Below are 144,179 nucleotides of genomic sequence, written 5' to 3' on the forward strand. Positions count from 1 at the left end.
AAAAAATCAAGTTTATGAAGGTACTTCTTTTAAACAATGTAAACATTGTTTCCTATGATGTAATCGTCACCTCTACCCATACATAATCACAATAGCATTCGTACGATTATGTCGATGTCTTATTGTTTGAGGGTGAAAAAAGTTTCTGCTGGTTTCGGTAATTTCGTGTGTTGTGGGTGAGAAACGAGTCTAAACCCTAAACAATGTACTGCAAGGGAGTACTTTAGATTCGAGAGATCAATCTGTACAAATCCGTCTTAAACCAATAAATGGTCGTTCCAGACTTGCTTCGGTCACAAAGTGAAGGAGAAGGGTTGGTTTTGAGGAGGGAAGCGAAGAGAGTGTTGAGACCTGAATAGTTGATTCTTGAAGAGTAGTTGTTTTAACTTGTATCAGAAAGCGTAAGCTAACATATGGGAAAGCTAACATGTGATTTCTGAGCGTTGTATCCTCCTCACCAAAACTTGTTGTTTGGTGGAAATAGGTGAGACCTATTTATACAAGTCGCAATGAAACGTACCCTGGTCTCGTACGAATTGGAAACGGTTTGAGTAAATGGAAGGAAATGGTAATGGGTAACGCCTGGAATTGATGTTCCATAATGAAGGAAATGTTTCACCATTACTCCTTGTATTTACTAACCGCCTCAATCTTATGACACTTTCTAGTAACGGGCGTAATGTACGCCGCACGCTGTAAACCACCAAACCAATACCCTAATGAGCATCCCCCAGCTTGTGACATGTGTTGATGTCTCGAGTGTTTTCGTGGAAAACATGTAGCATGTTGCTGCTGTTTGGCAAGTTGAGCTTGGGAGACTTTCCGGCTCGGTGGTGACCCTCGACGGTCGAAATTTTGCATCTCGAGAGGAAGGGTAGCCGTTGATTATTGCAACCCTTCATTTGGTAGCCAGCGGTATGAAAGCATGGACGGCATGGATTTGACATGGTTAGGCGTGGCCAAGCTAGGATTTTGGCATAGTTTAGGCGCGGCCGAGGACTAGGGTTTTGGCATAGTTTGGGCGCGGCCAAAATTAGGGCTTGGCGTTGGGCTAAAGATTGCCACGCGTTAGATGGTGACCTTGGACGGCTAAGATCTGCATCTTAGATGGAAGGATGGTCGTTGATTGTTGCAACCCTTTGTTTTGGCAGCCAACGACGTGAAGGAAAGGCTGGCATGGTTTTGGCAGGGCGGTGCGGCAGGCATGGTTGGCATGCCTGGGCGCGGAGATGTGGCTGGCACGGCATGCCATTGGCACATGTGGCATGGTTAGCATGCCTAGGCGCAGAGATGTGGCACGACATTCCATTGGCACATGCGGCATGGTTGGAAAGCCTTGGCGCGGAGATGTGGCTGGCACGGCATGCCATTGGCACATGTGGCATGGTTAGCATGCCTTGGCTCGGAGATGTGGCACAGCATGCCATCGTCACATGCGGCATGGTTGGCAAGCCTTGGCGCGGAGATGTGGCTGGCACGGCATGCCATTGGCACATGTGTCATGGTTAGCATGCCTTGGCGCGGATATGTGGCACGGCATGCCATTGGCACATGCGGCATGGTTGGAAAGCCTTGGCGCAGATATGTGGCTGGCACGACATGCTATTGGCACATGTGGCATGGTTAGCATGCCTTGGCGTGGAGATGTGGCATGACATGCCATCGGCACATGCGGCATGGTTGACAAGCCTTGGCGCGGAGATGTGGCTGGCACGACATGACATTGGCACATGCGGCATGGTTGGCATGCCTTGGCGCGGAGATGTAGCACGACATTCCATTGGCACATGCGGCATGGTTGGCATGCCTTGGCGCGGAGATGCGGCTGGCATGGTTGGCATGCCTTGGGTGGTGAAATTGGACGGTTGAGATCTGCATCTCAAATGGAAGGGTAGCTGTTGATTATTGCAACCCTTCGTTTTGGCAGCCAGCGTCGTGCATGGCTTTGGCATGTGTTAGGCGCGACCAAAATTAGGGTTTAGTAAAAACCGTGATGTTTGGCCTTGGGCCGGAAGTTTCCATGCGTTAAGTGGAAAACTTGGACGGTTGAGATCTGCATCTCAGATGGAAGGGTAGCCATTTATTATTGCAACCCTTCGTTTTGGCATCCAGCGTCGTGCATGGCTTTGGCATGTGTTAGGCGCGACCAAAATTAGGGTTTGCATGAACCGTGATGTTTGGATTTGGGCCACAAGTTGCTATGCGTTAGGTGGCGAACTTGTGTGGCTGAGATTTGCATCTCAGAAGGAAGGGAAGCCGTTGATTATTGCAACCCTTCGTTTTGGAAGCCAGCGTCGTGCATGGCTTTGACATGTGTTAGGCGCAACCAAAATTAGGGTTTGCATGAACCATGATGTTTGGATTTGGGCCACAAGTTTCCATGCGTTAGGTGGCGAACTTGTGTGGCTGAGATTTGCATCTCAAAAGGAAGGGCAGTCGTGGATTATTGCAACCCTTCGTTTTGGCAGCCAGCGTCGTGCATGGCATGTTGGGACGGCTGGCATGGTCGGCATTCCTCGGCGCGGAGATGTGGCTGGCACGGCATGACATTGGCACATGTGGCACGGTTGGCATGCCTTGGCGTGGAAAGGTTGTACGGCATGCCATTGGCACATGTGGTGCGGCTGGCATGGTTGGCATGCCTTGGCGCGGAGATATGGCTGGCACGGCATGCCATTGTCACATGTGGTGTGGCTGGCATGGTTGGCATGCCTTGGCGCGGAGACGTGGCTGGCATGGTTTTCCATTGGCACAGTGGTGCGGCTGGAATGGTTAGCATGCCTTGGCACGGAGACGTGTCTGGCATGGTTTGCCACTGGCACAGTAGTGCGGCTGGCATGGTCGGCATGCCTTGGCGCGGAGACGTGGCTGGCATGGTTTTCCATTGGCACGGTGGTGTGGCTGGCATGGTTGGCATGCCTTGGCGCGGGGACGTGGCTGGCATGGTTTGCCATTGGCACGGTGGTGCGGATGACATGGTTGGCATGCTTTAGCGCGGAGACGTGGTTGGAATGGTTATCCATTGGCATGGTGGTGCGGTTGGCATAGTCAGCATGCCTTGGAGCGGAGACGTGGCTGGCATGGTTTGTCATTGGTACGATGGCGTGAGAATTAGGGTTTGGTATGTACGAAGATGATGTCGGTCAATATTAAGGGTTCTATCGTGGAACATGACACATGTATAAATAAAAGGTACCCTGGTAATTCTTATGTAGGCATGCTGATTCAATAAATGTGCTAGCTGTTGTAGTGACGTCATATCAGATGTAAGGTTTTATGATTTTAACCCTAAGATAAAAACCACCATCAACACTTATATACGAAGTTCAAAAGATAAGTGTTATACTTCGTATTATAATTCCTTAATACTATGTTTAACTAGAGTAGAATCATTCACAGCTTCGCAGTTATGTTTTCAATATAGTACGACTTGAAAGATACGTGAGGAATGAAACAGTTCAAGTCAAATATTACTAACCTCAAGAGGAAGGATGATGTCGTCGATATACCTCTTTACTTATTCGTATTCTTCGAGTATTACTTTTAAGTCTCATATCTTAATAAATTTCTAGTTAACCTATACGAAGTTGACTCTAGTAAATAACCAAGCGACTCTTAAAAATGAGTTTTCGTTCACTAAAATATTACAACCAAACTTGACATACCAACACTTGGTGGGTTCAACCCTTTTGACTTGCAGATTATCAGAGGAGATAATTTATTTTTCTCTTTTGTTTTCGTTGTCCTAATTTATTTTTCTGTTTCAGATTGATTCTATTTATTTTTCTGTTTCACACAGAAACTTTATATGGATGAATGGTCAAGGTTTGAAAAACACCCGTCTTTTCCTAAAAAACACTCGTTAAAACAGTCACACCCATATACCGTGGCCGTGGGGGTCCCCGAACCCTGTGCCTATATAATACCGATAAATAGGAAATAACGTCAGGTTTTTAGGACCGTCTTTCCGTTTTCACACGTGTTATAACCTTTTTTATAAAATTGAATTTCATGTTTTTTCCATCTAAATAACATTTTAATCTAAGTTATTTAGACCATTTTTCCCGTTTTCAAACCGTGACCTATTTTTCAAACCTTAGTCAAGACTAAAGATTCAGTCCAGCTATCGTAAGATCGATGGAAATCAGGCAATGCAGAAATCAACGAAAATATTGTGTGAATTAGGCAGTCTTTTAGATAAGTTAAATATCTAGATAGTTCTATATTATTCGTGTACTCTAGGAACCTAGAGTTTGGGTGGTCGATACTGACGAGAATGAGACAAGACAAGACGTTTTCTTTTCCATCAAGTCTCACTCTACCCCAAAACCCCATGTTAACTAGTCTATATGAAAATATGTTTAATTTATCCTAATTTTTATTACTATTACTATTAGTCTCGAGTCTAGACCTATATTAGTCTCCGTAACTCGTAAGAATAAGTCTTCTCGAATAGATTTCAAAAGGGTCACAACAAGATGTTTCCCTGAAGAAACATGCAAACAAAAAATAAAACATTACCTATTATCAAGTAGAAGACTCGTCAACCTCTCATACGGTTAAATTATCATGATTTTTCGCAAAATTATTAAACATGTCTTGACGACGTACCTGCAGCCGATAAAAATTTCACAAAATTGGATAATTAACCGAATAACGACAATGCCTGGGTGAAAAAGAAAACTTTGATACTGTGTAAATGGATGAGAATATAAAATTAACAAGGATGTAAACAGTTTCATCCTACCCATTTTTAAATATATATATTTTTAATTTACATCAGGATTCATCCAGTCTCATCCTCACTATTTTTTAAGTTTAAGCCAGGGTGAATCAAGATTCATCCTTGCTATTTTTTTGTTATCCATTTCACCCATACTAATAATTACTCGTCCATTTGAACCATGTTTTAAGAATATTTGGGCAATTGACCCAATTTCCGAAAAAATATGTTTTAAAATTTAGTTTTTACTGCCAATAAGAGAGATAGAACTTCGTGATGAGGATGAATTTAGACAAATGAAAATTGGTATTTTCAAAGTAAAAATGTGAAAAAACAATTTTTTGTAAGAAAAAAAAAGGTGAAAGCGAAGTTCCACTTCTGACAAATCTCCACTCAAAACAGAGGTGCAAAATGAAATATTCACAGTAAAAAATGTGCAAAATAATCCGTAATATCTAGTTTCCCACCAACGGTACTAATAGAGATTCTCAATTCCAAAGAAGTCTTTAAACCGAGCGGCCGTAAGAGATTTCTCCTAATTAGGGTACTCTCCTCTCCAATAGGCGGCTCCACCAATAACAACACAACTGAGGTAGTTTTGCTGGCTCTGAGGATTAGTTTGACAAAGATGCAAACTTCAGTATTTATAGACAAGGAAGTTTGGACACCAAGAAATTTCCAAACCCGAATATTCTCAAAGATATGCAATAAACAGAAATTGGTTTTCATAATTCCTGGAAATGCTTTGTCCAAATATTGACCGAAATTCCAATAGAAAAATCTATAATCAGTAAATGCACATTACTAATTATAAGTATTTTCTAAAGATATGTATTTAATTGCTGGAAATTAAATACCTTATAAAAACCAAGAAACGAAATGCATTCGACTTCCAAGAACCATGGGATTGATTATGAACGAACAATTGTGGGATATCAAAACTAATTGGGGGATATAGCTACATGGCAAAATATGAATCCAAAAATCAAATCAGGGTCACCCCTTATGTAATTATTTTTTTTAAATCTTAAGTTTTTTGATAAATGATTAGTGTGTATTTATTTGGTGGGGTGAGAGTAGAAGGAGGGAAAAAACTTTGAGAGGGAAGTTTTTTTGGTGAAAATGGTGGGTGATAGTGAAAAGAGAATTGCTACTGAATCTTAGCTCAACTACAAAAATAAGTTTTTTTCTTTGAATTTTCCATTTTTTTTCTTTGAAAAAGATCGGTGCCGGCATAGAAGAAGTATGAATACCATGTCGGCATATGTTGGAAATTTTCAGTTCGTTTTGATTTTTTTTTCTGGTTTTCAGTCCACTGCTGGCACAGTCAGTTAATTCTCGAGCATACCGGTACTGCTACCATTGCTTGAATTTCTTTGCCGGCACATGATGAGTGCCAAATATTGTATATATTTATCCCTTTTTGTTGGCAATTTAACTCATCTTTTATGCATTAATTCTACATTTTATCCCATATTCTGTATTTTCATTGTTTTCAAGAATAAATATTTTTATTAATTAATTTTGCATTTTTAGGTAATAAATAAAGTTCGGATGAATCGCGGAGCGAAAAGAGCAGAAAAGTAGTGAAAAGCCGGGAGAAATTACGCAAGGAAGCCGCGAAGAATGGTGCGCACAACCTCATTTTCTACACACAAAAGCGCCTCCGTTCTCAGCCATCAGATCATTTCTCAGAAGCATCCGACGGTCGCTCCCTCATAGATCATCAAAATCTGATGTCTCTGCCGAGCACCACAGCGCTGAAATTCCAAGCCTTCAGATTAGATGGTAGTTGAATCCAACGGTCGATCCATTGCTGTTCATCAAAGTTTGATATCTCCGCCTAACACTACAACACCTAACTCCATCTGGCATCGTTGATTTTGTTGTATCATATAATCTAGCGGTCGCTACAAGCTTGCCTCCGCATCACCGTCCGATCTACCTACCATCTTCGCATCTCGCAGCTCAGAGTCACAGAACATCAAGACTCGATGAATTCGCCTCACACCCTAGCACCCGAGCCCTACCACCTAACCAAACACGTCCCCTACCCCAAACACAGTCGAGCCTCTCCTCCATCTTCTCCACAGCAGAGAACCACCGTACACCACCACCTTCTCCACCTCTGCCACCAACTCACTGCCACCACCACACCTCCACCATCATCACCCTATCACCCAACAACCAAAACCCATCTCACCCCTAGCCCTCTAGTTCCCTATTTTCTCATTTTTTCACGCTTCTCTTCCTGAAACCCTAGGCGTGAAAAAATTGATAAATTAGGTAACCTAGAGTTGCAATTAGAGCATGGGAATGGAGTAGGAGCAATTACAAAGCATGGGTCGACGATTTCAAGGACCAATTTCACAGAAATTAGGTAAACCTAATTCAACTGATTTTTGGGGAAGAACCCTAATTTTGTATTTAGGGAAATTGTGTTGTGGACTATATATATGGGTGTGGGTATGATGTAAAAAACATGTTTGGACTAGCCTACATCCAGGACTCTCATGTCCTGTTAAATTTCAATTTTCAGTTTCTTGCTCATGTTATTTGCTTCCTGTTATGCTTAGTTTCATGTCATGTTATGCTTGTTTCCTGTTAATGTGCAATGCTCTTGTTATGTTGGTTATGTTATGTTATTTCCTGTTGTGTTTTGTGTAATTGTATTATCCATGTTATGTTTGTCTTAACTAGTTTGTGTGATTGTTTCTACACATGAGCTTGTAAGTCCCCTGTTCATCTCACATGTTCTTATTCTGAGGTTTGATGCTTGACAACCATGAGGTCTCTTAACTGCAACATGTTCTAATTCCCCTCTAGGATGAGAAAAGAACTGAACCATGATGGTTAGCTATTAGGATGGTTTTTGCTGAGCTTAAAACAGTTTAGGCTAGTTGGATTCTTGAAAGATCACCTGATTTGTGATTAGTGGTGCTGTAAGAAGACCACTAATGCTAGGGGTCTGTGGTGGTTCTAAGGAATTCATTAGCTTCATTAGTTAGTGAGCCACTGCCTAGTTAGTCTGTGATTGGTTGTGCTTTAAACAGACAGCCAATACTAGGGGTTAGCTAAGGCTGTAAGGTTGGTTAACTAGATATTTGACAAGAACTTAACCTAGGTGAACTGGCTAGGTAAAGGAAACTCTCATTCATCCCCTGCACTTCCCCTCCACAATTTCTTTTCTATGTTTGCTTCATTTCAGTTTCTTTATCACTCCTGCCCTTGGCCTTAGGCCTTGGTTCATCTTGTGTTATTTTACTGTTGCTTTGTTCCTTGCCCTGTGCTGTTGTTGCTGCTGCATTTCTACTGCTGCACTGCCACATTGCTTCCCCTGCTGCAACTTTGCTGCTGCTGCTGCCACTTCCATTTCTCTGCTGCAGCTGCTGTTGCTTTGGCTCTGCAGTTGCTGTTGCTGTTGCCTTTGTCTAGCTGTTGTTGCTGTTTACCACTCTCTGTTGCAGCTCCACTCTGCCACCCTGCCACTTCTTCTCCTGCAGCTGCCCTTCTGTTGTGCAGTCCTGATTAGCTCCTGCTGCCTGCCAAAGCCAGCTGAGCCCAATCTGGTTCACTGTCAAGCCCAAAGCCCATTTGTTTAAGACCAAAGCCCAAATTCATTAAGGCCCAATCCAATTCAGGCTTAATCAAAAGCCTAAGTTTAAGCCCAAAGCCCATTTGCACTTCAAAGATAACTGAGCCCAAGCTCAGTTCATTTTAACAAACCCATTAGTACTTTAAGCCCAACATTTCCAAAAGGCTTCTAAGCCCAAAGCAAATCTAGGAACCCAATTAGCTAAAACACTTCCGAAACACACCCGATCTCTGTGGATCGACCCGTACTTGCACGAGCTACAACCGACGACCGTGCACTTGCGGTATTACTGTAGGCCCCCGTTTTTATCGCTTCAATTATACACATCTCCGGGCCCACCAGCACATGATGTAAAGTATCCAGAAACTTGATTTTTTTTATCACTTAAGTACCGGCATTGACAGATTGAGCATGCCGGCACTTAGTTACGACTTTGAATGTTAGTTACCAAGCATGCCGGCACCATTTTCCGGTATGGTCTTCATCAATTCCGGCATGGTCTTCATCACTTCCGGCGATATAAAAAATTATTTCTGAAAAGGTCTTCATCACTACCGGTAAGGTCTTCATCACTTCCGGCATAGTCTTCATCACTACCGGCATGGTCTTCATCTATACTAGCATGGTCTTCATCACTTCCGGCATGGTATTCATCACTTCCGACATGGTATTCATCACTTTCGGATGTAAAAAAAAAACGATCTCAAAGTGAGGAGCCGACAGAGAAGGAGAAGACAATTTGAAAGGGAGTGGGGAATTTTAGGTTTCAAAGCCCTAACCATAAAAGAGATTAATAAGATGTGAAGATGAAAATGGGGGATATGATTTAGTTTTTTGATTTTTTTTTGAAGGAAGGGTATTTTAGTATTTTTTGTCCCCCAAAAACACCCCTTAGCAAACACTATTGGTTGGGGGAAGTAATTCATATCCCCCAATTAGTTTTGATATCACCCAATTGCGCGTTCTTGATTATCATATCAAATCACCAATCATGGGTATCACGGTTCTACCAAAAAAAGTTTCGGTTCTACCTCATGTTTGTGGGTGGAAACTGTTTCTGCTGGTTTGGTAAATTTGGGTGTGTGGATGAGAAACGAATCTTAAACCCTAAACAATGCACTGCACGGGAGTACTTTTGATTCGAGAGATCAATCTGTACAAGACTATCCTAAACCAAGAAATGGCCGTTCCAGGCTTGCTTCGGTCACAAAGTGAAGGAGAAGGGTTGGTCTTAGGAAGGGAAGCGAAGAAGGTGTTGAGACCAGAATGGTTAATTCTGAAGGTATGGTTGTTTTATGACTTGTTTCAGAAAGTGGAAATGGCTTGCAGAATGAAAAGCTATCAGTTCTTTGATGATTTCTGGATACTATGTTGTTGTTCTGACCAAAACTTGTTGTTTGGTGGAAATAGGTGAAACCTATTTATACAAGTCATGATTAAACGTACTCTGGTCTCGTAGGAAGTGGGAACGATTGAGTGATGGAAGAGTGGAGTAACGTGTAACCGTCAGAAACCATGCTTCCACGATGAAGGAAGTGGATCCGTTTACACCCATTACTATTTTCCACCACTAACTGTTCCGCTTACTGACACTTTCTTATAACGGGCGTATTGCACGCCGCAATCTGTAAAATGCCAGACCAATACCCTGATGAGTATCCCCCAGTTTGTGACATGTTTGATGTCTCTAGTGTTTTCGTGGAAAACATGTAGCATTTTGCTACGTGTGGCAAGTCAAAGTCAAGAGACTTTCCACAGGAAAATAACATGTGATGCTATTAGGCTTATTTCCGCTGGTCGCCTAAAACTTGCCACAAGCCTGTCAGTTCGGTGGAGAACTTGGACGACTGAGATTGCATCTCATGAGGAAGGGTAGCCATTGATTTTGGACACATCCTGTTGGCGCCTGATCTTGGCATAGTGGCGCTTTTAGCGCATGCCAGTGGAACTGCGACATGGATGGCATAGTTCGTGCATGCCAGTGGCACGGTGGAATGGCTGGCATAGCTTGTGCATGCCAGCGGCACGATGGTGCAAGTAGCTCCTGGCGTAGCCATGGCCACTAGATTTAGGCTTATCTCGGTTGGTCGCCTAAAACTTGCCACAAGCATGTCAGTTCGGTGGCGAACTTGGACGGCTGAGATTGCATCTCATGAGGAAGGGTAGTCATTGATTATGGCCACATCCTGTTGGTGCTTGATAATGGCATAGTGGCGCTTTTAGCGCATGCCAGTGGAACTGCATCATGGCTGGCATAGTTCGTGCATGCCAGTGGCACGGCGGAATGGCTGGCATAGCTTGTGCATGCCAGCGGCACGATGGTGCAAGTAGCGCCTGACGTATCCATGGTCACTAGATTTTGGCACATTGGTGTTAGACTCCAATGTGGTGTGGCAACATCAATTTCAGTGGCTATATCAATCCTAATGCTATGTGGAACATTATTTGGCTTGGTTGGCGTAACAACTTTGCGTAAATTAGGTTTTGGCATGCCGAAACCCTAATTAGCGCATGCGGCATGCGGTAGGTGGCCGTGGCATGGAATTTTATACAAACGGTGCCAGAGTCATGCCAGATGATCCATAGGCAGGCCACCATGTAGAAACAACCACATGAGCAAATATTTCCACGAGTGGCTATGGTGTGGCGCCTTTTTTAGGTTTCCTAAGTCCGCACGGCTTGTGGCATGTTGTGGGCCCGAGGTGGCATAGTTTTGTGCCACGATTAGAAATTAGGGTTTCATCCACCGCCACTAGAGCATGGCCGCGCTTACGTTTAGCCTAGAAAAATTGAAGTCTGTTGTGATTCTGGTCACGAACAGAGAGTGGGTTGGCACGTTTCGGCATGCTGCCGTTGTAAGTGTCATGTTTGGCATGTGCACTTGGCATGCCCGTTTGACATGTGTGATTGGCATGCTTTTTTGGCATGTTTGGCATGTCGTTTGGCATGTGCGCCTGGCATGCTCGTTTTGGCATGTTTAGCATGTCGTTAGCATGTTGGCGCGGTTTTTGGGAAGCCAACTTAGTATGGCGACCTCTTGACACAATTTCCACCTATTTTAAAGCTGTGGCAGGTATAGAGCAACCTGATTGGTCAATTAAAGTAGGGGTCCGGCCAAGCACGGGCGTGGCCACCCTTTTGGTGCGCGTGGCAGGTTTAATGCGACCTAATTGGTCGATAGGGAATAAGGCCGGAAAGTATGGGCCTAACCACAACTCATGGAAGTGTGGCAGGTTTAAAGCGATCATATTGGTCAACAAAGGAGTAAGGGCTGGTTGGGTAGCATGGGGCGTGTCCAAGTGGCGTCGGCTGGCCTAGGTCATCGCCACGCTTCCCTCGTTGTTGCTCCTACTCCGCGGCTCTGTTTATTCTTTGCTTTCTGACTGAGTATTTTTTGCAATGGCCTTAACCTTGGTACTTGGAGGTCCGTGATACTCTGCTGCGAGTGAACACAAATCTGTCATGCCATACCAATATTCAGGGTTCTGTCGGGGAACATAAGCACAAGAAAAGTACTCAGCAGGCTCCGGCATTTGCGAGTAATGCATCTAGGAGCTTATACACTCATTAGGCTCTATACTAGCGAAAAATTCATCTAGGAGCTTGAGTTTCAATATAATATGAAGTGAGACATAGGCACTCATCAGATTTTGATATATTATTCAAATTCCCTGCGGAATATACACATATCAATGTCTACTTTATCTGATGTCGGGTTAGGTAGATAGACTTTTATAAATTTAGACCTCAACTAAAAACCACCATCGACATTAAGTCCCCTGCTTAGCTCGTAACAGTGGCATTGTTGAGTATAAGATGGTGACAGACAAGGATAAAAATCAAAAAGGCAAGTTATGAAGAGATTTCCATGAAGAATTTTGCTAACCTTTGGCAGGCATGAGGAATCCGTGATCCTTGTATTAGCGACTTTGCGTAATTCCGGCTTGGCCATAGGGTGCTGGCGTTGGCGCTGGAATTCTGGCTACTGATCGGCAGAGATGGCGCTGCAACTTGGTCTGCGGATCGGTGGATGGCGCTAGAAGGATAGGTCACGGACGTATGGAGATGGCGATTGGCTTCAATCCGTGGAATGGTGGAAACTGGCTTCAGTCCGCGAAATGGTGGAAACTGGATTTAGTCCGTGGAATGGTGGAAACTGGCTTCAGTCCGTGGAGTTGGTGGAAACTGGATTTCAGTCCGCGGAATGGTGGAAACTGGCTTTCAGTCCGCGGAATGGTAGAAACTGGCTTAAGTCCATGGAATGGTGGAAACTGGCTTCAGTCCATGGAATGGTGTAAACTGGCTTCAGTCCATGGAATGGTGGAAACTGGCTGCAGTCCATGGAATGGTGGAAACTGGTTTCAGTCCGTGGAATGGTGAAACTGGCTTCAATCCGTGGAATGGTGAAACTTGCTTCAGTCCGTGGAATGGTGAAAATATGGTGCTAGAACTTTGGCTACCAAAAGGTGATGATGGCGCTGGAACTTTAGCTACCAAACGATGATGGTGGCGGTGGAATTTGGATACCAAATGGTGATGATGGCGCTGGAACTTTGGCTACCAAACGGTGATGATGGCGCTGGAACTTTGGCTACCAAACGGTGATGATGGCGTTGATGGCTTCAGTCTGTGGAACGGTGGAAATGGCACTTGGAAGGATTGCTGGTTGGATCAGGGAATGCTGGAGCGTTGGCGCTAACTTAATCATAGAGTACTGGAGCCATGGAGAGTTGGCTTGACCACGGAATGCTGGAGCCATGAAGAGTTGGCATGACCACGGAGTGCTGGAGCCATGGAGAGTTGGCTTGACCACGGAGTGCTGGAGCCATGGAGAGTTGGCCTGACCACGGAGTGCTGGAGCCATGGAGAGTTGGCTTGACCACGGAGTGCTGGAGCCATGGAGAGTTGGCCTGACCACGGAGTGCTGGAGCCATGGAGAGTTGGCTTGACCACGGAGTGCTGGCGCCATGGACTGTTGTAGGTTGAGAGACTGGTGTTCTTCGTGCCTTGCATGCTACTGGTTCCGTCATGGAGCGGAGATATTGGCACACTACTTTTTCAGCTATGGATCATGATTGTGGTGCGCCTAGTCATCTATTCTCGTTTATGGAGCAATAAGGAATCCTTATTCTGTTCAAACTCTAGAAACTGCGTTCGTATGAAAAGGGTATCGACCCTCTTCTGTTTTTGTTGTTCGTCCGGCTCCGTGCTTTCAACTGCAACATCTGGCCTCTTCGTCATTTGTTAGCAGTGGTAGAGCAAGCATTAATGGAAATAAAGCAATCTTCAATAGTTATAATCAACAGCAAGGCAAGCCAGGAGAACTCAAGATAGGTGCTCTCGCATGTATCCACCCAACAGTACCATCGATCTTCTCCAGAATGTGTAATAAGGTTCTGATTCCAGAATAATGAGTATCTAACCTCTCCAGTGGATTTCAAAATTTACCAAACTCCATTACGCTCTTGGGACGGATGGATGAAATAATGTTAGGGATAATCTTGGAAATTGTGGTTGCGTTGTTGGTTCATCCTTGACTTTAGGTTATTTGGTACTTAGACTTTCTGATTGCGATGATTATATGCTGTGGATGCTTGTATGGTCGAAATCTTCCGAAGCCATTGGGTGAAATAGATGAGTTGAGAGAAGTTCCGTTTCCGATGTGCTGCTATCAAGTCTTCAAGGACTTCGTTCCAAGTGACATCCTTTGAACCATCTTATGAATCTTGGACTATTGCATGGAACGGGATGCGGTGAGTAGTCCCCGGTTATACTTCTGTTTGATCCGATGGCGTGGCCGGATATGTGAATGTATCTCTGTGGCTTGCTTTTGGATTCTTTGATGGACTGCAATGAGAAGTCCCCAGTCGCACTTCTCTTTAGTTTCTGAAGTTGTTTTCTCCGAGCAGGCTTGGGATCCTCCGCGGCCTCGTAAAGTGTTGCAGGCGCCTTATAGACAGAGAGGTGATGATATTCTTACACTACACCCTTGAAGAGTAGATGACCTTGTCGTGGTTATGACCTTTTGGTTGACCGTGTATTTTGAGCTTTGACAGTGAAGGGATTCCATTTAGAGCCTCAATCCCCAAGTGTGGTTTACATGTTTCTATCTTGTATGGTCGGTGGGTTGACCATGATAAAGATATCACCATCTTGCATCCATAATGGTGACTTTGTAGTAATTGTTGCTATGGTGAAGCTCTGGCTGGTATCAACAAAGGAGCGAGTAAACTGTCCACGACCATGAGCTTTTAGCGGTATGGATCAAAAGGTGGCCACGACTACAAACCCTGGATGGTTGCGATCATGATCCTTCACAATGGGAATGTGGAGGCTACGACACGATACTTGGCAGGAAGGAGTGGCTGCTACGGCACAATCCTTGGCAGGAAGGAGCGGCGGCTACGACACAATCCTTGGAAAGGAGGAGTGGCGGCTACAAGGGAGAATGTTGTGACTTTGAGAGCGAACGTTGAAGCGGAGCGGCTTCTGGAGCGAAACGTTGAAGTAGAGCGGCTTCTGGAGAAAAACGTTGAAGAGTCTCCTTCTGAGTTGTGGCCATGTCCGTATGAGTTTTGGAAAGAACTTTCTGTCTCTCCATTAAATCAATAATGGTAATGGGAAAGTTGGTTTCTTCTGGCTCCTCCAGTCTCTCGTCCTGACGAAGAAGTGGTGGCAGCTCTGGTGATGATTGGAGACGGTCATGCTCGAAGAAATATTAAGAGTAGCGGCGACTCTAGCTCTGGTAATAAGAGGCGTCACGTAAGAGGGGATGCTTCCGGTGCCGCTGGTGTTGGGGGTAGAGGATGTAACGCCATGGGACGTGCTGACTGCGCTTGCGGATGGTATATTGGTGTTGGCCATTCCCTTTTTGCTCTCGTCCGATACGGCCACATACTCTATTCGCTTAGGGTCTCTCCACGAAACTGAATTTTCAGGTTGCAAATCCGAGTTTATTGTGTGATGCAATCTCGGCCGCGAGAAGTCCCAAGTTGTCCTTTATTGTCACACCTTTATGTCGATTCGTGGCAAGGCGGAGAATCTTTAGTCCCCAGGCGAAATTCCCTTGAATCTATCTTTTCCTGGACGATGCGCTTCAGAGCATTGCATTCATTGGTAGGATGATTGACGAACCTGTGGTAATGGCAATACTTTGGATTTTCCATTTGTTCTTCAGTTGGTAGGCGCCTAACAGGAGGTAGTTTGATGGCATCGTCTTGAATCCATACTTCAGGGAGTTCAATTAATTTCTCGATCGGGAACGGGAAGTTTGGAGCAGCATCTCCATTTTCTTGTTGTTGCACAGGAATCTTAGTCGCGACCTTCTGGGGTGAAGCCGTCTGATGCGCTGGTGCCACACGTTTGGGTTGTTTTTCCGCTACTGGAGTTTTTCTCTTTCTTCCTTCATTAGCGATTGACTAGAGGTTGGATATTTTATTAGAAAGACGCCTGCTTTCCTGAACGTCTTGACAAGCTTCTTCATTCTGGAAAGGTTCGGATCGACTGAGTAAAGCAGCAGCGGATCTCTTAGCAGCTTCTGATGCAATATGGGAATTGATATTTTCCAAGAAGGACGCACATAATGAAATCACCTTTTCATTGCGAGGACTCTGATGAGAACGTGATAAATCCCACGAGTCTTCTTTCTGATCTTGAGGAAACATATTTTGATCTTCATGAGCAGACAAGTTAGCTTTGTGGACACCTTTCCATTTAGCGTGACCATAGGCTTCATCCTCCTCACTAGGAGTAGGAATAGGAATCTTGGAAAAAATACTAACACCATTAGCATTGATCCAAAATGAATGGTTGATGGCATTTCCTCCAGAATGAATACGTGTTGGTTCCTTTGACAGTTGATCCGTGAGTGCTTTCAGAAGCGTAAATACTTTGTCCTGCGTCTTGACAATAGTAGCTTGATTCCCGACAATATCATTCAGGATTTTCGTCAAATCATGAATAGTTATTAAATATCGAGACTCCATAGCCCCGACAATGGTTTTGAATGAAAGAACGGATTCAGGGATAACATGTGGAATATTTTCGGTGTTAGGAGAAGTAAAATTGGGATTGAGGGTTTCTTAACCATTCCTAAGATCAACCATCTTGCGAAATTTAGGAAATTTAAAACGGGTTTGAATTTTTCCTAAGACCAATTGGGATGGAAATGAAATCGGGAATTGAATTTGCAACCGAGAGATTTAATCTCCCACTGTGGTCGCCAATTGTTTGTGGGTGAAAATTGTTTCTGCTGGTTTTGGTAAATTTGTGTATGTGGATGAGAAACGAATCTTAAACCCTAAACAATGCACTACACGGGAGTACTTTTGATTCGAGAGATCAATCTGTACAATCCTGGCCTAAACCAAGAAATGACCGTTCCAGGCTTGCTTCGGTCACAAAATGAAGGAGAATGGTTTGTTACGTCATTATCATCATCTACGTTTCTCACTGTTTTGATCATCATAAACATCATCGTCATACTCCCACTCCTTAATTATATTCAATGGCTTCACCATCTCCATCCAATGTTGATCAGGTATGATTTTGATCGCTTCGGATCTCTTCTAGTTCTTTTAGCCGGGTGGCCAAGTTTTTCAGACAATTCATTTTTTGCAGCTTACTCGGAAGAGAGGCCCTATTTTGTACCGCTCCTTTCTCGTTACGCTTGCGTGGCCCTATTTTGTTTCCTTTTTTAATGGTGTAAAGGATGAGATGAAACATGTTTTCTTCTGATTTATCTTTGAGGTAGGCGGAACTATGCCCAAAGCCACCCCAAATTAAATTTCCAGCTCCGCCATGCTTGGCACCTTTCACAACATAAAATTTAAATGGGTTAGAGTTTTCTCTTACTTACTTAAGATTATTATAAAATAGTTTAGATGTTGTCCGTTCTTGCATAAAATTTCGTATGGGTATATGTTATATTTTTTTTTTGTCTAATAGGTAGTTTTATCAGAAAACATTTGATTTGCATATTATTAAGTTTATAATAAAATAAGTTTATAAAGAAGAAAATTTAGGAAAATTAAAAAATAAATTTGAAAATTGGTCAAGTGAAAAAAAATTAGGACAATCATCTATTTTAAAGATAAAATAGCTGACTATTCCAGGTTAGGATTTTTGTATTCTAGATATTTGGGAGAACTGTGAAACCTTGTTTTTTTAGCCTACAAAAACTAAGGAAGGTTAAAATCCAAATCGCATCTAACTGTTATCACTTTGCCGGCGACTAAATCTGCTTCAGTTACTTCTTATTATCCTGACACCCAAAACCTAATAATCTCAAATGCACATTTCTTTCTTTTTCAAAATAGAAATCTGAATCAAAACTAGATCTGAAATCCATTTTCTTTCTTACATAAATGTTTTCTCAAGCATCTGAGAAGAAGAGTATTGTACTTTGGTTGAAGAATCATAACCTTTGTAAGTTTCTGTTACTTGTTCTTCCGATGATTCATTGCACATCAAGATAATTTCAGACCTATTAAAACAATTGTAGAAAGTTCTGGTGATTTTGATTTATTAACCACTTGAAACTTATGATAAACCTCATCAATTTAGTTTGTTGTTGCTATTCTGGATATTTTGCTCTCAATATTTTGTGTTTGTTCATGGACTTATTCTGATTGCTCAAGACTTATGTTGTGGTTAACACTTGAAATTCCGTATGAACATCACATTTATAAAGTCTTTCTGCAACATTCAGAAACTCTTATCAACCTTTATCAACCTCAACTTCAGACTTTATGATTTTCATCTTTTATATCACAATTTCAAAAAATTTACAGCATAAACTTTATCAAATTTTACCAAAATTTAATTGAAACTTTCACCAAGAGTTTCTACAAACACCTTCAGCATTGATACTCTATGTCCAATGCTTGTTCACATATCAACTTTGGTATTGAATTGCATCTTTATTTGTCGTTTCCGCTGCTCAAATCATTAGAAGTGTTTGTTTACTAGAGTTTGTAGCTTGATATGTGACTAAACTTTATGAACCTGCCATACCAAATTTTTATCTGGTACTGAGGCTACCGTTGAGCAAGTTTCACAACTGCAAATGATGATATTGACAAGCTCCTACAACAAATAGAATTCTCAAGCTCTGATATTTACAAACTGCAAGTTCCTCAACTGCTATTACATTTAGTGAATATACCATAATAACTCAAATGCTGAGTCAAATTGATCAATTCCTATAATCAGAACAACATGTTTTGTATCTCATGACAATTAATTGTAACGATATTATCTTTCACTACAAACACTTTTAAATGGATCTGACGCTGTTGTTTTTGCAGAAGCCGAAGACTGGTGAAGATGTTGTAGATAGTTCCTCCGGGAAAGGTGGTGAGGACTCTGATGATCGGATTCCTCTATCTTGTTTTAAACCAAAAAAGTTGGTCAGGAAGCAGCCTTTTGCTGTCTCCTCTACCGTTGTAGGTGACAAAACTGAAAAAGGTTGTGAAGGAGCTAAGGGTGTGCCTGGAGGAAACTCTGGAAAGAGGAAAACAGAATCAATCCAAGGTTTCTAGAAATGATATGAAGGGCCAAGATTCTCGGGAGAGCGATCCTATTAAGAACATTGAAAGGAATCCTCCTCTGAACCAAGGCTTGGTTGGTGGTTCGATGTTTAGATTCTCGGGTGCTGATTCTGATTCACTTGGTGTCATTGCCTCTTCTAGTTTCAGCAAGCTTACTTTCGCCTAGATGTTGCAGGTTGTGCCCCTAGATGGTCCTGCCATGAATGAATTCCTCAACCTTGTTGTGAATAATACTACCCCGACCACGTGTTTGTTTTATTCTTTCCCGATCGGCTCCTTCACCCGTGGTGTTTGCAGGCCGGGAATCAGAAACTTCTTGAGGCTGCTATTCGTCAAAATAAATTGGAAGAAATAGCCCACCTTCGGACTCAGCTGCAGGAGGAACAACACCGGTCTCGGGAGCTCGAGAAGAAGCTAAATGAAGCCAAAGGTACTTTACCTAGTTCTTTTGTTTTTTATTGATGTTGGAGTGTGCCAATATTCTAAGTCTAGTGATATCTTTTAGACGAAATATCTAGCTTAAAATGAGCAGCAATATGATGAGATGGTTTTGAAGATGTGTGTACTTGAGACTTCACTTTCCAAATCAGAAGAAACCTGAAAATTAGTTTTACCCACACTCTCAGGTCCATAAGCATGCAGTATTCTCTTTTCTCGCTAATTCGTACTTTCATTTTCTCGGGTCATAACCATTTTAGGTTCCTGTTTTCTGCAGCTGAGCAAGGAAAGGTCAAAGCTTTGGAGGAGGAGGTCGTCCAATTGAATACTAAGCTTGGCGACGCTGCTGCTGAGTTGACTCGCCAACTGGATGAGGCGCAAAAGAAGCACCGACATGGAGCTTACTGACGGGATCACGGAAGCTGTGATGATTTATATCAATGATCGGAGAATGAGAAAGAACGAGAATGCTGGTTCGGGTTCGGCTAATCCCAAAACCTAGTTTCGATCTCCCGTAGTGTTGTGTCACTATTTTGCCCCTCCTCTTGGGCTGTAATTGAAAACTTTATTTAATGTCTAAACATTGAAACCAAACCTCATGCATGCCACATTTGAAACTGTTTGTGATATAGCCTCCAATTCATGTCATAGCAGCTTAGATTTGATTCCTATAAGTAACTTAGATGGTTCTCTTGAATACTTTCTGTTTGAAAATTAGGCGTTTTTTTTTTTAAATTACCGTCTGTGAAATTATCAAGTCTGACGATTTTATCCGCAAAGATTATACCGGTATCTTCCTCTGTGATACTTTTCCTCCGTTTTAAAAACTTCTGTGTTTTCTATGTTGTATGATTCAGTTATGACTAATCTCGTCTCACATGATTATGCAGGCGAGCATTGTAGTGGCCAAAATTCTTGTGCAAATCTGTGTGTTCTCCCCTGCAAGTTTTGTTTTCTCATTGAAAAGATACAACTTCGCTTGAATATCAATGACTCTGGGTACCCTATCATGACATCACCTATATATGTCAATTATGTTTTCAAGTTTGTTGATGGACACAACTCTTGTGCAAGTATGTATTCTAGTCACTATGTAGAGTTGTCTTTGATGATGCCTTCCAGTACAATTTTACTTGTGATATTGTGATGGTCACTAGATCAATAATGAATTATTATTAATGATGCAAAAATTTATGGATTTGCAGGAGGAACGGGATGCTGGGCTAGCTCATAAGGAGGCAGTGTATAGCCCAACATAATGGGCCTAGAGATGAGTTATAGTTTTAGTGTATTTTTTCTAGTTCTCTCTATAGCTAATTATCTACTAGTATAACACGCACGCGCGATGCGCCTGCCATTCCATTCCAAAAAAAAATCAACCTTTCTCTAGTTCTCTGTATAGCTAATTAGCTACTAGTATAGTACGCACGCGCGATGCGCCTGCCATTTCATTCCAAAAAAAATCAACCTCTTCATTTAATATTTTTCAATAAATAATGCATGTTCATATAAAATGTATATTTTCCTATGCTATATTTTGCGAAGACAAATAAAACTTGCCCAAGCAAGGTTCGTCCACATTACCGACTGGAATTTGCACTATATATTCATCTTCGGATGTAAAATATTTGCTTTCTCCCGCAAAGGTAACCTGCTAAGAACAAAAGTGACCTATTAATAATGTGATGACTCAACATTATTGGTTATAGAAAACATGTAGGTTGAAAATATCCACCAAACCTGAAAAAAGGATAAAACACAGTGACAAATGATAACCTCACAGAAGCTACTAAAAACAAAAACTGATCCGTAATTAGTATCTACTCAATATCAGAGACATTCATGCCAGCCAACACAATCATCATAGCTACTAACATATGCATGTCCTTAACATTTAGTGAGAGGCATATTATCATCAAAATAATACTTAAGAAAATGTGCTAAAAAGAATACCAAAACTCTAAAAATTTGACTCACATCAATCCCACTGCAGTCCTACACAAAAGGATATACTTGTAATGGTTTACTCCAAATAGGCCTACTTGAGGAAGTACTGCATTAAAAAATGCGATTCCTATCATAGATTATCTTATGCGATCGTTGACAGTCACCTAATATGTAGCCCAACTTTGAAGCCAAATCCCACACAACATTTTTATCAATTGCCCTCTTAAACCCCCAAAAAATTGGAAGTGCATTTTTGTTTATGTTCACCCTTGACCTACCATAAAAAAAAACAGTCAGCATATCCATCATAATTTGTACTTCAACCGAGTATTACTCATATAAAACGCTTGCAAATAATTTGTACTTCTATTGTTGTATAATTGAACAGCAAACCTCCTACGATAAGCCTTAATAATATATGTCTTGCAAATGGTCTAGAGAAACTTCCTTTATGAACACAGGATGAATCACAATGCATACAGTGATGAGATTTGAGGTCCCGCCTTTACGACTCTAAGCCTCTTTATGTCGGGTATGTTAGGGGATTTTGATGTTTCTACATCCGCATCCACTGGAGAATTAGATGTTTCATCTCCTTTATAATCCTCCTAACTGGGCACATAAATGATTTTGTTTTCAGAGGTGATGCGTGTCGTAACCACAACAAATAATCAAGATATTTTCCACTAATTAACTGGTAATATAGCGGTAGTAAGGATCGTTCCCACAGAGAGCTGTGTAATTGATATGTTATTTGATTCAGCAAAATAATAAAAGACAAGGGAGATTGGTTTAAAGTAAAATAAAAAGAATAACAAATAAAAGAAAGAGATGATCAAGGAATCCTTCGATGCTACCAAGCGATAACTGGATTAAAATATTTATCTATCTTCTTTATAACCATTCATCACCAACCGTAGAACAACAGCTAGCTCAGTGCTATCCCCAAAACTCCTTATACCACGGATACGGAAGCTCTCTAATACCAGATTCTATCCAACCGAACCACCAAGTAGTATCTCACTCAAGGTGTAATCCAACCGAACGCTTTAGGCTTTGTGAATTAGGTTGATCCCAGTAGTTAAACTCTTATCTCAAGGTCCACTTGCTGGTGTTGTCTTCACTCGCAATTGCTCCACAGAATCCCTCTGCAAGGTTTCGCGATTTCTACTTGTGTATGAATTATTCGACAATTACTTATGTCCTAACCCAATACTAGCAATAGAACAATTAACAGATCAATCTAGAGTGCACTCCAAATAATCTAATTAATCAATCATAAACCCTAAAAATAGTGAAAACAAACGATGATGTGATTCAAACTACGAAAAGATTTATATAATTAATAAAGCTTCATGCTTACAACATTGAATTCATCCTCAATCAATAAAGTTTAGCTTCTCATGATTACACTGTTTCCCGGTTTCCCCCTAAAGGGGTAAACCCTAAAATATTGATGAAGAACAACAGTATAATATGAGATGTCCCTTCTTAATGTCTTGGGATTCTCCTTATATAGTACCTACGAAATATATGGTTAAGAATCCTTCCGGGACCGCGTTTTCCTTGATTTAGAAGCCCAAATTCGCACCTTTTATGTCTGTCTACGGTTGGGTTTCGCAACCGAATGTTTCCCTGAATTTACGTACAGTTGGGTTTCTCAACCGTAAGTCCCCCTGAGTTTGCGTACGGTTAGGTTTCCCAACCGTAGGTGATTCAGAATTTCCTCTATTGTCTTCATTCACCATTTTGGCCATAACTTCTACATCTGACGTCCGATTAAGCTCATTCTTTTTGCGTTCTTTTTGTATCGTCGTCCTATACATGATGGTGTCTTCAAATCCTTCATATCTTATCATTTGTACCTAGGGTTTTGTTGAGAATGCTTTCCAAACCGTAAGCTTCCCTGGCTTCGCATACGGCTTCCTTTCCTGCCGTAACTATGACTCTGATAACTTCTATTGAACATGGTGCATCTACGGTTGGGTTTAGATGATTTCCCAACCGTAACTCTGACAGAATTATTGATCCTTTCCCCTTTTTATCTATTTTAACCTCAATTCCACTGACTTTGGATGATTCACCTGAGTAAACAAATAAAATATAAAACAAGAGTAATACAAAGATAATATGCAAGAAATCTAACTAAAACAAGTATGGAATTGACACTCTAAACATGTAAATTAAGCACTTATCAAATTCCCTCATACTTAGCTTTTGTTATTCCTCGAGCAAACTACCTAAAGTACAACAACTCCATGTCGTCGAAGATACGGATGCACTTAGCAAATGAAACATGCATTTAAACCCCTAGGTGTACCTAGTGGACGAGTTATAGTATAGTGAGGGATTAAGAGAGATATACCCACAAAACCTACTCCAACTTCAAAGCGTTCCAGCTTCCCAAGCATCCAAAGAGCTATGAGGACATAGAGTTTCTGCATACTAGTGATAAGAAGTTAGAAATACCAAAGAACATATTCTCATTTTTAAATATTGAGTGAGAAATAACCACACCATAATGAGAAAACGCGTGTTTGAGAGCGATCAATAAGCATTTCGCCTCGACTTCTGCCTCACTTAAAAGGATTTTATGATAATTGCACTCAATAAGACAGTTTTTTTATGGGTCTCACATGTGTGTATGTAGGAATGAAGAGAGAATCCTACACACGTTGAATGGTGGGAAGAAAACCTTCCGAATTATTTCTGAAGACCCCACAATATCGTTGGAAATAAAAGACTTTTTCTGAGGATCTCTAATAAAGTCAACCATTATTATTAAAAATAGAGGATGAGAGTACTTACCACCTTCACATCTGATTGCAATGATGATAACACCACTCTCACATCATCCAATGGAAACGTAGTCTTCAGCTCGTCTTCTTCATCTTCTTGGTCTTCGTCTTCGGTCTTCAACTATTGATGATAAACTCTTGAACTTCATAAAACTTCGACAATTTTTAATTCTTTTCCTCTATTTCCTTGTTGCTTGAAACTTCTTTATATATTTTTCTTCCCCATGGCCTTATTGAACAAATAACAATCTAAACGCAAATCTTTTTGTATTTGCTCTTCTTTTTTTTTTCTTTTTTTTTATATTTTTAAATTTTTTTAATTTTTTTTTCTTTTTTTTTTTGATAAAAAGATTGCAACTAAAAAAAAATAACGAAATTAAAATTAACATGACCATGAAATAAGTACTTTACCACTTTGTTCTTCACAACTTGTATTGTCTCTATATCCTAAACTTCAATAACTCGCGTCTTTTGATTTTCTTCGCTCTTGTAAATAAGTCTTCATACTTGGATATAGAATTCCGCTCCTTATATGTAAGTCTTCAACGTGTATATAAAAATCCGCTCACTGTTTGTTGCTTTACTCGGATATAAAATTTGCTCTTCCTTGTATTGTTGCTTGTAAACCTCAAACTTCGACTTTCCTTGTAGATTTTGATATCGCTCCCTTGTTGATGGTGATGGTGTTTCTATGGATCTGTTGTTGGCGAGAGAGAGAATAGTGCTAACTGCAAATCAAACTACAAAAAGGTGGCTTTCATCTATAGACGTCACCCTCATGATTAACAAAATTAGCACTCAAGAGATCAAAGAGTAGTGCTTCTATTGGTGGGAGGTTGGGTAGCTCACCATTCTACCCGGAATTAACGTACGGTGATACACACCCAAAAGAAAGCTCTTTATTCAGTTACAAAGAAAATTTGGTCTGGTGCCTCAGTTGATATGAAAATAGGTGATTGAAAAAAAGTTGTGCATAGAGTGGTTGCGGACTGAGTCGAGCTCTGAGGATCAGCGATTGACTCAGTCATTTTCTTCATCATCTTTTGCTTTGATTTATGTTCTCAGCGTCATTAATTCAAGTGATTTCTTACAAATATTATCTGAAAATGATTGGTGTTCACTATTATTGCTATAGATCTTTTTAGTTTTCATTAGGTTATCAGTTTTAATTTTCATGGAGCAAAATAAGAATTCAGAAATGGATTCATCTGTAGTAGATTTAGACAAACCATATGAGGAAAATCCATCGGTAGACCTAATTAATGATACATATGAAAGATGTGTGGCTTGGCAATTTTCTCTTATCGGTCGTCTTGATCTTCTTCATCTGAAATTTTCTGATGCGGTTCAAAATTTGAAAAATCAATGGAAATTGAAAGGGCAATGTCAAATGATTCCATTAGGAAAAGGATTCTTTATTTTCAAATTGGACAACAAAGAGGATAAGAATATGATTCAAGCTGGAAGATGGGAAGTTTATAATCAGGTATTATGGTACAGAAATTGGATTCCTAATTTTCGTCCTGAAAATCATAGAACATCATTAGCATTAATTTGGGTTCATCTTCCAGGTCTCAGTTTGGAATACTGGGATGAGAAAACCTTATTTACTATCTGCAGAGCTTCGGGAGATCCTGTTAAAGTTGGTGAAGCAACTTTGAAGTTTGAGAGTGGTTATTATGCAAGAATTCTTGTTAACATAGATTTTGCGAAGAAAATTCCTAGTAAACTATGGATTAAAACAAAGTATAGGGGTTTTATGCAGAATGTTATACTCACTAAGCCACCAAAATTCTGTGACAAATGGAAAATTATTGGTCATGTTCTCACAGAATGTAGGTTTCAAGAAGCTTCTAATGAAATTAAGACATCACAAGGCAATCAAAGTTTTCCCAAGTCAAATGTTAGCATATTATCTCATAGTAGGTTCTAATCATTCACCTGTACGATCTACAACAGCTGTAACTCCAATTAATACAATTCATAAATCAAACAGTATTAGAGACCCTTTTGACGTTTTTCAAACTCCAATTAATACAATTCATACTTCAACATCTTTTATTCAGCAGGTATTAAAGCCAGTCATAATATTTACATGAAGGTTTGGTTTATTACAGGAAGCAACTGATGAAGAAAATGATAAGAATATGCATGAAGAAACTGTTGTTTCAGAAAAAATTCTTCAAGTAGTCGAAGACAATACATTAGAACACAACGTGGTTAAATATGTTAATGGCAAAGATGGATCTATCTCAGAGGAGCAAATACCTTCAACTTCTTGGTCTAGAGTAATTCAAAAACCAGCAGCAAAGCAAGTACCTCCTTCTAGGGATCAACAAAATCATGTAATAAACAAAGTAACATCTCAGCCAGTTCCTGGTAAATACAATTTTAGGAAAAATAATGCAAAAGGAGGTACTAAGGGCCTCCAATCTTTGCAATGAAAGTTCTCTTTTGGAATCTTAGGGGCCTTAGAATAACTAGGGCTCAAAAAAAGTTGTGGACTTTAATTAATCAATTTAAACCTTCTTTAGTTTTTATAGCTGAACCCAAAGTAGTTTGCAGTGCTTCCTTCTGTAGTAAACTTAATTTTCCTAGAATGGAAAATAAAGTGATTCACAATTCATTTTCTAATAAAAAAGGGAATATTTGGTTATTTTGGAACACAACTTTACCAGAACCAAGAGTAGTTTCCCTGTCTAGCCAAATGATCACAGTGGAAATAGGTGGAGCTCTAGTATCTGGAATTCATGCTCATGTAGGGGTTATTCAAAGAAGATTTCTATGGGCTGAGATGGAAAGTATTAGTGAGATGAATAAACCTTGGCTTGCTATTGGTGATTTTAATTCTATTGTCTCTCAAGATGAAAAAATTGGTGGTAAGGCAGAAAATAGAAGAGCAATGCAAGAATTTAATAATTGTCTTAATAACTGCGATTTGATACAAGCTCCTAAATCAGGTTTATTGCATTCTTGGTCCAATTGTCAACATGGGGATAGGAGAATTCTGTGTAATCTGGACAGAGCTGTTTATAATCATAAGTGGTTCCAAATGCATGAGAATTGGAGTCACAAAGTGGGTTTGAGGATTGCTTCTGATCATAGTACCTTGTTAGGTGGTGGTGCAATTATCCCTAAACCTTCAAATGCACCCTTCAAGTTTCAGAAAATGTGGTTAACTCATCCAGGTTTTATGGATGTAGTATCTCAAAGTTGGACTGAAAAATAGTAGGTGATCCTGCTTATGTATTTCAACAAAAATTAAAAAGATTGAAGAATATTTTAAGGCAATGGAATTGGTCAGTTTTTGGTAATATCCATGTTAAAATCAAAGAAGCTGAAGAAGAAGTTCAGAAAGCAATGGTCATATCAGATCAGAATCCTCATGATATTGAAGCTCTAGATAATCTTGTTGCTGCTGAAAATGATTACAATAGTAAAGAAGTCTAGCTAAATACTATGCTCAAGCAAAAGGCTAGAATCAAATGGGTTAAAGAAGGTTCTGCTAATACAGATTCTTTCATACAAATTTAAATATTAGGAAATCAAAAAATCTTATAAGTGAACTGGAGGACTCCAATGGAAACTTGGTATCATATCAGAAAATCATTGCAGAAACTCTTATGCAACAGTTCAAGCAAAAATTTCAAGTTCAAGAATCTGAAGATACTGAGTCTTTACTGGAAGTAATTCCAAAAGTAATTACAGATGAGGATCAACAAATGCTGGATGCTTTACCTGAAGCATAGGAAATAAAATCTATAATTTTCAGTATGGATCCTGACAGTTCACCAGAACCTGATGGCTTCTATGGTTGCTTCTATAGAGCATGCTGGCAGATTATACAATATGATGTAGTGCAAGCTGTGTAGATTTGTTGGAGGAGGAAATTTATTCCAAAAGGCCTTAATTCAAATTTTCTTGTTCTTTTGCCTAAAATAGTAGGTGCAAAAACTCCCAATCAATTTAGACCAATTGGTCTGAGTAATGTGAGTTTCAAGATTTTTACAAAGATCATAAATACAAGAATGAGTTCTCTTATGAAAAAACTGATTACACCTCAGCAAGTTACTTATATCAAAGGAAGAAGCATTCAAGAAAAGATAATTTTAGCTTCTGAAATAGTCAATGACATGAAGAAAAAGAGAAAGGGTGGAAATGTTGGATTAAAACTAGATACATCTCAAGCTTATGACTCTGTAAGTTGGGATTTTTTATTTCAAGTACTAGGCAAGTATGGATTCTCTAATTCCTGGTGTCATTGGTTAAGAGTTTTATTTGAATCAGCCAGATTATCTGTAATGGTCAATGGAGGGCCTCATGGATTCTTTTCTGTTTGAAGGGGTCTAAGGAAAGGTGACCCCTTATTACCAACTCTCTTTGTTATTATGGAGGATGTTCTAAGTAGAAGCATTCATAAGAAGGTGGCTGAAGGTTTGATTATTCCAATGGTAGTTAGGAAAGGCATCCATCCAACACATTTATTTTTTGCAGATGATGTTTTCCTCTTATGTAATGGAGCCAAGAAAATTATAACTAATCTCATGAAGTTATTGGATGATTACCAAAAAGGTTCAGGTCAAATCATAAATAAAACCAAAAGTAAGCTTTTTATTGATGGTACTTCTGCTATGAGGAAAAATCAGATCAAGGAAATTCTGCATATGGAGCTCAGTAACTTCCCTGACAAGTACTTAGGAGTTATCTTATCTCTTGACAGAGTTAAAGTATCTACAGTGTGGCCTATGGTAGAGTTAATACAGAGAAAGCTTGCATCTTGGAAGGGGAAACTACTATCTTTTTCAGGATAGGTTGGTTCTCATAAAATCTGTATTATTCAGTATCCCAATTTACAATATGGGTGTGTACAAGTGGCCTGCATCAGTAATTAAAGTCTGTGAAAAAATAATAAGAAATTTTCTCTGGTCTGGTGATGGAGATGTGAGGAAGTATACAATTCTAGCTTGGAGAAAAGTATGCACTCCTTATAGTGAAGGTGGCTTAGGATTACAAAGACTTGAAATCATCAACAGAGCTCTGTTAATGAAAATGATGTGGAGAATTATAAATTCCGATGATGAATGGGCCTTATTTATTAAAGCTAAGTACTTAAATAAACATGGGAAATGGAATGTAAACTGGAAACTTTCTTCTATTTGGCCTGGACTGAAGTGGGCTTGGGAGGCATTGAAAGAAAATATTAGATGGTGCATTGGAAATGGGCAGAAGGTTAATGTATGTCATGATAACTGGATTGGTGATGCTCCTTTAAATGGAAATCTTAACACTAATACTTATGTTAAAGCCACTGAGCATCTAAAAGTAGCATATTTTATTTAGAATGGCAGGTGGTGCATACCAACTGAAATTCAACCAATCATCAGTTCTTTGTGTTTACCATATATAGGGGGAGGGCAGGACTCATTGGTGTGGACTGGTGAAATATCTGGTAAGTTTAAAACATCTTATGCAATAGAACTGTTAATACATAAAGAACCCAAACTACATTGTGCATCTCATATATGGAATACATTTCTACATCCAAGCATGGCCAGTAATGTATGGAAAATTCTTCAAGGCATTTATGTAGATGATACTGTCATGCTTGGTAATGGTTATGAACTTGCTTCAAGATGTTGCATATGCATGGAAGACCAAGATAGTATGCAGCATCTTCTTTGGGAATGTCAATTCAGCATCAAAATCTGGGCATGGGTGTGTGATGTATTTTCTACTAGACTTCCAAAATCTTTTGATGATGTATGGAACTATGCAAGGAACAAGAGCCCAATTGTCAGAGAAGCTTGGATCACAGCAGCTTGTTCTGTAATCAGAGAGTTTTGGTTCCAGAAGAACAAAAAATTCTTTGAAGAAATCAAGCCTAATGAACTTCAATTTAAAAACAAAATTAAAAAAGTAGGTGTATGAAGGAGGCTACAGGATGAAGGGGAATAGGTGGAATCAAGCATATGATAGCCAGGTAATTGCTTTTTTCAATCTGGGTATTAGATACAGCAATTTCATTACATCAAAACATGTTACTGGTCTCCTCCACCAATGGGATACACCATGTTCTGCTGTGATGGATCTTCTTTTGGTAACCCTGGAGCAGCAGGATTTGGAGTGGTAGTTAGAAATTATTTTTGCCAGGTAATGGGAGCGTTATCAGGGGGCATGGGCATCATGGTGGACCCGGGAAAGCGTATGAAATTGAAGCGAAATGAAACGCGGGCCTACAGTAATACCGCAAGTGCACGGTCGTCAGTTGTAGCTCGTGCAAGTACGGGTCGATCCACAAAGACTGGGGGTGTTTGGAGTTTCTAGCTATTTGGGCTCTAAATTGCTATTGGGCTTTGATTAACTGTGAAGCAGTTAGGGTCTTTGATGGACTGAACTGGGCTTGGTAACAGTGAACTGGGCCTTAGCTTTTCACCTGGGCTTTGATTAAGTCCACAGTGGACTGGACCTTTGATTTTTGGAATGAACTGAGCCTTGGGCTCAGTTGGCTGGGCCTTTAGATTAGCTAGGCTTCTGAGCTATGAACTAGGCCTTAGGCCTTAACCTGGACTTTGAACCTGGGCTTTTAGCCTTTGGTTCTAAGCTAACTGTTTGGAGCAGCAGCAGACAAGGCTGGGCTGGAGAAGAAGCAGCAGCAGCAGTGGTGGTGGCTTCAGCAGCAGTGGTGGCTTCAGCAGCAGCAGAAGCAGTGCACAGCAGCAGTGGTGGCTTCAGCAGCAGCAGCAGTGGTGGTGGCTTCAGCAGCAGTGATGGCTTCAGCAGCAGCAGAAGCAGTGCACAGCAGCAGCAAAAGCAGTAGCAAGGGGCAGGTGCTCAGCAGGGAAAGGGAGAGCAGGAGCTGTGCAGGAAGACAAGGTAAAGCAGGCTCTAGGCAGACGGGGCACTAAATCACACAGGGCCAAGGATGGCATTTACAATGACAATGAAGATGGTAGTGAAATAATGAGACAATGGATGATAAAACAATAAACACAAGAAAACAGATACAAATACAAAACACAAAACAGGTGACAGTGGCAGTTAACAGGAAACAAAGCCAAATAAACCAAGGCTGTTAGCCAAGGGCATGGAGGAGTTTGCAGCTGTGTCTAAGCTAAGGCTTAGAATCCACCTTGTGTCCTAGCTAAACAATGCAATTCTAGATTTAAAAACTTAAGCATCCAACTAGAATGGGAAGAAAATCAGCTTGCTCACTGATTTGCCCCTAGCATTGACTGTCTTTTGAAAGCACAGTCAATCACAGGCATATCAGAGCACCAACTTCTTCCCATTACTCAAGCAAAACAGGCCTTCCTAGCAATTCATCATTCAATAGCGCACTAAGGTTTCATCTGAGCCTCAGCAGTGAACTCAGAACATAATTAACAGTAAAATGGAACTAAACATGATCATGTGAAATAACATAGCATTTAAACAACTAAACAGTGAATGAAAATTGCAAATGAAGAACCCTAAAAATTAACAGTGAAATCAGCAAAGAACAAACATGAACAGAAATTGAAGAACCCTAAATATTAAATTGAAAATTAAAACTAAAATTAAACAGTGATTAACCCAAATTTGGGGGTATCTCGGCTAACCAAGAACAACCTTTAACATCCTACATCACTTCCCTTTTATAGCTTACAACAAAAATACAAAACCCTAATTCGAAACCCTAATTTTTTGGGGAAAATCAAATTCTCTCACCAATTTCCTGAATTGAGCTCGACCCATGCTTTGGGTATGTCCCCTCTGCTCTTCTGAAGCTTTTCCTGCCCTCAATTTTGTCTTCTCCTCGCTGTTGGTGAAACCCTAGCTCGAGATTTCTTGTCAAACCCACACCTAGGGTTCAGAGATGTGAATTTGGAAAGAAGTCTAGGATAGGGAGAGATGTCGTGGTGTTGTCGGGTGGTTGTGGTGGTGGTGTGGTTCGAGAAGAAGGTGTAGCTGGTGGAGGTGATGGAGTTGCAGAGCAGCTCTCTGCAGTTTGGGGAAGATGAGAAGAAGAACCCGATGGAGAAGAAGGGTCCGTTTGGTTGGGTAATAGGGTTCGGTGACTAGGGTGTGAAGCAGGGATAGCGAACTTTGATGACATCGAGTAAAGAGCGTTGGATGATCCCATATAGATTGAATCGAACGGCTACGATGGAGAGGTATGTGGCGACCGTTGGATTATGAGATACAACAAAACTGACGGCTTCATATGGAGTTAGGTGCTGTAGTGTTAGACAGGAGCTTCAGACTTTGATGTACGGCGATGCTGCGACCGTAGGATGCTGAGATGATCCAATCTGACGGCTAGAAAGGGAAACGGGTATGGATATAGGAAATGGATTTGGGTGAGGGTTTTGGGCCTTGGGTATGCCAAGCCCATATCTTCTTTAAGAACAATTCTTCCTCTTCAAGCCCACTTCTAGTTGATCCGGCTCTTGCAAACATCATTCTTCGCTTCCTCCTATCGAGAGTCTTTGCCGTTCCTTTGCTCTTTTCGCTCCGTGAGATAACCATGCTTTATTTAGTACCTAAAAATGCAAAATTAATTAAGAAAAATATTTATTCTTGAAAACAATGAAAATACAGAATATGGGATAGAATGTAGAATTAATGCACAAAAGATGAGTTAAATGCCAACAAAAAGGGATAAATATATACAATATTTGGCACTCATCAAATACCCCCAAACCTGAATTTTACTTGTCCTCAAGTAAAACAAAACTAAGGAAATCCTACCTATACCACTGTCGCTGGTCTCTCGAATGCATTTAGCGTATGCACTAAGCCTTTTAAACCACTAAGTGTCCCTAGTGGACGAGTTGAAGTCTCGTGAAGGTTTGCTTAGAACGTACCTACAAAGTTCTAGGTCAAAATATAAGCTCAGATTCCATCAAATGTGACATGTGCAAGTCAGTTAAGCTCACAGCAAAATGGAGATGTCAATCTAGCTATCGAAGGCACAATCCTAGCACTGATAACAAAAAAAGGCATGTGATAAGAGTGTAAAGTGTATCTACACATGTGTAAAGAAAGATCGGATGTTATGACTACTAATCACCAAGAGATAGTTTCTCAGGCTAAGAACCAAGGTCGAAATCTAGCTAGCTGTCCGGACTTTACGAGAATTGTGAATGAGTAGGAGGTGTTTCACAATTACTCGCGTTGTACATCAATGGCATACACCCTTCCTTGCTTATTACAATGAAACAACAAAATGACTCTTTACATGACTCTTATTTACATTGACTACTCTCTTTTATTTTTGGAACAAGAGAGGATGGAATTGATAAATACTTGATTTTTTTGTATTTTTCTGATATATATATATATATATATATATTTTTGCACAAGAACTTGAAATTGATTTTTACATATGGTAGCTCTTTTGATACATAACAAAAAGAAACAAAAAATTACATGACACTTTGCAAGAGGTAGCCCTTTTTGATGCACCCAGTTAAATTCGATGGTTGTCTTTCTTAATGTAACCTCCACCTTCTATCCCAACCAACCAAAGAATAAGCTAGTCAAGTTTCGTTCAGTATTCTAAAGTGATTGGCAATCGTGACTTCCTATCAAACACCTTGAAGATCGAGGCCATACATGTATTGGTAGATCGTGCGCGTGCAAATTTCTTATCACTATGTGAATTGTGCTAGAATCAGGGTGCCTAAATATCTAGACTAAGACTCCTAAAAATTACATATTTGCACAAGAGTCAACATTTCAAGGTAAATGAGCTCCATTTTTATGATTTTTTAATTTTTAAATTTTTTATTTTGATTTTTCAATTTTTTTTGGAATTTTTCAATTTTTTCAAAAAGATGGAGTTCTTGTTTTTAATTATGGCATATTATCAAAGTATCTACTTTTCACCCCCAAACCTAAACTAAACATTGTCCTCAATGTTTCAAAATATGAACAAAATTATAATACAACATATGAAGAGGATCATGTTGAGTAGAGAAAAAGGAAAGAGAATACCCGATTTCGGCGAAAGCAATATTAAAAATCCGTTATTCAAGGCAAGAATCCAACATATGTCAGCCGAGATCATATTGGATTAGCAAAATATATACAAAAGGAACAAAAGGGTTTTAAGAAATTTTATCTACCGAATTATATACAAAAATTCACCATACACTAACAATCTAAAGAGTTGAGGATCAACCCAAAAGACAAAGTGTAGGGGTTTCAACAGCTTCACACAATAATAATATGATAGGCATGCAAGTGAAGCTGTGAAACAAAATGAGCTACCCCCAAACCTGGATTTTTCAACAGATAAAATTTTGGAAACAAAATCTCGCAGTTTTGGGGGTTCATCATGCACAAGGTCTAGATCGAAATGAACTTCTCTAGGGACGGGTACACATGCTAATTCCAACTGTGGTTCCTCAGATGTATTATACTTAGAAGCAAAATAGTCCAAGAGGACTTGGGAAGCACACAGTTCCAAACCTAGGTTGGGCATTCTCAGAAAAATTGGTTTGACAATATCGGTACAAACCAAATCTAGGTTGGATGGAAGGCCATCAGATTGTGACTCATGTAGGAAGATAGGCACATCATTATTAATCACATCAACATCTCCTAAGTCTTCTACAAGTGTCACAACATGCTCACAATCATCAAACAAATTGGCAAGATCACAATCAGAGTCATCAACATCATCAACAGATTCATTCTCATGCATCGGCAAATCAGGAGAAATATCACAATGTGACCTAGGTAGAGAATCAGACACATCAAATATATTTTCATGCATATTAGTGTCTACAGAAGATTCAACTATTCCTATGTCATGCTCATCTTCACAGAATAATTGTACGAATCCCATGTCAATATCAAAATCATATGAATTACAATGAGTATTATAAAGAACAACATGCATGAAGGTCGAGGGCGAGAAGCCATATGTTTTTGAACCAACAGGTTCCACAATATTTTCATGTTCTTCTAACATATCATCATAATCATCATCATGGTAGCATGCATATTGGTCCTCATTAACAGTGGTGGTGTCATTAGTCGATTCATGTTCCTCTAAATTAGGTTCATATTCAACATTATTTACATGAATGGGACTAGACACTTCATTAGGGACAACATACATTTCCTCATGAATTTCCTCCTTTTGTAGGTGAAGCAAAATCTGATCTAAATATGCATGAATTCGTGATGTAGATCTATCATAGTCTTGCTTGCAGAGTCTTAAAGCTTCTGTGGTGGAGTCTAAATTCATGGGAGTACAAAATTCTTCATGTTCAAATTGTGGTGAATGGTACATGTGTGCATGGTCATTAGGGTTTACAAAATATTGATCGCAACCCTCAAAGGATTGACTATGGTCCCAATGACTACCATCCTCACAATTTATGGGCATTTCATACCTTGGATTTTCTCTAGATTGCCTAAAATTATGCAAAATATGACAATTCTCAACAGGGTGGTCTAAACTACCACATGTGGGACATGCATAGATTTCAGGTTGCCTAAGAAAATTAGATGTGACAGATTCCTCATGTGATTGCATTTCTAAAGCTGTGATTCGAGCTTCTATTTGATCCATAAGTGATGATTGTGTGAGTGAGGCTCTAGCAGAATGTTCATTTTCACGTTGCGATGAATGATGCATGTATGAATAGTCATTAGGGTTCATGTATTGCGGCTCGGGACTTTGAAAATGTCCATAATAATTCCTATGACTATTGACATCATGGTCCGTGGAAGGTTCATAACGTGAAGTTTGTCCATATGCAAGTTCTCTAAGGGATTTGTTGTACTCCCCAACTGTAGAAAAAGATCTATTCATGATTGGCTCAAAAGCTAAGTAAAGAATGTACAAAGCTCAGAATTTGGTTTTTAAAGGGTTTGGATTTTTGGGAAAAATTTGGTTTTGGTGGGAGACATTTTTTTTTTTTTTAAAATTTGGGAGCAAGTTTGGTTTTAATGGGATAAAGAAGAAAAAATTTGGTTGTTAAAATGGGAGCAAGTAAAATTTGGTTTTTGAATGGGAGAAAAGTAAATTTTTTTTTTTTTTTTTTTTTTTTAACAGTAAATAAAATTTGGTTTTTGAATGGGAGCAAGCCCACTGTTGGTTTTTTGTTTGCTTTGGCTCAGCTGGTTTGAAAACGTTTGGTGAAACTGAGTCCAAAATCTCGGCCTAGAATTTGGGTACTCGGCCCACTAACGAGTTAACCTAGCGTGATCGGTTACAAGCTCAGCTGGGTTTAAAAACCCAAAATACAAAATACAAGTCCAAATTAAACAAGCTCACAAAAATTAAATACAGGCCCACAAATTAAACAAACAAGCCCACAAAAATTAATTACAAACCCAACAGAAAATAAAAAGCCCAAAAATTGGCTTTAATATTACAAGCCCACAATTAAAAATTGGAAGCCCACAATTCGGGTTCTCTGAATGGGTTTACCTTTTTAGCACAGCCCAGCTACTCTGATATTGTTGCAAAAACCCAGTTGGGCTTTGGTTCTTTTCCTTGGTGGCGTCCCAGCAGAGGAAAACAGGTTCAGAACAGCAGGCCCAACAGCAAAAGAAGTGAAGCAGATGCAGATGCAAGTGCGATGAAGTGAAATGCAAAATAGCCAAGAAAACTACCCGAAAGACACAGCACCAATCCCCGGCAGCGGCGCCAAAAACTTGGTGGACCCGGGAAAGCGTATGAAATTGAAGCGAAATGAAACGCGTGCCTACAGTAATACCGCAAGTGCACGGTCGTCAGTTGTAGCTCGTGCAAGTACGGGTCGATCCACAGAGACTGGGGGTGTTTGGAGTTTCTAGCTATTTGGGCTCTAAATTGCTATTGGGCTTTGATTAACTGTGAAGCAGTTAGGGTCTTTGATGGACTGAACTGGGCTTGGTAACAGTGAACTGGGCCTTAGCTTTTCACCTGGGCTTTGATTAAGTCCACAGTGGACTGGACCTTTGATTTTTGGAATGAACTGAGCCTTGGGCTCAGTTGGCTGGGCCTTTAGATTAGCTAGGCTTCTGAGCTATGAACTAGGCCTTAGGCCTTAACCTGGACTTTGAACCTGGGCTTTTAGCCTTTGGTTCTAAGCTAACTGTTTGGAGCAGCAGCAGACAAGGCTGGGCTGGAGAAGAAGCAGCAGCAGCAGTGGTGGTGGCTTCAGCAGCAGTGGTGGCTTCAGCAGCAGCAGAAGCAGTGCACAGCAGCAGCAGCAGTGGTGGTGGCTTCAGCAGCAGTGGTGGCTTCAGCAGCAGCAGAAGCAGTGCACAGCAGCAGCAAAAGCAGTAGCAAGGGGCAGGTGCTCAGCAGGGAAAGGGAGAGCAGGAGCTGTGCAGGCAGACAAGGTAAAGCAGGCTCTAGGCAGACAGGGCACTAAATCACACAGGGCCAAGGATGGCATTTACAATGACAATGAAGATGGTAGTGAAATAATGAGACAATGGATGATAAAACAATAAACACAAGAAAACAGATACAAATACAAAACACAAAACAGGTGACAGTGGCAGTTAACAGGAAACAAAGCCAAATAAACCAAGGCTGTTAGCCAAGGGCATGGAGGAGTTTGCAGCTGTGTCTAAGCTAAGGCTTAGAATCCACCTTGTGTCCTAGCTAAACAATGCAATTCTAGATTTAAAAACTTAAGCATCCAACTAGAATGGGAAGAAAATCAGCTTGCTCACTGATTTGCCCCTAGCATTGACTGTCTTTTGAAAGCACAGTCAATCACAGGCATATCAGAGCACCAACTTCTTCCCATTACTCAAGCAAAACAGGCCTTCCTAGCAATTCATCATTCAATAGCGCACTAAGGTTTCATCTGAGCCTCAGCAGTGAACTCAGAACATAATTAACAGTAAAATGGAACTAAACATGATCATGTGAAATAACATAGCATTTAAACAACTAAACAGTGAATGAAAATTGCAAATGAAGAACCCTAAAAATTAACAGTGAAATCAGCAAAGAACAAACATGAACAGAAATTGAAGAACCCTAAATATTAAATTGAAAATTAAAACTAAAATTAAACAGTGATTACCCAAATTTGGGGGTATCTCGGCTAACCAAGAACAACCTTTAACATCCTACACCACTTCCCTTTTATAGCTTACAACAAAAATACAAAACCCTAATTCGAAACCCTAATTTTTTGGGGAAAATCAAATTCTCTCACCAATTTCCTGAATTGAGCTCGACCCATGCTTTGGGTATGTCCCCTCTGCTCTTCTGAAGCTTTTCCTGCCCTCAATTTTGTCTTCTCCTCGCTGTTGGTGAAACCCTAGTTCGAGATTTCTTGTCAAACCCACACCTAGGGTTCAGAGATGTGAATTTGGAAAGAAGTCTAGGATAGGGAGAGATGTCGTGGTGTTGTCGGGTGGTTGTGGTGGTGGTGTGGTTCGAGAAGAAGGTGTAGCTGGTGGAGGTGATGGAGTTGCAGAGCAGCTCTCTGCAGTTTGGGGAAGATAAGAAGAAGAACCCGATGGAGAAGAAGGGTCCGTTTGGTTGGGTAATAGGGTTCGGTGACTATGGTGTGAAGCAGGGATAGCGAACTTTGACGACATCGAGTAAAGAGCGTTGGATGATCCCATATAGATTGAATCGAACGGATACGATGGAGAGGTATGTGGCGACCGTTGGATTATGAGATACAACAAAACTGACGGCTTCAGATGGAGTTAGGTGCTGTAGTGTTAGACAAGAGCTTCAGACTTTGATGTACGGCGATGCTGCGACCGTAGGATGCTGAGATGATCCAATATGACGGCTAGAAAGGGAAACGGGTATGGATATAGGAAATGGATTTGGGTGAGGGTTTTGGGCCTTTGGTATGCCAAGCCCATATCTTCTTTAAGAACAATTCTTCCTCTTCAAGCCCACTTCTAGTTGATCCGGCTCTTGCAAACATCATTCTTCGCTTCCTCCTATCGAGAGTCTTTGCCGTTCCTTTGCTCTTTTCGCTCCCTGAGATAACCATGCTTTATTTAGTACCTAAAAATGCAAAATTAATTAAGAAAAATATTTATTCTTGAAAACAATGAAAATACAGAATATGGGATAGAATGTAGAATTAATGCACAAAAGATGAGTTAAATTCCAACAAAAAGGGATAAATATATACAATATTTGGTACTCATCACATCACAACCAATTTTGTTGCAGAAAATTATGCAGTGCTTTGTGCAGTGGAGTTGGCAGGTGAATGGAAGTTACAGAATATTATCATATGTTCAGATTCAAAAACAGTCATTGAAGGTTTTATCAAAGGGAAAACTCCATGGTTTATAAGGGTGAGATGACAAAAGGCAGTGAATCGAGTGTCTTCCATTATATTCCAACATTGTTTTAGAGAAAATAATTTCTCTGCTGATACAACTGCAAAAAGGGGGGCTAGATTGGCAGCAGGTGAAAGACAGTTGATTCTTGGAAGACCAAATTTCTTAATAAGGGTAGAGATACCAAATGTGGAATACTTTAGGTTCAGTTAAAAAAAATGGGTTTTTTCAGTTTTCCTTAGTTACCTTCTGGGCCTATGTAGTTGCCCTTTTATTTTTTTGATTCTCTAGTTGGGCTGTAATTCTTTAAAACCTTATTTTTCAATTAATAAATAAATGTGGTTCAGAAAAAAAAAATGAAAATAGGTAGTCTCCACTAATGATTGATCAGCAACTCTAATGATGCATTTCTCCCTGCTCCTAATTTGCATCACCGGCATGATTAAATCCATTATTTAACACTCTAACAAGCAAGAAATCCGAACGTAGTTCCCTAACACTTCCAAGTTCAGTTATGTCGGTCAGAATTCTCTATATAAACATACCTAGAAGTATGCTAGTGACTCTAAAATCTCTACAAGTTGGAGGTTTTATACAAAATTTTTGAAAAGATCTAGAGTAGAAACTCTTTAAATTAATAGCCCTGGGACCAGAGAAATCTATTAATTTAGGGAGATTATTAATTTAGCGAGTTAAATTTTAGCTTGTGCAAGCCTAGTTGGGATCGTCAAATGTTATTATTTTTAAAGAGATAATTAATTTAAAGAGTATTAATTTAAAGAGTTTCTACTGTATATGCAAAATATCCAAACACCCCCCACACTTAAACTTTACATTGTCCTCAATGTAATTGACTCGTCCTAAGTAAAGTCAATGTGAGAAATCCTAATATGTTATGCAAAATAAGAAAACTAAAAACAAAAAAGATAGAAAATACAAAACCTATGGGTTGCCTCCCATTTAGCGCTTGGTTTAAAGTCGTCAGCTCGACTCTCTTGTTATCGTCCATATACCAATAATCTGAAAATATGGTAATCCATCCAGACAACAATCTGCAATTCTAGTAACAAATTCACAAAATGATTAGCATAACATATGAATAATGAAATTGTTATAGCTTGAAAGTTCCCCACACTTAGTCCTTTCTACACTCGAAAGTGGATAAAGAACATAAAATAAGGGAGCTTCTATAGGTTCCTCTTGTAGAACCTGCATTGTGCTAGAATCAAACACATCAAGTGCTGGATAATTAGAAGCAAAATAATTCTTTAAAACTTTTGAAGCACAAATACTCAACCCTAAGTGATGTGGATCAAAATATTTATAAATATGCAAAGGATTAGACAAATCTTCCAAAATCTCTTGTATTACAGGATCCTCATCTTTCTTAAAGAATTGCAATGAATTAGCCATTGCAATGAATTTACCTCGTGTGTATCGTGGTCCTCTATCAAACTATTTAGTCATTCTTCGTCAGTTTATGCGTCAATCAAAATCTCAGCATCATTATAATATTTGTCTAGCTCAATTGGGTCTTCCACAACTTCAATAAAATTGGTTTCATTCTCAATCTCTATTTCTTCAACAACTTCGTCATCGGAATCGGAATCATCTCCTAGAAAGTCTAGTTCATTGGTGCAAATCATAAAGTCATTGTCGGAGTACGTTACACCATTTATAACAATGGTTATGTCATATCCATTCTCCTCCTTTTGAATAGGAGAGTGATTGTTATAATGATCTGGAGTTGGAATAACTTTACCATTATTGCAAGGACTTTCCAAAGGTTTCTCATCTTCAAGATACTCATGAATCGTATATCCATAATTAATCATGGGAACGTCATAATTGATTTGGCTTTGAGGCCATACATCTTCCTTAGTTATTTCCTTCTTAATTTGATCCATTTCTCTTCTTAGGTTGTCAATAACCTCTTGAAGTTCTTGAAGTGTATCTTCAGTCTTTTTGTTGTGTTCATCCAGCTGTTGGTTTTCCCGATCCAAACTATTCATAAATTGGTGCATTAGATCTTCGAGAGTAGAAGAACAATCTTTTTGGAGCATAACTTTCCATAGTCTGGTCGCGTTCATCCATCATTTCAATGTGCTGGTCCAACTTTTGATTTTCCTGATCCATATTATCCATAAATCAATGCATTAGATCTGTAAGACTAGAAGAATCATGATTAGAAGCATAACTATCCCCCCATCCTTGTGGTTTTTCAATTATATACTCGTCATAAGGTTGTTGATATGCATGAGAATAACCATAATCTTCCGTAGGATATTGATCACATCCAAAAGATTGGTTTTGATTATACCCATGGAATGGTTTGTAGCTGTCATAATATTGAGATTGAAAACCAAATTTATTACCACTATAATATGATGATTGGTCTTATGCTTCGTACATGTTATGTCCGTAAGGAAACGTGATGACTCACAAGAACAATATAAAAAATCTAAAAACAAAAACAAGCTAACCAAATAACAAATCAGTTAACAACCGCTCCCCGGCAGCGGCGCCAAAATTTGATGTGTATCGTAACCACAACAAATTAATCAAGATATTTCTCACTAATTAACTGGTAATATAGCGGTGGTAAGGATCGTTCCCACAGAGAGCTGTGTAATTGATATGTTATTTGATTCAGCAAAATAATAAAAGACAAGGGGGATTGGTTTAAAGTAAAATAAAAAGAATAACAAATAAAAGAAATAGATGATCAAAGAATCCTTCGATGTTACCAAGCGATAACTGGATTAAAATACTTATCTATCTTCGTTATAACCATTCATCACCAACCGTAGAACAACATCTAGCTCAGTGCTATCCCCAAAACTCCTTATACAACGGATACAGAATCTCTCCAATACCAGATTCTATCCAACCGAACCACCAAGTAGTAGCTCACTCAAGGTGTAATCCAACCGAACGCTTTAGGCTTTGTGAATTAGGTTGATCCCAGTAGTTAAACTCTTATCTCAAGGTCCACTTGCTGGTGTTGTCTTCACTCGCAATTGCTCCACATAATCCCTCTGCAAGGTTTCGCGATTTCTACTTTTGTATGAATTATTCGACGATTACTTATCTCCTAACCCAATACTAGCAATAGAACAATTAACAGATCAATACAGCGTGCACTTCAAACAATATAATTAATCAATCATAAACCCTAAAAATAGTGAAAACAAACGATGATGTGATTAAAACTTGGAACAGATTTATATAAATAATAAAGTTTCACGCTTACAACATTGAATTCATCATCAATCAATAAAGTTTAGCTTCTTATGATTACATTGTTTCCCGGTTTCCCCCTAAAGGGGTAAACCCTAAAATATTGATGAAGAACAAAAGTATAATATGGGATGTCCTTTCTTAATGTCTTGGGGTTCTCCTTATATAGTACCCACGAAATATATGGTTTAGAATCCTTCCGGGACCGCGTTTTCCTTGATTTAGAAGCCCAAATTCGCACCTTTTATGTCTGTCTACGGTTGGGTTTCGCAACCGAATGTTTCCCTGAATTTACGTACAGTTGGGTTTCTCAACCGTAAGTCCCCCTGAGTTTGCGTACGGTTAGGTTTCCCAACCGTAGGTGATTCAGAATTTCCTCTATTGTCTTCCTTCACCATTTTGGCCATAACTTCTTCATCTGACGTATGATTAAGCTCATTCTTTGTGCGTTCTTTTTGTATCGTCGTCCTCTATAAAATGGTGTCTTCAAATCCTTCATATATTCTCATTTGTACCTACGGTTTGGTTGATAATGCTTTCCAAACCGTAAGCTTCCCTGGATCGCATACGGCTTGCTTTCCTCGTCGTAACTATGACTGTGACAACTTATCTTGAACATGGTGCATCTACGGTTGGGTTTAGATGATTTCCCAACAGTAACTATGACAGAATTATTGCTCCTTTCCCCTTCTTATATCTTTTAACCTCAATTCCACTGACTTTGGATGATTCACCTGAGTAAACAAATAAAATAGAAAACAAGAGTAATACAAGGATAATATGCAAGAAATCTAACTAAAAAAAGTATGGTATTGACACTCTAAACATGTAAATTAAGCACTTATCAAGAGGCCATGGGAAACAAAACTTTAGCGTTTGGATGGAGACCTACAACGGTTTCTTCCATACCTTTACCGTCATCATCTGGAGTATGTACTTTCTTTACCGTCTCTTTTGATTTTAAAACTGCTTCAGTATTAATGACTGAGTTCATCTGTGTGGAATCCGATGTTGCGTTACCACGATCTACATCATACGATGTCTCCCCCGCTGCGGTGTTTTTATCCACACAACGCTGGCCGGATCCAACTTCTCTCGTAAGAAAATAGTAATCATATTTGTTAGATGGGACTCCGTAAGAGTGTATAAAGTATCTGACCCATGTCCTACGCCAACCTCCCGGGTAAATTCCTTGGTCGTTCTCGACCAAGAGGATTCATATACCTTGCTAGATTCTTTTGGAACATCAGACAGTTCCACAGTATCCTCCAACACCTCCTTATCATCTAATATGCCAAGAAATCTAAGGGATTCACCGTTGTACCGTTGTTATTAGGTAATTCATTACCAGTTGCCTTTGGTAGTATCATAGAGCACTATAAGGAGAACATATTACCAACTAACGGATCTTCTCTCTTGAAATCTTATCTCCAAACATACTCTGCAAGAAAAGACTTTATGAGAACGAATGAAACAAACATACTATGGTTCGGCATCTTTCCCTAACACCATGGACAAACAACAGATGCAAAAGCCGTCTCGAGATATTATTTGGAACTGACATGATCTTGGATGTCAGTATCCGCTGAACCTCCTGTTGTAGTAGCAGGTATCTTTCCCTAACACCATGGACGAACAATCAATTTACCATCACAACAATTTACTCTCTAAACGATATATAACAAATCAGGTTCATAATTTCAGTGGGTTTCGAGAAAGAAGAACTACACATACTTAAGTTTGCAAAGAATTCTACATCTACTGATTCTTAATCCCAAAGGTGTAGAAGGACTAAAAATATGTATTTAAGATATATGGTTTTATAGGGTCACTATCTGAAAGCAGGAACTTTTTTTTTTCATGATGTTGAACTAAACCATGGTCTTGACAAATTAAATTCAGCGATAAAACCATAATTACCTGTCCTAATTGGGTCTCCAATTGTAAAATAAACTAATAATTAAGTATAAGCACGATGCATACGATTTTGCATATCACCAAAATGACTATGTAGTAATTTATTATCTTCAGAATTGAAACACTATTAGAAACCCATGGAACCACTTTACTGAGTATCAATAAGTTTAATGAAGAAGAATTTACCATTTATGAAGCTTTTACCAGTGTCGAAAACCCAAAACCCTGGACACAATAAAAGCAAAAATTAGGAAAACACCCAAAAATCGCAATCATTCGAGTATATGATGAAGGTAGGGATTCAATTTATGTCCTGTTGCTTGAATTTTCTGTTTGAAAGCACAAGTGTAGGTATATGTCGGCTTGCAATGATAGGGTTTAAAGCAGATGAAGGGAGATACTCGACGCACTGATATCAAGAGAGAGAAATGGTCTGGTATCGGAGCATACTTTTCCTCAAGAGAGAGAAATAGGCTGGTATCGGAGCATACTTTTCCTATTTATATGGCCCATCAAAACGCGACATCAGTGCGTCAAATTTAAGGATATATCTGTAAATTTCTAATTAGATAGTATCCGGCTTGGGTATATTGAAAAGTTCGTGTTATTTTGTGTAACATTATTGCAAACCGTGGTATGAAACAAAAATATACCTCCAGCCGTGCCTTCGAAACACAATTTCACCATATATAAAATCATCTCAAAGGTCTTGGCGGAGCGCTTAAATGTATATCTTACAACCATAATTTCACCCTCCCACTCTAGTTTTATTAAAGGAAGATAAATTCTTGATGGAGTGTTGATAGCAAATGAATGTGTGGATTCTAGACTTCGTCAAAAACAATTAGGATGGGTTTGCAAGCTTGATTTTGAAAAGGATTTCGATAATGTGAATTGGAATTTTCTAAATGAAGTTTTATTTAAAATGAGTTTTTGTGGTGTTTGGAGACCTTGGATTAGAAATTGTTTAACTTTTTCAAAGTTTTCAGTTCTTATTAATGGTTCGTCTCATGGCTATTCTGGTAGTGAAAAGGGACTCCGTCAAGGTGACCCACTCTCTCCCTTTCTTTTTATTATCGTTGGTAAAGTCTTAAGTTGTATGTTGAGAAAAGCACAAGAACTTGATCAAATCTCGGGTTTCTCAGTGAAAGAAGGGGAACAAAAATAAATCACTTACAATTTTCCGATGACAGTATTATTTTTCTTGAGGCTAAGAGAGAACAATTTGATTCCTTACGCTACCTACTTCTTTGTTTCGAGTTTACTTCGGGTTTGGAGATAAATTTCTCGAAGACTAGTTTATTCGGGGTCGGTCTTGAAGAGGGAATTGAAAACTTTGCTAGCATGTTGGGTTGCAAGAATGCTACTTTTCCCAGTGTTTATCTTTGTCTTCCCTAGGGAGACAAGGTAGGAGGTTTACAAAAATGGGAAAAATTCATAAAATTTGTGCTAAAAAAATTGCTTCTTGGAACATGAAAAGTCTTTGTAGAGGAGATAAGTTAACTCTCATCAAAAGTGTTTTGGATAGCCTACCAATTTATTACCTCTCTATTCTTCTATCTCCTTGCTCCATAACGAAGAAAATAGATAAAGTTGTGAGAGATTTCTTATGGGATGATAATTCTAACTAAGAAACGGCTCATAATGTCAAGTGGACAATGGTTTCTAAAACGAAAAAGGAAGGTGGTCTAGGTATTAGGAGGACTAAGCAAGTGAATTCTCTTTGCTAAAAAATATGGTGGTGGCGTTTTGGTTTAGAAAAAGATGTTTTGTGAAGGAAGATTATGGTTGAGAAATTCGGTGAAACATCCACCGGTTGGGGAACTCTACAACCCAAAGGTTCAAAAGGCGGTAGTTATGGTTTACTATTTACAAAGAGTTAGAAGATTTCAATAAAAATATAAGATTCAAAATTGGCGGGAGAAATGAAACTAGATTTTGGGAAGATGTTTGGATTGTGTGATGTGTTTCCTTTAGCTTCTGGAGCTTCAAAAACCAAAGAGTTTGTGGTAGCTAATATGTATGAAGTTAGGGAAGGTGACGTAAGATGGAAATTTATGTCTAGACAAATATACTCTCAAAACATCGCAAATGAAGTCTTATCTATATCTGACCTTCTTTCTTCTATATCTATTCAAGAAGGTGTTATGGATACCCGAATATGAGTTGGAAGCGATCATGGTCAATATAGGGTTAAAGATGGAATTAGAGAAGAAGGGGATCAAGGTGAGGCGGATTATCCAACCAATATTGTTTGGAGCCGTGAGTATCCTTACAAAATCAATTTCTTTCTTTAGCTTCTTTCTCATGATCGGATCATGACGGTGGATAAACTTTTAAGAAAAGGTATAAATGTCGCTAGTGAATGGCGTTTTCGTGAGGAAGATAATGAATCGAGCTTGCATGTGTTCTATGAATGTTGGAGAATTCGGAGAATATGGGATTATTTTGTTGAAGGATGCTACTTTCAATGGACGTATGACCATAGTGTTGCTACATCTATAAAGGCTTGGGAATGTAATTGGGGAGATGAAAAGGCTTGGTAGAATACAGAATAACATCCCGGTTGCTATATGGTGGTGCATATGGAAAGATAGAAATGCAAGAACTTTCGAGAACAAAAAAAAAACTTTGACAAGCCTCATTAGAGACGTCAAATTACAAGCTTGCTTTTGGGCCGAATCGAACACAAAAATGTTAGGTCTTACGGCAAATATGGTGATTTCCTTATGGGATTCTTTATGTAGGCATCCATAATTTTTTTGGCTTTTGTTTTGTTTTTGGATAGCCGAATCTTTTTTGGTTTTCCTTTTTATGCGGTTGTACTCTTTGGGTTGAGGTACCCCTCTTAAGTGTCTTTTTTCGATGAATTTTCTTATCGACCGACCAAGAAAAAAAAAAGTATCCGGTGTCTCTTTTCAATGAATTTTCTTATTGACCGATCAAAAAAAAAAAAATCCGAACAAAAAGACTGCACCATGTCGAGAAGAAAAAAGAGCAGAGTTGTGGCAACAGGTACATGATTTAGAATGTGAGCACGTATAAATTATCATGTTAAACAGTGCAAAAGCCAAAATTGTATATCTTTATATGAGAGTGTAACTAAGGCAGGAAAACACAACTAACATGAATTTTTTCATATAAATGGAGTTCATTCTAATACAAGTAGATGTTTCTGCTCTCCAGCAGAGATCCAACCAGAATTTAACACTATTAACTAAGGAATAAAGTACATACTTACATTTACGCTTTTACGTATTGAACATGGCATGACACCTGAATCTTACCCAATAGCACGGTTGGCATTTGAAACAGATCCAGTCTTCACCAACACCGTGCTTAGAATTTGTCTTCACCGTGATAAGTCTGGGCTATTGAACTCCAAAAAAGAGGATCCTACTAAATTCTTTTGATGGTCAAACACCAAGAAACTAACTGATAGAGTACCAAATTCTTGGGCACGGTTAGTGTTGCTCTCTCGGCTGAACTGACTGAACTAGGTTGAGTTCTTCACATCACTCAACCATCTGAAGCACCTATCGGGAACATCAATTCATAACAACATAAGTGAATGAATAAATAAATATGCATACAGCATTCAAAGTAATGAGTGTGAATGATACATAATTTCAGTGAACGCGAAAAACTGATAGTATTTCAGGATGTAAATAGAAATACTTGGAACTGGTTTTGAACAGAGATTAGATTTGGTTACCAACAAAATGAGAGAACGAAAGTTGGATTTCGACTGCCCATTAAGGAGTAGCATGTAACTATTTCAACTAGAACACATGTAAACAAATAAGAATACCAAGTACTTACTTCATCTTGAGATTGATTAGGAAGTTGAGCAAATGTTCCTTTATTGGGGATGCAGCCGCCAACCCTCATCTTTTTATAAACTGCATATGCCCGATCAGGATTGTCGGACATGCTATACCCTCGAATGAGAGCATTATATGTGAAAACATTAGGTTCAAGTCCATGCAGTTGCAATTCTTCATACATTTCTCCGGCTTCCTCTACCATTCCAACCTTCCCAAGATTGAGTATTAATGAATTATATGTATAAAGATCAGGAAAAATCCCTTTGATCTTCATCTCCTTCACAAGAGAAAAGGCCTCTTCTAACCTCCCTGCTCTTCCGAGTCCATTTATCATCAGATTGTAAGCAACCAAATCAGGCTCAAGGCCGGTAAAGGTTATTTCCTCGAAGTAGCGCAGAGCATCAGTCACCCTCCCCACCATGCAGAGGCTATCTGCAAGTATAGTGTACGACTTCAAATCAGGTCTAATTCCTTCTTTCAACATCCTCTTGAACAACTCAATGGCAGCATCGACGTCACCCACTTTTCCAAACCCGTTTATTAGAATGTTATAAATAGCGCAATTTGGTTTGCATCTATATTCCACCATTTCCTCAAAGAACTGCTTTGCTTCCTCGATTCTCCCAGACTTTGAAAGTCCATCTATGATCGGCCCAAAAGTACAAGGAGTTGGAGAGAAATCTCCACTCATAAGATCGAAATAGTAGTCTACGGCTTCATCTACTCTGTTGCAGTTGACAAGGCCAGAGATTATGATGTTATGAGTGATGGTGACTGGTTCACATCCCTTCAAGAGCATCTCTTCTTTTAGCTCCAGAAGTTTGTCAGCTTTCTCAGTCTTACCAAGGTCATCTAGTAACAAATTGTATGTGGAAACATTAGGATCACAGCCAGAATCTTTCATCTCCCCAAACAGGCTCCAAGCTAACACAGAAAATTGATCTTGAAGCAGACAATCAATTAAAGGATTATATGATTTAAGGGTCGGTAAAACTCCATATTCCTTTGTGAATTTCCCAAATACTTCGTAAGCATGGAGGGAATTCTTAGGTTTCAAATATCTAATTATAACAGAAACCAAGGAATCATCCTCGCAAAGCTTAGCTGACACCACCAGTTCAGCAAAGCGAATGGATTCGTCGATTTCAGCTTCACCCAAAATTCCACTCATGAGATTTTCCCAAGAAGACCTAGTGGCTTGATGCTCAGCCTGAAGGAAAAAGTTCTCGGTGATCTTCAAAGCATCTTCAATCTGCCGGTGTTTAACCATAAAAGGAAGGAGGGTGCACAAAGTTATCAAATCAGGGGAGACAATTTTTTTCATCTGATGGAAGATCCAGAAAGCAGCACTAACCTTATCTTCTTTAACTAAACCATGTATAATTGTGTTGTAAGTAGAAACATCAGGTCTACAATCCATTTCCGACATTCTACAAAGCAATTTCAAGGCCATATCTACCTCACCAGCTTTGCAAAGACAATCTAGAAGAGTGTTAAATGTCACCGTGTTTGGAGAACAACCATTTGAATCCATTACTTCAAATAAATCTATGGCATCTTTTATTTTACCTTCCTTACCCAGCCCTGCTAATAAAGTATTGTAGGTTACAACTGTAGGAGCAAGCTTCATCTCCTTCATTTTAAGAAACATATTCCACGCATCGTCTACCCGGTCCCCTTTGTAAAGCACGTCTATCAACGAGTTCATTGTAATCTCATCCGGATCACACCCACATTCAATCATCTCAGAAAGCAACTTTACAGCTTCATCTAGTTTACCCGCCTTGCTGTAACACTTAATCATCATATTGTAAGTTATAGAATCTGGAGCAGGGCCACTGTTCTTTAGCCCATGAAGAACATCCTTCGCCGAACCAACTTCACCCAACTCTGCGAGACTATACAAGTAAACATTGCAAGCAACAATGTTAGGAACAATTCCCTTACTCTTCATATTCTCAAAGGCCTCAAGAGCTTTACCAGGCTCCCCGTTCTTTCCATAGTGGTCTATGAAGAGGATGTACGTATATGCCGTGGGTTCATGGCTCTGGGTTTCCATGTGAAAGAATAATTCCAATGCTTCATGCAATCTATTTACTCTCAGAAGGCCACCAATTAATGTATTGTAAGTATGTAGATTTGGTAAAATACCTTTGCTTCTCATAATATCCAATGTGCCAAATGCTTCGTCAATCTTCCCGCTTTTGCACAAAGAATCAACGAGAATTGTAAAGGTAACCACATCAGGAGAATAACCATCCGACTCCATTTGGCGCCAAAACTCTTTTACAGAATCCAGATCCCCAGAATCGCTAAACTTGTTCAGCAATGTGATATAAGTTACCCGGTCAGGTTTTTGATTGGTGGATCTTTTCATTTTTAGAAACAATTCCTTGGCGTCATGGGCTCTACCTGTGTTGCAAAGAGCATCAATGAGAACAGTATAAGTAACAACATCAGGTCCACATCCTTCCTCTTCCATCCTTTTCAAAATTCCATACGCATCGTCAATTCTCCCTTCCCGGCCGAGGATCCTAATACATATAGTGAAGGTATAAATATTTGGTCTCAAACCCAAGCTTTCCATCTCTTCCAATAAACCCAACACAGTCTCAGTATCTCTTAGCTTTCCTAAAGCTACCATCAGCGCAGAATAAGTCTTCAAGCTTGGTTTAAGACCCTGAGAGACCATTTTTCTGTAGACCTCCAAAGCCTCTCTACGATACCCGGATTGAATGAGAAAATGAATCAACCCATTATAAGAAAAAGCATTTAAAACAAAACCAGCACTACTCATTCGATCAATAGCGTAAGGGGCTTTCCGAATACCTCCCCTTATACTAAGACCCTTTAAAATTGTCAAAAAAGTTTGTAAATCCCTCCTAATAATCTGTTTCTGCATTAAATCAAACACAACAGCCATGTCTTCCACTCTTCTGTGAACTCTCATGAATTCAAGCATATAGTTACATGATTCAGTAGTATGAACAATGTTAGGTTGTTGAGCAACAGATTTAAAGTAAGAAAAAGCCTGAATTGGATCAGAAATAGACTTAAGTACCCTAACAACCTCCTCATCAGAACACAACCCACTACTTGTTGGTTTCCCCCGTCCAATTTCCAATGAACTTTTCATTAAAAACCCACAAATACCTGCTTGTTTTCTTCTTGATTTCTTCTTCCAATTTCTTCCACTACCACTAGCACACCCATCTGTCAAAACCTTCAAATTCTCAATTTTTCTTCTTTTCATAAACTGATGATACTCATTTGCGAAAGGACTTGGTTTGAAATCACATTGAACAACACTAAACCTTAAATTACAGGTACACATTGATGATGAAGATACCTCTAATTGCAACAAACATACAAGTAAATTAACTAATAAGAATATCTGAAGTCATTCATAATCATATTATTATCCCTTCAAATACAAACAAGAAAACTTCCTTACTTATCTGTGTTTATCAAAATGAGACACCTTTCTCCTCCTCCTTCTTCCTCTTCTTCTAAAGGGTGGGTGGTGACAGTAAGTTATTTGAGTCCTTGATATGATCTTTTTTTCCGAAGAAGATAATATGAAAGCAAATATCTTTGGTTGAGGGGGGTTATCATGTAAATAATTATGAAATGGAGGGTGTTATCCAAAAATAGTAGAATATTGAAGTTTATAGATTCACCACCCCACCCCCCCACCCCAACCCTCTCTCTATGATATCTTCTTCGTTCTAATGGCATCGACTACTGCTGTTACTGGTTCTATCTCTTATCTCCATAGACTAAATGGCGTGAAAAATCCTACCTTTTCATCAGCTTCTCTATGTAAAGCTCCTACCTTTACTCTCTTTTTTTTTCTTTCTTTTCATTGTAAAGTTTATCTGTTTGAATTATGAATTTAGGGTGTATGTTATGTTAAAAATAACATCATATATACTAGGTTTTTTGTTTCTTCAACTATATGATCGAAAATTTTGTTGCAATTTTTGAAATGCTAACACATTTAGGTGTCGCTGGAATTGTGGTTTTTGGGTTATTTGGATCGACATGGTTAGATATTATTAAGAGTTATGGGGGTTTAGATCTATATGTATTTGTGTGCAGAACATGATAACCTAGAAAAATAGAGGTTAGGTTTGTGGTTAATTAATACAATAATGATGTTGGGTCTTCCTTATTGACAATAACTTTAACAAAAATTAGCAAGAAATTGGGTTTCTCTTGACTAGGTATATCTTTTATAAGCATACGCACACTTAATGGAAGTAGTACTTGTATGGACAATTTTACCTCTTCTCTTCGTCCTCACTCTCTTGTTCAGTCACTCAATAAATTGTACCATAGGTTATACTACATTAACTTCCACTATATTGCTTAAGAATTCCCCTGTATTTTTACGCTTATGACTTTGTAACTTTATACTCCTTTCAGGTAACAAGGTAAACCTAAAAACCAATTTAGTTGGTATTCGAACTCTATCACTGCCTGGTAAGAAACTTGGGAATACTCGGGGAGCTCTTCGTGTCTACAGTTTGTTTGGAGGAAAGAAAGATAATGGGAATGCTGATGATGCCCCTGCAAAGGTGAGTCATACTATCATTAATTTTTTTTAGATGAAACATGTGTTTCCTGTATCATTGAAGTTTTAAAAGGCGTACTTAATCAACTGAAAATTCTAGGTCTATTTCATGTTTTGTTTCTTACTGTAGGCAGGAATTTTAGGTAACATGCAAAATTTGTATGAGACGGTAAAGAAGGCACAAATGGTTGTCCAAGTTGAAGCAGTGCGTGTGCAGAAAGAACTTGCTGTGTATGTATTATTTGCCTAACCTTTTGTCGTTCTTCAAATGGCTTTTCTGTCGGTAATTAGAATCACTAACTGGCTAAGTTTTGGCTTTCCAATGTTTTTACAGAGCAGAGTTTGATGGGTACTGTGAAGGTGAACTGATAAAGGTATGTCTTAGGTCGTATCACAAGCCTTTCGTTAGGTTCTGATGCACTAGCTTAACTCAAGGGCTTACTTTATATCCTAGGTAACACTTTCTGGAAATCAGCAACCTATACGAACTGAGATCACAGAGGCTGCAATTGAGTTAGGAGCAGAAGTAAGTAGAGTGCCTTTGTTTGCTATTATATTTTTACTTATAATAATGTTCCAACTATTCCTTGTTTTCGTTTGAAATCTCCTTTTTTTTCCTTTTTTTTTAATAGAACCACAGATTCAACTCACCAACACATAGGAGCCAATATTCCAACACAACTGATCAAATTTTAAAAACCTTGATGTTGAATTTATAATGATGTTTATTGTATCCTTCTATATGTGCAGAAGCTCTCACTTTTAGTTACAGAGGCATACAAGGACGCTCACCAAAAGAGTGTGCTGGTAAGACTTAGAACCCCGTTTCTGTAGAAGAATCAAAACTTCTTATATATGATGGTCTAGGAGCACTTAAATTCTGGGTTTGTCTGCAGGCAATGAAGGAGAGGATGAGTGATCTTGCACAGAGCCTAGGAATGCCACAAGGTTTAAGTGAAGGATTGAAGTAATGCTAAGAAATCTGAATTCATGGTTTTACAACAATGTGATGTTGGTGGTGAAGTCAGGGAATTGGGCCGCCTTACTCTTCAACTCCGTATACTAAAACTAGCTGGCCGTTCTCGACCATGGGTAGTTTATTTTTATTGATCATATTTGTCGTGAGTACGTAGTTATATTTCGTTCTTGGTAGTTAAATAAATCTCCGTTCATGTTACTACTAAACAACCAAATGGCTGTTGGAGCAAGATCTAAGATACAAAGGGTACTTATCATTAAATTTAGTACCATCAATACCTTCCAACATAAAGAACATGCACGCAGCTGCTCTGCGGTAACTTTTATTATCTTTAGGAAGAGAAAGATCGTAACCTTAAATCCTGCTCACGTAATCAAAGAGCTTCAATTCAAGCTAAGCTGGTGCACAGTCAATTGAAGATATGCGTACTAACCTAGGAATTGGGAAAATAAACCCACGTCTAAGACAAGATTCTAAGAATATTAATAGATTCCAGAGGGGTGTATTAACGGTTCAGGCCAACGAATCTTAATCTCGAGTTCAGTTGAACCTAGCTGTTACTGGCTCAGAGAAGTTCGTGTGGCTCCGTTTGAGAGGAGCAGCATCTCAACTAGAGCTGAATATCGGCCTTACCAAGGCGGGCCGTCTCAACTTCTATCAGATTTGAGCGTTTCCCCATCCCATTTACCTGTTTGCTAATCTCACTGTGGGGTGGGAATGGGCAAATCTGGTCACTTGCACCGTGTTGTCTTTCCCCTGAAACATGTACTTAAACCGTCTGTTGTTTCCTCCGTATAGTAACAAATGAAAGCATTTTCGTTAGTTTAAACAGTTTGACATACATTTATAAGAATATGAATTACATATAGGAGGACCTTTCTTTCTTGACAAAAATAAGGCATTTAAGAAATTACAAGAACTGCGACCAACATATAAAACTAAAATCAGAACCAAAAAAAAATAAAAAATCAGTGGATTCATACCCTTCCAATCACTTGGTAAACCAGTAAATTAGAATAAGAAATGTGAACACAGATGCAACCAGGGAAAGAATTATAGTATCCATCGATTTCTTTCTCTTTATCGACGAAACAATATGATTTACCTGCATCATCAGTATGGAAAATTAGCAGAGATAATAATAGAACCCAACATTCTACAATCTTGTTTCTTTTTCTTTTTAACAATGCAGAAAGCATAACTTTGTCAGAGAAACTGTTTTACATACCGTTGGTAGACGGCTGCTAATATTGCCTATCTTTGAAGTGATTCCCCCAAATGTTGAGCATTGCGATACAAGTGTGGCTTGCGCTTGGGAAATCACAGTATCCATCTATATAAAACAAGTGTTCGCAACTTTAGTGGATATCATTTGCTGAACATTCTCTACAAATTCTGTGTCAATGGAGTACTCATGATATAATAATTCCAGGAAAATGACATCAAGATAGATATTTCTGTAGCAAAAAAGATTCACAATAATTTTGTATGTGTGGGATCATACTGCGGGAGTAGACAATAAGAACGGTTATTGGTTAAATGTTGTGTTATAACGACATGGACAGTGGGAGTCTTGTCCAGTACATTACTTTGATACGGCAACTTAAAAAATTAGAAAACTGGAACCCGATTTGCACAAAGTAGATAGCAAGAGAAAATATCTAGAGAGAATCTTCACACTACCAAATCTAAAGCTAAAACATGTCTTTTTAAAAGAATATATCTCTTAATAAGGTATATTATCCTACAATTGCATCAAATGGAGATCCTTCTATCCATGCATTACTAAATATAGAGCTTCACAAATACGGAGTAATTTTTTAAGCAAAACTCAAAAAAGAATATCCGAATAACTAAAAAAAAATCTAACAGATATAGAAGTACAAGAATATCTATTTCTTGGAAACTGAGCCGGACACGTGTGCCGTGTCTAAAAGTGTCAACACGGCTCAAAACTTTTTTAGGCGTGTCTCGTAACACAGGTTAAATGCGCCTGAGCTTACCACAGAGCATGTGAGGTCATTGCTTATTTGACACGAGAATTATTTGATATACATCAAGTAAAAATGTATATTGCTAATTAGAACATTCAGATTGAGTTTATATTCTCTATAAAACAACCAGAACTTGACTCCATTATGACCTAACATTCAGTCAGGGGGGAGACACCATGATGCCATTATACAACAGAAGATTGTCATAGTATTCACACTGGGGGAACGAAACAGATAATACTTTACTTATTAATGTTTTGACATATTAGAGAAAACACATAAACAGATCTTTAAGAGAGAGAAAGTGAAACAACATATAAACAAATATGTGAACAATATCCTCAATTAAGCAAGGCGAAGTGTATCCAATTAAACAAGGTGAAGAAAATCCAATAGATGCTTCATACACTTCCATAATTTTTGCTAAGCGAAGTACGTTCAAACTTTTCTCAAAGGTATAAGTACGACTTGCCCGAGACATCCTAATACTTGATAACAATATATATTATGGTCATAATGTTTTTTCTTCCTCATAACAGTCCCCATAAAGAAAATGATCCACCAGGAAACATGTTTAGAGTTCACCACTGACAATGAGCTCAATATCCAAGTCTAGGAGACAAATACCTTGTTCCATTATCAAACTAAGTAAACTGAAGATCCTAGACGTGGTATATAATACAACCAATACTTTATAAAGCATTAACTAAAAAAGCTGTTTGAAATACCTGTCCTGTACTTTTGCTGATCGAAGCATGTTCTTTAAGAAGAGACTGTTCTTGAGAACCACCACCATCTTCCAAATCTAGCCTAGTACGGTCAAATTCCCTGAAATCTTCAAGCAATGAGGCATGCTCTTGTTTAGCTCTAATGCTAGAGCGGAGACGATAAAACTCCTGTACTTGAATCATTTTAAACACGTGTTACCGTTCAAATATATATATATACACACACATAGTCTCTATGTAACGATAACTGAATCAAGTCTAAAAATTTAAACCACTCCATTCAGGTGGATCATAAATTTACTTACTTGATTTAGGTCTTCTAGAATCTCTTGATGTCGAGTCAATGTATGAGAATATGTTTCTAATCTCCCCGAGGATACCCAAGATTGCATCTGTGTATTGACTTGCTTAAGTTGTTTAAGTAAGCGATCAATTGCAGAGTCAAGTTCAGTTTGTGTACCATCGTCTTTAGTAGAAACCAATCTACGGTATGAGTTCATATGCTCATCTAATTGTGCTTCAAGTTTCCTTGCCTACAATCAGAGGTAAATAATTCAATGTAAGAAAATAAAAAATAAAAATCATGAACTAAAGTTAACCTCGTAACCAATTTAAGAGTTTTAATTTTGATCAAATGGCAATAAAACCAGATCTAATTATCCTCCTCCTGAAAATTTCTCCAATAACACCCTAAAAATCTCTTGAATTAGAGAAGATACCAAACTCTTGAATCAGAGAAGATACCAAAAGTAAATTTGTTTAGCCTGGTCAAAAAAGAGGACCTAATTTTGTCAATTAAATTGGCCATCATGGTAAAAAAGGAAGAAAATAAGATAATACCTGTTTCCTTAGGGCATCCCATGATGTAGGCAAATCCATGAGGGAATCGAACAGCTTGAGCTTAATCTATCAAATGGATTCTACGAAATTGAACACTTGACACAGAAATATAACAACAGAGAAAGAGAGGGAGGCTTTTGGCGAGGGAGAGTTTTATTTGGTAATGGGGATTGATTTTTATTAATTATGAGTAAGGAAAACTTTATTAAACAAACATGGTCATTTTTGTGTGGTTTGGTCTTTTAGGAAATCACACTTTCTAGTTGGTCCATAATTATTTAAAAATATTAAATGGATCAAAATACCCTTCTTTATTAATTACAAATATTTTTTGCACCAGTTCATTTTGTTTGATGAACTTCGGAGTTCATTCTTCCAAATGAACACTTAATAAAACCTAAAAAGAAATTGTTTACTTATTTTTTAGCAGTTCATTCTTTTTAATGAACTCCTAAATAAAATTAGAGTTCATTTTTCCAAATGAACCCATAACAAAAATTTCACTATTATGAATAAAAACACGAGTTTATTCTTTCATATGAACTCCTAATAAAACTTATATGAAAACCAAGTTCATTCTTTCAAATGAACTCCTAATTAAAACCTATATGAAAACCGAGTTCATCCTTTCAAATGAACTCCTAATAAAACCAAACTAAATTTACTACTTATTTTTTGTAGCAGTTCATTCTGTCTGATGAACTGCGGAGTTCATTCCTTCAAATGAATACCTAGTAATTCAAGACGAGTTCATCATCAACACGAGTTCATTTTTTACATGAACACCTAATAATTCAAGATCTAAAAACAGAGTTCATTCTTTACATGGACACAAAATCTTCAACAGCAGCATGAACAAATCAAAAAAGAAAAACAGTGGCAGAGAAAAAAGAAAAAGAAAAGGGATAATTGGAGTTTAGTACTCAATTTTTGACCAATACTAAGCTTTGGTCTAACATTTGTCCAACGTTAGGCATTGGCACTTGGACTGGACGTTGACCCTGGTTCACCGTGTTAAATTTTTTATTTCTGTTTAGTAATTACTAAAAAAATAAAATAATTATGGAATGACTATTTACCCTTTATTCAGACTAAATCACCCTTACTGTCACACATACATTTTACACACTTCACAGTCGTAACCTAACCCTCCCCGACGATGAACTCTCCATCCCCACTCCCCCTTTATTCCCTTCCATCTTCCGACCATCATATTCTTCGTCTCTTTCCTAAAAACACCAATACGACCTGCAACAGAAAAAACATCAATACCGTTCCATTTTCATCTCATCACTAAGAACATCAATACATGTTGAAAGTATAGGAACAAAAAGACATACCATTTCTATTTCTCCAACTCTTAACTAAAATGATTAATACGATTGGCGGTAAGAAGACCGTCACAGCTTACTCCATAGTCATTTATTCATTAGCTCGCCATACCTACCACATATATAACACCGCTCCACCTTCACCAACACCTCCAATTTAAAAGATAACAACAGAAATTATGGTTTCTATTTAGTGAAATTAAGGTTTTGATTTGATAAAAGTGGGGTTTTAATTTAGAAAATGGGTTTTAATTAGGAAAATTTGGGGTTTTGATCCAGAAATTGAGGTTTGATTAGATTCAGTAGAAAGGGTTTCGTTTGGTTCAAAAATTGGGGTTTTGATATATGAAATTATATTGGGCTTTTTTTTGTTTGAATTGATAAGAAATTGATGAAGATTTGGGAATTTAGAGGAAAAAATTCAAGTTGTTACACTGTTACAAAGACGGGGTTTGCTTGAATTTGTTACAGGAAGAAGGTGATACGAGAAATAATGGAAGAACATGTATTGCAGATGAAGAATGGTTAGGGTTTAATTTGATCCAGTTAAGTAATGTCTTGTTTTGAGATTTGTGGTGATTGCGTCATATTGGAGTTTGTTGGTGCCATGAACAAGATGGTGGTGTTAATGGAACTAATCACTGAAGAGGGTGTTGAAGAAGACAAATATTGAACTGGTTATGGAGGCGGAGGAACAGGAATTAAGTATATGGTTAATTGGTATCTTACATCCGAGCCATAGACCAATTATTTTTTTCAACCGTTGGATCTTAGACCCATATCAGGGATAGACTTGTAAACTCATTATTTTTGCAGTTTTTATTTTCACAAGATTAATGAAAGTCAGGTCATAAACAGTCAACCAGGGTCAACATCCAGTCCAGGTACCAAGGCCTAACGTTGGACAAATGTTTGACCAAAGGCTAGTGTTAGTCAAAACTTGAGTACTGAACTCCAAATATCCCAAAAGAAAAATATCATATCCATCATCTTTAACAGCAATAAACATCATCTCCATCATCTTCTTCAAAAGCAATACCATCGTCTTCATTGCTTTTATGGATCGTCTTCAACGTCAACAACACGAGAAGATCAGATCTCTATCATCTTCAACAGCAACAACATCATCAACGACAACAGATTTCCAGGGTTTGACGAGTTTATCTTCAACAAAAACATATTTCTAAATTTAACCTTCTTCAACAGCAACACCAACAGAAAATGAAAAACAACACGAGTTCATCTTTCAACTTAAGTTCATCTTCAAAACCGCATCAACAAAAAAATCGTTGCCTCCAAAAACAACAAATGCAACAACATCATGGTAACCCTAGAAAAAAAACGAAATCATTATCTTCGTCACTAATTCAAGATATAGAAACACAGTTCATTCTTGAAAATGAACATACAAACAAACCCTTATTCAACTCAAACCTTCAATAGCAACAAAGTAAAGAACAATAGTAAAGAAAAAGAATAAAACCTAATTAAATCTTCAATGGGAGCAGATGAATCTTCAACAGCAGCAGAATAGCAGATGAATCTGCCACAGCAGCAATGGATTTCGTCATATTCTTTTCAACAGCATCAACAAATTTCATCATAATCTCTTTGTAAAATCTTCTAATTTATCTTTATAATCTCTGTAAATTAATCTTCATAAGTAGTAAGTTCATCTCTGTAAACAATTGCAGCAGCAGAAAAAAAATTAAAAACCCTAGAAAAATTGCAGCGGCTGAGAAGAAAGGGAGAACCGGTAGGAGAGAGAAATTGGATCTGAAAAATGATTTCTTCTCTCTTAACAATTGAGTATATATACTATATGGTCCCAAAAGGGTATTTCTGACAGTCCCAGGAGAAAATTACATCATCCATGATGTCATCTTAGGACCAAACCATATTTTGTAGGACCAAAAAGTAATATATATGTTTTAAAAATGACCAAATAAACAGTTGACTAGGTCAACTTGACCAAACTCCCTCTAATATATTATTTCTAGGACCTATTGGTATTTCATACAATTCACAAAGAGTTTGTGGGTATCCTAGCAACAAGCTGGGCACCGACACCCTTTTGAATAATAATGCCTAACCTATGGAATAGTTAACTACGAATTCTATGGTTAGCATCATCACCAGACATACAATTGCTTAACCTGTTCAAAAATACAATAAAATCCTCACTCAACCCTTCTAAAGTAGTAAATGCCAATGAAAAAGAGGGGGTCTAACAACACCACCCAATATTTCGCTTAGCAATCTGTATGGACTAACTCCAAAATACTTTCTAGATAATCAACTAGACAGTCAGACTCAATCTAGATAAAAGTATCTCAAGGAGTTAATATCTCTCTCTTGTTTTGATTTACTCAAGCTAATAGAAATCAGCGAGTCTCTAATCAAACACAAGGAATAAGTTGGATGGTACCAAAGACCAATATCCAAGGATCAATCAATATCAATCAACAACCAAAGGTAGGATTTCCAATTGATTGAGTCAAACGCACAACCTGTATTATTTCAATTATAAAGATAAAACAATATAATGCGGAAAATGAAATAACATAGACACCAGAAATTTTGTTAATGAGGAAACCGCAAATGCAGAAAAACCCTGGGACCTAGTCCAGATTGAACACACACTCTATTAAACCGCTACAGACACTAGCCTAATCCAAGCTAACTTCGGACTGGACTGTAGTTGAACCCCAATCAGTCTCCCACTGATCCAAGGTACAGTTGTACAACCTACGCCTCTGATCCCAGCAGGATACTGCGCACTTGATTCCCTTAGCTGATCACACCCACAACTAAGAGTTGCTACGACCCAAAATCGCAGGCTTTGACAATAAACAAATCTGTCTCACACAGACAAGTCTATCAAAGGATTAATCTGACTCCCACAGATAAATCCTAAAAGGTTTTGTTCCGTCTTTTGATAATAACCAAGGTGAACAGGAACCAATTGATAATCCGGTCTTATATTCCTGAAGAACAGCCTAGAGTTATCAATCACCTCACAACAATCTTAATTGTATGGTAGCGAAACAAGATGTTGCGGAATCAAAAACAATGAGACAAAGATGTTTGTGATTACTTTTAATATATTGCCAATCGGAGATATCAATCTCAATCCAATCAATCTGATTGTACTCGTACGATAGAAGATGCAAGATCAGATCATACAACTACGATAAAAGTAGTATCGGTCTGGCTTCACGATCCCAATGAAGTCTTTAAGTCGTTAACCTGGTTTTAGAAGAAGAAAACCAAAGGTTAAAGGAGAAACGACTCTAGCACGCAAACTAGTATCACACGTAAGGTGTGGGGATTAGTTTTGCACAAGGCTAGATGTCTCATTTATATAGTCTTTCAAATCAGGGTTTGCACTTAAGTTACCTTGGTAACAAAGCAATCAATATCCACCGTTAGATGAAAACCTGGTTTAGATTCAAGCTAATATTTCTCAACCGTTAGATCGAAAACTTAGCTTGTTACACACACTTGACAATGCACGCTTCTAGGTTTTTTAACCGTACCCAAACGTATGCACTTGTTGGTTCAACAATAGTTAACCAAAGGTTAGCCATATGAGCATTTCATATCAACCATGTTCTTCTTCACCATAACTAGTTCAAATGACTTCAAGATGAACTAGTTAGAGAGTTGTTCAATTGCAAGGAAATCTTATGTAACTACACAAGACACAATTGAAGCAAAGATGATGTGATTCACTTGAGTCTGTTCATGAACTTTATAGGCACGGTTTGCATACTGCATTCCTTAGTCTTTATAAGTATTAGTTCACGATCAAAATCTTTAGATATAACAAACTCAAGTTCGTGGACTGGGTTCGCGGACTTAAGTTCACGGAAGGAGTTCACAAACTATAGCAGAATTTCTCGGACAAAAACTTCCGCCGGTTCGCGGACTTGGCTACGCCATATTCCGTTTCTCTTGATCAACAAAGTTCGCAACTTTTGTTTGAGGAATATGACTTATACATAAATGTGTTTCCACAACAATGCTTATGTCCACCATTGGTTATGTAATCTAAACTCTCATTTCAATTATTGAAACATTCTTAGAGGACGTTATTTAGTTGTTACACCATTTCTCATCAAAGCAATTTTCAAGATGATTGAAACATATCATGACTTTCGTCACATGGTAAAGATAAACTTGGTTAGAGCGAAAAGCTTACCAACTCAAATTTCGAGATATAGATAGGCGAGGTATACTCGGCTCGAAATACCAAATGTGTATAATAAAGTCTATATATATAGCATACGACTTTTTATCTCAAAAAGTAGGAGATAGAGTAGATAGACTTTTGAGTGATGGATAAGTTCAAGTCTTCACATACCTTTTTATTGAGAAGTTCCATCGGTTCCTTGAGTAGTTCTTCTACTTGTATGATGAATCGCCATGAAGTCCTTGAGCTCAACTACACTTTCTATCCTAGTCGAGACTTAGCTATAATAGACTAGAAATAAAGGCTTATAGTTTGATCACTAACATTTACAAACATGCTTGAGATAGCAACGCATGCGAGTTCGGCCGAGCAATGCTCTAACAAACTCCACATTTGTCAATTTTAGTGAAAAAACTATCAATACATCTGGAATACAAAAAAGATAAAGAAACTTTAGTAGATCCTATTCCACATGTCTAATCTTCAACATTCCTCGAAATATTCGTCACTTCTAAGTACTCCAATGATCCCAAAGGTTGTAATTTTAGCATCACCGCCATTGAAGATATGTATCTATAACAACGAGAAAGCATCGGTCTCGACATTGTTATACAGTGTCATAGTATTATTACATAGTATCAAAGTTCAATTGTATCACAACTTCAACAATAATACTATGGTGATATGTATCACTCCCCCTTAGTCAATACTCCATCTCACATGGAAACCACTCCCCCTTACACAATGATCCGAAAACCATATGTATTTGTAGTGTGAACTACATATTAATTCTCCCCCTTTTTGTCAATAAAATTGGCAAAGGTACAAGAACGGGATCATAATGAAATTTCTGAAAGAGACATTTCATGACTACAAGAAAGAAATACATACCAACTAATTTTGATGCAATCATAAAGCCGAAGCTAAATGCATTCATCAAGGAGTTTAAAGATACAAGATAACCCCTCTAAAATTCCACAGCCACACACCCCTCAAGATATGACCATTAAGCACAAGTTCAAAAGAACTCTCCCCCATTTGATGTCATTCCTGAAAGAACAACAAGAGCGACCTTAGAAAGAAAAGAAGGATTTTTATTGGACACCAAAAACCATAAGAATGATTTTCTATATCCAAAAAACTCAATCAAATTAATCACAAGTAAACCCATGATTAATTTAATCGGAATACACAATCAAATTAAACACAAAAAAGTGATCAATTCAATTGATTGTGCTCAACATAAAAGAACTTATGGAGACACGAAAATACTCAACTAGATTAATTACAAGAGAACCCGTAATTAATCTAATTGGAATACACAACCAAACTAATCACAAAAGTAATCACTTTAATTGTCATTTGTTTTGCTCGACATAAAAAAACTTACGGAGCAATAACTAAATAACCAAACAAGATGATTAATTTAGTTCAATATCCTCGACATAACATATCTCACGGAACAACAACTAAGCTAAAAAGATCAACTTGGTTGTATAGTGATCAACATAAGATACGTTACGGAGCCTCACATTAGTACATAAAATATGGATCATGGAGGATCAATATTGCGGAATACACAAGGATTCATTCTATTTTCAATCACTATTTGCATAACCATATTAATAGACATAATCCTTGAAAACAAAAGATTTTAACCTATCTTCCATCAAATATTTGACAATATAGGCTTAACTTTTGTATATGTCAAAAGTCCATTCATTCTTTTACCAGTACATGAATACCGATCACAAACGACTTTACATTTGACAAAGTATGGGACAAGCATAGTTCACAGGCGTAAACACCAATATCCCATAACAATTTGCAATATAACAAATCATAATGATTAATACTGCAAAACACCATCCTCCAAATATTTTTAGAATTTAAAACCAATAAACCTAAAAAGAACAAGAAGATGAAAAATAATAGCTATGTGTAGTCACAATCATTGCTATTCAAAGCATTAGTTATTCATCCAACTAAATCAAAAAGAATACATACTAGGCAACACTATCTTTGAGAAATTCTTTATCATTCCCAAACTCCTTGTCGTCAACAGCCATTGGAATATAAGGTTCGTGGAGGAAGGAGTCAATACCAACAAACCGTCTTGGCTGAGGATGTCGAACCAGGGATTTCTGAATTTCCAAAGATCTTAAAACGCAAGACTTTATTTCACGAATCTCCTTTCTTACTTCCTTAAACTCATCAAGAACATCAAAAAACTTCTGAGAGTTAGAAGGGACATCTCTTGGCTTTCTTGTATTCCTCCTATTTCTTTTCAAGGATGGAGTTACTAGAGACTTTTATTTTTCCTTGATTGATGGCTTAACAATCATATTGACATCTTTTCTATCCAAAGACATGATGCTTAGAGAACAGTTATAAACAACTGGTTTTTGTGAGTGGAATTCACAATCTCATCAAGCAGTCTAAATATATAAAGGATATCAGAGAGGAAAAAGGAATGTAGGGTTCGCAACCTTTAAACAGGTTCGTGGACGTCCAACTCTAAACCCTATAAAAGAGTAGAATTGTCGATAATAACTCTTTCTTTTATTTGATAGACAGGAAAACCAAACCTAAGAAAAAAACTTTTCCTAAAGCCTGAGCGGTACATACTCTTGTCTCTTTTGATCAGGCACATGAGACAAGATTTACCAAACAACACAATTAATTTGTGCTGTGGTGAACAAAAATTTGTCCACCATTTTCCTCTTGAGAGAAATCCTCTGACTTCTGTCTATCAAAGTGATTTGACCATACCTTATTCTCTAATGGTCTTATTTTGTCTTTGGAAACCAACTTCTTAGACGAAGATAAAATCCTACATACCTCAGCAGTCTTCTGAGCAAGTTTAAGCTTCCTTGCCAAACGATTTGCTCTTCGTTGAAGTTTGTTGGCGTGCCTCACTTGATGTTTGTACTTGTAACATCTTGATAGTTCATGACCCTTCTGAGAACAACACGAGCACGTCAAACTTGGATAATATTCATCCATCTGTGGTGTGAAAGCATCCAGACACATAGTAGATCCTGAAACATTACAAACAGGGTTTCCAAAGGATGGGTCAATTGATTCTTCCAGCTTAATTGGATTCTGTTCTTCACCGAAACCATCAAGGTTGATATATGTATTGCTACAATTATCAAAATCAATGTTTTCACATAGAAGACCAACACTGGATTTCCTATCTTCATCAGAATCATAGATCTCAGACATTTCATCAAGTGTTACAACAAGACTTTTGTCCCCAATGTATTTTCTACGATTTGGGCACTCGTTTGCAAAATGACCAAAACCTTGACACTTAAAGCACTATGGCATATCCTCATCATCAGCCTCGTCAGCATCCCTGTTTTTAGGAGTAACGTGATTGTGAGGTTTATCTGATGACCTAGGTTTGTCTCTTGAAAACCTTTTACTTCTCTTCAATAGAAGATCCCTAAACTGTCTTGTGATCAAGGAGACTGATTTGTCAAGATCTTCATCCGAAAAATCACCCTCAGACTGATCATCCTCGGAAACATAAACACTTTTACTTTTATCAAGTAATTTAGTGTTCTTTTGTGCTTTAAAGGAAACATCCTTTCCGATTTTGGATGTATGCTCATGATCAAAGATCTTTAGCTTTCCAACCAATGTATTTCTGGAAAGATTATCAAGGTTATTTCCCTCAACGATGGCATGCTTCTTAGACTCGTATCCAGATGGCAGCGATCTGAGAATTTTCATCACAATGTCCTTTTCAGGAATAGTCTTACCCAATGCAAAAGATGCATTAACAATTTCAGACACTTTGTGATTAAACTCATCAAATGTATCTTCATCTGCCATATGAAGGTTCTCCCAATCGGAATTAAGGTTTTGAAGCCTAGCTTCCTTTTCACTGGAGTTACCTTCAAATACGGTTTCTAAGATATCCCAAGCATCTTTAGACCTAGTGCAATTAGACACATGGTGCTGAAGATTTGGGTTAATGGCATGTATGATGGCATTCAAACCGTCGGAATTTTTCTTTGCAGCAAGTATCTCGGCAGGACTGTATTCACCAATATTCTTGGGAACGTTTACATCTCCAACTGCCACAACGGAGCATCATCTCCATTAACAACATATACCCATGATTAAAAACCACGTGCTTGAAGATAAGCTCGCATAGAAATTTTCCACCATAAGTAATTTGAGCCATCGAAGACTGGTGGTACGTTAATAGAGATATTAACTCCTTGAGATACTTTTTTCTAGATTGAGTATGACTGTCTAGTGGATTCTCTAGAAAGTATTTCGAAGTTAATCCATACAGATTGCTAAGCGAAATATTGGGTGGTGTTTTTAGACCATAGCATTCAGATGGCAAGCGAAATAAAGGTGTGTCACAACAAAACGTAAGGAGGCCATAGCATTCCATAAATAAACTGGTGTCAGAAGTAAAACGTAAAGCATGAGGTCTGCTTTTGATGTGACACGCCTTTATTTCGCTTGACATCTCAGGAATCAGATTAATATGTTGATTAATTCCCGATTTGGCAGCATCCATCGTGGAAACGTTTAAGAGTCTGATTGCCTCTCTTACGTTTTCCTCGGTTGCAACATGGGAGCTGAATTTAGGACAAAGAGAAGAGTGCAATAAATTCGGCCTCTTTGGTTTGTTTTACTTTTTTGATATTGCTAATGTTAAATAAGAACAAATTTACAGGTATTAACAATGGAGTGAAGTGTATCATAGAAGTCAGTGGCCATAAAATGCATTTTGCTAGTATCTAACAAAGATTATTAGGTAGAGGTTACTTTTATGTAGGATTTCTGATGTTTGATGTTAGGTTTGAGCTTTTGTGTTGTATCTTCTCATATTTATTTGTTTTTCACTTGAAATGACACTATTCATTCAGTAGCTAGGATTTCCAAGAAACTTTATCTTGTGGTTTCTTGATGATATTACAAGTCAGTTTTGCCGCCATCTTCTATTGGGAAAAAAACAACCTAAATCTTCATGTTTAATAACTAATAAAATCTACTAAAAACGAAAAGAAACCAAACACCTTTCAATTGGAAGTTTTTTGAGATTATGCCGGTATAAAATTTCCAAAATGGTAAAAGATTGCAAGAAAAAAATCTAATTTCTATAGTATGGAAATTAAAGCACTGTCATTTTCTCGTATACTCGATGAAAAGTATAACATGCATGGCACTAGCTAGCTATATATATATTTCTCGTGTAAATGCTTAATTTACCTACATAGTCGAACCCTCGAAAACAAATTAGAAAGTAAAGCAGCACATTTCTTTTGTACAGAACATTAATGAAAAATTTTGTATGGTTCTTTGTAAATATTTGGTTATCAAACTAACAAACATCATTATTATTCTATTCATTTCTTGTCTTATTTTCGATATTCATCATCAACACGACTCCTTCATCTTCAGCTAACTTAATAAAGCTAAAACCGTCGATGTTGAGTACGTATAGCTTCCCATCGCAACACTTATTATTTAAGTATAGAACATTAATGAAAAATGAAACATGGCGTCAAAGATGTGAAACAAAAACAATCGCACCACTAGTAACTTAAAAGTTAATATGATTTTCTAGTGTTGGATAACGTTATATTGGTATGTCAATAGACACGCACAAATTAAGATGCACGGAAACTTATACTTTAATTAGCATATCCCTCTCACCTATACCTAAAAATATTTATCATGATTTCAAGGCTTGAATCTGATTTTTTAGATTTTTAAAACTCCGTAAGTTTTTTTTTTTAATATTAATGTTTAAAGGTCTTTTGCAGACGGCCAGCAAGCCAAAAACCTCTGTCCTTGGAAACAAGAAGAAGGTTTATGACAAACCAGGCCAGATATATAATTGTCCAAAGAAAGTATGTTGTTTTTCTGTGATTTTTATAGTAATGGAGTTCCTTTGTATGTGAATTTTGCTATTTCTAATGTTTTTTGAGTAATGGGATTTCGTATTTGGTATTTGCAGGGGGATGGTGCGAGGATTTTTTATGAGACCCTCCGCGTACAAATACCGTTGAGTTCGATGGCTGAAATATGGTATGAACTTGGATAAAATTGAGTAACGTTTTTCTGTTTTTTAGTCAGAGTGCTTCTCTTACTCATCTTAATCAGAAAACATATGGCTAAAACCTATGTATCTACTCTACTTTAATCTAAATTAAACTAACAGTCTAAACAGAAAACATAACATTTCTTCATTGATAGTTGAATTACAACAAGAAACCTTATAACTGAGCAAAGTAAAATAAAATAAGAAACCTTATATAGGTTCCTGATATAAGGTTTGATAACAATTCATGTTGATCCTTTACATGTAACTGATATTTTTTGATGAGGCAGATTGTTGAAGCGTGGCTTGTTATCAAAACATGAGGCAATGGAGTTTTTGGAAAAGAAATTGAAGCAGAAACTACTGAGGCAGAAACTGAAGCAAGTAGCAATTAAGAAACAGAAACTAAAGCTGAAACAAAAACTAAGCCCACGGAATCAATCAGAAAGTAAGAAACGGCAACTCGACGTTGATGACGAATATGGGTCAACAAGCTATGACGACGACCACTACTACGACAGTATCCCTATTATTGAAAGTTCTAAGATTAGAAACAGACTAAAGCAAGAGGACCTCCAAGATAGTGCATCAGAGGGTGACGACGACGACGATGATGTAACCATCGGCATTCTGAAAATGAACAACAGACTTAAATGAGAAACTTCTTAATCTCATCTCTCGTTTTTTTGTGCGTTTAGAGTTTTTTTCTTTTCTGCCTAGCTTTTTACATCTGTGTTACTGAATATCTGGAAATGGTTTGATACACCATTTGAAAATCAGTGTTACTGAATATCTAGAAATGTAACTCATGTTTTGCGCAGATTTTGTGGAGTAAAAAATTTGCAGTCTGCAGACTACACGTCTACCCCAGACATTAACAGTCTAATACAGGACGTATTAGGTGCTGGAATTATTGTTTCTAAGATTTGACTAAATCTTGGATATTTATTATTTATTGTGTTTATTATTAGGATAATTATCTTTTCTGTTAAGTTTATCTTGTTTAGGAAAGTTCTAGACCTTAGGGTTTTTATGTTTGCAGGCTATATAATGCCTTCTTTTATTATCTTCATAATTAGCTGGGATTAGCTGGCTTTATTGATTAATGAAACAATTGAGTTGTTTGGTTTACACCATCGTTTGCTTTCTTAAACTCTTGGATTAGAGTATATTTTCTCGTGGATTGGAGTGTTTATCTATTACTTGAAGGAGTGGATTCTCCTTGTTTTCAAATCGCTTTTGTGTGCTATATCACAGTCGCTGGAGCTGATGTTACTCCTCTCCACTACCACCACCATGGAAAATCCCAGACACACCATCTACACCTGCAGCTGTAACTGCAATTGCAAATCAAACATCTGTAGGGTGAGGGATAAGAAGGTTCTGTTGGAAATAGTAATTCGTAACCTAGATTTGTTTGGATAATTGTAAGGAATTCTACACAATGAAAGTTGTAGAATTCGTTAACTAGCCAGCGAGAATACTCTAGGGAAAGCTAGAGCAAGTTATTATTAAATAGTGCCTAGAGAATTCTAGGAAGGTCCTAGTACTGCCTATAATAGGCAAGTCCTATCACAAATGTAATCCAGGCAAGAAAGAAAGTTAATAGCAAGTTGTGTATTTAGAGATTAAACTCTTGCTTCATTGTAGGAGCTCTGCACGAGTATTGATAAAATGATATTATGCGGCTCGTATATCTCTGAAGTCTATAATAAAATTCCAACAGGTTCTTGATTGTAGGTTTGTTGAATGCTGATAATCTGTTTTTCATAAACAGGTTCTTGATTGTAGGTTTGTTGAATGCTGATAATCTAATAATTAAAAGCATGCATGTCAACTTATTTTTATTGTTTTTCACTATTCTATACCAACTAGGAGTAACTAGGAGTATGCTGCAGTACAGAGGAGTCGTTGTAACTTCAATCTTATTTTGCAATACAGCGGTGGATACTATTGAACATTTATTCATTCATTGCAGCTGGGTATCTAAATTAAGGGATTTCTTCTTGTCTGCTAGCTGTTCGTGTTGAGTGGGTAATGCCATATGATTTCATTGTTCTGATGCAAGGTTGCATGGAGGTTGTTTAGGTGTTCTGAAAGAATCAAACTAGTTTGGCATCTTATGCCATTTGTAATCTGCTGGGAAGTATGGAACGAACGAAACAAGAGAGACCAAGATCCAGGGATGAGTTGTGAAGCTCTGTATTTGTCTCTGGAGCTCTTCTTCAGAATTCAGATGACTTCGAGCATTTCTCTATGAATCAAATTCTTAACCATTGGGAGGATATTAATTTTGCACATGTAGATTGCTGTAGTTAAAAAGAAAAATCTGGTGCTTTTAGTTTTTAGCCACAATCCATTCTCCCGAGTTAAATATTTTGCTTTTATTATTAGTTTTTGTTTTTTGTTTTTCTCACTCAACTGTGAAACTATCAATTTTCCGAAACGGATTTGGCGTATTATTTTGTCGGACAATTCCAAGATGGTGATGAGTTTAATACCAAAGAAAGGAGGGAAATTGAGAACTGGTCTGGTGGATGGAGAAATCCAAGGGATAAAAAAAATACATTTGACCACAAAAAAAAAAAATCCAGCAAAAGAATATGGGGGAATCAGTTAAAAGTTTCTGGTTCATCCTTAAACAATGGAGCAGAAAGAAAAACTATAAAATGAGACTCTGAAACCAAAATTATTTGTCTTCCACCATTAAAAGAAACACAAAACACCTAATATATTTTCTTTCATGAAGAAGGCCTCTTCCTCCTCATCATCAAAGAGACTGCAAGAAGATTACAAAATAAATCACTGAGATTTTGTTTTGTTTTCTGATTGTATTTTTCGGGTTTTAAGGTTCCTTTTAGGTACATAAGGAGGCACAGCTAGCACTCTCCTTCCATATATCTGCTGCTGCTGTCAATCATGGCTAACAAGAACATTAGCTTGGAAGAAATCAAGAATGAGAACATCGATCTTGTACGTTTTTTTTTTATTTATTTTTTTATTGGGTTGATCGTCTGTCTAACCACTACACTGTTTTTGATATATTTCCTTTAGGAACGCATTCCTGTTGAAGAAGTATTTGAACAGCTTAAATGTTCAAAAGATGGTTTAACGACTGAAGAGGGGGAGAACAGAATCCAAATTTTCGGTCCCAACAAGTTAGAGGAGAAGAAGGAAAGCAAACTTCTCAAATTCTTGGGTTTTATGTGGAATCCTCTATCATGGGTTATGGAGATTGCTGCCATCATGGCCATTGCTTTGGCTAATGGAGGGGTAAGTCTCTTTATTAATTATCTATGTTTGTTGAACTAGACTTAGATGGAATGATCTAATCTGTTATGTTAACAAAACAACACACAACAGGGGAAAGGCCCAGATTTCCCAGACTTCATTGGTATTGCAGTGTTATTGGTAATTAACTCAACAATCAGCTTCATCGAAGAGAACAATGCTGGTAACGCAGCAGCAGCTCTGATGGCAAGTCTAGCTCCAAAAACAAAGGTATTAAGGGATGGAAGATGGAGTGAACAAGAAGCAGCGATCTTGGTACCAGGAGATATTATTAGTATCAAACTGGGTGATATTGTTCCAGCTGATGCGCGATTACTTGAAGGTGATCCTTTAAAGATTGATCAATCGGCACTGACTGGTGAATCTTTACCTGTAACTAAGAACCCCGGTGATGAAGTTTTCTCTGGTTCCACCTGTAAACAAGGTGAAATTGAAGCCATTGTTATCGCTACTGGTGTTCATACTTTCTTCGGTAAAGCTGCACATCTTGTTGATAGTACTAACTCTGTTGGTCATTTCCAAAAGGTATATATTATTATTTATAATTAGTTTTAAATTGAAGAAGCTCATTTTGGAACCTGACGATGATGATTTTCTTAATTAGGTGTTGACTGCCATTGGTAATTTCTGCATCTGCTCAATTGCAATAGGCATGGTGATTGAGATTATTGTCATGTACCCAATTCAACACAGGAGATACAGAGATGGTATTGATAATCTATTGGTTTTACTTATTGGAGGTATTCCAATTGCTATGCCGACAGTCTTGTCAGTTACCATGGCTATTGGATCACACAGACTTTCGGAACAAGGTGCTATCACTAAGCGTATGACCGCCATTGAGGAAATGGCTGGTATGGATGTTCTCTGCAGTGACAAAACTGGAACTTTGACCCTTAACAAGCTCACTGTTGACAAGAATCTTATTGAGGTTTTCTGCAATGGTGTCGACAAAGATGGTGTTGTTTTGATTGCTGCAATGGCTTCTAGGGTTGAAAACCAGGATGCCATCGATGCTTCCATTGTTGGTATGTTAGGAGACCCAAAAGAAGCTAGAGCTGGAATCACCGAAGTTCATTTCCTACCATTCAACCCAGTCGAAAAGCGTACTGCCATTACCTACATTGATGGCCAAGGAAACTGGCACCGAGCTAGCAAGGGTGCACCTGAACAAGTAAGTAGAAATTAATAAACATCGGATTATTAAGGAACACTACATGTAACTAACATTTTTATTTTCCTTCCCGTAGATCATTGATCTCTGCAACCTAAAAGGGGATGCGAGAAACAAAGCACATCAAATCATTGACAAGTTCGCGGAAAGAGGTCTTAGATCTTTGGGTGTCGCAAAACAAACTGTCCCTGAAAAGACAAAGGAAAGTGCAGGAGCTCCCTGGGAATTTGTTGGTCTCTTACCACTTTTCGACCCACCAAGGCACGACAGTGCTGAGACCATCCGCCGTGCTCTCCACCTCGGAGTGAACGTCAAGATGATCACTGGTGACCAACTTGCTATCGGTAAAGAAACCGGTCGACGTCTTGGTATGGGAACCAACATGTACCCATCGTCTTCCCTCCTTGGTCAATCCAAAGACGAGTCTATTGCTTCAATTCCCATTGATGAACTCATTGAGAAAGCCGATGGGTTCGCTGGAGTCTTCCCAGGTGAAAATTCAAAATAGTCTTGATAATTTGTCTTCATCATTATTCAATTAAACTAATGGGTGGGGTGCCTGAATTGAATTGCAGAGCACAAATATGAGATTGTGAAAAAATTACAAGAAAGGAAACACATTTGTGGTATGACTGGAGATGGTGTCAACGATGCACCTGCGTTGAAGAAAGCTGATATCGGAATTGCAGTGGCTGATGCAACTGACGCAGCTCGAGGTGCATCCGACATTGTATTGACAGAACCAGGGTTGAGTGTCATCATCAGTGCGGTGTTGACGAGCAGAGCTATTTTCCAAAGAATGAAAAACTACACAATCTACGCAGTTTCCATCACAATTAGAATTGTCTTGGGTTTCTTGCTAATCGCTTTGATTTGGAAATTTGACTTCTCACCTTTCATGGTTCTGATCATTGCCATTCTCAATGATGGAACTATCATGACTATTTCTAAGGATAGAGTTAAGCCATCTCCACTTCCAGATTCATGGAAACTCAGGGAAATTTTCGCCACTGGAATTGTTCTTGGTACTTACCTCGCCGTCATGACTGTTGTCTTCTTCTGGGTAGCCTCTGACACGGATTTCTTCAGTGTAAGAAGACTTGAGCCATATCCACAGTTGATATATATATATATACTACAACACGACTTACTAACACAGTTTATTAAAATGATTTATTGCAGAAGAAATTAGGTGTACATTCAATTAATGGCAACAAAGAAGAACTCACCATGGCTCTTTACTTACAAGTGAGTATAGTGAGTCAGGCTTTGATTTTTGTCACTCGATCCCGAAGCTGGTCCTTCGTTGAACGACCTGGTTTCCTACTTGTAAGTGCCTTCTTGCTTGCTCAACTTGTTGCTTCTCTTATCGCGGTGTATGCAAACTGGGAGTTCGCCAATGTTAAAGGAATTGGATGGGGATGGGTAGGAGTGATTTGGATCTACAGTATCATCTTTTACTTCCCTCTTGATGTTCTCAAGTTCATCATCAGATACACATTGAGTGGCAAAGCATGGGACAATATGATTGAGAACAGGGTATGTCATATATATATCAGTACAAGACTGATTCTGTGTGGGTTTTCAGTAAGTAGTACAGTTTAACATTATCTTTATTGTCTCTAAATTTATGTGGCTGTTAATGTTACCAGACTGCTTTCACAAGTAAGAAAGATTATGGAAGGGGAGAGAGAGAAGCACAATGGGCATTGGCTCAACGCACACTTCATGGCTTACAACCACCAGAGTCCCAAGCTCTGTTCCAAGATAAGAACAGTTACAGAGAGTTGTCTGAGATCGCTGAGCAAGCTAAGAGGCGCGCTGAGGTTGCCAGGTAATACTTGGTACTAGTCGATCAAAAGATAAATCTGTTTAGTTTTCTTCATTGATGAAACTGAGGGTATTATCATTTGGAAACAGGCTGAGGGAGCTTCACACATTGAAAGGACACGTTGAATCAGTGGTGAAGCTAAAGGGACTTGACATCGAGACCATTCAACAACACTACACAGTGTAAGTGAGAAAAGAGACACAGAATGCTAGGGGACACAGCAGCAGCAGATACATGGAAGGAGAGAGCAAGGAATAATATGCAACACAGTGACTGAAAATAATGTTCAAGGATAATTAATTTTACTTTTAATAATTTTCTTGTGTTGGAGATTCAAATTTTTACAATTTGTATTATAATGGAAATAACTAGAAGGTGCAACTTTGTAGCCCTAAGATATTTCTAAAGGCTGAGTTGTTATGGATTACCTGTAAATCAGGCTCAATGTTTGGGCATATTATAAATAAAGAGATGAAATAATAGCTTCTTCGGTTGTTTTATTTTAAATTCTTAATCATAGTACTATTGGGTGAATGTAAATAAAATAAATGGATGGTGAAGATCGAGATTCGAGATGAAAGTTTGAAAAATAAGGAAAGCATTACATCAACATCCATCCACATCTGACGGAGGAAATATTCAGTAAAAAAATAAGTCAGGGGGCAAGAGATGCATTCCATGATAGTAATAACATTCTTGGAATTGAAAGCAATAGTCTTTAAAACTGTCTCAATAAGATGTAAGTTATAATCAGTTACAAGACACTACTGAATAATCTCAAGGAACAAAGCGAGTAGAATACTTATGATTAGTTAGTACATTACCAATGCAGTTAACATCATAACAATGAAGTTGTGCAGGCAAAATAAAATCTACAAGGGAGAAATTTAGTGAAGAACTGTAGTAATAATTCAACGTAGGAGCCATTTCCCTGAGAAAATATGCAAATCCTTGGATTCTACCTTTCTTTTCTGTACTAGAGAAACATCAAGCTTTACGGAGAATAACACGTCTTTCTCTCTTGTATTCAACTTCCTCTCTCTGGTGCATAATCAACAGAGCTCTTCTCACCTGAAATGGGTAATCATGAACATTAAACACAAGTTCATGGGCACTATTATAGTATCATTTCTCAGTGGCACAGGAAAATAACAAATATGCCAAGAAGAAGATCCACATCATAAACTTAATGGAAGCATAAAACTAAACTGATAAAGAGAAAAATCCTTACAATGGAATCACTCAGTCCCATTCTAGCAAGCTCGTCAATAAGACGCCTCTCTGATATGTGGCTTCCAATTCCCATTCTTCTCTTTATCTGTGTCTCAGCTTTCTGAAAAGTAATGCATACATTGATCAAGGTTAAACAAGGAGGCCATAGCATTCCACAAGGAAACTGGTGTCAGAAGTAAAACGTAAAGCATGAGGTCTGGTTTTGATGTGACACACCTTTATTTCGCTTGCCATCTCAGGAGTCAGATTAATATGTTGATTAATTCCCGATTTGGCAGCATCCATCGTGGAAACGTTAAAGAGTCTGATTGCCTCTCTTACGTTTTCCTCGGTTGCAACATGGGAGCTGAATTTAGGACAAAGAGAAGAGTGCAATAAATTCAGCCTCTTTGGTTTGTTTTACTTTTTTGATATTGCTAATGTTAAATAAGAACAAATTTACAGGTATTAACAATGAAGTGAAGTGTATCATAGAAGTCAGTGGCCATAAAATGCATTTTGCTAGTATCTAATAATTTTCACATGATAAAATTCAAATTAAGAGAAACTCATTAAGTTCCTGAATGTGTTTGGGAGCTAGTGTTTGATTTTGATTGTGGGTTGCACTTAGCCCTGAAAATATAAGGCAAAAGGTTGCTAAATATTTCAGCACTTCCACAAATGCAAAAAATCATTTGCCTGCAGAGCTGAGGAGTCGGATCTAATTGAAAATATTACTTACAGTCTCATCCTAGCGAGTGCCTCGCTTAACCTTATTATAGCTTCAAGCTGCCTTACAGTAATTGGTATGGCAGCCGATTCACCCGATTCATTTGCCTGCTGCCTCATTTCCTGCAATAATCAGCACAGGTTATCCAACTAGCATGCATGAGTTTGTTCCACTGCAAAAGCCAAAAAATTTATTACATGACTATAGTCTATTGATGTCAGTGTTACAGAACTTGGTGACTTCCCGATAATATAATATACATAACATCATAACAATTTTGATTCAGAAGGCAATCTCCGTCGTACAGTCAGGTTTTACAATGTGGACAGGGGACTGTCAGTTGGTACAGGGGGGACGCCAAACGGAACGCACATGGGGATACAATAGGTACCCATCAAAGACGGCTTCAAAAAGTTGTTTTTGAGCTCATGCTACCGAATGAAACAATCAGCTAGGTCATGCAATAAGAAACAACGAACCAAAAATTCTGCTTAAGAACAGGGTTGACTATCCTCATTTCTTCACTTCGGAGACCACTAAAGACAACTGAAAATATACTCTACCTGTCTAATTTGAATATAGCTGTTCTGCAACACAGTGGCTGCAGATTCTGAAAGCCGAGGGTAGCAGTTTTTTTTGCAATACTGAATGTACCTGATGAGATACATAACATGTTCAATTCACATAGTTCCAGAAACAAACTACCATGCAGTACATACTACCAGCACAGATTCAGAAGATTGCCTTTTTAACCAGTTATCTTCCTTCGAGGTTCTAGTGTCGTCGGAGGCTGCTTCAGCAGTGGAATGAAGCTTGATAACATGGCTAGCTATAAGCTGCAAAGAGAGAGGATCTCCAGTCAACTGCACGGTATTGGTTACTAGATAATAAAAAAAAATAGTCAAAATGCAGCAATCATGACTTACCTTATCCTGACTGTACAGCCTAACATCCTTCACAATGAAGATTAGATCAAATCGGGAAAGAATTGTTGTCTGCAAATCAATGTTATCCTGTGCTGTCTGAAATAAGACATTATCTACTAAGTTTTTCTCCATAAAAATTCTTACAGAGTCAAATACCTAAGAAGAGTGAAAGAGAGAAAAATATGTCGACCTTAAGATCATCATAACGTCCTGACGGGGGATTAGCAGCTGCCAGCACAGCAGTCCTAGAGTTGAGTACTGTTGTTATTCCAGCTTTGGCTATGGATATTGTTTGCTGCTCCATAGCTTCATGAATAGCAACTCTGGTGGGACAAAAATAAGTAGAAACTTGGATTCTTCAGAAGAACCACAATTTTTTGAAGAAAAATACATCACCAAAAATAAATGGCCTGGCCATTAATACCTGTCTTCAGGCCGCATTTTGTCAAATTCATCTATGCAGACAACTCCATTATCTGCCAAAACCATGGCTCCTCCTTCTAGATAAAATTCACGCTGAAAAATTGTGTATAGGAAGATTAAACTGTCAATTTTTTCTCAAAAATAGTGAGAAGACAATCTACTCGGTAAACAGTAGAGGAGAATAAAGTAATTAAAACTACAGCAGAACAAGAGGATGTGGTCACAAACTCACAGAGCTGTTATCACGAATAACAGAAGCTGTAAGTCCAGCAGCAGATGACCCTTTTCCAGATGTATAAATGGCTATAGGAGCGGTTTTATCAACAAACTTGAGAAACTGTATACAATGAAAATTCAAAGAAGGACCGATATGATATTTTATCATGAAAGAAAGAAAGAAAGTAAACGCACAAAATCAAGGACACAAAAAATACCCAGATCGGAACCATTTCATTTAGCTTTAAGAGTGACAAAATTATAATTAGACCAAAACATGTGATCCTAACCTGCGATTTAGCTGTTGAAGGGTCCCCCAATAGCAAAATGTTGATATCACCTCTTAACTTTGCACCATCAGGCAACTCCTGCATTTTGAAGGAAATTGAATATGTTATCTTCACTCCACAAAATAATGTTCATACTAAACTTTTATTTCAGAAAATGAAAAACATACCTTCCTAGAACCTCCAAACAAAAGACAGGCCACGGATTTCTTTACATCTTCGTGGCCATAAATGGAAGGGGCGACCTTGGAGCATATATTTTTGTAACAATCTGCTTCTGAAGCGAATTTTTTGAATTCTTCCACCTGCAAACCAAGTTGAATGTGCCAAAATGAAACGAAAAACCATAGTACTGGATGATGCTTATCATCCAGTAGGAAAGAAAAAAAAACATATATAAGCTGGAATGCGAACAACTTCTTTCGGCAAGAACCACATCTACTGGTTAGTGTCCAACAATTCAGTTTGCGGGCTATTGGTGATTGTATGTGGGCATGTAGGTAGCATTACTTACATATTAAAAGAAGAAAAAAAGACTTCTTATTTAGTTGAAAAACTAGCATTACTTGTATGATCATCATTTGCTTTCATGACCAAATTGCATTGTTAATACCTCGCATAAATCCCTATATACAAGGTAAAAACACCAAACCAAGATTGACCAGAATCCAGTTGTTAATACCCAGAAAAAGTCTCTAGGAAAGGGAAAAATGCTAGACTATGTACTCCGGGTGCAGCTGCAACCATGCATATGCGGTTTGTATGGTGACCATGGATAGGAGTATCCTTTTTTCTCTTTACAGTACAAAATACGAATTAGATATTCAGGAAATGTCTTCTTTTCCTTTTTTTCTCAATTTGAAATTTGAATCCTACAGCTACGACAATATATATGAATGGGCATGTAAGTTCAGGTTGTCCTTCATCAAGCCTCACCTCATCCGCAGTGAAAACAAATTTCCCGCTAGAATTGGAGTCACTGCCATCCTCTATACCAACAACCCTGATATAAGGTTGTCTCACTGCAACAGCTCCTCTCTGGCTGAAAGATAAATACCCAATCGCACATACCAAAAATCAGTATTTGCTGGACTACATTAAATGATGGAAAATTGAAGGATCAAGTCTTACCTAGTTGCTGAATTCCCTGCTTGAAAGATACTGTAAATTCCAATGATGGTCAGCCTTGTCCCAGGTACAATAGTTTGAACTAGATGACGATCCACAGAGAGAAGCATGTTTCTTGGAAGCTCTCCAGTAGGCACATCCTTCATTATTGGAGAAATACAAACTGATCAGATAGGCTTGGACACTTCTAAGAAAAACATATACTTATCATTCATTTCATAGGATTCCATGTTATTCACCGAATAATGCTTATTACCTCAGGATTCTCTTGTAGCTTAACAGTTTGCTGATCAACATACTTGCTTTTATCAGGAACCACAATCCAAGGATCAATAGGGCATGGTTCCTCTCCTGCAGTCTACACCAATATCAAACAATTTTATTATTGAAAACAGTAAAAGAAAAAGGCGCAAAATTTAACCGAAATGGAAGTGGATTTTTCAGGTGAGTGATATACTTGAGGCACATGGTCACATGACCGCGGCACAATAGCTCCACCAAGCCCAGGACGGCAAGGAATTTTCTTGATGTTCTTGCAATTTCTACAAAGCAATGTGACATAAGTAGCTTTAGCTTTTGTTCTCGATGCAGCAATGGTAATCCCAGATATCTTGATAAGCTTCGATATACTCTGAGCCTAATTTCATCAACATTTAAACAAATGAAAAAAAAATCCCAATTTTAACCCAAATTTATAAAAACCCTAAAATTATATTACTAACCCCAAGTGCTCGCATAGAGACGGGATCCTCCTTAGAGGTAAGTAAGATCTGAATTTCAGCAGCAGTCGGGTCATCAATTTCACCAGTTTCTCCGGGTACTTTTGATTTCAAACTAGAAAGAACTTCAGCCGCAGCGGTTTCAAACTAACCAAAAATGAACATTAAATTAGAAACACAAATAAATTAAGAAACAAAATCAATAAAGAGAATAACAATTATACATATACCAGAGGTAGATAATCTGATGGAGCTGAACGAAGTAACGAAGGGAGTTGACAATCAAAAGCATTGAGATCTTCCATATCAACAAGTAGTGATTTAGAAGGAGTATCATAGTTTTGAACGAGGTTTTCTCTATATGGGAAAACATTTGGTTCTGATTCAAAACTTCGTATGAATTCTTTAAACTTGATCTGGATTGAATGACGACTTGCTAATGATTTATCAGCATCTTCTCCTCCTCCACCTGGTGGAAACTGTGCTTGATCACTGTAATAAACACCACCTTCATCCCAACCAGACATCTTGATTCTCTCTCTCTCTCTCTCTCTCTCTCTCGATGGGGGCTGAATGGTGCTGGTGGTGGTGGTTACAGACTACGCCGCCCTAATGTAAGCGGGTTTTGGCGGGAAACATTACGGGATTTGGCGGGAAACGTGACAACGAGGTGAAGCCCAAGCTCCAAGGAATTCTACTTGACAAACGTCTTTGGGGCCTGGGCCTTTAACTAAGGCGAATGGGTGTCTGGGACTGGAGGATGCGACTTAAGGTGAACAACGCCAACTGGTAAAATCAATAGATTTGGTGTCACTCATGTCTTAGTTACGCGACTAAATTACCTCGTTTTTGTTCATTTTGTCTATGATCCAATTGTGCATATACACTACTTTATGTTATGAAGATGCATGTTTTAATGGTTAGTAGTTAGATATCATAACTATAAGTATGGTATTCATTTGCGTAGTTCGTCATGAATGACCTACGTCCACAAAGATTTTGGGTTATTTCCATTAATGGAGTTTGGAGTTACAAAGGTAAAGTTTACATTATTTCTCCTGTGGGAGGGAGAAAATTCTAGAGATGATGAGTTTAATAAAGAAAATCCTTCGCTTGTCTTTTTAAGTGGTTGTTTATACAAATTACAAGGCGGTTTACTTAAGGCGGTTAGCTATAAAATTTTACTTTTTCCCTTAGCTTCCACATCTTGACTCGTGTTGATAATGTTTTTAAGTTTTTTTTTTTTTGCTTTTCCTCCGAGCAATCTTCATGAATTAAACTTGATATTTGTTATCCATTTGGATATCAATTCCTACTTGAGCTCATAGGTAAAGTTCGAGTTCATTGGTAGAGGTCAAGCTCACAAGTGAAGATTGAGGTTATAGGTAGATATGGAGCTTGTAGGCTATAACTCCATATGCGTCATTCTAATTGAAAAAGCGGGGGTCTAACAACCATACCCAATATTTCGCTTAACAATCTGTATGGACTAACTCCAATATACTTTCAAGAGAATCAACTAGACAGTCAGACTCAAGCTTAAGAAATTATATCAAAGAGTTATATCTCAATTTCTCAATTCAATCTGCAATCAAACAAATAAGAATTTGCGAGCCTGATTGAATATAAGAAATAACTTGGACAGTATCAAAACCCAATATACAAGTGTAAATGAATTTAATCAACAACCAAAGGTTGGATTCTCAATTGATTGAACTTACGCACAACCAGTGATATTTTAATTATATAAACAAATATAATGCGGAAAAGAAATAACACAAACACCAGAAGTATTGCTAACGAGGAAACCGCAAATGCAGAAAACCCCCGGGACCTAGTCCATATTTGAACACCACAGTGTATTAAGCCGATACAGACACTAGTCTACTCCAAGTTAACTTCGGACTGGAATGTAGTTGAGCCCTAACCAATCTCACACTGATCAAGGTACAGTCGTGTACCTTACGCCTCTAGAACCACACTGGATTTTGCGCACTTGATTCCTTTAGCTGATCTCACCCACAACTAAGAGTTGTTATTACCCAAAGTCGAAGACTTGATAAACCAATCTGTCTCACACCAAGGTAGTTAATATCGAGTCGGTATCGTATCGGTCGGGTCCTATACACCTATACAAATGACTATCTGTTTTACAGGAGATACATCATTTAATATATAATTTCAAATAATTATAAAACCATAGTAAAAAATAATAAGAATCATACACATATCTCAGATTTCCAAAATACAAGGTGGTTTATTAGACAACCTTGTGATTGTTGTCCCATTATGCCGGTAAATATTTTTTATTATCCTTCATATTTATCTTTTATATTTCTCTGCCTTGCAATCGAAATATGGTTTCCATCTTATATCCTACCATACAGTCATTTATTTTATATTATAAATATATTAGGGATTTTTACCTTCTCCAATTGACATTGTACTTGTCTATAAAGACTAGATAAATGTTGATGAAAAATTTATTCACGAAACCGATATTATCGGTGTACAAGTAAAACCGATATATCGGTCTGTACCGGCTTGTACAACCGATAATATCATTTCGTATTTGTATCGCCGATATTTTCGATATCGTATAAGTATTTTCCGATATCTTATAAAAACCTGTAATATCGGCTTGTACAACCGATATTGACTACCTTGTCTCACCCAGAAAAGTCTATTAAATAGATAAATCTGTCTCACACAAACAAACCTATGAGTTTTGTTTCGTCTTTTGATAAATCAAGGTGAACAGGAACCAATTGATATACCGGACTTACATTCCCGACGAACAAACTAAAAATATTAATCACCTCAAAATAATCTTAATTGTATGGTAGCTAAACAAGATATTGTGGAATCACAAACGATGAGACGAAGATGTTTGTGACTATTTTTTATCTTGCCTATCAGAGATTATATATCGAGCAAATATTAAAGAATATAGTACTCAATCACGATAGCAAACAACAAGATCAGAATATGCAACTACAAAGAAAATAGTTGGGTCTGGATTCACAATCCCAATGAAGTCTTCAAGTAGTTAACCTACAGGGTTTCGTGAAAAACCTAAGGTTAAAGGAGAATCGACTCTAGCTAATCTATTTGAACCGTTATATCAAACTTAGCTTGTTACACATAAACGAAAAGTGACTTCATTTAGATATGAGTAACCGTACCTAAACGTGTACACCTTTGTTGGCTCAACAATAGTTAACCGAAGTTAGCCATATGAACACCTTCATATCAACCTCATTCATCTTAACCATAACTAGTTCAAATGACTCAAATGAAACTAGTTCTAGAGTTGTTCAATTGTTTATATTCTTGTTAGAGCATTGATCGGTCGAAATCGCATGCGTTGCTATCTCAAGCATGTTTGTCAATATTATTGATCAAAACTATAAGTCTTGATATCTAGCTTATTTGTAGATGTCTCGGACTAGGATATAGATTGTGTAGTTGAGTTTTAGATTTCAAGGCGTTCATCATTTGAAGACGAAGAACTACTATGGGGTGCTTGTGGAACTTCATCGACAAAAGGTATGTGGAGACTGAAACTCATCTATCACTTGGAAAGTCTATTTCTACTCTATCTCCTATATTGAGACATAAGTCGTGTTACGATATAGTTTTCTATTATACACATTTGAGATTTCGAGCTCAGTTTAACTCGCTTATATATTTCTTGAAATGTGTGTTGGCAAGATTTCTCTTCGACCAAGTTCATCTTACATTATTAACGAAAGTCAGAATATGATCATATGAAAATTTCCGAGTAACATCTTACATGGTTCGTGTGATAGTATTGTGAAAACGACTATTGTCATCCTCTAAGAAAGTTTCAATGAATGAAAAAAAGAGTTTAAAATTAAGTAACCATGTTTGGATATAAGCATAGTGTGTTAATCACATTAGTAAGCAAGTCCATAACCGGGATCCTGAAGTATGCGTACCCGTACGCGTACTAGCAGTTGCTGATGTATGGGCAAGTATGCGTACCCGTACGCATACTGGCGGAAATTTCACCTCCGTGAATTTCTGCTGGATTTTGGAAGAGTGTTGAAGTATATGCACCCTTACGCGTACTGTCGTAACCAAACTCGGTCCAGCTACTTGAGTATGCGTACATGTTTGCATACTTGAGTGGGTTACTTTCTAAAATCGGTTGTGAACATGAACTTAAACATTTATAAAATAAGGAATGCAATCTTTGCTAACCGTGGATATAATGTTCATGAATTGATTCGAGTGAATCTAACCGATTTTGTTTCAATTGTAGGTACATTTCTTTTGTGTGTAACAAGCTAAGCTCGATCTAACAGTTGAAAGTTATTAGCTTGGTTGAATCAGGTTTTTCATCTAACGGTGAATAATGAATGCTTTGTTACCAAGGTAACTTAGATTGCAAACCCTGATTCGGAAACTATATAAAGGAGAACTCTAGCAACTGGGAAACCTAATCCCCACACCTCCTGTGTGTTACTAGTTGCACAAGCTAGAGTCGATTCTCCTTTAACCTTAGGTTTCTATCGAGACCCTGTATGTTAATAACTTGAAAGACTTCATTGGGATTGTGAATCCAGACCCAACTATTTCTCTTGTATTTGCGTGTTCTGATCTTGCACGATTATATCATTTGAGTACTATCTGTTAGAGCATTGCTCGGTTGAACACACCAAGCGTTGGTATGTCAAGTTTGGTTGTCATATTTTAGTGAATCAAAACTCATGTTAAGAGTCGCTTGATTATGTACTAGAGTCAACTTCGTATAGGTTAGCTTGAAAGTATTAGGATATGAGACATTACAAGTATTGCGAAGTCTTGAATATGTGAAGAAGCAAGGAGATACAACGATAACTATCATATTTCCACTTGAGGTTAGTGATATTTGACTTGAACTGTTTCATTCCCTAACGTATATTTCAAGTCTTGCATGTTGAAAACATAACTTTGAAGCATATTTGAACTCTAGATAGACATAGTATTAAGGAATACAATACGAGGTTTATTCCTTAACCATTAAACTTTGTAGATAAGACATCGCCATAATCATTTGAATGCTATTGTGATTATGTATGGGTATGAGGTGAGGATTTCATCCTAGGGAATAATTTTTACATGTGTTCTAAGGAAGTAAGTTCATAAACTTGTTTGTGGACCGAAAAGTAAATTGTCAGGTGTTATTGGTTTTGTTATTCATTGCATATCTTATGAACAACCAATATGTGTGATAGAGTATAACCGCTCACAACTTGTTGTGTTATTGGTATAACTATTCACAAAGGCCTGACTTATGCATTAGTATAACTTTTATTTGTAAAACCGATCTCAAGTAATCACCTGTGGTATGATCGGATTTTGTATGTCTGACCAATTAAAATGAAAGGGGAACCGATCCTTGTAAGGGGTGCAGTACATCAAGGGGAACCGATCCTTGTATGGGTGCAACAAGGTTTGTAGCAGAAAGGGGAACCGATCCTATGGACATGTGCAACACACATAAGTTAGATACCATATATATATATGGGGAACCGATCCTAGTACCTAGTCAACCAAATTTTTGGAAAGCCAGTGTGACTATGCACAATACTCACATGGAGGTAGAATTGAAACTTGTTTTGGTAAAATCGTAAACCCATGATTGTGATTGAATATTGGTTTGACCAATCACATAGTTCTTGAAAGTCAGATGAACCAATTCTAAACTTGTTTGGAAGTGTGGAAAATCGGTTTCAAGGTTGTAAGTGTGAAAGAGAACTTACAAAGTTAAGATGTCGACAAACTTTGAACACGTGCTGTGAATGTTTATTTCTTTAATTGTTCAAAGATATTCCTTAACGGCTAAGGCAAGTGAATCCCAGGATCGAAACATAAGTAAGTTAAGAATCTTTTAATGAAGGTTATTAATTTCATTTTGAAGGGAAATTACACAGTTAGTAATGTGCATTTACTAATTAGATTTTCCGAGATATTTCGACCGTTATTTTTGGACAGAGCATTTCCAGGAATTATGAAAACCGAATCTGTGCTTTTATGAATATCTTGAGAATATTTTCGGTTTTGGAAATTCCTTGGTGACCAAACTTCCTTATCTATAAATACACGAAGTTTTCCTTTCTAGCAAACTAATCCTTCGTAACAACAAATTTACTCTTTTGTTGTTGAAACTGGTGTAGCCGCCTATTCGGAGAGGAGAGTAACCTAATTAGGCGAAATCTCTTACGACCGCTCACTTTAAAGTCTTCTCTGGGATTGAGAAGCTCTAGCGTGTATCGTTGGCGGGAAACTAGATAATTGTGGTTTATCTTTTGTTTTCGATTGATTTAATTGACTAACGGTGGTTGAAATCTGATTGCACCTAGTTTGTTTAATCTTGAGAATCTTCTCTTCTGATATAATATTCACTCAAACTAGTTTAGAGATTCGACATGGATCTTTATACTGTTGTTAGTTCTAAAGACGATCTTGTGATAATCCATTGTTAACAGACTTCGTTCTGTGCGTGATTGATCACAAGAAATTCAAGTGATTGTGTGCAGGTTTTTATTGAAGATTTAAGAAGATTTGAAGACAAATAAGATATTGAAGATCTGTCTTGGGTTTTATAATCTTTGGTGCGCACAATACTTGTTTCGGTAAAAGAGGATCCAATTAATAATCGGTTTATCCTTGTGGTAGATTGGATTGATTAATTGAGTAGATCGGCATCAACATGGTTCTTCGGATTAAAGGTTTTGTTGGCTTAGTCTTAAACGATTACCTTTGGGTGATTGTGATGAGTGCTAAAAATTGCATATTTCTATATCTTTTTCTTGGCATTTAGCTCATCTTTTGTGCGCTAACTCTCCATTTTATCCCATATTATGTGTTTTCGTTGTTTTCAAAGAGTAAATATTTTTATTAATTAATTTTGCATTTTTAGGTTATAAATAAAGTTTGGATGGAATTACGGAGCGAAAAGAGCAGAAAAGTGGTGGAAGCCGAGAAGAATCACGCAAGGAAGCTGCGAAGAATGTTGTGTGCAAGACCAAAAGGCTAGAAATGGGCTTAACAAGGAAAAAATTGTTCTTAAAAAAGAAATGGGCTCAGAATTATCCCAAGCCCAACTTATCTCCCAAACCAAAACCCAAATCCATAGCCCACTTCTCCTGTAGCCGTCAGATTGGATCCTCAGCTGAATCCAACGGTCGCTTCATCTCCGATACATCAAATTTTCTACAATCGCTTCACACCACAGCACCTAACTCCATCTTGAGCCGTCAGTTTCGTTGTATTTATGCATCCAACGGTCGCTCAAGATCTGCCTCCGTATCGCCGTTAGATCGAGACATCATCTTCGCATCCAACGTTTCACTTCGCGGTACATCCAACTTGTTATGAAAGACTCACACCACAGCAACAAACACCTATACTCGAACCCAAACAGCCCCTTCTCTCTTTCCCATCGAACCCATCTTCTTCCTCGTCTGCAACACCATCCCCTTCACCTGCTCCATCGCCACCACCTCTTCCGCAACCACTCCACCTGCCACAACCACCACCAAAATCCATCATGGCTATTACCTAACCAAAACCCATCATTCCCCTATCCTTCTAGCATCCTATTGCATCAATTTCTCATCTCTCATCTCACTGAAACCCTAGGTGAGAAATTGATGAAATAGGTTGATGTTAGAGTATCAATTGGAGCACGAGATGGACCAGGAGAGGCAAAGGAAGGATGGGTCGACGAGATGGAGCAGTTATCTCATCAAATTTGGTGAGATTTCAAAACCCTAATTTTACTGATTTGGGGATCCCTGGAGAAATAGTGTATGAACCCTAATTGGGTTTCTGGGTATAAATAAAGGGGTGTGTGGGTGTTGTAAAGCAAGTCTGGACTAGCCAGCTTCACCCAAGAGGACTGGAGTAGCCAGTGCCTCAAGGGTTAGTTTTATTTCATGTTTTCAATTCCATGTTTTGTAATTCCATTTTATAGTTCAATTCCAGTTCATGTTTTGTTTCAATTCTTGTTGTTTTTGTTCAACTGTTTTAGTTCTTGTGTCAGTCATGTTTCTGTGTCAATGCTAGGCTTAGATGAAGCCTTAGTATTAGGCCATAACTTATTGAATCAACTGTGTAAGCTTGTAGTGCACCTTGCCTAAACCAATTTGAAGCACCTAGGCTTTCACTCTCATTGGGTTGTCTCTTTAAGTAGCCAACTAGTGCTAGGGTGAAAGAGCTCTAGTCTGTTATTCTCTTAGGTTACTTGATTTGATCCCTGGGACAAATGTGAGCTTGAACTTGCATCCCTGCCTGATACCAAAGGGACAAGAAACATAGAAGTTTAGGAAGTTTGGCATGAGGTCTATAGGTGGAGTCATAACCTAGTGTTTTGTTTAATGCTTTGGTGAGCTGAAGCCAAGAATCTTATGCAAATGCCTTGTGTTTTGATTGTATCTTATGTGATTTAATGACTAGGAGAATTGGGAGCATCTAGGCTTTAGGAATATGTATTTTGAGTTGATCCTTTAATTAGCCAACTAGTACTAGGAATAGAGAACTCTAGATGTCATCCCAATTAGTCCACTAATATGAATCCTGGGATAAATGCAAGCTGGAACTTGCATCCCTGCCTAAAACCAAGGGAGCAAGAACAACAATAAACTTGTGCATTAGCTGAGGAAGAATGGTAGAGTCAACTGCCTTAGTGTCTTCTTTGTTTTTCCATCTGTAGCTGTTACCCTTTGTCACTGCCCTTGGCTTACAGCCTTGTTTTGAATGCTATTGTTGCACTTTGTTTGTCACTGTTACTTCACTACTCTTTGTTTCACTGCCTTAGTTCACTGCCACTGTCACATTATTCTTTGCCACATAGTCACTTCTTTAGCTCACTGTTACCTCATTACTTTAGTCACTGATATGTAGACAACTTAGCTAGAAAATCTTTCAACTATACACCTAGTCCCTGTGGAATGACCTGTTCTTGCCTTCATGCTTCAACAGACCCTGTATACTTGCAGGTATCACTGTAGGCCATCATTTCATATCATCTGTTGCTCACATCATCCCATGTTTTCACATCTGTTTTGCTCATTTCATATCATATTTTATCACACCACCCCGGGCCTACCAAGTTTTTGGCGCCGTTTCCGGGGACTGGTGCTGTGTAGTTGAAAAGAAAAAATAAAATAAAAATAGTGTAGCTGATGTATCTTAGTACCACCTGTGTTTTAGTATAACTGAGTATAACTTTAGTTGTAGTTAGTTTAGCTGTAACTTAGTCTAACTGTAACTTAGTGCATCTGCATCTTGCATATCTTAGTTTGCCTCTTAGCCAGCCTCTGGTGCTGCATATCAGTGTAACTTAGCCAGCCTCTGGTGCTGCTGCTGCATCTGCACCTGTAACTTAGTGTAGTGTAACTTAGTTCATCTTTAGCTGTAAGCATAAGCATCTGCATCATCTCTGCATCTGCATCTTAGTGTAAGCACTGCATCATCTGCATCTGCATCTGCATACCTGCATCATCTGTTCTCTGCATAGTCAACTGTCACTATCACTGCTTCATTAGTTACTGCTATGCTGGTGCTGTTGTGCTGCTGCTGCTGCTCTCTTCTTGTTGCTGTTGCTGCTGCTGCTCCTGCTTATTTGGTGCTGGTGCTGCTGATGCTGCAGTATTTCTGCTGCTGCAGCTGGAAAGAACCAAGCCCAACTGGGCTGTGCAACTAAGGATCCCAACTGGGCTTCCCTTTTAAAGAGTAATCCTAAACCCATTAAGAGAACCCAAATTGTGGGCTTCCAATTTCTATTGGGTTTGTAATTTGATTGAACTGTGGGCTTGTGCTATTTGTCTGTGGGCTTATTCTGTTTTTGAACTGTGGGCTTAGACCCAAACAAATTTGGACTTTCTGAACTTTGGGCTTAGCCCAAATCAAAGTTTGAAAAACATTTTCAAGCCCAAGAGGGCCTCATTTTAGAAAAAATTTCAAAAGACCAACAATCAAAAACACCCAATTGGGCCTAAGCTTTTGGCTATTCTGTTAGCCCAAATCCCAAATGAAACTGAATTTTGGGCCTCAAACAATCTGAAAACCCACCTTTGTCCCAAGAAACCAAAAGCTCTTTGCTCCCTTTAAAAACCAAAAGTTTCCGAATGTCTCCCGACAAAACCAAATTTTTCCCAAAAAGTCCAATCCCATTAAAAACCAAATTTTCTTGTATAGAATCTAGTAGATAGTTTTTTAGTTAAATCTTTTTTTTTGTACATATTTTGCTAATCCAATGTGACTTTTAACTGAAATATGTTGGATTTTTTCCTTGAATAACGGAGTTCTAATTTTGCTTTCGCCGTCAAATCGGGTATTCTCTTTCCTTTTTCTCTACTCAGCATAATCCTCTTCATATGTTGTACTATAATTCTTTACATCTTTTGAAACATTGAGGACAATGTTTAGTTTAGGTTTGGGGGTATAGAGTAGATACCATGATAATATGCCATAATTGAAAACGATAACTCCTTCTTTTTGAAAAAATTGAAAAATTAAAAAATCATAAAAAATCGAGCTCATTTACCTTGAAATGTTGATTCATGTGCACTATGTAAACGTAGGATTCTTAGTCTAGATGATGAGGCACTCCTATTCTAGCACAATTCACATGTTGATAAGAAATTTGCACACGCACGATCTACCAATACATGTTTAGCCTCGGGTAGGTGTTTGATCGGTTAAGTAGACTGCCAATCATCTAGAATACTGAATGAGACTTGACTAGCTTGTTCTTTGGTTGGCTGGGATAGAAGTTGGAGGATACCTTAAGAAAAGCAACCATTGAATTTGACCGGGTGCATCGAAAAGGGCTACCTCTTGCAAAGTGTCATGTAAATTTTAATTTCTGTTCATCAATATTGTTAGTGTGATGTAAATTGTTGTTCACATTTTCAAAAATAAAAATTAATAAAAAAATAAAATAAAAATCAGAAAAAAAAATACAAAAATATCAAGTACTTATATTTTGTCATGTTAAAGACAATGTTTCTCTCTTGTCCAAAAATAAAAGAGAGTAGTCTATGTAAATAAGAGTCATCTTTTTGTTGTAAATAGTCTTGTAATAAGCAAGGAGGGTGCAGCCATCGATGTACAACGCGGGTAAACTGAAATATCACCAACTCTTAGGTGAACATTCACAATTCTCGTAAAGCCGGACAGCTAGCTTGGCTTTGAATTCAGTTCTTAGCCTAAAAACTATCTCTTAGCGAGTGGCAGTCATAACTTCTGATCATTCTTAACATGTGTAGATACACTTTACACTCTTATCACATGTCTTTAGTTGTTATCAGTGCTAGGATTGTGCCTTTGACAGCTAGATTGACATATCCATTTTGCTGTGAGCTTAAACTGTCTTGCACATGTCACATTTCATGGAATCTGAGCTTATATTTTGTCCTAGAACTTTGTAGGTACGTTCTAAGCAAACCTTCACGAGACTTCAACTCGTCCACTAGGGACACTTAGTGGTTTAAAATGCTTAGTGCATACGCTAAATGCATTCGAGAAACCAGCGACAGTGGTATAGTTAGGATTTCCTTAGTTTTGTTTTACTTGAGGACAAGTAAAATTCAGGTTTGGGGGTATTTGATGAGTGCTAAAAAGTGCATATTTCTATATATTTTTCTTGGCATTTAACTAATCTTTTGTGCACTAACTCTCCATTTTATCCCATATTCTGTGTTTTCGTTGTTTTCAAAGAATAAATATTTTTATTAATTAATTTTGCATTTTTAGGTTATAAATAAAGTTTGGATGGAATTACGGAGCGAAAAGAGCAGAAAAGTGGTGGAAGCCGAGAAAAATCACGCAAGGAAGCTGCGAAGAATGTTGTGCGCAAGACCAAAAGGCTAGAAATGGGCTTAACAAGGAAGAAATTCTTCTTAAAGAAGAAATGGGCTCAGAATTATCCCAAGCCCAACTTATCTCCCAAACCAAAACCCAAATCCATAGCCCACTTCTCCTGTAGCCGTCAGATTGGATCCTCAGCTGAATCCAACGGTCGCTTCATCGTCGATACATCAAATTTGCTACAACCGCTTCACACCACAGCACCTAACTCCATCTTGAGCCGTCAGTTTCTTTGTATTTATGCATCCAATGGTCGATCAAGATCTTCCTCCGTCTCGCCGTTAGATCGAGCCATCATCTTCGCATCCAACGTCTCACTTCGTGGTACATCCAACTTGTTGTTCCCGCCTCACACCACAGCAACAAACACCTATACTCGAACCCAAATAGCCCCTTCTCTCTTTCCCATCGAACCCATTTTCTTCCTCTGCAACACCATCCCCTTCACCTGCTCCATCGCCACCACCTCTTCCGCAACCACTCCACCTGCCACAACCACCACCAAAATCCATCATGGCTATTACCTAACCAAAACCCATCATTCCCCTATCCTTCTAGCATCCTATTGCATCAATTTCTCATCTCTCATCTCACTGAAACCCTAGGTGAGAAATTGATGAAATAGGTTGATGTTAGAGTATCAATTGGAGCACGAGATGGACCAGGAGAGGCAAAGGAAGGATGGGTCGACGAGATGGAGCAGTTATCTCATCAAATTTGGTGAGATTTCAAAACCCTAATTTTACTGATTTGGGGATCCCTGGAGAAATAGTGTATGAACCCTAATTGGGTTTCTGGGTATAAATAAAGGGGTGTGTGGGTGTTGTAAAGCAAGTCTGGACTAGCCAGCTTCACCCAAGAGGACTGGAGTAGCCAGTGCCTCAAGGGTTAGTTTTATTTCATGTTTTCAATTCCATGTTTTGTAATTCCATTTTATAGTTCAATTCCAGTTCATGTTTTGTTTCAATTCTTGTTGTTTTTGTTCAACTGTTTTAGTTATTGTGTCAGTCATGTTTCTGTGTCAATGCTAGGCTTAGATGAAGCCTTAGTCTTTGGCCATAACTTATTGAATCAACTGTGTAAGCTTGTACTGCATTTGCCTAAACCAATTTGAAGCACCTAGGATTTCACCCTCATTGGGTTGTCCCTTTAAGTAGCCAACTAGTGCTAGGGTGAAAGAGCTCTAGTATGTTATTCTCTTAGGTTACTTGATTTGATCCCTGGGACAAATGTGAGCTTGAACTTGCATCCCTGCCTGATACCAAAGGGACAAGAAACATAGAAGTTTAGGAAGTTTGACATGAGGTCTATAGGTGGAGTCATAACCTAGTGTTTTGTTTAATGCTTTGGTGAGCTGAAGCCAAGAATCATATGCAAATGCCTTGTGTTTTGATTGTATCTTATGTGATTTAATGACTAGGAGAGTTGGGAGCATCTAGGCTTTAGGAATATGTATTTTGAGTTGATCCTTTAATTAGCAAACTAGTACTAGGAATAGAGAGCTCTAGATGTCATCCCAATTGGTCCACCAATATGAATCCTGGGACAAATGCAAGCTGGAACTTGCATCCCTGCCTAAAACCAAGGGAGCAAGAACAACAATAAACTTGTGCATTAGCTGAGGAAGAATGGTAGAGTCAACTGCCTTAGTGTCTTCTTTGTTTTTCCATCTGTAGCTGTTACCCTTTGTCACTGCCCTTGGCTTACAGCCTTGTTTTGAATGCTATTGTTGCACTTTGTTTGTCACTGTTACTTCACTACTCTTTGTTTCACTGCCTTAGTTCACTGCCACTGTCACATTATTCTTTGCCACATAGTCACTTCTTTAGCTCACTGTTACCTCATTACTTTAGTCACTGATATGTAGACAACTTAGCTAGAAAATCTTTCAACTATACACCTAGTCCCTGTGGAATGACCTGTTCTTGCCTTCATGCTTCAACAGACCCTGTATACTTGCAGGTATCACTGTAGGCCATCATTTCATATCATCTGTTGCTCACATCATCCCATGTTTTCACATCTGTTTTGCTCATTTCATATCATATTTTATCACACCACCCCGGGCCTACCAAGTTTTTGGCGCCGTTTCCGGGGACTGGTGCTGTGTAGTTGAAAAGAAAAAATAAAATAAAAATAGTGTAGCTGATGTATCTTAGTACCACCTGTGTTTTAGTATAACTGAGTATAACTTTAGTTGTAGTTAGTTTAGCTGTAACTTAGTCTAACTGTAACTTAGTGCATCTGCATCTTGCATATCTTAGTTTGCCTCTTAGCCAGCCTCTGGTGCTGCATATCAGTGTAACTTAGCCAGCCTCTGGTGCTGCTGCTGCATCTGCACCTGTAACTTAGTGTAGTGTAACTTAGTTCATCTTTAGCTGTAAGCATAAGCATCTGCATCATCTCTGCATCTGCATCTTAGTGTAAGCACTGCATCATCTGCATCTGCATCTGCATACCTGCATCATCTGTTCTCTGCATAGTCAACTGTCACTATCACTGCTTCATTAGTTACTGCTATGCTGGTGCTGTTGTGCTGCTGCTGCTGCTCTCTTCTTGTTGCTGTTGCTGCTGCTGCTCCTGCTTATTTGGTGCTGGTGCTGCTGATGCTGCAGTATTTCTGCTGCTGCAGCTGGAAAGAACCAAGCCCAACTGGGCTGTGCAACTAAGGATCCCAACTGGGCTTCCCTTTTAAAGAGTAATCCTAAACCCATTAAGAGAACCCAAATTGTGGGCTTCCAATTTCTATTGGGTTTGTAATTTGATTGAACTGTGGGCTTGTGCTATTTGTCTGTGGGCTTATTCTGTTTTTGAACTGTGGGCTTAGACCCAAACAAATTTGGACTTTCTGAACTTTGGGCTTAGCCCAAATCAAAGTTTGAAAAACATTTTCAAGCCCAAGAGGGCCTCATTTTAGAAAAAATTTCAAAAGACCAACAATCAAAAACACCCAATTGGGCCTAAGCTTTTGGCTATTCTGTTAGCCCAAATCCCAAATGAAACTGAATTTTGGGCCTCAAACAATCTGAAAACCCACCTTTGTCCCAAGAAACCAAAAGCTCTTTGCTCCCTTTAAAAACCAAAAGTTTCCGAATGTCTCCCGACAAAACCAAATTTTTCCCAAAAAGTCCAATCCCATTAAAAACCAAATTTTCTTGTATAGAATCTAGTAGATAGTTTTTTAGTTAAATCTTTTTTTTTGTACATATTTTGCTAATCCAATGTGACTTTTAACTGAAATATGTTGGATTTTTTCCTTGAATAACGGAGTTCTAATTTTGCTTTCGCCGTCAAATCGGGTATTCTCTTTCCTTTTTCTCTACTCAGCATAATCCTCTTCATATGTTGTACTATAATTCTTTACATCTTTTGAAACATTGAGGACAATGTTTAGTTTAGGTTTGGGGGTATAGAGTAGATACCATGATAATATGCCATAATTGAAAACGATAACTCCTTCTTTTTGAAAAAATTGAAAAATTAAAAAATCATAAAAAATCGAGCTCATTTACCTTGAAATGTTGATTCATGTGCACTATGTAAACGTAGGATTCTTAGTCTAGATGATGAGGCACTCCTATTCTAGCACAATTCACATGTTGATAAGAAATTTGCACACGCACGATCTACCAATACATGTTTAGCCTCGGGTAGGTGTTTGATCGGTTAAGTAGACTGCCAATCATCTAGAATACTGAATGAGACTTGACTAGCTTGTTCTTTGGTTGGCTGGGATAGAAGTTGGAGGATACCTTAAGAAAAGCAACCATTGAATTTGACCGGGTGCATCGAAAAGGGCTACCTCTTGCAAAGTGTCATGTAAATTTTAATTTCTGTTCATCAATATTGTTAGTGTGATGTAAATTGTTGTTCACATTTTCAAAAATAAAAATTAATAAAAAAATAAAATAAAAATCAGAAAAAAAAATACAAAAATATCAAGTACTTATATTTTGTCATGTTAAAGACAATGTTTCTCTCTTGTCCAAAAATAAAAGAGAGTAGTCTATGTAAATAAGAGTCATCTTTTTGTTGTAAATAGTCTTGTAATAAGCAAGGAGGGTGCAGCCATCGATGTACAACGCGGGTAAACTGAAATATCACCAACTCTTAGGTGAACATTCACAATTCTCGTAAAGCCGGACAGCTAGCTTGGCTTTGAATTCAGTTCTTAGCCTAAAAACTATCTCTTAGCGAGTGGCAGTCATAACTTCTGATCATTCTTAACATGTGTAGATACACTTTACACTCTTATCACATGTCTTTAGTTGTTATCAGTGCTAGGATTGTGCCTTTGACAGCTAGATTGACATATCCATTTTGCTGTGAGCTTAAACTGTCTTGCACATGTCACATTTCATGGAATCTGAGCTTATATTTTGTCCTAGAACTTTGTAGGTACGTTCTAAGCAAACCTTCACGAGACTTCAACTCGTCCACTAGGGACACTTAGTGGTTTAAAATGCTTAGTGCATACGCTAAATGCATTCGAGAAACCAGCGACAGTGGTATAGTTAGGATTTCCTTAGTTTTGTTTTACTTGAGGACAAGTAAAATTCAGGTTTGGGGGTATTTGATGAGTGCTAAAAAGTGCATATTTCTATATATTTTTCTTGGCATTTAACTAATCTTTTGTGCACTAACTCTCCATTTTATCCCATATTCTGTGTTTTCGTTGTTTTCAAAGAATAAATATTTTTATTAATTAATTTTGCATTTTTAGGTTATAAATAAAGTTTGGATGGAATTACGGAGCGAAAAGAGCAGAAAAGTGGTGGAAGCCGAGAAAAATCACGCAAGGAAGCTGCGAAGAATGTTGTGCGCAAGACCAAAAGGCTAGAAATGGGCTTAACAAGGAAGAAATTCTTCTTAAAGAAGAAATGGGCTCAGAATTATCCCAAGCCCAACTTATCTCCCAAACCAAAACCCAAATCCATAGCCCACTTCTCCTGTAGCCGTCAGATTGGATCCTCAGCTGAATCCAACGGTCGCTTCATCGTCGATACATCAAATTTGCTACAACCGCTTCACACCACAGCACCTAACTCCATCTTGAGCCGTCAGTTTCTTTGTATTTATGCATCCAATGGTCGATCAAGATCTTCCTCCGTCTCGCCGTTAGATCGAGCCATCATCTTCGCATCCAACGTCTCACTTCGTGGTACATCCAACTTGTTGTTCCCGCCTCACACCACAGCAACAAACACCTATACTCGAACCCAAATAGCCCCTTCTCTCTTTCCCATCGAACCCATTTTCTTCCTCTGCAACACCATCCCCTTCACCTGCTCCATCGCCACCACCTCTTCCGCAACCACTCCACCTGCCACAACCACCACCAAAATCCATCATGGCTATTACCTAACCAAAACCCATCATTCCCCTATCCTTCTAGCATCCTATTGCATCAATTTCTCATCTCTCATCTCACTGAAACCCTAGGTGAGAAATTGATGAAATAGGTTGATGTTAGAGTATCAATTGGAGCACGAGATGGACCAGGAGAGGCAAAGGAAGGATGGGTCGACGAGATGGAGCAGTTATCTCATCAAATTTGGTGAGATTTCAAAACCCTAATTTTACTGATTTGGGGATCCCTGGAGAAATAGTGTATGAACCCTAATTGGGTTTCTGGGTATAAATAAAGGGGTGTGTGGGTGTTGTAAAGCAAGTCTGGACTAGCCAGCTTCACCCAAGAGGACTGGAGTAGCCAGTGCCTCAAGGGTTAGTTTTATTTCATGTTTTCAATTCCATGTTTTGTAATTCCATTTTATAGTTCAATTCCAGTTCATGTTTTGTTTCAATTCTTGTTGTTTTTGTTCAACTGTTTTAGTTATTGTGTCAGTCATGTTTCTGTGTCAATGCTAGGCTTAGATGAAGCCTTAGTCTTTGGCCATAACTTATTGAATCAACTGTGTAAGCTTGTACTGCATTTGCCTAAACCAATTTGAAGCACCTAGGATTTCACCCTCATTGGGTTGTCCCTTTAAGTAGCCAACTAGTGCTAGGGTGAAAGAGCTCTAGTATGTTATTCTCTTAGGTTACTTGATTTGATCCCTGGGACAAATGTGAGCTTGAACTTGCATCCCTGCCTGATACCAAAGGGACAAGAAACATAGAAGTTTAGGAAGTTTGACATGAGGTCTATAGGTGGAGTCATAACCTAGTGTTTTGTTTAATGCTTTGGTGAGCTGAAGCCAAGAATCATATGCAAATGCCTTGTGTTTTGATTGTATCTTATGTGATTTAATGACTAGGAGAGTTGGGAGCATCTAGGCTTTAGGAATATGTATTTTGAGTTGATCCTTTAATTAGCAAACTAGTACTAGGAATAGAGAGCTCTAGATGTCATCCCAATTGGTCCACCAATATGAATCCTGGGACAAATGCAAGCTGGAACTTGCATCCCTGCCTAAAACCAAGGGAGCAAGAACAACAATAAACTTGTGCATTAGCTGAGGAAGAATGGTAGAGTCAACTGCCTTAGTGTCTTCTTTGTTTTTCCATCTGTAGCTGTTACCCTTTGTCACTGCCCTTGGCTTACAGCCTTGTTTTGAATGCTATTGTTGCACTTTGTTTGTCACTGTTACTTCACTACTCTTTGTTTCACTGCCTTAGTTCACTGCCACTGTCACATTATTCTTTGCCACATAGTCACTTCTTTAGCTCACTGTTACCTCATTACTTTAGTCACTGATATGTAGACAACTTAGCTAGAAAATCTTTCAACTATACACCTAGTCCCTGTGGAATGACCTGTTCTTGCCTTCATGCTTCAACAGACCCTGTATACTTGCAGGTATCACTGTAGGCCATCATTTCATATCATCTGTTGCTCACATCATCCCATGTTTTCACATCTGTTTTGCTCATTTCATATCATATTTTATCACACCACCCCGGGCCTACCAAGTTTTTGGCGCCGTTTCCGGGGACTGGTGCTGTGTAGTTGAAAAGAAAAAATAAAATAAAAATAGTGTAGCTGATGTATCTTAGTACCACCTGTGTTTTAGTATAACTGAGTATAACTTTAGTTGTAGTTAGTTTAGCTGTAACTTAGTCTAACTGTAACTTAGTGCATCTGCATCTTGCATATCTTAGTTTGCCTCTTAGCCAGCCTCTGGTGCTGCATATCAGTGTAACTTAGCCAGCCTCTGGTGCTGCTGCTGCATCTGCACCTGTAACTTAGTGTAGTGTAACTTAGTTCATCTTTAGCTGTAAGCATAAGCATCTGCATCATCTCTGCATCTGCATCTTAGTGTAAGCACTGCATCATCTGCATCTGCATCTGCATACCTGCATCATCTGTTCTCTGCATAGTCAACTGTCACTATCACTGCTTCATTAGTTACTGCTATGCTGGTGCTGTTGTGCTGCTGCTGCTGCTCTCTTCTTGTTGCTGTTGCTGCTGCTGCTCCTGCTTATTTGGTGCTGGTGCTGCTGATGCTGCAGTATTTCTGCTGCTGCAGCTGGAAAGAACCAAGCCCAACTGGGCTGTGCAACTAAGGATCCCAACTGGGCTTCCCTTTTAAAGAGTAATCCTAAACCCATTAAGAGAACCCAAATTGTGGGCTTCCAATTTCTATTGGGTTTGTAATTTGATTGAACTGTGGGCTTGTGCTATTTGTCTGTGGGCTTATTCTGTTTTTGAACTGTGGGCTTAGACCCAAACAAATTTGGACTTTCTGAACTTTGGGCTTAGCCCAAATCAAAGTTTGAAAAACATTTTCAAGCCCAAGAGGGCCTCATTTTAGAAAAAATTTCAAAAGACCAACAATCAAAAACACCCAATTGGGCCTAAGCTTTTGGCTATTCTGTTAGCCCAAATCCCAAATGAAACTGAATTTTGGGCCTCAAACAATCTGAAAACCCACCTTTGTCCCAAGAAACCAAAAGCTCTTTGCTCCCTTTAAAAACCAAAAGTTTCCGAATGTCTCCCGACAAAACCAAATTTTTCCCAAAAAGTCCAATCCCATTAAAAACCAAATTTTCTTGTATAGAATCTAGTAGATAGTTTTTTAGTTAAATCTTTTTTTTTGTACATATTTTGCTAATCCAATGTGACTTTTAACTGAAATATGTTGGATTTTTTCCTTGAATAACGGAGTTCTAATTTTGCTTTCGCCGTCAAATCGGGTATTCTCTTTCCTTTTTCTCTACTCAGCATAATCCTCTTCATATGTTGTACTATAATTCTTTACATCTTTTGAAACATTGAGGACAATGTTTAGTTTAGGTTTGGGGGTATAGAGTAGATACCATGATAATATGCCATAATTGAAAACGATAACTCCTTCTTTTTGAAAAAATTGAAAAATTAAAAAATCATAAAAAATCGAGCTCATTTACCTTGAAATGTTGATTCATGTGCACTATGTAAACGTAGGATTCTTAGTCTAGATGATGAGGCACTCCTATTCTAGCACAATTCACATGTTGATAAGAAATTTGCACACGCACGATCTACCAATACATGTTTAGCCTCGGGTAGGTGTTTGATCGGTTAAGTAGACTGCCAATCATCTAGAATACTGAATGAGACTTGACTAGCTTGTTCTTTGGTTGGCTGGGATAGAAGTTGGAGGATACCTTAAGAAAAGCAACCATTGAATTTGACCGGGTGCATCGAAAAGGGCTACCTCTTGCAAAGTGTCATGTAAATTTTAATTTCTGTTCATCAATATTGTTAGTGTGATGTAAATTGTTGTTCACATTTTCAAAAATAAAAATTAATAAAAAAATAAAATAAAAATCAGAAAAAAAAATACAAAAATATCAAGTACTTATATTTTGTCATGTTAAAGACAATGTTTCTCTCTTGTCCAAAAATAAAAGAGAGTAGTCTATGTAAATAAGAGTCATCTTTTTGTTGTAAATAGTCTTGTAATAAGCAAGGAGGGTGCAGCCATCGATGTACAACGCGGGTAAACTGAAATATCACCAACTCTTAGGTGAACATTCACAATTCTCGTAAAGCCGGACAGCTAGCTTGGCTTTGAATTCAGTTCTTAGCCTAAAAACTATCTCTTAGCGAGTGGCAGTCATAACTTCTGATCATTCTTAACATGTGTAGATACACTTTACACTCTTATCACATGTCTTTAGTTGTTATCAGTGCTAGGATTGTGCCTTTGACAGCTAGATTGACATATCCATTTTGCTGTGAGCTTAAACTGTCTTGCACATGTCACATTTCATGGAATCTGAGCTTATATTTTGTCCTAGAACTTTGTAGGTACGTTCTAAGCAAACCTTCACGAGACTTCAACTCGTCCACTAGGGACACTTAGTGGTTTAAAATGCTTAGTGCATACGCTAAATGCATTCGAGAAACCAGCGACAGTGGTATAGTTAGGATTTCCTTAGTTTTGTTTTACTTGAGGACAAGTAAAATTCAGGTTTGGGGGTATTTGATGAGTGCTAAAAAGTGCATATTTCTATATATTTTTCTTGGCATTTAACTAATCTTTTGTGCACTAACTCTCCATTTTATCCCATATTCTGTGTTTTCGTTGTTTTCAAAGAATAAATATTTTTATTAATTAATTTTGCATTTTTAGGTTATAAATAAAGTTTGGATGGAATTACGGAGCGAAAAGAGCAGAAAAGTGGTGGAAGCCGAGAAGAATCACGCAAGGAAGCTGCGAAGAATGTTGTGTGCAAGACCAAAAGGCTAGAAATGGGCTTAACAAGGAAGAAATTGTTCTTAAAGAAGAAATGGGCTCAGAATTATCCCAAGCCCAACTTATCTCCCAAACCAAACCCCAAATCCATAGCCCACTTCTCTTGTAGCCGTCAGATTGGATCCTCAGCTGAATCCAACGGTCACTTCATCGCCGTTACATCAAATTTGCTACAACCGCTTCACACCACAGCACCTAACTCCATCTTGAGCCGTCAGTTTCGTTGTATTTATGCATCCAACGGTCGCTCAAGATCTGCCTCCATCTCGCCGTTAGATCGAGCCATCATCTTCGCATCCAACGTCTCACTTCGCGGTACATCCAACTTGATGTGCCCGCCTCACACCACAGCAACAAACACCTATACTCGAACCCAAACAGCCCCTTCTCTCTTTCCCATTGAACCCATCTTCTTCTTCGTCTGCAACACCATCCCCTTCACCTGCTCCATCGCCAACACCTCTTCCGCAACCACTCCACCTGCCACAACCACCACCAAAATCCATCATGGCTATTACCTAACCAAAACCCATCATTCCCCTATCCTTCTAGCATCCTATTGCATCAATTTCTCATCTCTCATCTCACTGAAACCCTAGGTGAGAAATTGATGAAATAGGTTGATGTTAGAGTATCAATTGGAGCACGAGATGGACCAGGAGAGGCAAAGGAAGGATGGGTCGACGAGATGGAGCAGTTATCTCATCAAATTTGGTGAGATTTCAAAACCCTAATTTTACTGATTTGGGGATCCCTGGAGAAATAGTGTATGAACCCTAATTGGGTTTCTGGGTATAAATAAAGGGGTGTGTGGGTGTTGTAAAGCAAGTCTGGACTAGCCAGCTTCACCCAAGAGGACTGGAGTAGCCAGTGCCTCAAGGGTTAGTTTTATTTCATGTTTTCAATTCCATGTTTTGTAATTCCATTTTATAGTTCAATTCCAGTTCATGTTTTGTTTCAATTCTTGTTGTTTTTGTTCAACTGTTTTAGTTATTGTGTCAGTCATGTTTCTGTGTCAATGCTAGGCTTAGATGAAGCCTTAGTCTTTGGCCATAACTTATTGAATCAACTGTGTAAGCTTGTACTGCATTTGCCTAAACCAATTTGAAGCACCTAGGATTTCACCCTCATTGGGTTGTCCCTTTAAGTAGCCAACTAGTGCTAGGGTGAAAGAGCTCTAGTATGTTATTCTCTTAGGTTACTTGATTTGATCCCTGGGACAAATGTGAGCTTGAACTTGCATCCCTGCCTGATACCAAAGGGACAAGAAACATAGAAGTTTAGGAAGTTTGACATGAGGTCTATAGGTGGAGTCATAACCTAGTGTTTTGTTTAATGCTTTGGTGAGCTGAAGCCAAGAATCATATGCAAATGCCTTGTGTTTTGATTGTATCTTATGTGATTTAATGACTAGGAGAGTTGGGAGCATCTAGGCTTTAGGAATATGTATTTTGAGTTGATCCTTTAATTAGCAAACTAGTACTAGGAATAGAGAGCTCTAGATGTCATCCCAATTGGTCCACCAATATGAATCCTGGGACAAATGCAAGCTGGAACTTGCATCCCTGCCTAAAACCAAGGGAGCAAGAACAACAATAAACTTGTGCATTAGCTGAGGAAGAATGGTAGAGTCAACTGCCTTAGTGTCTTCTTTGTTTTTCCATCTGTAGTTGTTACCCTTTGTCACCTCCCTTGGCTTACAGCCTTGTTTTGAATGCTATTTTTTCACTTTGTTTGTCACTGTTACTTCACTACTCTTTGTTTCACTGCCTTAGTTCACTGCCACTGGCACATTATTCTTTGCCACATAGTCACTTCTTTAGCTCACTGTTACCTCATTACTTTAGTCACTGCTATGTAGACAACTTAGCTAGAAAATCTTTCAACTATACACCTAGTCCCTGTGGAATGACATGTTCTTGCCTTCATGCTTCAACAGACCCTGTATACTTGCAGGTATCACTGTAGGCTATCATTTCATATCATCTTTTGCTCACATCATCCCATGTTTTCACATCTGTTTTGCTCATTTCATATCATATTTTATCACACCACCCCGGGCCTACCAGATTGAACATAAGATAGATCTAAGGACCTGACGAAGGAGTTTATGTTAAGATAAATGGAAGATCCTTTGTCCGACTCATATCACTTGGGTGAATAGAGTTGATACCAAACTGATTTGTTGTTCCTTTACTGTTTGGAATACGAACCAAAGGGATTGTTCCAAGTATGTAACTTATTCATAATTCGGAGGCGTGGGAATACATAAAAGGAACTAGGTGAACTATAGGGTTAATTACTTGGTCTCAACTATATGAAGTTAGTGTAAATTTGTGTGGAGGCTTAATCCCGAGAGTATTCAATTTTGAACTAGGTCCTGGGGTTTTTTTGCATTTGCGGTTTCCTCGTTAACAAAATCTTGATGTGTCATTACTTTTATTTTCCGCATTATAATTGTTTTATTATAATTAAAATAAATTACACAAACGTTAACTCCTATTTACTTGATAAAAAATCCTATTATGTTTGGTTAAGTCCGAACCTTTGTATCAAGTAAACATACTTCGTTGTTGTATTGTCTCGATCTCGTATCCATAGACGATCACACGAAGTGTGAACCGATTAGTTGTATTGTCTCGACTCAGTCCATAGACAATCACTTTCAGAGAAAGAACTTATAGGTATGAAAAGTTTTAGCTTTAGGTATATTTGGGTACCCTCGCATTTTCAATTGGTATCAAAGCAGGCAAACACGAAAAAATCTAACAATATGTGTTTGGTGCGATCCAACCTATAAGAATGAATCTAATAAGTGATTCATTTAACGTTCCACCAAGATTTAATGGTAATAATTATCCATTATGGAAATTGGGTATGAAGGCCTTTCTTCAATCGCGAGATTTTCACACATGGCTATTAATCGAAGACGGATACCAACGTCGATAGACTATTCGGAGTCAGAGTTCAAACGACTAGCGCCATATACTCTTGAAGAAAGGATTCTTGCAAAACAGAATTCTGATGGTTTAAACGCCATTATACATGCAGTTAGTGATGACCTTCTACATCATGTACTATCCTGTAGAACTTCTAAAGAAGCATGGGATGTTCTTGAGGATGTATTCGAAGGAGATGAATCTGAAAAGAAGATAGACTTCTCACCCTTCCATATGAATGGGAACATCTCCATATGAATGATAACGACAGCTTCGAGGAGTTTAACTCTAAACTATATGAGATTGTTAATGCATATTTTCTCCTTGGAAAGGCAATACCTCGTTACCATCCAAATACGAGTCTAAGAAGCATGCCATAATAGAAGGGAATGATCTTTCTACACTTTCTCGGAGCTCTCTTGTAGGAAAGTTAAAGATATTTGATATAGAAATTCTGCTGAAGAATCAAACTGAATAACGTTTCCAAAAGGTTATGGCACCTGTTAAAAAGGAGCTTGACTCAACTATTGTGCTTCTTGCGCAAAAAATTAAGAACATATTATCCTGTGATAAATGTGTTCCTGACACAATATCAGTTTGCCATAAAAATAGTAATGATGCAGTTCAATGCTTCAAGTGTCGTAGATTCGGACATACGGCAAAACAATGTCCTAGCAGAAAAACTGGAAAGTGCAATAGAGCGTATATTTCCACGCTTGATGATATTCCGGAGGAAGTATCCAATGAAGAAATATCTAATTGCAATGCACTTGTTGCCAACTCTAATTGTGATGTTTTCAGTAAGTCTAATCAACTTATAGAAAAACTTGAGTTGTAAATTAAGAAAAGTGAAAGGTTAATCCTAGATCTTGAAAATCGGTTGAAATCCATTTCAAATCAATCCTGTATGGAAGAATATGAACCAGAAAAATTAGGTGAAATACCAAGAGAATCGGAAACTAGTTTTTATAATGACACAATAAGGTCTTCATGTGAAGAAAATGATCTCTCTACCATCCTTTGTGAAATCAAACGCATCCAAGCCCTTCGAAAAGGGATAAGGAAGACTGGAAAAAAAATTGGCTCTCAAAGGGAGATTGCAAACTCTCGCAATTACAAGAGAGAGGAAAAACTGAAGGAAACACAGTACATTGTGTTAATAAATCATCCTAAGGATGTTTCTGCTAAGAATGGTGAGAAGTATTCTCACCTCAACACACACTGATGGTGTTGAGTTTTGCATCCTCACTTGTTGCCCAAAATTCTGATTGTGAGGAAGCATAAATCTGGGCAAGTTATTCATGTTTGTTTCTTTAGTGAAAAATATTGAATATTTCTTATTTTTGGGAAAGAATAATTTCGGTTTCCTTTAACCAAAATTTTTATATATTCCTTGATTTTCTCCCATCTTATAAATCTTCTTCCTGTCCGAAATAAGACTATCATATTTCAATGGAGAAATCGGAAAAAGAAAAATCATCTTTTGATGATCTAGCACTCTTTGCATCAGTTATGACCGAAACTCATGATGTTCCTCTTCATGATAACCCTCAAGACTCTCTAAGGAAACAGATTCAATATGTTAAAGGTTGTATTAGGTATCATGAACTGATGATAAAGGATTCAAAAGAAGTACTAGCAAATCTTCATTCTCAACTACTGGAGATGAACATATCTACGGAAAGAGGAAGTACTCAGAGGAATTTGAATCCATTTTTTGAAAGCAATCTTCACAAGAAATGAGAGACTATAATAGACATCAATTTTTGATTTCTTTCATTGATTGTATTGGTCTATTATGAATAAAACTATTATGAATAAAATTATTTGATTAGTAATTTTTCTTGTGATAGTTTTCGGTTTACACAGCCTGTGCTTCATTGGTTTTATCTTATTGCTATGTATGTTTATGGGATGTTTGATTTCAGTTTTACTACCTTAATATTCGATCTCATATACTGTGAACCCTTATGGTTTGGGTAACTTTTTGATTTAGCGGGATAAGTTATAGCCCTAGTAGGTAGGCTTTATCAAAGGATCATGAGGGGTTCTGATAGAAACAATATGTGAAATAGTCACAATATGTTGAATCGGTTTTTGGTTTAGCATAAAAGCATATGTGTTTCGACGGTTTTCAACTTTTGCTTGCAATTGTTAAAACCGGTTTTCAACCTGGTAAAGGTTGAGGTGTGTTGTTATTCTTTTGTTTATGCATAAAGATGACAACATGGTGATATTTCAATATCAAATCTCCTTGGACGAAGATGCTATCATATTGGAGAAGTGGATGCGAAATTTGAGGTAACAATCTTGTTAGTAATTGTTTTCATTTTTAAGAAAAGCCTGAGTTTATATTATATATATTTGTTGTTTTTGCTTAACAAAATTTCGGTTCAATTCATGTTTATTCCATGATGTGTGCGTGGATGTGTGATTCAATTGGTTCCGGTTAAGAAAAATTATTTTTATCTTGCTTTATTGTGTGGTATCAATTTTTTAGGCTTACTGTTAGAGCATAGCTCGGTCGACCTCGCATGCGTTGCTATATCAAGCATGTTTTTCAATGTTAGTGATCAAAACTATGATTCTTGATTTCTAGTCTATTATAGCTAAGTTTAGGACCAGGATAGAAAAGTGTAGTTGAGCTCAAGGACTTCATGGCGATTCATAATACAACGACGAAGATCTACTCAAGGAACCGTGAAACTTCATCAACAAAAAGGTATGTGGAGACTTGAACTTATATATCACTCAAAAGTCTATCTATTCTATCTCCTACTTCTTATGAGACAAAAGTCGTATGATATATGGACTGGATCATACACACTTGACATTTCGAGCTGAGTATACTCTACTTATATTTTTCTCGAAATCGTGTGTTGGTAAAGCGTTTCGCTTTGATCGGGTGTATCTTCACCTAGTGACGAAAGTCATGAAAAGTTTCAATTACTTTGGAAATTGCTCTGACGAGAAAAGTGTGTGAATAACGACTGAATAACGTCATCTGAGAATGTTTCAATGGTTGGAATGAGATTTTAGGTCTATATAACCAATGATGGATATAAGCATTGTGTGGTAACACATATGTGCATAAATCCTATTCCTTAATCTGAAGTTTTCGAACTTTGTTGGTTGAGTGAAACCGGAGGAATTGCCTTTGCCAAGTCCGCGAACCCAGTCCGCGAACTGACAAAAGTTCTCTTACCGAAAATTTCTGCTGGGATTTCCAAAAACTCGTTTGTGTGTTATTCCATGAACTCAGTTCACGAACCTAGTCCGCGAACTAGCGGAAGTCTCCTTGCCGAGATTTTTTGCTGAGTTTGGAAAACTCTGCCGGTTATCTTAAGTCCGCGAACTTGTTTGTGAGCTTAACTGGTTATGATCTAAAGATGTGCTCTGAACATGAAACTTAAATTACTAAGAAATTTTTTATGCAAACCGTGGCAATGAGTTCATGAGCCGATTCAATCGAATCATCTTTGTTTCAATTGTGTCTTGTGTAGTTACATAAGATCTCATAGCAATTGAACAACTCTTTAACTAGTTCATTTGAGTCAATTGAACTAGTTATGGTGAAGAAGAACAAGGTTAATATGAAATGCTCATATGGTTAACCTTTTGGGTTACTATGTTGAACCAACATACACGTACGCGTTTGAGCATGGTTTTCACAAACCCAGTAAATGTATATCCCAGTATGGGACGCTATCTAGGATACCTTGTTGAGATATCCTTTTGGCACTGGCCAATTGAGATTCTTGGTAATGTTGTGGACTCTTTTTGGATTCCTGAGGATGCAGTATGGGAAGTTTACTCATAAGGCCCTAATTGATGTTCCATGCAAAACTTAAAGAAACCTGTGATTTCTGAGCACCTGGTATGGGATTTTTTCAGGAATCCAAACCGAAGAGATTGTCCACTATAGTTTTCGTTTTGAATTTCGGGGACGAAATTCTTTAAGGGGTGAATAATGTAACACCCAGTGTTTTTAGCATGGCGCATGCTAAAAGATGCGTCATGGCCTGAGATGAAGCTTCATCCAAAGTTTTCGTTGCGTGGTAAGGAGCATATTGGCTTTAAGCCAATATTGCGCCAAAATGGCGCATTATGTGTGGCATTTGGTGAAGAGCCAAATCTCGCATCATCATGATGCATTAGGCCAGTTGGGTAGGTGGACTTGAGCTTGAAGCGTAATCATTGCGCATTACGAAAGTCATTGTCCTAGAGCCAATACTGCACAATCTTTGTGCTTCAGGCCAGAGAGGGCTGGCCAAACGAGTGTTGCGCAATCATCACGCAATCATTGCGCGCAATGATTGCACATGAACAGTAAAAGTGGGAGTTGATGAATGATTTTTTCTCCCCTAATCAAAGTTGTAAAAATGTCAAATAAACATATATAGGAAGGGGTAGTTGGTTGAAGGTGCATATGCGGACTATGTGCCAAGTAAGCTTCATAGCTTACACGGAAGAGTATAAATGATGCCTAAGGCTCATTAACAGTTGCGTAGCCTTGCGAAGATGGAATTTTATGCTTATGCATCACTATACCATATTAAGGACCCGATGATGCATAATCATTGTGCATCATGACAGAACGGCCTATGCGACTAGGTCATTACTATTTTTACTAGGTTACGGCCTTGCAGACAAGTTAGTTAAGCTTATGTCCCTTCGTTGATGAACTACGGTATGTGCTTGATCCCTTTAGAGTATGGAAGGGTACGTAGGCATCCGCAATGAGTTGCAGCATTGCCAGTCCAGCACTTTGTCGCTCATATCATCTGATTTAGAGGTGATTGTGGAATTTTGGCCTTTCATATCATCTGGCTCGGTAAGTCGATGCAGGAGATGATTGCAGCCAAACTTGATGAGGCAATTGAATTCCATTCATTGGATGCCCATACTTCCTATCAAGATACAAAGAGCAAGCTACAGCCAATTTGGAGGCTAAAAACCCGAGTGTCGTAATTTAGCTAAAGAGGAGTCCATTTTGATGGGAAAAGACCCAAATATCAAGACATGTGGATCTATAGATCGACATGGTCACCAGAATATAGCCAAATTCCATCGTTTAGGGCCTTAAAAGTCCGTTTTTGCCATTTCAAGAAAGTTTTTGGTTTTCTTAATAAACCCTTTGCGGATCAAGGGTGAGTGGGAACGGAGTGGAAGCTAAGTTATCTGTATCATGCTCCACGAGCATTCTTGGAAGGTCAAATGGACGTGCATTTTCCAAACTCTAAGTCCTGGATCGTAATAATCATCATGGCGCACCGGGGGAGATTACGTGGTAGGCCCGGGGTGTGTATAAAATAAGAGCAAAAGACAGCCTACATGGTTATACCGCAAGTGCACGGTGTCGGTTGTAGCTTGTGCAAATAAGGGTCGAATCCACAGGGACTAGGGTGTATAGTTGAAGTTTTATTGTTGTCCTAGCTAATTTGTAAACAAGGCAGTAACAATGGCAGTGAACTAGAGAAGCAAAGGCAAAGAAATAGTGAACTAAGAGTAACAAAGAGTAGTGACAGGCAGAGAGTAACAAATATAGTGACACAGAGACAGTTGCAAACCAAGGCAAAAGCCAAAGGAAGTGATATACTTACAGCTAAGATAATACAACAAAGAGGATACTAAGGCTTGACTTTACCACTAATTTTCAGCTAAGCACCTGATCTATTGTTCTTGCTCCCTTGGTTTCAGGCAGGGATGTGAGTTCCAGCCCACATTTGTCCCAGGATTCATAATGGTGGACTAATTAGGATAACACCTAGAGTTCTCCGATAACTTAGTGTTAGTTGGCTAATTAAAGGATCAATCTCCACACAAAGCCTAGATGCTCCTAACTCTCCTAGTCATTAATTCACATAAGAGACAATCAGAAACAAGTGCATTTGCATAAGGTTCATGGTTTCATCTCAGCATAGCATTTACACAAAACATGATGAAACAAAAACAGAAACATGAACTAGACACCAACACAGTTGAACTAAAAATAACACAATAACTAAAACATGCTGGAAAGAACTGGAATTGAACTATAAAATGGAATTACAAAACATGGAATTGAAAACATGAAATAAAACTAACCCTTGAGGCACTGGCTACTCCAGTCCTCTTGGGTGAAGCTGGCTAGTCCAGACTTGAGTTTTCTACAACACCATATCATCCTATTTTTACCCAATTTACACAATTATGGTTCATACACACAATTCCCAAAAATCCCCAAATTTAACAGTTGAAATTAGGGCTATGAAATTCTCACCTAATTTGATGGGAAAACTCCTCCATCTCGTCGAACCACTCTTCTTCTGCTCCTCTTGCTCCATTCCCACGCCTCAATTGCTTTTCTAACTCAACCTAATTCATCAATCTCTCCCCAGGGTTTCAGAGATAGAAGAGAAGAGAGATTGATGAAATAGATGGGTAGAAGGCTAGGGTAATGATGGGTAATAGTGGTTGGGGTGGTAGTGGAGTGGTTATGGCAGGTTGTAGAGGTGGTGGCGATGGCAGAGTTGGTGGTGGCAGGGGGTGGTGGTTCTGCAGAGGTGAAGGAGGAGATGAGTTCGATGGGAAAGAAGGAAGGGTGCGTTTGGTTTGGTAGGGGAAGGTGTTAGGTACTATGGTGTTTGGCGGTTGCAGCAAAGTTTGATGAACAACAAAGATGAGCCGTGGGATGTGGAGATGATGGATCGATCTAACGACGAGATGGAAGGGATCTTGTAGCGACCGTTGGATGTATAATACATCAAAATTAACGGCAGAAATTAGAGTTAGGTGCTGTAGTGTGAAGCAGGATCTTCAGATTTTGATGCACGAAGATGAGGCGACCGTAGGATGATGAGATGATCCAATCTGACGGCTACAAGAGAAGTGGGGTATGGATATTGGAAATGGGTTTGGGTGAGGGTTTTGGTCCTTGGGTATGCCAAGCCCATATCTTCTTTAAGAACAATTCTTCCTCTTCAAGCCCACTTCTAGCCTTTTGGTCTTGTGCACAACATTCTTCGCGGCTTCCTTGTGCGATTCCTCTTGGCTTCCACCACTTTTCTGCTCTTTTCGCTTTGTAATTCATCCAAACTTTATTTCTAACCTAAAAATACAAAATTAATTAATAAAAATATTTATTCTTGAAAACAATGAAAATACAGAATATGGGATAAAATGTAGAATTAATGCACAAAAGATGAGTTAAATGCCAATAAAAAGGGATAAATATATACAATATTTGGCACTCATCATTACGTCCTGCGGGGCAACGCGCCAAAGGCGTAATTTTCCGGTCCGTCACAGTTGGTATCAGAGCAAGTTCCGAGAAAACTCTAGGGACTTGTGCGGAGTGGACTCATTGGCGATTATTTTCTTTAATGGAAAACTTAAAGTTGGAGAGTAGACCAACTTTTGCGCGGAAAGAGTTTGTAACTGCTTTGCCAGTTACTATGCGAATCGAGTTGAGCTTGTTCAAGTATTGTGAGTTTTCCTGGCCTAACTGGCACACCACTTACGAGTGGATATCCGGAAGACCGTTTGGGACGGTGGGTAGACAATGGTACTGATCATCCTCACACATTGGAAACTGGCCAATGGTGTGCGTTGTCAGGCCCGGCTAGCATCCCACTTACGAGTGGCAATCTGGATGACCGTCAGGGACGGTGGGCAACTGGATACTGTTCCGCACAGTACTGTGCTAAGATCTTGTCATTTCAATGACATCAACCTTGTGAACCTTAGGTATTCTTGGGTGGTGGTATGGGACGCCATCTAGGATACCTTGTTGAGATATCCTTTTGGCATTGGTCAATTGAGATTCTTGGTAACGTTGTTGACTCTTTTTGGATTCCTGAGTATGCGGTATGGTACGTTTACTTAGAAGGTCCTAATTGATGTTCCATGCCAAACTTGAAGAAACCCGTGATTTCTAAGCACCTGGTACGGGACTTTTGTTCAGGAATCCAAACCGAAGAGACTGTCCATAATAGTTTTTGTTTTGAATTTCGGGGATGAAATTCTTTAAAGGGGTGAATAATGTAACACCCCGTGTTTTTAGCATGGCGCATGCTAAAATATGCGCCATGACCTGAGATGAAGCTTCATCCAAAGCTTCCGTTGCGTGGTAAGAAGCATATTGGCTTAAGCCAATATTGCGTCAAAATGGCGCATTATGTGTGGCATTTGGCCAAGATCCAAATCTCGCATCATCATGATGCATTAGGCCAGTTGGGTAGGTGGCCTTGAGCTTGAAGCGTAATCATTGCGCATTACGAAAGTTATTGTCCTAGAGCCAATACCGCACAATCTCTGTGCATCAAGAAAGAGAAGACTGGCCGAACGAGTAATGCACAATCATTGTGCATCAGGCCAGAGAGGGCTGGCAAAACGAGTGTTGCGCAATCATCACACACAATCATTGCGAAAGAAAATAATCATTGCGAAGTAACGCAATCATTGCGCGCAATGATTGCACATGAACAATAAAAGAGGGAGTTGATGAATGATATTTGCTCCCCTAATCAAAGTTGTAAAAATGTCAAATAAACACATATAGGAAGGGGTAGTTGGTTGAAGGTGCATATACAGATTATGTGCCAAGTAAGCTTCATAGCTTAGACGAAAGAGTATAAATGATGCCTAAGGATCATTTATAGTTGCGTAGCCTTCGGAAGAGAGAATTTGATGCTTATGCATCACTATGCCATATTCAGGACCCGGTGATGCATAATCATTGTGCATCATGAAGGAACGGTCTATGCGACTAGGTCATTACCATTTTTACTAGGCTACGGCCTTGCAAACGAGTTGGTTAAGCTTATGTCCCTTCGTTGATGAACTACGGTCTGTGCTTGATACCTTTAGAGTAGGGAAGGGTACGTAGGCATCCGCAATGAGTTGCAGCATTTCCGGTCCAACACTTTGTCGCTCATATCATATATATTTGAGGTGATTGCGGCATTTTGGCCTTTCATATCATCTGGCTCGGTAAATCGATGCAAGGAATGATTGCTGCTAAACTTGATGAGTCAAGTTGAATTCCATTCATTGGATGCGCATACTTCCTATCGAGCTACAAAGAGAAAGCTACATCCTATTTGGAGGCTAAAATCCCGAGTGTCATAATTTAGCTCAAGAGGAGTCCATTTTGATGGGAAACAGCCCAAAGATCAAGACATGTGGATCTATACACGGCCACCAGAATATAGTCAAATTCCATCATTTAGGGCCTCAAAAGGCTGTTTTTCCCGTTTCAAGAAAGTTTTTGGTTTTCGTAATAAACCCTTTGCGGATCAAGGGTGAGTGGGAACGAAGTGGAATCTAAGTTAGTCGTATCATGCTACACGAGCATTCTTGGAAAGTCATATGGACGTGCATTTTCCAAACTCTAAGGCTCATATCGTAGTAATCATCATGGCGCACCGGGGTAGATTATGTCCTGCGGGGCAACGCGCCAAAGGCGTAATTTTCCGGTCCGTCACAGCTAGTATCAGAGCAAGTTCCGAGAAAAATCTAGGGACTTGTGTGGAGTGGACCCATTGGCGAGGATTTCCTCTAATGGAAAACTTAAAGTTGGAGAGTAGGCCAACTTTTCCGCGGAAAGAGTTTGCCACTGCTTTGCCAGTTACTATGTGAATCGAGTTTATCTTGTTCAAGTACTGTGACTAAGTGGCACACCACTTACGAGTGGATATCCGGAAGACCTTCTTGGACGATGGGTAGACAATGGTATTGATCATCCCCACAAATTGGAAACTGGCAAATGGTGTGCGTTGTCAGGCCCGGCTAGCATCCCACTTACGAGTGGCAACCTGGATGACCGTCAGGGACGGTGGGAAACTGGATACTATTCCACACAGTATTGTGCTAAAATCTTGTCATTTCAATGAAATCAACCTTGTGAACCTTAGGGATTATTGGGTGGTGGTATGGGACGCCATCTAGGATACCTTGTTGAGATATCCTTTTGGCACTAGCCAATTGAGATTCTTGGTAACGTTGTGGACTCTTTTTGGATTCCTGATTATGCGGTATGGGATGTTTACTCAGATGGTCCTAATTGATGTTCCATGACAAACTTGAAGAAACCTGTGATTTCTGAGCACCTGATATGGGACTTTTGTTCAGGAATCCAAACCGAAGAGATTGTCCACAATAGTTTTTGTTTTGAATTTCGGGGACGAAATTCTTTAAATGGGTGAATAATGTAACACACAGTGTTTTTAGCATGGCGCATGCTAAAATATGCCTCATGGCCTGAGATGAAGCTTCATCCAAAGCTTCCATTGCGTGGTAAGAAGCATATTGGCTTAAGCCAATATTGCGCCAAAATGGCGCATTATGTGTGGCATTTGGCCAAGAGCCAAATCTCGCATCATCATGATGCATTAGGCCAGTTGGGTAGGTGGCCTTGAGCTTGAAGCGTAATCATTGCGCATTACGAAAGTTATTGGCCTAGAGCCAATACCGAACAATCTTTGTGCATCAACAAAGAGAAGACTGGCAGAACGAGTAATGGACAATCATTGTGCATCAGGACAGAGAGGGATGGCCAAACGAGTGTTGCGCAATCATCACACGCAATCATTGTTAAAGAAAGCAATCATTGCGCGCAATGATTGCACATGAACAATAAAAGTGGAGTTAATGAATGATTTTTGCTCCCCTAATCAAAGTTGTAAAAATGTCAAATAAACATATATATGAAGGGTTAGTTGGTTGAAGGTGCATATGCGGACTATGTGCCAAGTAAGCTTCATAGCTTAGATGCAAGAGTATAAATGATGCCTAAGGCTCATTTATAGTTGCGTAGTCTTGCGAAGAGGGAACTTTATGCTTATGCATCACTATGCTATATTGAGGACCCCGATGATGCATAATCATTGTGCATCATGACGGAACGGCCTATGCGAATAAGTCATTACCATTTTTACTAGGTTATGGCCTTGCAAACGAGTTGGTTAAGCTTCTGTCTCTTCGTTGATGAGCTACGTTCTGTGCTTGATCGCTTTATAGTAGGGAAGGGTACGTAGGCATCCACAACGAGTTGCAGCATTGCCGGTCTAGCACTTTGTCGCTCATATCATCTAATTTAGAGGTGATTGCGGCATTTTGGCCTTTCATATCATCTAGCTCGGTAACTCGACGCAGGATATGATTGTGGCTAAACTTGATGAAGCAAGTTGCATTCCATTCATTGGATGCTCATACTTCCTATCAAGCTACAAAGAGCAAGCTATAGCCTATTTGGAGGCTAAAAACCCGAGTGTCATAATTTAGTTCAAGAGGAGTCCATTTTAATGGAAAACGGCCCAAAGATCAAGACATGTGGATCGGCAGATCAACATGGTCACCAGAATATAGCCAAATTCTATCGTTTAGGGCCTCAAAAAGACGTTTTTGCCGTTTCAAAAAAGTTTTTGGTTTTCTTAATAAACCCTTTGCGGATAAGGGTGAGTGGAACGAAGTGGAAGCTAAGTTATCTGTATCATGCTCCAAGAGCATTCTTGGAAGGGAAAATGGACGTGCATTTTCCAAACTCCAAGGCCCGGATCATAGTAATCATCATGGTGCTCCGAGGGAGATTACGTCCTGCAGGGCAACGCGCCAAAGACGTAATTTTCTGGCCCGTCACAGTTGGTATCAGAGCAAGTTCCGAGATAACTATAGGGAATTGTGCAGATTGGACTCATTAGCGAGTATTTTCTTTAATGGAAAACTTAATGTTTGAGAGTAGGCCAACTTTTGCGCGGAAAGAGTTTGTAACTGCTTTGCCAGTTACTATGCGAATCGAGTTGATCTTGTTCAAGTAATGTGAGTTTGCCTGGCCTAAGTGGCACACCACTTACGAGTGGATATCCGGAAGACCGTCTGGGATGGTGGGTAGACAATGGTACTAATCATTCCCACACTATTGAAACTGGTCAATGTTTTGCGTTGTCAGGTCCAGCTAGTATCCCACTTACGAGTGGCAACATGGATGACCGTCAGGGACGGTGGGAAACTGGATACTGTTCATCACATTTTATGCTAAGATCTTGTCATTTCAATGACATCAACCTTGTGAACCTTAGGGATTCTTTTGTGGTGGTATGGGACGCCATCTAGGATGCCTTGTTGAGATATCCTTTTGGCTCTCGCCAATTGAGATTCTTGGTAACATAGTAGACTCTTTTTGGATTCCTAAGTATGCGGTATGGGACGTTTACTCAGAAGGTCCTAATTGATGTTCCACGAAAAACTTGAAGAAACCCGTGATTTTTGAGCACATGGTATAGGACTTTTGTTCAGGAATACAAACCGAAGATATTGTCCACGATAGTTTTTGTTTTGAATTTCGGGGACGAAATTCTTTAAAGGGGTGAATAATGTAACACCCAGTGTTTTTAGCATGGCGCATGCTAAAAGATGCGTCATGGCCTGAGATGAAGCTTCATCCAAAGCTTTCGTTGCGTGGTAAGAAGCATATTGGCCTAAGCCAAAACTGCGCCAAAATGGCGCATTATGTGTGGCATTTGGCCATGAGCCAAATCTCGCATCATCATGATGCATTACGCCAGTTGGGTAGGTGGCCTTAAGCTTGAAACGTAATCATTGCGCATTATGAAAGTTATTGTCCTAGAGCCAATATCGCACAATCTTTGTGCATCAAAAAAGAAAAGACTGGTCGAACGAGTAATGCACAATCATTGTGCATCAGGCCAGAGAGGGATGGCCAAACGAGTGTTGCACAATCATCACACACAATCATTGCGAAAAAAAGCAATGATTGCGAAAGTAAACAATCATTGCGCGCAATGATTGCATATGAACAGTAAAAGTGGAGTTGATGAATGATATTTTCTCCCCTAATCAAAGTTTAAAAAATGTCAAATAAACATATAAATGAAGGGTTAGTTGGTTGAAGGTGCATATGCGGACTATGTGCCAAGTAAGATTCATAGCTTAGACGGAAGAGTATAAATGATGCCTAAGGCTCATTTATAGTTGTGTAGCCTTGCGAAGAGGGAATTTGATGCTTATGCATCACTATTCCATATTGAGGAGCCGATTATGCATAATCATTGTGCATCATGACAGAACGGCCTATGCGACTTGGTCATTACCATTTTTACTAGGCTACGACCTTGCAAACGAGTTGGTTAAGCTTCTGTTCCTTCTTCGATGAACTAAGGTATGTGCTTGATCCCTTTATAGTAGGGAAGGGTACGTAGGCAGCCGCAATGAGTTGCAGCATTGCCGGTCCAGCACTTTGTCGCTCATATCATCTAATTTAGAGGTGATTGCGGTATTTTGGCCTTTCACATCAATTGGACGGTAACTCGATGCCAAACTTGATGAGGCAAGTTGAATTCCATTCATTGGATTCTCATACTTCCTATCAAGCTACAAAGATCAAGCTACAGCCAATTTGGAGGCTAAAAACCCGAGTGTCGTAATTTATCTCAAGAGGAGTCCATTTTGATGGGAAACGGCCCAAAGATCAAGACATGTGGATCTATAGACCGACATGGTCACCAGAATATAGCCAAATTCCATCGTTTAGGGCCTCAAAAGGCCGTTTTTGCCGTTTGAAGAAAGTTTTTGGTTTTCTTAATAAACCCTTTGCGGATCAAGGGAGAGTGGTAACGGAGTGGAAGCTAAGTTAGTCGTATCATGCTCCACGAGCATTATTGGAAGGGAAAATGGACGTGGATTTTCCAAACTCTAAATCCCGGATCGTAGTAATCATCATGGCGCACGGGGGAGATTACGTCCTGCGGGGCAACGCGCCAAATGCGTAATTTTCCGGTCCGTCATAGTTGGTATCAGAGCAAGTTCCGAGAAAACGTTAGGGAATTGTGCGGAGTAGACTCATTGGCGAGTATTTCCTTTAATGGAAAACTTAAATTTGGAGAGTAGGCCAACTTTTGCGTGGAATGAGTTTGTAACTGCTTTGCCAGTTACTATGCGAATCGAGTTGAGCTTGCTCAAGTACAGTGAGTTTGCCTGGCCTAAGTGGCACACCACTTACGAGTGGATATCCGGAAGACCGTCTGGGACGGTGGGTAGACAATGATACTGATCAGGCCAGGCTAGCATCCCACTTACGAGTGGCAACCTGGATGACCGTCAGAGACAGTGGGAAACCAGATAATTTTCCACACGATACTGTGCTAAGATCTTGTCATTTCAATGACATCAACCTTGTCAACCTTAGGGATTCTTGGGTGGTGGTATGGGACGCCATCTAGGATACCTTGTTGAGATATCCTTTTGGCACTGGAAAATTGAGATTCTTGGTAACGTTGTGGACTCTTTTTGGATTCTTGAGTATACGGTACAGGACGTTTACTTAGAAGGTCCTAATTGATATTCCATGACAAAATTGAAGAAACCCGTGATTTCTGAGCACCTGGTATGGGACTTTTGTTCAGGAATCCAAACCGAAGAGATTGTCCATAATAGTTTTTGTTTTTAGTTTCGCTGACGAAATTATTTAAAGGGGTGAATAATGTAACACCTGGTGTTTTTAGCATGACACATACTAAAAGATACCGCCATGTCCTGAGATGAAGCTTCATCCAAAGCTTCCGTTGCGTGGTAAGAAACATATTGGCTGAAGCCAATATTGCGCCAAAATGGCGCATTATGTGTGGCATTTGGCCAAGAGCCAAATCTCGTATCATCATGATGCATTAGGCCAGTTGGGTAGGTGGCCTTGAGCTTGAAGCGTAATCATTGCGCATTAGGAAAGTTATTGGCTTAGAGCCAATACCGCACAATCTATGTGCATCAAGAAAGAGAAGACTGGCAGAACGAGTAATGCACAATCATTGTGCATCAGGCCAGAGAGGGCTGGCCAAGCGAGTGTTGCGCAATCATCACACGCAGCCATTGTGAAAGAAAGCAATCATTGCGAAGTAACACAATCATTGCACGCAATGATTGCACATGAACAGTAAAAGTGGGAGTTGATGAATGATTTGTGCTCCCCTAATCAAAGTTGTAAAAATGTCAAATAAACATATATAGGAAGGGTTAGTTGGTTGAAGGTGCATATGCGGACTATGTGCCAAGTAAGCTTCATAGCTTAGACGAAAGAGTATAAATGTTGCCTAAGGCTCATTTATAGTTGTGTAGCTTTGCAAAGAGGGAATTTGATGCTTATGCATCACTATGCCATATTGAGGACCCGATGATGCATAATCATTGTGCATCATGACGGAACGACCTATGCGACTAGGTCATTACCATTTTTACTAGGCTACGACCTTGCAAATGAGATAGGTAATATTTTGTCCCTTCGTTGATGAACTACGGTCTGTTCTTGATCCCTTTATAGTAGAGAAGGGTACGTAGGCAGCCGCAATGAGTTGCAGTATTGCTGGTCTAGCACTTTATCGTTCATATCATCTAATTTAGAGGTGATTGCGGCATTTTGGCCTTTCATATCATCTGGCTCGGTAAGTCGATGCAGGAGATGATTGCGGCCAAACTTGATGAAGCAAGTTGCATTCCATTCATTGGATGTTCATACTTCTTATCAAGCTACAAAGAGCATGCTACAACCTATTTGGAGGCTAAAAACCCGAGTGTCGTAATTTAGCTCAAGAGGAGTCCATTTTGATGGGAAACAACCCAAAGATAAAGACATGTGGATCTAATTCTAGATGGTCTAGAAGAAATCAACGTTCACACCAGCGAGCCACCTTCACACATGGTCGATCGACCTGTTCGACCTAAGGTTCAATGCCTCGAAATGCACGCCCAAAGAGGAGTGGGCCACACGGTTTTTAAACCCTGAGTTACATCAGTGACAATATATAACTGCCGCAATTCATCTCGTTCATCCAACTTTGATAGCCTAGTTAGATGATGAAGATTTATATCCAGCAAACCAACAAACCAGCATGACGATCACCGGCCATCTCTCTTTCATGAAGAGCGATCGACGAAGTGATGGCTCGCCCATGCGACCTTCAAACAATCACCTGAAGATGACCGGTCATGCCACCTCTTTTAATACGCTTATCCACGACATACTAAATTAAGCTCTAAAACGACGATTCTTCATACGCATCGATTAGTTTAAGCTGATTAAATGTGATGCTTCACATGCATCTAATACATAAATATTTTATTGACCTCATAAACAACTTAGTTGTTTCACCTAATAGCATCATGTGTTATTCTCCGCGGAAGGTCCCACGACTTGACTCACTCATTCGAGACATCAAACATGTCACAAATTGGGGGATGCTTACTGGGGTATTTGTCTGGCGGTTTACAGCGTGCGGCGTGCAACGCGCCCATTACGATAACATGTCAGGAGAGACGGACGGTTAATAGTAATGGGAGTGGTGGAAGAATGTGTGATCAATCTTCCCTCATAACGGAAACACGATGATCACTACCTTCCGCACGAACCCACTTCTGCACTACTTCACTTCCTCCACTTCCTAAGAGATCAAGGTGCGGTTAATGACTTGTATTAATAGATATTCAATCTATTTCAAAAGGACAGAACACAAGTATACAGAAACCATTTTTTTGATACGCAAGTAAAAAACAGCTACACCTTCATAATTTAACATTTTGATCTCAAACACTTTCTTCGCTTCCCTCCCTAATATCAACCCCTTCTCCTTCACTTTGTGACCGAATTGAATCTGGAACGGACATTTCTTGGTTTAGGCTAAAGTCTTACAGATTGATCTCTCGAATCTAAAATTACTCCCGTGCAGTGCATTGTTTAGGGTTTGAATTTGTTTCTCATCAACACACCCAAATTTACCAAAAACAACAGAACCAGTTTTTATCCTCAAACAATTGGCGACCACAGTGGGAGATTGATCTCTCGGTTGCAAAATCAATATTTCAATATTCATTCCAGTTTTCTCCATTTCAAAAGGGTGGATCTTAGATCCAATTCAATTGTTAAATTCAATTTAGGTTCAACAACCAATTTCAATTTCGATGTTCCATTCGCTAAGAAGATTCATAAAAATGCTTTTTCAATCAATGCTATTGGAAATTACTTGGATAGCTGAGCACCAGTAAATCTCCCAGATGAAAGGACCAGAATGCCGCATGGAGACCCAAAAAGACGTGACTACTGCTTAGAGAACGCAACGGCTTCTCTGGAGATCCGGATGGAGCAACCTCATTTTCTTCAAACAAAACAAGTGTTGTATGGAGCAAGCCATAAATGCCTCAAAGGTTCCACACCAGAAAGACAAAGTGAAGATTCGCGTAGCTGTTATTCCATTATGGAGATAGTCGACAACAAATCCCATCACCATTGGAGTCCTCGGGATACACCTGCAGAGATCACAAAAGAAAAGGTCTATCTATATTACACCACTTCTACTAATTTAAAGTCAAGAATATCCGCTACCACTTCATCAACAAAACGTGTATATCCATAACTTGGCGTAATTCCGAGAATTCGTACATCTACAACAACAAAGGAGGCTTGACCCATCTTCAAATCATCATAAAGGTTTCGCCTATTATGTCAATCCGGACAATATCGAGACACTCCCTTAGGTGTGACACCTCCGATCACCAGAGCCAGAGATTCTGCCGCCACCAATATTTTTTCGAGCATAACTCCCCGGTTGTTACTAGAGCTACTACCACCTCCCCCATCAGGATGAGAGACCGGAGGAGCCAGAGGATGCTAACCCCATTTAACAATTGTTGATTTAATGAAAAACGATAAGTTCTCACTAAGTCTCAGAAGGACATGGATACAACTCAGAAAGAGGTACTCAATTTCCTCAAAACGCTAATGGAGAGACTACCATAAGAGCCGTGCAGCCCATAGAACCAACGAGGAGTATTTTCAACACTTTTGGAGCAAGCACTTCAACAGGGCATGCATTCGTAGATGAAGAGATTCGTGCTACTCCTGACCGCTCAAGGGAAAGGAATCAGCCTTCCAATTTAATCACACGTGAGTATATAAAACGACTTCTCCAGCATCGAGGCAAGGAAATCCGGTAGACCTGCACCAGCACCAGCCTCCTTATCCTCCTGATGTGGAAAGGATTCCTTTTCCGAGAGGATGCTCTTCTCCTTAATTTTTCCTTTATGACGGAACCGATGCTACATGTCTATCGTGCTTTGCTGAACCTACGTATTCAGACACTCTCTGAACTTCGTGAAGCTGCTAGAGGCTTAGCTGTAACAGCACCTGCCTTGATAGAAAGAGACAGGCCTTCCACGAATGAATATCATCATGATATTCTTGGAAGCATACATCTCACCAAAAGGCAATACAACCTTCGACCTTCTGTAAGCAGTTTAACTGAAGCAACAAGAAGAAAACCACCGAGATACAACATCCTGCGCGTCCAAAATCTCCCACTCCAACTCCAGCACTACATGCACAACTACCACAATGATAAAACAACGTCTAAGATATTTCATATCTGGCTCGACGGCAACAACATCAGTGAGAGACGCTTTCAGAATTTCGTCTCCCGTAGAAGGAGTAGTTGCATTACCGAAGGAGGTCGCACCTGAGACTTAAGAGGTACATACAGACTCTCCATGTAAAGAGATTCATCATATTTGCACGACATATTATTTAAGTCATTCGCATGAGGGAACTTCCCTACTCCTCAAAGTCACGATCAAAAGATGATAAAGACAAAGGAGTGTAGTTGGGGACTGCTCAGCACTATCCATCTCAAAGACGCTGAATTTAGAGAGACGCAAGCACGCTATCATTATGATTCCAGGATGTCCAAAGATGAGGACATACTCAAGAGAGCAGATGTATTGTCAAAAACCAGCGATATGCCTGGACGTCTATGAAACTCAACGTAGACGCGAAGACGGCCTCATGATCAGCAACTCGTACGATCCTCATCAACATTGGGTTCAACTCCAACTCTCTCCCAAATTATTTCTTCAGAGACCCAGCGTGACAACATATATCAAGTTAAAAGCTCAGTAGATACTCGTAGGCAGGGGAATGTCACCCTCTTCTCCATTCCATGAGGAAACATCAAGGAATCTATCAGTTCATTCTCCCTAGAATAACGAGACGATCTCTACCATTATATGAAGACTTCCAAGTTCCTGCAAGTAGCTACCATGCCTCTCTCTTCCGGTCTATCCTGATCACAGGTGCTGCCAAGAATCATTGTTGCTCGCCAGAGCTTCACCATAGCAACAATTACGGACAGAGGTAATCCGAACTTCTGCATATTTTACATTCTCATGGATAAGTAATAGAGTCACCACACGGATGCAAAAAGGTGATACCCTCATCATGGTCAACCCATCGACCATAAGGGATAGAACCACGTGAACTTAGGATTGAGGCTCAACGTGAAATTCCTTCGCCGCCAGTCAAGGATTTCTTCGATACAAGAGAGACAGTCAATCAAGAAGCATATAATTTACAAGGAAAAATCTGAAGGAGAAGCCTCTTCAACGCCCTCTCCAGAATAAGCCGCTTCAACGCTCTCTCCTGAAGCCGCTTCAACACGCTCTCCAAAAAAATCCGTTCAACGCTCTCCTGAAGATGTTTCAACGCTCTCTCCATAAGAAGGCGCTTCAACGCTCTCTCCAGAAGAAGACGCTTCAATGCACGCTTTCTCCTGAAGCCGCTTCAACGATCTCACTAGAAGAAAACGCTTCAACACTCTCTCAAAGTTGCTTCAACACTCTCCCCCGAAGCTGCTTCATCGCTCTTTTCAGGGGCCGAAGACGCTCCAACACCTTACCAGCAAATGCAATGGAAGTACGTCTTTCAAGAGAAAATAAGCTCGGGATAATTACACCTGGGGACTGCCAGCACAGGATGCCTTCACGTCCCTTAACTGGTTTATTTCTAATATCAGGAATCATCACTGTTGAAGCTTTACGAACCGCATAAAATTCTCAACATGAAGACGTACATGTGTATCAAAGACTCTGAAGTACAAATCAGAGATGTTTTCACGTGTCCAGCCACGCTATCGATTCTGAAGTGTAACTGGGGACTGCTCATCGCATCCCATTCAATACAACCATTCAAGATTAGAAGACGGTTCAAAGGATGTTGCTTGAAACGAAGTCCTTGAAGATTTGATAGCGGCACGTCGAAAACGGAACGCCTCTCACCTTGTTTACTTTACTTAACGACTCCGGAGGATTGTGCCCATACAAACATCCCAGCATATCATCATCACAATCAGAAATGGCAAGATGACTGAAAGTAATCATCAAGCATCCAGTACATGCTTCTTAGGGCAAGCGTCATTCGTACCCTGAAGTGCAACTGCTTCAATGACCAAACATCCTCTCAATCACCATCTCATTATGCCTAGATCCCAGAAAGAAGTTTCGTCATCTGTAATTTTCATATTTTGTAAAATCCCTCACGGAATCGGGAAGCAGCGAGTTAGTGCACGCGGTACTCCCAGATTGCAATTACTTGTTCAGACGTGTTCAATCACATCACACGCGCTATTAATTGGAGATAGAGCCTCCGCGCCTAACAAATACGACTCCTGGATCTCATGTTCGCGGAAGCACAACACACGTGATATAACAAATGGAAGTTACAACATGAATGAGGGATTATTATTCGATCAAGCCCTGGCTCCATCTGCATGAAACAAAGACTATTAAACATCAAAGAAGTGTCGTTAACGCTAGGGCCAATGGTTCCTTCACTAGAGTTCTCCTCAGGAGCTGCTTCAACATCCTCTCCGGAAGCCACTTAGACACCCTTATCGAAGATGCATCGACGTTCTCTTTGGGAGCTGCTTCAATGTCTTTTTCAGAAATTGCTTCAGCATCCTTTTAAGAATATTCCTCATGTAGAGCTCGTCCACATCAGAGTTGAGGATTATGACGTTGTCATGAATAGTTTGATATCGCAAACCAAATGTATGCCTAATCTACCTGGGTCCAACCGACATCATGCTAGGGGAATGCTTACCTGGACGCCTCTTGAACGTGACATGTTCCAAGGACAGGTCGACCATCTCTCCTGGTAATATCTAACTTTGTCTTATAAGTTTTATCTTTATTTATCACCATCTAGTGCTTACCCCGCAACAATTTCATTGTTACGTACTAAGCAGGGGACTTAATGTTGATGGTGGTTTTTAGTTCAGGGATAAAATTGTAAAACCCTGTATTGAATGCGCCATCGCTTTGTAAAGAGGTTGAGCCATTTAAAAGTGATGAGTTCTCAAACCTATCCACTTACATATATATTGAGCAATTCAGTATATTTATATGAAATTCACTCATAATGGTGCGTATAGCAACAATCAAAAATATTTAGTGAATTCTATTTTATACCAGCATTATTCACTAATGCGTGACTTGCCTAGTATTTTCTTATGCTATGTTCCCAGCCGAACTCTCAATATTGACATGACATGACGATTAAATGTTCACTCTCAGCAGAGCAACGTGAATCTCCCGAAGTGTCAGTATTGAAATCTGCATGAAAATACTCACACAGGATGCATCGTTCTCTGACAAAGAGATTTTCATATCGACGCGCTTTTGATTAAGAGTTAGCAAAATCGAACATGCTTAGATCCCTTAAGGAAAATCTAGACTGTTCATGTCAGTATCACAAAATGATCGCGGCCACAAGATTTTTCCGCGCGATTCAATAACCTAGATTGTTCCTAACGAAACTAGGCAATCTTCATGACGTCCACCGGTGGGCCCGCTAACATCCCAGCCGATCGGACTCTCTTTAGCTCACCCACCACGCCTTTGAACGTTGTCTAGGAAGCGGGTGATCGTGTTGTTGAAAAGAGCTCAAACGAGCTAAGACTGGCCACGACAGTCTTAAATTCATCACATCCGTCCAACTTAGCTAGCCTATTTGGACGGTTTAGATCTTCCTTTGAATGATCAAAGAGGCGCCAGCATGCACACTCGCGGCCCAAATTCTCCCTTGCTCGATCGACTTGCTTGCAGATGGTCCAGAGGGTGTCAAATCGCTTGCTCAAACTGAGGCAAATGTGTTATTATAAAGCCCCTAATTCGGGTTACCGCAGTTTACAATTGTCGCAAATCAATCGTGACCATCCAATATCACGTCTCAGACGATCAAGGAGGTGGCAATGCATTTACCGTTGGCCCAATATTATTCCCGACCAATTGACTTGCTCATGGGAAGTCAATAAAACGCCGATACGTTCAATTGAATTAGGGAGGACACGGTTTCTTCAAAACCCTAGTTTGCGTTTGCGGCAACGTACTGCTGTCGCAAATTGATCATAGTCGTCCGTTTTCGCCGGCATAGTTGGACGTCCTAGATCCAATTTCAGGTGGCAAACGAGATGCTAACATGTTCACCGTCGACCCAACTCCATCATTAGTCGATCGACTTTCCCATAGCAAGCTTGGAACACATAGAATCGTTCACCCAAAGTAGGATGAACGTGCAACTTTGAAACCCTAATTGGCTTTTGCGACTGCATGTCACTGCCGCAAATCGATCATTACCATCCATGTTCACCGGCCTATTTGAATGGCTTAGATCTAATTCTAGAAGGTACAAAAGATATTAACGTGCACACCAGCGAGCCACCTTCACACATGGTCGATCGACCTGTTCGACCTGAGGCTCAATGCCTCGAAACGCATGCCCAAAGAGGAGTGGGCCACACGGTTTTTAAACCCTGAGTTAGATCAAGTAGGAAATCTTAACCGGACAATAATCTGTAGAATCATCCTCATACTAACCTTGAATCTTGCAATTATATGAACTGATGTGACGAATACTTGGTTTGATATGTTCCCTTCAGCATACATATTGAACGTTTTGATAGGATACAGTGGTTTATACCATGACAAAAACCAGCATCTGCATAATAACAAACTGAAATAAAATAAGAACACAAATAACAAGATGAATATTGAGATGTAGTATTGTGAGAGCATTGTAGAACCACTGAAATAAGATATCATAAAGAAACTATTTATTGTTATCAAGTAATCTAAAGAAACTAAGATTAACGGGAATTTATTTTATCTTACAGTTCTAGCGGACACGTAGCATTTCGCCTATTAACAAAAGTAGAACGACTAACAATTTCATAATCAAGAAACAAATGTAAAAAAAAAATCATGAACATTCGTACCCACAACTTGACTAGAAAGTAGAATTAAAAGGCTAATATATTCATACAGTAACAGTTAATTCATTAAAATACACAAGATAGTCCTCCCTCATCATGAGCAATAAATCTACACATAACTTAACGAATTGAAGAATCATATTTACTTTTGCTCATTTTGGTAAGCAGCCATAGTTTGTCCGGGTTATTCATATTAATGCAATCAATACAATGACTGTAGAACTATTCACCAATAAGAGATGTTCTAAGTTGTATCACACTTATTTTCCTATGATTTAGATCAGTAATGGCAATAAGATGCCCCAGATACTCATTCAGATTGCTAAAGCAATTAGATAAAATTACGAAAATAGATGTGTAACCAACAATTACACATGCATATGACTTGTGTAACCGGAAGTTACACATGGATATGGCATGTGTATTCGAAAGTTACACATCCAATTCGATTGTGTAACTAGAAGTTACACATTAAATTAGTATATCCACAGACATAAGTAGGGATCATCACCACCACCGGCAATAACATATGGCATGATCCAGTCGAATAAAAAAAATAGCATCTTGCTTCACTGATGCTAAATAAACCAGGGATACCCGAAAAACAGATCATGTAAAATTCAAAATTCACACATCTCAAAACATTAACTCCTAGATAAAACCACATCTCAAAACTTTAACTGCAAGGTCTATATCATATGACAACAACAGCTTCCTGAAATCAATCTCAAGACGAAAATTTAAATTATAATTTCATCATGTCTTAGCAATTGAAATTCAGAAAGTTTCATTCAAAAATAGGCATTATAAGATAATATTATCATGACAAATTATATATGTGCGTATTATGGATCAAAGGTTGTTCTCAGCTGCGTATTCCTGGTGTGCTTTCAGGTATCCAGCTTAGGAGATATTTAAGTTTGGTTTAACTTTAAGTAAATAAGAATCACAAAAAATCTTATCTGTTTGAGCAAGATTGTTGTTTAAACCTCAACACTCAAGTCTGCTGAAGTACGAACTTTAAGACCTCCACCAGCATTCCTTTGACCTGCAGAAAATCCAATAGAGTAAGCCAAAAATGAACATAAAATAGATACATAATAACCTATATTTACAAGTAACTAAAAAGAGATAATTGAAATGAGAAATTCGATCACGTTGAAATATTAATCTAGTTCTAAACAAAAGAACAGTAAACTCAAACTATAAAGTTGATACAATCTGCTTTGTAAATGGAAGTTACACATGCATATGGCTTGTGTAATCTGCAGTTACACATCCATATGGTTTGTGTAATAGAAAGTTACACATCAATACGCCTTGTGTACTCAGAGCATATATGTTATCTTCATCTGTGCTAGAAACAGGGACATCACATATAGCTACTTGCGATTTTTAAACAATAATGTTTATTCAAAAATAAGATCAAATGACTCTTAATCTACTGAAAGTGTAATATACTATTTGCATCGTATATAATTAACAGCTGCTAGTGCAACTTCTTTTACAGTCTACGCAAACCATAAAAAAAGTTCTTAGGCATACCATAATATCTTCCAACTACTCTTTAGCCTCATCGACTCCTACAATGTCAGCGAACGTGATTGCTTCACTATGTTCATCAACTTTTTCTTCACCAAAACCCCCATTTTCACGACTTCTCAGCTGCACAGATGTATCTTGTATGAACAACATACATCTTCCATACTCTGCAACACATTTGAAGCACCGATTTCAAAACATAAAAAAACAATTAAAAAAAATCAAAAAACCTGAAAAAGTTCACGAGAAAACCGTCGCATTAACCCTGCAACTACAACACAAAATAAATTGTTATGACATTAAGCAAACACTTCATGCTAGAATCATTAGAACTTTACATAAGCCACAATTTAGTAACCTAATCCATTTTACATGTACAATCACTTCTGATCCAACTTTTCCTTCCATCTCTTTATTCTTCAGCTTTAGTTTTTTGGATTTGATAGCACCGTTGCCAATAATTGACGCCCTATAGAAGATATTAGCTTATACAAAATTGACATAAAATTTCGATCAAATATATTAAATCTTGAAATCATACTACATCACGTTTAAATTTGAACAACCAAATCAAATATAGATTGAACTAAAAATAATCTTTTAAGAATATGTAACACTAGAGATGAGCAAAAATCAATTCGAAAATCAAAGTATATAAAATTCGTATCAAATAGATGGGTAAAAGAGATAATGATTAACTGATTTCAAATCTGAAAACCGATTTTCGATCGAGATAAAAAATTAAAAGATCTATCGAATTTTGTTCAAGAACCCTAGAAATTTTTTTGATTTTTTTTTCAAAATTTTCTGCTCAACAGTAAGATTAAGGTGAAATGATAACAAATCTGACTCCAATTATAAGTTCAATAAGATATTTATGTTGAAATCAAGCTTTTAAAAGTTCTTAAAATCATAAAACGATTTTGCATGCAGAAATAAAAATTTGAAAATCGAAGAATTAAATCTAGCTATAGAACTGAAATGTTAACGAAACTTACATGTTCAATTTGATTTTGTATGTGAATCTTCTGATTCATTTGTTGTTGATGATTATCATTTCTTTTCCATTGATTTTCACTGAATCTCCCAGGAACAAGTGATGTTGATGTTGAATTTAGGTGTAAATAATCACGATCTTTGTTTTTAAATCTTAGATCTAAGTTTTGAAAGAAAAAAATTTACTAAAAATCTCGATTAGAAGTTGTTTCTCCTCTTCTTATTTTCTAGCCGAGAGAGTAAAATAAAATGAGAGAGAGAGGGAAAAAAATGTGACTGAAAAATGAAATCTATAGTTAATTTTATTAGTATAGATACAAAAGGGCAGGTTTGGTATTGTTAGAAAAAAATTTTATTAACAAGCCCTGAATTCTAAAGTTTTGGGCCTAGAAATATCAAAATGTTTAATTATGGAGTTCATAGTAATGAATCCATTTGGTGGGGCTTGAAAATATAGAACCCATTTAGTTGGGTGATTCTAGGATTTTTCACTTTTATTATTATGTGTAGAAGTTTCTGACGGTGGAAAACCCACCGACTCCGAAACCGAGTAATAAAAGGGTGTTAGGGATTTTATTTTTATTTTTATTTTAATATGAAGGCTTATATTAATATGAAGTTGTTAGTTATCAATTGACAAGAAATTAGAAGGGAGTCTAGCAATAAGCTGAGTCCCAACCATTTTTTGGATGACACTAATTTATGGAAAAGAAAATTTCCAACTTTGACATTTGCATCATTACTAGCCATATAATTACGAAGCCTCTTTAGGAATTTGATAGTATCTTCACCGAGCTCACCTAAAGTAGTGAAGGCAAAGACTCCTAAGCCAAGCCCACGTTCCGTGCATTTCTCAAGATATTTAACATTTGTGCGATCAACAACATTGGCAAGGGCCTGCCCTGGGGTAAAAGCATGTACTCCATCACCCGTGACGGGAGAGACACATGTCACGTCCACGCACACATCACGCTTATCAATCCAGTTAAAAACTAGAATGTCCGCGGGTCTGAAGTCCAAGCCATTATTTGAGAGGAGACCCAAGTCGACTTCCTTTATGGATGGAACACCTGCACGGTAACACACGTCAGCGAAAGTGTCACGAACGAGATCATGACGAAACTTAAGCCCAACCTCCTTGACACAATGTAGAGCGTGATCTCCAAAAATATCCATGTCTCTACAACAACAAGGACGAGTACTCCCCTCCTCAAGAAGTAGTATATTTAGTCTATAACACATAACTGCGCTGAATTGTCTTGGGCCTATCTTCTGATTAAGACCGTCAACTGGAACAGCCAGCAAGTATCCTTGCGCATGTTTAGTCCTGTTACATTTCCACAGAGCAGCATCACGTGCAGATAAATTAAAGTTAAGGGGTAACTCTTTTGTCACAGCACTAAAGTATCTAATCTGGAGAACGCGTAGATTGGGAGGCGGTATGATGGATACTAAGTGGTGAATCAGCAATACCACATACTTGATTTTAAGCACTCATAACATCCTCCAGACTAGGACTAAAACCAGACACATCTTAGTGACGCAAATATTATTCTGTTGCCCAATAGTTTGCAAGCTAGACGCAACATAGCCATATTGCATAGTATCATACATGGTATAAACACCGGCACCACCATGATGAATTTTTAAGGTAACTAACCTTTGTTGAAGCTTACCAAATCCTGGGCCATCTCCCGTGACCAGGTATTGAAGATATGTCATCAAAACCTCATCAAACAAAGACTGAGCTTCACTCAAATGTGTTGGCTTGGCCGTACGCATAGAGAAATAAAGCCTAGAAACCCCCGTGCAATTGCGTATATGAAGGAGCTCACATTTTGGGTATTTAAGCTTCTTGATAGCATACATTAAAGTTGTAGTTTTCTGAACTCTTTCAACCACGAACTCTCTACAGAACTAGTCATTCATACTCACTAGTCCACCTAACAATTTTACGTCATCTGAGGGTCTGCTAATGTCATCTGGAAAAACACCTAGCAACAAGCCCTATCGTCGACTGTAGGTCAATAAATCTCTGTGTTGGCAACACTGAGATGTATACCTAGTGCCGGACCTTCTTGTTGAACTATCCCCAAGGCTTTAGCCAGCATGAGAGTGTCTCCAATCAAGCTCCCGTCATCCAAGTACCAGTCCTGGAGTTCCAACTGGCACTGCTTAACAATATTGTGTATGAGAGGATGGAGTGTTAAGGAAAACATGAGAGGACCGGGGGGATCCCCTTGTTGCACTCCTTGCGCAAAAACTAAAGTTTTGTCCATATATTACATCTTTGCTGGAGCTGAATAACAAAAATCCACCAAATACGAGATCGAATGACATTGCTTTCTAACCTCCTTCAGCATAGAAGTACAGTTCACCAAGTTGAAGGCGTTGGAGAAGTCGAAAAGCAGCATGGTACGTGTATTGGAGCATCCGTGAACTTCCAACATACAATTGATAGAGTGAAGAATAGCCTCACCACCACAAGCCACACCCACACCGAATTGATAGTTTCCCAAATAGGATTCCATCTCCTTACCCACATGAGAAGCTGCGAATTTTGACGCTAAACGCCTCCATACCGTGCCTACGGAAATAAGCCGTAATCCCCCACCTGATTTGACTAGTGGCGTGAGTGACGCAGAAGAAATAAAAACACTCAGCTCCGAAGGGCATAAGCCAACCAACCAAATGTTAACGATACTTGTGATGGAGGTGATCAATTCGTCCGAAACAACAGCTACAGAGCCACTTATCGCATCAATCAAGTGCTCAGCACGTAGCCCATCTCTCCCGCATGATATTCCCTTAAGGAAGCTATTGATTTTACTCAAGACCAACACCTTAGAGGTTGTAAGCGCAACTTGGATGGGAGATTCAGTAGGGACTGCATGTGGTGCAGCTTGCGGATGCTTGCGTCGTAGTTTTTACAATGTACCAGAGTTGGCAGGAGAAACCCCACTGGATGTTAGTGTAAGTATTGTTGTTGTGTACATACCATAATTCATCTTCTTACGACAGAGTCGCAAGTTCTTGGCCTCTTGATTATCATGTTTTTTATTCTTGATCTTCAGCAGCTACTCCTGCCAAGCTTTATACTCCTTCAGAATTCGAAGAACCAAATTGATACACCGTTGTTTTTCAGACCACATTGACAAGGCAAAATTTATGGATGCTATCTGTAGCTTTTTCTATTATCTGACTATTCCTCTTGGATACTCTTTGGGATGTAGATACGAAGTACATATATAGGGAATAACAAAAGTTGAATCCACAATGTGGTATCCTTAGGGTTATGGATGACCTTCTGTATATCCGAGTTGAAGGTTCTAGCAAAGAAAAGTTTACATTTAGCTGGTATAATAGACACAATTTTGATTCGTTGACGAAGCACATTATCCAATAACTCCAAGCTTAAACATGGCTGGGGATCAGATATAGGAATGGTGGGAGTTGGACTGTCGCTGGAGGATGCATCTACAGGGCAGGGAATATTATGAATCAGGAAGTCAACATTAACTCTATTGAATAGACCTCTAGTTACGTCTTCTTGATGTGACCTGCATGAACTCTTCCAAACCTGTAAACGCATACAGTCTGTACAAATCCACATCTCCAATTGACGCAATACATCTTCCCTGTTTTTGTAAACTTTTTTGTTATTGTTGATTCTTATGTAACAGACAACTTTGCACTCTTCATTGGGGTAATGCTTATCACGCAGATGCGTTAGTAATGAACCCTTGGTGTAGCCTCTTCCTAGAACTCCATCAGAGCATCCATCAAAACCATAGAATGGGCAATGGAACCTCATCTTCTGAAGAATCCCCATGCATCATTTTTTTTGAAGGGTAAAAGGGCTCAAAAAGAACCCGTATTTATTGAACTACCTCAAAAATGAGGTTTGCAGAGATACAAAGAGGTGGAGAATTAGCATTCCACCAATTATTTACATTGTCATGAAAAGCATGTTGGCATAATTCATGTGCCAGATGATTTGCACTTTTGCGAACACACTAAAATTTAATGACACCAAATAAGGCAATCAAATCTTTTATTTTCAGAACCTCATGACGAATGGACCAAGGAATATCTCTTGAGTCACCTATAATAGCCGCAGTCACATTTGCTGCATCCCCTCTATAATAACATTTGGGAAGTTATTCTCTAAACCTAGATGCGTACCAAGTCTGCAAGCTATCATTTCAGCAAGAAGAGGAGAAATACATTTGAATGTGCTAGAAGCACAACCCGAGAATCTACCATTGAAATCCTGAGCCACTGCACGTGATGCATCATTATTGGGGATAAATGTCGCGTCTACATTTATCTTAACAAACGGATGATCAGGCGGAGACCAATTCTGCACTATTTTATCTTGATTAGCATCATTTCTTGAGATATTCTCCATGCACAACTAGAAATCCTGATTAATTTTCATCAAAATGCGGTTAATACAAAAAATTCCTTGGGAGAAGACTATATCATTCCTAGTTTTCCATATATTCCAAAGCACACACATTCTTTTGATAAACTCTTGAGTTGAATTATCTTCCATCCACATCCTGATAATATGCATCACATTGAATTCTTGAAGCTCCAGCACAGAAAATAATCCTACAACATCAAAAACTAGACTTGTCTTTTCACAAAGAAAAAGTAAATGGAGAATTGATTCATCATCTACCCCACATAGTGAACATGTTGTAGGAATGGTAGGCAGAAATCTAGATAAATTTGTATTAACTGCTAATCCATTATTCATTCATAAGCAGTTTATAGCAAGACTGTGTAGAAGTTTCTGACGGTGGAAAACCCACCGACTCCGAAACCGAGTAATAAAAGGGTGTTAAGGATATGACTTGTCCAATTTTATGCACACTCCTTTAAAGAGGGTGCACATAACAAACTAATTTTATTGGTTCCTATAACCACACCATTATCTCATATTATTAAATTTAGTTTTTATTTTATTTAAATCTAAAAATGATTCCTAATCCAAAAACGATCGGCAGTGAGTTTTTTCTCTCCTTTCGTGCTTTTAGAAGTTGCGCATAAATTCAGATTTATTAATCCTGTGCTTGAAAGTTTGAGAAGATGGATTGTGTACGTAATCCATGGATTAGGTCCTCCTAATATGTTCATTCGTGATTCATGGTTTTTATTCATGGATTAATTTATAAGTTATTAGCATAGCACTCACGAAATCAACTTTGTACACATCTTCCGATTTAAAAATGCACTTGTGTTACTTCTGTAAAATGATTAAGTAATGTAAGAATTTAGATTTTTGAAGAACCATGTAGATGGCGGGTTTTTGACAAGGATAAAACAGTAAATTACATCCCCAGATATTTATCTGAGAACTAGCGAATATTTGTCTCTGTTATAAACATAGGCACATATCACATACACCTGTATATATATATATGTCTTATCAACATATACGATTTAGATTGATGAATTCTCGTCGTTGTGCAGATAGCATAATAGCACTGGTGTGGTCATTTGACTCCTAGAGGTTCCCTGAATTTGTACCAAATCTCATAAGCTTTTAGACGTATTGCACGCAAGTATAGAGCTAATGTGAGTATCATTAATGGTAAAAACTCCACGAGCTGGACCCCCAAAAACCATTCATATTTATGATTAAAACCATTTATATTTATGATTATGCTCAAAGCAGAGAAGCATTAGCATCTCTCAAACAATAATAAATAAACATATATTTATTTAATTAGCCAAGGCGCCAAGCAACGCTGGAATTAGATAAAATATGATTTTATAGCTAAAGCCCCGACTAATTGTGTTGACCCTTTATATTTAAGAGACGATCAACGCAAAGAATAGACGATAAATAATCAAATTGGGCATGTGATAAAAAGTGTCCCAAAATTATTTAATCCTAATTTAGTTATAAGTTGCAACACTTAAGATGTTGCAAAAGCGTTATAAGAATTCAAAAGACTAAAAACGGATTTGAACTAGAACACCGCTACCACAGTGGAGAGGGCCGACCGATTTTTTTTTTTACTTAAAGTAAAAATATCGCTTTTCCTGAAACGGAAGGAGTACATAGTATTATTAGTTACAACGGAAAATTAGTTGATGCATAAACCAAATATGGCGGCATAATGTGTTATGCATCCTTTGGTGGTAATTTGCATAATGACTTTTGGTGGCAATTTTTGAAAATTGTGCCTAAAATGAAAGTATAACTTTTCTTGAAATGGAGGGAGTACATCGTTTTATTAGTTACAACGAAAAATTAGTTGATGCATAAAATAAAATATGGCCGCAATAATGTGTTATGCATCCTTTGTGGTGGTTTGCATAATGGATATCCATTCAATTTTAGAAAATTGTTCCTAAAAGGATATAACACCTCCGAATTTTTCGTAAAAACTCTAAATTTGATATTGTTGTTTGTACTCATTGTGTAGATTTTTCTAAAATCTTTCCAACGAGATAAAATTTGTAAAATTCCAAGGCACGGATTTTCAGATATGTTATATTCTAGTTTGCTGACCAATCATACCCCTGGAAAATAGGATACATAAGGATTTATAATAATTAGAATAAAAAGAAAGGACATTTTTGGTTTTTTAATAGTAACCATTTCCAATCTTTTTATCAAATTGACACAAAATCCCATATATGCTCACGTGAATATCTATTAGGGTTTATTAAAATCCTAAATAAACTAGGACTCCATCACTCATATTTATGGATAGGTTTTTCAAACATAATATTTCATATTCGGCAGCATACACATAAATTTTCATAAAAAAACATGTCAATGCAAGGTTGACACAAATAGCCACACTAATACTCATATACAAATAATATTCATATTAATGTCATTCTAACCTGCAAGACTCATAAGTTAGTCGAGTAGGACATATTCATTCTATTTCAGTCCGACTTGACTTCTTAGCTAGTCAAGAAAGTCACGACAATATTTATTTTGTTAGACCCATTAGCAAGTCAAATATAAAATAAGTCTGCAGTCAATATACTTATTCAAGCAGGTGACTCGACTTAGTCTTTAGTGTTATTCAACACTACATTACATAAGACATCAACTGTCACAAATGGGGGATAACATTAGGGTATTGGTCTGACGGTCTATGACATGCGGTGCAACAATTTCCCACTTAAGAGAAGTTTCTGGAATTGTCGAGATGCAGTAGATTAGAAGAGTGGGAGGTTGAGTAACTAATCATTCAACCTCAGTCGAAGTGGAGAGTGGTTGCAACACCTTTTCCAACTTTTCCACTACAACACTACTCAACCATCGACAATTTCTTCCAAATCAAAAAGTCGAGTGGTTACAATATCTATGGTATAAAATGACAAGTTCATCAATTGAACAGAGATAAGTTTCTGGGAATATAGAAGTTTTCAACCCAGAAAAACAATAACAACGGAACATAAAAATTTTGAGTTTATTGAAACTCGAATATTATCACCATAGTTAGTCACTCAGACATCATACTCCTCTCACTTCCTCCCTGAAGACCAACCTTTATCCTTCCCAATTTTGTGACTGAAGCAAGACTTGAACGGTCATAGCTTGGTTTAGTCCAAGCCTTATATAGATTAATCTCTTGAATCTAAAAGTACTTGTATAACACAAATATTTTAATGATTGACGCCTGAAGCCTTTGTTCACCGACTTTCCCAAAATAACCTTCAGATCGATATTCCCCACAAACACCATGGAAGAAGGATAAATGAGATGTAATACACGCCACGACTGGTTAATTATGTATCCTTCCCCTATTACTGATTACTCCATTTCCTTTTCTGAAAACTTCATATAGATTTGCTACTATTTCCTTTCTTCGTTTTGAATTAAATAAAAATAAAATAATATCTGATTTAATAAGATTGAGATAATCGTTTGTTTTGAAGACCAATCAAATTGTTTTGTTACGTGCACACTCTTTAACGGAGTGCGCACAAAATTGAACTCTTAATGATTGACACGTAACTCAATACGTTATTGCACCTTAAAAAATTGGGTTAAATTCCAAAGGTTGTACGAAAGTTTAAACCTCAAGGAGGTTTACTACCTACAAGCCTGGGTAGTTAGAAAACGAAAGAAAGAAAAATCCCCACACCCCGATGCAGACGAGTTTCAAACTCAGATCACTGGTATCATCACCCGACGACTTCACCATTGTACCACAGTGAAATATGCCTATAATTCTTTTTAGCCACCTTATAGTATCCTACCGTCAATCTCACAATGGTTTGATTATTTTTGGGGTTTTAAGATCAAAAACTTCGTAGAAACAACAAGTTCAGTAGAAAGCGTATAAGATTGTTTATTTCAGAGAAAAATGAGTGATTGGAAGTGCTTTGGGTTCTATGTCTTCTAGAAACAATTGTTCTGGAGGTTTATGATTGACTGTGGGATTTAAAGTGGGCTGAATATAATTATTGTATATATATATAGCTTTTGTATTTCTCTGTTTGGAAGACAAGAAAATGTTAAAGGGAAATAAAAAAAACTCATTTTCTCCTCATACTTCTTTCTTCAGTATACAATGCACACCGATGTATATTCCTGTAACGTTAATTGGTAGTACAAATGGTTAACTACATAGATATTTGATGTACAAAATACAACACGTTAACAGCCGGAAAGCTCGTGCGCGTTTAAGTGTTATTATAGTCTATTTTTTCTGATGAATTTGCGGAAAAAAAATGACATCATAACATGATATAGTTTCAATTTATGCAATTAAATTGAGCCTTATATCAATTAAGGTGTATATGTTAGCAGAATACTTATGTTAAATTGTATTTTTGGTAAGTATGAGAAATGTAAGAATCGCAATTATTTAGTAATAATTTGATGTTTTATTTCTTTATATGGTACTAACGGTTTAAATATCAAGAAAGCGAGAAATTGTTGCATGTTATCAACACGGACGAAGAGCTAGTGCACGGTTAAGCTGTTAAGCACATAGATATTTGCATAAAATGCATAACCCTAAAACGTGTTTTGGGTAAAAAAATTTAAAGGAGATTCGAGATGAATTAGCTAAATGGTATACCGTTAATTATCCAGGATAAATGTTTTAGGGAATTTGACCAAAATACAGAATATTTTCATGTCACAACTTCAAATTGAAAAAAAGTTAACTCAATAGATTCTCTTAGAGACCCTTCGAGACTCTGGCTTCATGAGAGATCAAATTAATTCCCTTATTTCTCTAATATTGGTACTTCTGAATTTTCTGGTAATAATATTAACATTTCTGAATTTATCAAACCATGTATAACACAAGCTGAAAATGATACAATTATTCAAATCTCAAAGAAAGAGGAAATTTGGAATACTTTATAAAGCATTAATCATTGGGGTGCTTCGGGACCTGATGGCTTTCAACCCGATTTTTTATAAGATAATAAGGAAATATTTAGTACAGATATTATTAACCAAGTCCAATTTTTTTTTAAACTTGGTAACCTTTCCCAAGAGATTTACTCTACTTATATAACGTTAATCCCCAAAACACATATTCCTCAAACTCCGACGGATTTTATACCTATTAGCTTAAAATGCTATTTATAAAGTATTAGCTAATAGATTAAAACCTTTCCTAATATTTATATCTCCAAATCAATATGTCTTTCTTTTAGGTAGATAAATCACCGATAACATTATAATCGGCCATGAACTTATTCATTATACGAAAACCTCAAAAGCAATAAAAGAATTATTAAGGATTATAACAGATGTGCCCCTCTATTTATACCTGATTTAAATATATATCCCCGTTTTTTTCACATTTACAAATGTATTCATGTTGGATGTTTTTCATCCAAAAACGTTAGAAAACTCAATTTCTCGGTCATATGGTCAATTTATCCTTGCCCGAGATGAGAAAATGAAATATAAAATTACCATGTAATCCTTTAGTTTATGCCACGTGTTTGTTTATCCTATGATAAACCGAACGCAAGCTTACTATTTTTCCTATGAACTTCCCAAAATACAACCCGATTCTTCTCCACGACTCCACCTGAAATTGAGAAAGAAAAAATTATTAAAATGGCGCAGCTGATAAACCTCGAGAGACAAATCGAGAAAAATTGAAGTGAAAGAGGGTTAAACGAGATTGGAAGCTTCTAAAACCCTAGAAATTGTGAATCGGAAAATGAAGAATGCAGTTGATTTTCTGGTAGATGAAAAGTGATGATTCGACAGAGGTTTTTGTTGATTGAGAATGGGTTTGACTTCTTACAGTCAAATCTGGTGGCTATGAGTGAATCAAGGAAGAACAAGTTGATTAGACAAAGAAGATGGTGCCTGAAATTCAAAGTTGAAATTGATAGAATGAAACCGATAATGGGTATTGGTCGATGATAACTGGTGATACCAGTGAAAAAAGAAGATAGGATGAGAATAATTGAGATGGGGTTGAATAAGGAAGAAGAAACAAGGTTATTGAAATTCTTAAAACTGATTTCTGAAATCATTCAACAAGAAATTTAATAGATGGGTTTTATTGTTGATTTTTGCCCGACTAAGTAGACGATGAAGATGATGTTTGAGACCGAGTTACATGATCGATTTAAAAAGTTGTGGTCTGTTGGTGGTCGATTTGAGAGAAGAAGCTGCAATCAAGTGTTTGAGAACTTTACCTTTGTTTCTTATTTGGTTGGTCGATCACTTTATAATCAAATAGTTGAATTGACTGATGCAAAGGTAAGTTCAAATCTATCCTTAACTAATTTATCTTTTTAACGCTTTTTGTTGAACACAAATTTTATGAGCTCAGATGATTCTAGCTCTGTTATGAGATGGAATGATAGGTTAATCACTTAGTAGGAAAGTTGTTGCTCCTTAATTGGACCTGTGAATGCAGCTAATTATCCCACTTATCGCATATTCAGGCTTACAACAAGCATTTGTGTGGTATTTTCTATGCTCTAACCGGTTGTACTATTATTTTATTGCTTACTAGTATAATTCGCATAGTTATTCATATTTCTCTGTATATGTTTGATGCAATTGAACCAGTTCTTAGTTGCTCCATCTCCTTGTATAAGTCCCTCTTCATCTCCTTGTAAGTCAATAGCATAGTCTATCTGAAGAAGCCTTTACCCTATAGGATGCTAGCTGAGACAAGTCTGTTAAGGATTTTTCATACCTTGTGTTAAGATTTTGCTTTAGTTGAAATTTGGTTATGATGCCATATACTGGCAAAGTCATTTGCCATCATGTAAAGATAACGAGGTTCAACTAATACGCATTTGTTTAAATTATTATTTTCTGTTCCACTACATATCTGCTCCAGAGTTTTAGTATTCTTTTTGGGCCAATGATAAACTTCCATGTGTCAAAGAGATAGTGACAGGTACATACTATAATCTGCTATTAAACAACAGCTTAATCTGTGATTTAAATGACTTGAACAGGTGAGTGGTCAACTCAGCGATTCGGAGGACTAAAAGGTCTTTTTAACATGACTTAATTGTTGACATGGTGGTTAACTATCCGTTAGCCGTTTTTACAAAATAACTGTCATAATAGGAGTACATTTGTAAAAATGGAAAAAACGGGGGTACATTTGTATATGCCCAAAAAAACGGGGGTACATCTGTATTTCACCCAGACCCTTTTAAATCTTTTGATCATTTGGAGTGGAAATTTTAGAAAATGCTATACTTGCATAGGTTTTAACCAATTTTGGGTACGTTTTATAATGCAATGTGTATCTACCCCTCATTTTTGATTCTCCTTAACGGCTCTCCTGGTCTTAAATTCACTATTTCCAGAGGAATTAGGCACGGTAACCCTCTCTCGCCTTATCTCTTCCTAATCTGCATGAAAATTCTTTCTAGACTTCTAAAGAAAGTAATTAAGCAACGCAAATTGGTTGGTATTAAAATTAATAAAAATATACCAAATATTTTCATCTATTTTTTACCGATGATTGTTTGACTTCACTATCGCTAACTTAGGAGAAGCAAAAAATCTCCCAGAAATTCTTAATATTTTTGGGCAAGTAAGGAGTCAAATGGTTAATATGAAGAAAAAAATCGGGTATTTATCTCAGTCCCAGGATCCACGATAAACACAATAAAATAATTTCTAAAATTCTAAAGGTCCCGTTATTAACGAAAAATGATAAAAATTATGGTACCCCTTTATTCTTTGATAAAAGAGAAAAGAATTTTGAATCCCTTTTTTAAAAATACTATAATTCTCTTTGAGGCTGGAAAACTTCTTTCTCAGGCAGGTAGAACTCTTCTTATCCAATCCATTTTACAATCCTACCCTTCATATCAAATGTAATGTCTTGCTTTACCAAAAACAACTTTGGATAAATTAGATCATATTCAACGAAATTTTTGGTGAAACAAGGATAAAAAACAAGGAAAAAGTTTTTACTTAAGCTTGGGCAAACGTTTGTAAACCAAAATATCAAGGAGATTTGGGAATAAAAAACCTCACAACTTTAACATAGCTTTGTTAACCAAGCTTGCTAGTAGGCTCCTTCTAAAACCAAATAGTTGATGGGTTAAACTTTTAAAAGCAAAATATTTTCCCAATACCCATCTATTTGATTCACCAACAAAATCTAATTTATCCTAGATTTGGACTAGCATAAAAAAAGGCTTAGAATTGATAAAAGACAATTATATCTGACAAATAAAAGAAGATAAATCTACTAACATATGGTTCGATTTCTTGGATCCCTAACATTTATAATATTCAGCAACCCGATAGTAATATTGAATATGTTCCTCAATAAGCTAATGAGTTAATATCCCTAGAGGGTCTTTGGAACAAGGGAAAGTTTACAAAGCGACCAACTTCCTACCATATAATTAATAAACCGACCAAAATTTTAAATCCTTTTATAAAATGAAATTTCCGTTAGATTTCACACCTTGACCCACCAGATTGTTCTGAAGTGTTGAATAAGTCAAACTCAGTCGGTGAAATTACCATCATAACCATACACACTTCAAAGACGATCTTTCTCATATTTTTCAGTCTTTTTTCATTTTTTTCAGTTTCTCGTTCTTTCTTTCTCTCTCAAATTTTTTCGTTGTTCTGTTGAAACTAGGGC

General features: G+C 38.4%; 8 protein-coding genes and 1 long non-coding RNA gene across 11 annotated transcripts; 5 read left to right on the forward strand and 4 right to left on the reverse strand.

The window, feature by feature from the left end:
- Positions 1 to 17,179: 17,179 nt before the first annotated feature.
- LOC113320942 lies at positions 17,180 to 20,736 on the forward strand. Of its 3 annotated transcripts, XR_003346367.1 has the most exons (5): positions 17,180 to 17,744; positions 18,626 to 18,969; positions 19,044 to 19,298; positions 19,584 to 20,379; positions 20,512 to 20,736. XR_003346367.1 is itself a non-coding variant. In XM_026568844.1 (4 exons), exons 2-4 carry the CDS (start codon positions 19,035 to 19,037, stop codon positions 19,712 to 19,714), a joined length of 321 nt encoding a protein of 106 aa, XP_026424629.1. In that variant the 5' UTR covers positions 17,192 to 17,744; positions 18,626 to 19,034; the 3' UTR covers positions 19,715 to 20,000. The 3 variants fall into 3 exon arrangements, 1 of the variants encoding a protein (XP_026424629.1); XR_003346366.1 differs by having other exon boundaries at positions 17,184 to 17,744; positions 18,626 to 19,298; positions 20,512 to 20,733; XM_026568844.1 differs by lacking the exon at positions 20,512 to 20,736 and having other exon boundaries at positions 17,192 to 17,744; positions 18,626 to 19,091; positions 19,166 to 19,298; positions 19,584 to 20,000.
- Positions 20,737 to 25,441: 4,705 nt separating this feature from the next.
- Positions 25,442 to 27,800, forward strand: LOC113325056. The gene is made up of 6 exons (XM_026573296.1): positions 25,442 to 25,928; positions 26,011 to 26,120; positions 26,169 to 26,466; positions 26,586 to 27,239; positions 27,356 to 27,487; positions 27,667 to 27,800. Exons 1-6 carry the CDS (start codon positions 25,442 to 25,444, stop codon positions 27,798 to 27,800), a joined length of 1,815 nt encoding a protein of 604 aa, XP_026429081.1.
- A 19,754-nt stretch (positions 27,801 to 47,554) lies between these two features.
- LOC113320799 (pentatricopeptide repeat-containing protein At4g31850, chloroplastic) lies at positions 47,555 to 51,940 on the reverse strand. Its single transcript, XM_026568692.1, has 2 exons — positions 48,292 to 51,940; positions 47,555 to 48,005 (listed from the first exon to the last, which is right to left on the reverse strand). The coding sequence occupies exons 1-2, from the start codon at positions 51,628 to 51,630 to the stop codon at positions 47,985 to 47,987; spliced, it is 3,360 nt and encodes a 1,119-aa protein (XP_026424477.1). The 5' UTR covers positions 51,631 to 51,940; the 3' UTR covers positions 47,555 to 47,984.
- Positions 51,941 to 51,999: 59 nt separating this feature from the next.
- LOC113322354 (nucleoid-associated protein At4g30620, chloroplastic-like) lies at positions 52,000 to 54,142 on the forward strand. Its single transcript, XM_026570428.1, has 7 exons — positions 52,000 to 52,118; positions 52,725 to 52,876; positions 53,003 to 53,103; positions 53,207 to 53,246; positions 53,327 to 53,398; positions 53,623 to 53,679; positions 53,769 to 54,142. The coding sequence occupies exons 1-7, from the start codon at positions 52,028 to 52,030 to the stop codon at positions 53,841 to 53,843; spliced, it is 588 nt and encodes a 195-aa protein (XP_026426213.1). The 5' UTR covers positions 52,000 to 52,027; the 3' UTR covers positions 53,844 to 54,142.
- Positions 54,143 to 54,646: 504 nt separating this feature from the next.
- LOC113322353 (Golgi SNAP receptor complex member 1-1-like) lies at positions 54,647 to 57,838 on the reverse strand. Its single transcript, XM_026570427.1, has 5 exons — positions 57,414 to 57,838; positions 56,879 to 57,106; positions 56,574 to 56,741; positions 55,080 to 55,184; positions 54,647 to 54,956 (listed from the first exon to the last, which is right to left on the reverse strand). Exons 1-5 carry the CDS (start codon positions 57,450 to 57,452, stop codon positions 54,843 to 54,845), a joined length of 654 nt encoding a protein of 217 aa, XP_026426212.1. The 5' UTR covers positions 57,453 to 57,838; the 3' UTR covers positions 54,647 to 54,842.
- Positions 57,839 to 68,758: 10,920 nt separating this feature from the next.
- Positions 68,759 to 69,723, forward strand: LOC113321695. The gene is made up of 3 exons (XR_003346844.1): positions 68,759 to 68,824; positions 68,932 to 69,002; positions 69,306 to 69,723. It is a non-coding gene; the product is annotated as an uncharacterized LOC113321695 (long non-coding RNA).
- A 2,211-nt stretch (positions 69,724 to 71,934) lies between these two features.
- LOC113321930 (plasma membrane ATPase 4-like) lies at positions 71,935 to 75,800 on the forward strand. The gene is made up of 9 exons (XM_026569897.1): positions 71,935 to 71,988; positions 72,070 to 72,288; positions 72,379 to 72,831; positions 72,911 to 73,480; positions 73,557 to 73,971; positions 74,056 to 74,570; positions 74,663 to 75,019; positions 75,133 to 75,314; positions 75,401 to 75,800. The coding sequence occupies exons 1-9, from the start codon at positions 71,935 to 71,937 to the stop codon at positions 75,495 to 75,497; spliced, it is 2,862 nt and encodes a 953-aa protein (XP_026425682.1). The 3' UTR covers positions 75,498 to 75,800.
- Positions 75,801 to 75,990: 190 nt separating this feature from the next.
- LOC113321931 (DNA replication licensing factor MCM5-like) lies at positions 75,991 to 81,524 on the reverse strand. Its single transcript, XM_026569899.1, has 18 exons — positions 81,183 to 81,524; positions 80,956 to 81,099; positions 80,691 to 80,870; positions 80,490 to 80,591; positions 80,237 to 80,373; positions 80,042 to 80,147; positions 79,276 to 79,410; positions 79,109 to 79,186; positions 78,835 to 78,939; positions 78,604 to 78,695; positions 78,370 to 78,502; positions 78,180 to 78,275; positions 77,998 to 78,089; positions 77,817 to 77,907; positions 77,266 to 77,375; positions 76,761 to 76,890; positions 76,543 to 76,644; positions 75,991 to 76,382 (listed from the first exon to the last, which is right to left on the reverse strand). The coding sequence occupies exons 1-18, from the start codon at positions 81,477 to 81,479 to the stop codon at positions 76,299 to 76,301; spliced, it is 2,214 nt and encodes a 737-aa protein (XP_026425684.1). The 5' UTR covers positions 81,480 to 81,524; the 3' UTR covers positions 75,991 to 76,298.
- Positions 81,525 to 88,335: 6,811 nt separating this feature from the next.
- Positions 88,336 to 104,360, reverse strand: LOC113325057 (glycine-rich cell wall structural protein 1.8-like). Its single transcript, XM_026573297.1, has 5 exons — positions 104,356 to 104,360; positions 102,831 to 103,001; positions 97,994 to 98,161; positions 93,157 to 93,324; positions 88,336 to 88,486 (listed from the first exon to the last, which is right to left on the reverse strand). Exons 1-5 carry the CDS (start codon positions 104,358 to 104,360, stop codon positions 88,336 to 88,338), a joined length of 663 nt encoding a protein of 220 aa, XP_026429082.1.
- Positions 104,361 to 144,179: the final 39,819 nt, after the last annotated feature.

The sequence above is a fragment of the Papaver somniferum genome, chromosome 11 (genome assembly GCF_003573695.1).
Source record: "Papaver somniferum cultivar HN1 chromosome 11, ASM357369v1, whole genome shotgun sequence".
Taxonomy (NCBI): domain Eukaryota; kingdom Viridiplantae; phylum Streptophyta; class Magnoliopsida; order Ranunculales; family Papaveraceae; genus Papaver; species Papaver somniferum.

Coding starts and splice junctions, on each gene's coding strand:
- LOC113322354 (XM_026570428.1), top strand. CDS start 52,028: ATGGCATCGACTACTGCTGTTACTGGTTCTATCTCTTATCTCCATAGA. Junction 53,104..53,206: donor GTGCAGAAAGAACTTGCTGT/GTATGTATTATT, acceptor ATGTTTTTACAG/AGCAGAGTTTGATGGGTACT. Junction 53,680..53,768: donor CTCACCAAAAGAGTGTGCTG/GTAAGACTTAGA, acceptor GTTTGTCTGCAG/GCAATGAAGGAGAGGATGAG.
- LOC113321930 (XM_026569897.1), top strand. CDS start 71,935: ATGGCTAACAAGAACATTAGCTTGGAAGAAATCAAGAATGAGAACATC. Junction 73,481..73,556: donor GCAAGGGTGCACCTGAACAA/GTAAGTAGAAAT, acceptor TCCTTCCCGTAG/ATCATTGATCTCTGCAACCT. Junction 75,020..75,132: donor ACAATATGATTGAGAACAGG/GTATGTCATATA, acceptor TAATGTTACCAG/ACTGCTTTCACAAGTAAGAA.
- LOC113320799 (XM_026568692.1), bottom strand. CDS start 51,630: ATGTGTACCTGTAATTTAAGGTTTAGTGTTGTTCAATGTGATTTCAAA. Junction 48,006..48,291: donor CTAATCAATCTCAAGATGAA/GTAAGTACTTGG, acceptor TGTTCCCGATAG/GTGCTTCAGATGGTTGAGTG.
- LOC113321931 (XM_026569899.1), bottom strand. CDS start 81,479: ATGTCTGGTTGGGATGAAGGTGGTGTTTATTACAGTGATCAAGCACAG. Junction 80,592..80,690: donor CATGTGACCATGTGCCTCAA/GTATATCACTCA, acceptor ATATTGGTGTAG/ACTGCAGGAGAGGAACCATG. Junction 78,090..78,179: donor GGCTGTACAGTCAGGATAAG/GTAAGTCATGAT, acceptor CTCTCTTTGCAG/CTTATAGCTAGCCATGTTAT.
- LOC113325057 (XM_026573297.1), bottom strand. Junction 98,162..102,830: donor CAAGTTGGATGTACCGCGAA/GTGAGACGTTGG, acceptor TGGTTGTGGCAG/GTGGAGTGGTTGCGGAAGAG. Junction 93,325..97,993: donor CAAGTTGGATGTACCACGAA/GTGAGACGTTGG, acceptor TGGTTGTGGCAG/GTGGAGTGGTTGCGGAAGAG.
- LOC113325056 (XM_026573296.1), top strand. CDS start 25,442: ATGATTCCATTAGGAAAAGGATTCTTTATTTTCAAATTGGACAACAAA. Junction 26,121..26,168: donor CAACATCTTTTATTCAGCAG/GTATTAAAGCCA, acceptor GGTTTATTACAG/GAAGCAACTGATGAAGAAAA. Junction 27,240..27,355: donor AATGTGGTTAACTCATCCAG/GTTTTATGGATG, acceptor GGAATTGGTCAG/TTTTTGGTAATATCCATGTT.
- LOC113322353 (XM_026570427.1), bottom strand. CDS start 57,452: ATGGATTTGCCTACATCATGGGATGCCCTAAGGAAACAG. Junction 55,185..56,573: donor TCAGCAAAAGTACAGGACAG/GTATTTCAAACA, acceptor TGTTTTATATAG/ATGGATACTGTGATTTCCCA. Junction 54,957..55,079: donor TTAGCAGCCGTCTACCAACG/GTATGTAAAACA, acceptor CTGATGATGCAG/GTAAATCATATTGTTTCGTC.
- LOC113320942 (XM_026568844.1), top strand. CDS start 19,035: ATGTTGCAGGTTGTGCCCCTAGATGGTCCTGCCATGAATGAATTCCTC. Junction 19,092..19,165: donor ATGAATTCCTCAACCTTGTT/GTGAATAATACT, acceptor TGGTGTTTGCAG/GCCGGGAATCAGAAACTTCT. Junction 19,299..19,583: donor GAAGCTAAATGAAGCCAAAG/GTACTTTACCTA, acceptor TGTTTTCTGCAG/CTGAGCAAGGAAAGGTCAAA.